The sequence below is a fragment of the Euprymna scolopes genome, chromosome 20 (genome assembly GCF_053919585.1).
Source record: "Euprymna scolopes isolate OS-2025 chromosome 20, ASM5391958v1, whole genome shotgun sequence".
NCBI lineage: Eukaryota > Metazoa > Mollusca > Cephalopoda > Sepiida > Sepiolidae > Euprymna > Euprymna scolopes.
The window spans coordinates 463,062-584,957 of NC_136501.1; the positions used below are offsets into that span (position 1 = coordinate 463,062).

The following is a 121,896-nucleotide window of genomic DNA, read 5'->3' on the forward strand; positions in this document are numbered from 1 at the left end:
ATTGTAAATTGCAAAACAATTTTTAATTAACTTTTATTTTATATCTTTTAAAATATTATAATTACAACGATGGATTTCTTTCAGAATTTATAGTAATGGTCTTTAAAAGTTTAAAAGGTTTTCAGAAGTACCTTGCATAAAATTGGTTGCTATTTGATTCCTAAAAAATCAACATTTCATCTAACCAAATTATTGTCATGTATGTATTTTAGGTGGATGAATAGGTGCATACCAAACATTTGCCTCTCTGAATTTCTTAAGTATTGCTAATTGCAAAAACCTTTTCATGATTAGAAAACTTTTCTTTTATATCATTTTAAAAAATATTATTATTTTTTTTTTTTTTAGAATTTTTTTTTTTAGAATTTTTTTTTTTTTAGAATTGTTTTTTTTTTAGAACATTAGATTGTTTCATCTACTTTTCCTCCTTCGTGTTACAGGTTCGAGCCTGCCTACTACCACTTTTTTAGCACCCCTCTCCACAGAAACTGCCTATTGTTGTTTTCATTCCCCCTGTTAATACCACTTTTTTAACACCTCTCTTCCCATCCATCCCTCTCCCCCAGGGTTCCTTAATACACCACCTTTCACCACCCGGGCAACGTCGGGTACCCCCACTACTCTATTATATAAACCTCAACCATCTGTGTATTTGTATGTGTATGCATTTGTATGTCCACTAAAACCTTTTGTAATCTGCATCAAAGCGTCACGAACGTGGTACCATTAGAAAGCTCGATCTCTCAGATAGATAATATCAAAAAATTAGAAAAAATCAATTATTTCATGTAAAAATTTTGTTTTGTTTGAAGGAGGTCAAGTAAAACTTTGGTTTGTATGCTGTTTGTTAATCATGCAAGCACAAATGGTCAATTCGTTCTTTCATTTTAAAAAGCTAAATTTGCAACATCTGTGTCGTCATGTTCACTTACCAACTTAAGTTATGCAAGTCTGTTCCCAGCATGCAACATTAAAAAATTTTTTTTTTTTTTTTTTGCTTGCAAAATTTTGCAAAGTTTCGTTTCTGGCTGATGGCACCCAAGTCCTGTTTTTTTATTCAACCATATTTTATGACCAAGCAAAGCCAGGAGCCCTCCCCCAACTACTATAAAAGAAGTTGCCCTTGAATTTCTCAAAGAAAGCAACAGATGTGTTCATTTTGTTCAGTATAGCAGCAACCAAACTTTTTTTTATGTCTGGCTTTAAAATGCATTCTGCACAATAGCTTATTCACATGCATTAAACATTTTTTATATATATTAATGTGTTTTCCTAAAGAGAATTGCTGCCAGTGTAGATTCATATGCATTACAAATATTTATCTACAACACATGTTGGTGTATTCCTTTCAAAATCAGATCAACTACATACAGATTTTCTGAAAAAAATTAAATGTTCATCAAGTATACATCCGCAGATATCGGTTTACCTGAGATATTTGTAAAAAAAGGACACCTTCAAAATCAGACTGGTGTACCAATATCTTTGTTGGTGTGAGGTATGGTTGTATGTCTAGGATAGTGTCTAGTAGGCATTCAAGTTCTCTACATAGTCATTCAAGTTTGATGCTATTCTGTGCGTTCGGATGTGTTTGTTAAAATCAGAATTATTTGAAAATGCCTTTTCACAAACTTGACATGAATAAGGTTTCTCACCCGTGTGGATTCGCAAATGTTTCTTTAATGTTGAATTTTCTGCAAATGACTTTCCACATATTTGACATGAATATGGACGATCACCAGTGTGCGTTCGAATGTGTCGGTTCAACTTGGACTTTTCTGATAATGCAGTTCCGCAAATTTGACAAACATATGGTTTTTCTCCTGTGTGTATTCTGATGTGCCGTTCTAAATCCGTCCGACTTGAACATGCAAAGTCGCACACTTCACAAGAATGTGGTTTCTCCCCCGTGTGCGTTCGAATGTGACGTTTTAAGCAAAATGCCTGCGTAAACGTCATCCCACACGTTTGACATGAATATGGTGTTTCACCCGTATGTGTTCGAATGTGAATTGTTAAATGATAGCGATTAGCAAATGCTTTCCCACATATTTCACATGGATGTGGTTTCTCCCCTGTGTGTGTTCGAACATGTCGGTTTAATGCTGACTTGTCCGAAAATGCAGTTGCACAGATCTGACATGCATAAGGTTTCTCGCCACTGTGTGTGCGCATGTGCACACATAGATGTGAATTGCTGGAAAATGCATTTCCACATGTTTTGCAAATGAAACGTTTTTCTCTCTTTGTTTGCATTTTAGCACATTTAGTTTTCAAAATTTCCAGTGTTTGTTTGCATGCATCTTTTTAAATAAGATTTTTATGAAAATATGCTTTACATGTCTTTTACAAATATAAGGTTTGTCTTTATTGTTTTTTTTAACTTTGCTATCTTTTTTGTATTGCTGGCGATTAGGCATCCTTCACTTGCTATTTGATAAACTCCAAGCAAACCATCCCTTCAATAATAAAGAAAAAACAAAGTGTTAAAAAACAATATCACTAAAATATACATTATATATTTGAATACATTTATATAGTTTTCATTGTAATAATGTAGATATCATTTGATCATGAGAAATTAAAAACGCACCTCATGTTTTACAAATAAAAGGTTTTTCTCTGTTTATATTCTAACACAGCTTTCAAAATTTCGAGTGCATGTTTGGGTGAATCTTTTTAAATTAAATTTCTATGAAAATATGCTTTCATGTATTTTATTAGGTTGGCAACTAATTCTTGCTGTTTTTAAAATCTACATTTTTTCAAAGTAAAATAAAAACTAACAACTATTTAATCAATGATGTATTCTCCATTCGTGTTGTAATGTAATAGATAATATATCGTTTAATCATGACAAATAAACCAAAACGCATTTCTAAACGTTTTGCAAATGAAACGTTTTTCTTTGTAGTCTAGCACATATAAATTTTAAAATTTCAGGGTTTGTTTGTGGTTAGGTGTCTGACTTTTTTCTCTTCCGTTTCCACCTTCATGTTAAGGTTTCAGGGTTCAATCTTACCTTCTGACCAAAACTTTTTTTTTCTTTTACACCTCCAAACACCCGGCCAACGTTTTTTTTTTCACACACACACCTCCAAACACCCTGGCAACGCCGGGTACACCCCGCTAGTCTATTATATAAAGTGCAAATGTTTATGGGTTAGAGCGTTTGTATGTCTGCTAAAAACCTTTGGCATCCGCATTGAAGTGGCATGAATGTGGTACGGTTAGAAAGAGTGATCTCCCATTCACATATCAAAAAATTAGAAAAATCATCTATTATTTTATATAGAAATGTCATTTTGTTTAAGGAGGGTAGGTAAAATCCTGTTTTCGACGCTTAATCATGCATGCGCAAACGGTCGTTTCATTCTTTCATTTTAAAAATCTAAATTTGCAATGTCATACATTTATGTCATCCTAGTCTGATCGATACCATGTTCAATTACAAACTTAAGTTATGCAAGTTCATGCCCAGTATGCAGCATTTTTTTTTTTTTTTATTACAAAATTTTGCTTTCAGTTTCACTTCTAACTGATGGCACACAAATCTCTTTTTTTATTTAACCATATTTTACGACTTGGCAATACCGGGCACCCCCCTGCTAGTTCATCTATAAAAATCGAACTGCATATAGATATTGATCTCAATATTTTGTAACAATTGGGCTCTTCTTAAATAGGAATCTCTATGTCTATTATTAAAGAACGTAGTAAGGTTTCTCAGTTGTAAAAGTTTATTAGAGGAATTCATACATCATCCACTGTAACTTTTAAAAATAAAAAGGAAATATTTTAATTTGTGCAGATTTCGTATTTATCATTGCATAGCCAATTTTCTATTGAATATTATATCTAATATATAGCACTGATTTCAAGCATTTAAAAGAAATGACTTGGGTGCCATCAACTAGAATCGAAACCAAAATATTTAGTGCTCCAGCTGTGTTCCCTACCATTGAAACTATAGATAGATAAGAAAGATTTAAAATTAAATCACTTCAATCTATGAATGAATCTGCACATGCACAAAAGAAATAGAAATATGTTGGCCAGTTGAAATGAACATTTTGCATTTCAACTTTCTGTACACGTTATTCATCCAGTCAAAAATTTTACTTGTTATAAACTATCCTTGGTGTATTGTTACTATTTTCTGTTAATTTCAGTGTTATGTGACCAGTAGGTTAAGAGTTTATCAGTTAAATATTTTCTCACACAAATATACACATCTGCTGTTTGATTTATACAAGTACAAAAGGACAAATTGGTAATTATAGCTAAATTTTCAGAAACAAAAAAGCCAAATTTAACATTTAAATTGTTAAAAGAAATAACAAAGAGTTTGTGTATAAATATATCAACATTTATATATTTTCATTGCGCTTGATGTAGATTGGTGATATTTTACACCAACGCATTTCAGGTGAAAACATTATTATATTTTTACGTATCCTGTTGAAATTAATATAAATTAACAAAAATTGTTTTTAACAACATTTGAAGGTTTTAGGGTATTCTGAAAACGAATCACATGTAAAATTATCGCCTACAAATAGTTTGTATGTAATAACGTTATGCTTACCAAAATATCTGGTACGTTTAATTTAATCCCAAAAAATCAAAGACAATTTTAAAATCAAAGACGTTCTGTTCTATTAATTTTATTTAATAAAAAAATCAAACAATAATTGTTATTTAAATAAATTAACATCCTATTTAAATTTTATTTTAACAAATTCTACAAAAAAACATGTTATGAAAATAAATTTATTATTTTCTTATGTCTGTTGTAAATTCTATTTATAATTATAATTACTTTTTCTACTGGACCATTTTTCATAATTTTTGGAATTTATACTAATTTTAGCATGACAAGTAAATAATGTTTTTCTATTGTCGCCAAAACAACACATGTGCGTGCTTTGTTTGGCTTGCCATCGGAAAGCATAACATTATTACATACAAACCATTTGTCGGTGACCATTTTGCATGTAATATTTGTGTAGGGGAATTATTTATTCCCCTACATTTGTTTTCAGGATACTTGAAAACCTTTAATGCCATCAATAACAATTTTTGTTAATTTATATTGATTTCAGCAGGTGATGTTAGTACATAGCAATTTTTTCACCTGAAATGCATCGGTTCAAAACATAACCAATCTACACAAGCATAATGAAAAATATATAAATGGTTATATATTTACGCACACTTTCTTTGTTATTTCTTTTAACAATTTAAATGTTCAATTTGGCTTTTTTGTTTGTGAAAATTTGGCTACAATTATCAATTTTTCCTTTTTTGGCCTTTTTTTCTGAAAGATTTGACTACAAATATTTTTTATGGTCTGGCAATCTTTAGGATGACACGCTATTGTAAAGAAGCACCAAAAAACACCAATTACCAGAATATTTATTGAATTAAATAAAATATTTTTCAGAAGTGTTGATGGCTTTACTACATTTAAAAATATTCTAAAGTGACTGCTTTAAATGGTGCTCTATATTATATAAACGAAAAAATATTGAATTTTAAGTAAGACAAATGGTACCTACATCATTGTCATGTCGCAAATAGTAACATATCTAAAAATTACGAAAAATGATAAGGTAAAAAAATAATTATTAATGAAAACCTTTTTGATAAAGTTTATATGGGGGGGGGGCATAAATTTTGTCCGACATTTTGAATTACGTTTATTACGTGACCTAAGCAACAGAACTTAATTAAACAGAAATATTTTTTGCAATTATATTTTTTTATGTTATATATAACAAATACATGTTATGAAAGACAAGACAAATTACTTTCTTACAGACAGCCATTTCTTTGGTTCTAAACTCAACAGTTTCGTTTCAAAGTTAATAAACGCTTTAAGATAAGTTAAAACAGAAAAAAACTATTCACTTAGGAATAAAAGTGTATTGCCTTTGCTAACATTTATTTGTTGCGCACGCGCGTATATATATATATATATATATATATATATATATATATATATATATATATATATATATATATATATATATATATATATATATATATATCCTTTTGTTTTGTTGGCTAATGTAAAAATTGCTCAAAAACATTTTAACGCGTCAATCTAAAAATACTTTTCACTAAATACAGAACAGGTATTACTGATTGATTTAAGTTTAAGTCTAGCCACCAGGTAAATGTGATCATTGAGAAAAACGAATGTTTAAAAAATTCTTTTAAAGCAGTTGTCAGGTATATTTCTTTGAATGTTGCTTTGTTGTGAGAGTTTATATTCTTTATTATTTCACCTTTTTAATAAAAAATATTGACTCACCCTCAATTTATTCGGGATTAAACAAACACATTTGAGTCAATACATAAACATTTCTGCGCAGACGAAGAAAATAAATAGAAGAAATAAAATTCAGCAATCGGTGTAGAAGAAGAAATGTCCCCATTTAAAAAAAGGTGGGGAAGAGGCAAGGAATTGATTTCGTGTTCTTTTTTTTTTTTTTTTTTTTTAATCTTTATCATAATATTATTTATGATGCGTGATAAAAATGGCACAGGAAAAAACGGAACTGGCAAAATTGTCAAGGTAAAAATGGCACAAGGGAATAAGAAGAAAAAAGAAAAAAACAATTTAGTAAAGGAAAAATAGACCCGTTCGCGGGCTCTCTACTGCTTAAGCACTACTTAGTCTAAGCACTCTCCACTAAAGAAAATACATTTCAGTTTATAATGTACCTATTTACTATGCCTCCCCACGGGACAGAGTTAGACACCAGGGTCGTTTTTTAACGTGGAGAAAAGGTACAAAAATAAAAATTGTCTCAGTCGTGAAGAATTTCTCTTCCACCGAAAGAGAACAAAAAATAGAAGTGCAGCATCTGAAGAACAGATACTACACTTTGATCTTGCAAGTAAAGGAAGTAGATTTAGTGGCCGAGACTCGTTCTGAAAAAGTTGAAAAGTTAGGTCACGTGACATCTGACACCGGTGGCACTCCAATAAAACTATTACAATACATTAAAGCTCTGGAGAATTTCTGTCATGCGGCCTTGTTGTTCTATCTTAACAACTAGACATTACTTATGTTACAAACTTTTAAAATGCGCTTTAAAATAAGTAAAAAACAGTAAAAAAAAATTTTTTTCAGTTTGCTGTCTTTTTTTGGGGAGGGGGTCCTGAGGCGCCCCTATTATCCCAAACAACCAGGTGTGTAAACACACTTTGTAATTTTTTCAATAATTATTTTCAAAATGTTTACTATATGTTTACATTTTGTTTTTAAGTAAAAATATGAAATTATTTTCTAAAAATATATTGTTTATATATGTTTACATTTTGTTTTTAAGTAAAATTAAGAAATTAATTTTTTAAAAATATTGTTTATATCCATTTTCATTCAAAGGTTTATGGGCACAATTTAGGTACTGCCAAACGATTGTGAAGAACAGAGCACATAATTCGGTGACGTCAGACTTATGTTAACTATACGAAGCATGGAGCAGCAGCAAAAGCGACTTAATGATTTTTTTTAACCTCTCTTTATCTTCTTCAAACTGCAATTAATTATTAATCTTTGTTATAATTTTGTTAGGTTTTAAGATTTACACAGTTTAATGATTAATAAATAATATTATAAACATTTGTATATTAAATATGAATTACGGTTTTACTAAATATGTACGACTGTTCATTTGGTTAATTACCGGTTTCCATATTTTATTTGGTCAAAAGAAACAAAGTAGATATGGTAGTGATCTGCAAAATCTTTATTTTTTGTGCAATAATATTTTTCAATCGGTTTTAATCTGGCGATAAAATAGCTGGCAAGTGTCATGTTTATAACTTTTTTTTTTTTTTACACAGTGGTCACCAGTCACCACTTATCAAGGCCCGGAAGCCACTCCTTTCTTGTCTTAATAGGGTACAAAATCGACTTCGAAATCTGGTGGGCAATGTCCTATTCTCCTCTCTGCTACTTCTTTCTTACAGAAAACACATTGCGAGCCTTTTTTTTTTTTTTTTTTACACAGTGATCACCACTTATCAAGGCCCGGAAGCCACTCAGGGATAAGGGTTATTGCAAGTACATTACGTTAGTGTGGAGATTTGATGAAGTGTTTACTTAAGGGGGCGGTTCATTAGGAATTTGTTAACATTGGACTTGAAGACATCCAAGTTGTAGTCCGGTGGGAAGCAGGCAGACGGAACAGAGTTCCACAGGCATGCAGTTCTAAGAAAGAAGCTCTGTTTATGGAATCCGCGTTTCGATCTAAGCACAGATATAGAGTGGGGGAAATTTTTCACAGTGGATTCAGCTAGACTGGTGTTTCTCGTGAAAGATTGGTGAGGGGGGACCAGAGATTGAAGTTCAGACGAGCACCTGCCATGGAAATAACGATAAAACAATGATAGGCTCACAACGTCTCTTCTGTGGGAGAGAGGTTGCAAGGTAGAGAAAAGGGCATCCCCCACTAAGCCACGAAGCCTATTTTGTACTCTGTCAAGGCAGGATAGGCTGTTTTTAGCAGCTCCTGTCCAGATATGGCAGCAGTATTCCATCCTTGGACGTACTTGGCTTTTATATAGATAGAGATAACTTAATATTTAAAAAAAATTAAACACCATTAATTAAAAATCTCTGTTGTAACAAAACATTTTGAAATAATGAGATTTTAATCGTTTAATTTTTTTTAATTAATTAATTTCTAAGAAGTTTTCTTTTCTTGGCAATTCAACTGATAAATAGTATATATTAATTAGAAAAAACGCTATTATAAAACAAACATAATAACATTAAATTTATATCAATTTTTTAATTGCAAATTTAAGGCAATTTTTTGTTCAATATGTGTATTTAAACTTTTTAAAAATAAATATGTTTACTAATTTGAACATTTATGTTTCATAATAAATAGAAATTTCGATCAATTTAAATATATTTTGTTCAAATTTTGAAAAAATATATAGGGGGGGGACGCACTAAAAAATATTTCCTCTCATATATTTTATGGAAACTGCATTTTATATATAATTTCATTCTAAACTGGGTAAGTATGGAAAATTTCATGAAAATCTGACCATTAGTTGATATTTGCTAGATTTATTAAACACGTTTGGAATGCTTTGTTGAGTGGTGCATTTTAGGTGGAATTGAGATAGGAAATAGGTTAAGATTCAAAGGAGGAAATATAAACACATGTGGACAGATAGAGAGAAGAAAATTTTATTATGGAACAAAAAAGGGATTGTGGGATTTTTACAATAAGGGGAGACAATCACAGGAGGAGTTCCAACCCCCCCCCTCCCCGCTTGCTCTTAGAATGTTATTGTGTATATTATATAAGAGCACCGTATTTAAAGTCCAAAAAGTTCTTTGAATCTATCTAACTTGCTAACTCTATCTCGGGTTGGGGGTTTCGTCAAAATGTTCGCTAGCATGTCATTTGTAGGACAATAGATAATTTTTATGTCGCCGTTGTTTAGGCATTCCTGATAAAGTGGTATTTTATGTCTATATGCTTGCACCACTGTCGGTATACAGGGTCCTTGGAAAGTGCTATTGCACTCTGGTTATCTTCGAATATCTTAATCGGTCCATAATTTTTACATAGGTCCATTTTTGTGAGTAGTTGTAAGAGGTACATACCTTCTTGAGTCGTCTTTGCTAATGCCACATACTCGGCTTTGCATGTGGATAATGCTACTGTAGGTTGTCTTTTTGATTTCCATGAAATGGGTGGGCAGTTTTTATCAAACTGAAGCAGTACCCAGACATACTGTGTCTGTCGCATTGATCTGACGCCCAGTTGGCGTCGCTGTACACAATTAGCTGGAGTTGGTCGTTTATTTTTGTATAGCATAATTGATATCGCACAGTGCCCTTTATGTATCTCAGTTTAGCTGCGGTCCAGTGCTGTTCGTACAGCTTGGATAAATACTGGGATAATTTTCCGACAATATAACTTAAATCTGGTCGCGTACAGATCATCAAATAAATTAAGCTACCGATGACTTCACATTATTTTCTGGGGTCGATCGTGTCGTTGGAGTTATTGTCGGTTAAATGCAACTTCTGCTCACATGGTATTGTCCTGGGCTTACAGTCGGGCATGTCAAATCTTTCCAGTATTTTTGTCGCATATCGTTCCTGGCTCATTAATATATATTTTTCGGTTATGTTGAAATCTATTCCTAGGAAATGCCAGAGTTTTCCAAAGTCTTTCATCTCAAATTTGGACATCAGCATCTGCTTGATAGTGTTTAGTGAATCGTTATTATCAGCTGCAATAATTAAATCATCGACCCATGATGAGATGGCAATGACTTGTTATTTTCTGCTGTGTCGTATGTAGACGCAATGATCCACTTTATTCTGAGTGAAGCCATTTTTGCTGAGCTGATTATGTAGGATTTGGTTCCAGTTTCTGCCCGATTGTTTTAGGCTGTATAGGGATTTGATTAACATACAGACTGGTTTCTCGCCTGTTTTCCATTTTACTTCAAATCCTTCTGGTTGTTCAATGTAAATTTCATGGTCGATAGGGGCATGAAGATATGCTGTTTTTGTGTCCATTTGATGTATGAAGAGATCGTATTGGGTAGCCATTTGCATTAATATGCGGATTGATGTGATGTCGGCTGTCGGTGAAAAAGTCTCTGTATAAACTACTCCTTTGGTTTGACTATAGCCTCTTGCAACAAATCTTGCTTTGTATTTTGGAGTTCCGTCAGGGTTTTCTTTAATTTTGTATACCCATCTGCCACTGATTGTTGTTTTACCTTTAGATAAAGATTTCCTCCTGCATTGCTTTGATCCAGTGATGTACCACTGGGGAGGTTGTAGCTTCTTTATAGGAGCATGGTACAACATGTGCAGCTTTGTAACAGTAATCGACGTTGATTAGTGTGTGACCGCTCTCATCTTGAACTGTTGTTACATAGTCCTCTAAGTAGCTGGGTATCTTGTGTTTCCACTCAGGGTATTTCCGTGTATGGATATCATCTTCCATGGTGTTGGGTGGTTTATCAACACTAGATTGGTTTGGTTTTTCTGTCAAACGTCTCTCGGGGAAAGTCCCCATCGTCATCATTTGGTGGGAAGGTTTGAGTGTGTTGTTCACTAGTGCTGTTAATAAATTTTACTTGTCTGTGTTTATGCACTTTTTTGTTTTCTGTGTAGTAGATCAGGTATGCTGGGTTGTTTGTCATATCCGATAAATATTCCTCTCTGGCATTTTGGGTCAAGTTTTCCTCCTTTTGTGTTAGAGTAGGCATAGCACACTGAGCCGAAAATGTGCATTTTTGAGAGGTCGGGTTTTCTGCCGGTTATCTCATAATAAGGAGTCTGTTTTAAGCGGTTGTTGAAGCATCTGTTTCGTATAACTGCAGATGTCATAACAGCATAAGTCCATAAAGTTTTGGGCAAGCCACTTTCTACAATCATGCATCTTGCCATTTCGAACAATGTTCGCCAATTTCTTTCAGCCGTTCCATTCTGATGAAGTGAGTACGCACCAAAGTTTCATGTTTTATTTTATTTTTGCAGAGTAGCTTCTGGAAGTCATTTGATTTGAACTCTGAGCCATTGTCTGATCTTAATATTTTTATTTTGCCATAGAGGGAAATGTCCGCGATGAATCTCTCGGTGGCAAGTGTAGTGTTGTCTTGATTCTTAATGAAATATACGAATACGACGCTAGTAAAATCATCGGTGAACGAAACAGCATAGCGGTTCCAGCTTAAATCTGCTGGGTCTATTGGGTCAGCTAAGTCTGAATGTGCGAAGTGTAGTATACCAGTTGCCCATTCATCAGGTTGTTTATTTCTGTTTGGGAGGAATTTTCCTTGAAGGCAGATGTCACAGGTTCTGTTGCTGGAGTTTTTATTTTTTATTTTCATTCCATTGACTACGGTGAGTAGTTTTGCTACGTCGTCGTAGTTACAGTGGCCGAGTATTCTGTGCCACGTGTGGACATCTTAGCATTGATGGCAGCTGTCTTCATCATTTTCATCCTCTACAGTCATTAGATAATATAATCTTTTGTGTACATATATTTTAAATTTGGTTTCATTTTTGTGCATTAGTTTGTCTTAATTTTTTTCTTTTTTTTTTTTTTACACAGTGATCACCACTTATCAAGGCCCGGAAGCCACTCAGGGATAAGGGTTATTGCAAGTACATTACGTTAGTGTGGAGATTTGATGAAGTGTTTACTTAAGGGGGCGGTTCATTAGGAATTTGTTAATGTTGGACTTGAACACATCCAAGTTGTAGTCCGGTGGGAAGCAGGCAGACGGAACAGAGTTCCACAGGCGTGCAGTTCTAAGAAAGAAGCTTTGTTCATGGAATCCACGTTTTGATTTAGGTACAGATAAAGAGTGGGGGAAATTTTTCACAGTGGATTCAGCTAAACAGGTGTTTTTTGTGAAAGATTGGCGAGGGGGGACCAGAGATTGGAGTTCAGACGAGCACCTGCCATGGAAATAACGATAAAACAATGATAGGCTCACAACGTCTCTTCTGTGGGAGAGAGGTTGCAAGGTAGAGAAAAGGGCATCCCCCACTAAGCCACGAAGCCTATTTTGTACTCTGTCAAGACAGGATAGGCTGTTTTTAGCAGCTCCTGCCCAGATATGGCAGCAGTATTCCATCCTTGGACGTACTTTGAAGATGACCGTTGCTCCATTTTTAGTGGCGGTTTTCATGGAGAAAATATCTTGCAAATAAGTCGGTATCAGTAATGCCATTTTCAGGGTTACTGTAATGCTGTCTCCATTTTCGTCTAGTAAACGTATTTTGGCGTCTCTTCTTTTTAATGCTGTACCGCTGGTTTTTGTTCCGTCCGCTAATTCCATGTAATGGTTCTCAGGTTGAAATGTAGCGTCAAATAACCCATAACCTGTTGAATGGTGCATTTTAGGTGGAATTGAGATAGGATATAGGTTAAGATTCAAAGGAGGAAATATAAACACATATGGACGGATAGAGAGAGGAAAATTTTATTATGGGATAAAAAAGGGATTGTGAGATTTTTACAATAAAGGGGAAACAATCACAACATGCTTACTACATAGGAACGTTATTTTAAAGTGTCAATTAAACACGATTTTTATCTCGCAATTTCATTCTTATCATACGATGAAAAAAGTTCTAAAAAAATTATTGCTAGTTTATTTTGCACTTCTTTTGAATGGTACAAAAGTTCGTGTTACACATGGGGGGGGGTTAATTCTGTGGTAAATTTTGGAGTTGCTTAGAGCACGTGCTTTTAAAATCTAACATGTGTTTACTCAAATCGTTCACACACATGCACACACCTTCAATACACACCGGTTACCTGCCCTCGTCGTAATTTCTCATTTGCCCAACAAGTGATGTTGTCTACTTCCATTTCTCTCTTTCTTTCTCTCAGAGGTCTGTCTGTCTGTCTGTCTGTCTGTCTGCCTCTCTCTATCGATTCAAACCTCGAATATGAGTGGATGCAAATCTTAGATACATCTCAGCAGAGCGTCTACCTTTCTCAAGTTAAGAATGAATATGTGTGTTAACTCTCGCATACAGTATGGAATCTTGTGATCACACGTGCAAACATCCAAACACATGTATGCACAAAGACATTCTAACTTTGTACACAACGAACTCACAACGAACATTTTACTACATGCACGCTAGTTACATACACAAGAACTCTCATATACACACATGTGTGTGTACACAAACACATTCTGTATTGTCCAATACTTCTGTGTGTAAATAAATATTCTGTATATATGTACCTCTCCTTTAGCATCTTTCATTTTAATGTTCTTCTTAAATGTACTCATGACACATGCTTTATTGTTGGTTGTTTTTATTATGCTGTACGATCTACAAATGACAACCTTCGATCCTCTAGTAATCGAATATGCAACCTTCCCAATAATCAATCCCACAATGCAGCCTACAAGTGGGAACCCAGCCTATAACCGGCAACAAAACTGCACCGGGGTCTCCCACAGGGTTACTTTTCAGTAGCTTCAACTGTCTTTTAGATAAATTTTCCAAATTTCAGAACAAGGCTCTTCTGCTAGACTTACTTTCTTTACTTGCACCCAAAAATATTGCAAAGTGTGTTTACATAACTGATTCTTTGGGATAATAGGGGCGCCTCTGAACCCCCTTTCTCAAAAAGGACAACAAACTGAAAGAAGATTTTAGTGTTTTTAAAGCATTTTTTAAAGTTTGAAACAAGTAGTGCCTAGTTGTTAACTTAGAACAACAAGGGTTCATGGTGGAAATTGTTCAGAGTTTTAACTTTTAATGCATTGTAATGCTTTTATTGGGGTAGCACCGGTATCAGTTGTCACGTGACCTAACTTTTCAGATTTTTCAGCATGAGGCTTGTCTGCTAGACCTACTTCTTTTACTTGCACCTATTTTTCAATAATTATTTTCAACAAATGTTCTATATATTTACAATCTATTTTTAATTAAAATTAAGAAATTATTTTTGTAAATATATTGTTTATATATGCTTATATTTTGTTTTTAAGTAAAATTAAACAATTAATTTTTAAAATATTGTTTGTATCTATCTTCATTCAAAGGCTAACTTTTCGGTAGTTCCACCGTTTTTTTTACCTAAATTTTCCGAATTTCAGAACGAGACTCGTCTGCTAGACCTACATTCTTTTCTTGCACCATAAAGTATTTAGTCTATTGTTTTTTTTAAGTGAAATTAAAAAAAACAATTTATCTAAAAATTAGGACACTGTGCTTTCTCCATAATAGACTTAAATAAGGGTTAAGCTCACTGCCTTTCTATTTTAAATAATATTGGTATTCATTAGGGCATACAAATGGGTCTTGTGGAGATAAAACAGAACTTCTACTGTGTCACAGCAATCAACGTAGAGAAAAACTATAAGGAGGTGTTTGATGAGCAAACTACTGGGGTTTTCCACTCTCCAGCTCAAACCAGATGCAATACAGGTTGTAATGCCCAATCGGAGAATACCTATAGCCATATGTTCTGAACTGAAAAAGGAGTTAAGTCAACTAACCAAATTAGGAGTAATTAAACCAGTAGAAAGACCCACTCTGTGGGTTAGCCAACCTGTCATCACAAGAATGAAAAATAGGGTAATGAGAATATGCCTAGATCCTCACAAGCTCAATAAAACACTCATGTGAGAGCACTACACCATACTAATTCTCAAGGATGTCCTTCATGACATGTGAGATGCAAAAATATTTACAAAAGTTTTTGTTGTTTTTACGAGGCTAATAAAAAACGAAAATAACAAATAAACTCACCAAAGACTGCATATCACGTTAGGGTCACTAAAATATAGAATAAAGACAACGAGATGGAGTTTCATTCTATATTCAAAAGCAACTTTATTTCTCATCTTCGTAAGTAGCGTGTACAAGAGAGAAACGGGGTTAGTAGCTGAAGTATTCTTGTGTTTAAAGATAGATTTAATATGATAAGGGTTTGTTGAAGGCGAGAAGAGTGTGTATGCGTGCTTGTATTGATAGTAGTCTTTATAGTATTCATGAAAAGAGTTTCTGGTGTGGAGACGAAAATTAAATATAAGTAAAGCAACTGGCCCTGACGGCATCCCAACTATAGTGTTACAAAAGCTTCAGCCAGAACTTGCTCCCATACTTACGAAACTATTTAAGCGCTGCCTTAAGGAGAAGTGCTTTCCGACTCCCTGTAAGACCTCATCAGTTTGCCCTGTATTTAAGAATTCAGGTGATCTGTCATCTCCCTCTCAGTACAGACCAATAAGTCTCCTGTGTGTTATGAGTAAGTTGCTGGAATCCATATTAAATAGAGAAATAGTCAACCACCTCAGCAGGAATAACCTTCTTAGTGACACACAATATGGTTTCCGCTCTGCAAGATCTACTGCAGATGTGCTGACGGTTATATCCCACAGGATTAGTGAATCTCTTGACAAAGGCTTCCTTTCTAGGGCAATTGCTCTTGACATATCAAAGGCCTTCGACAAGGTATGGCTTAAGGGTCTACTTCACAAGATTTCCAGCTACGGTATAACTGGAAATGTTTTCTCAATCATTAAATCATTTTTCTCCGATAGGCTCATAAGAGTAGTGGTAGATGGACAAAAATCAGTGGCCTGCAATATAAATGCTGAAGTCCCTCAGGGATCAATCCTGGGCCCAACTCTCTTTCTGATCTACATCAATGACCTCCCTAAACACATACTTAAATCATTTGTTGACATCTATGCTAATGACACGACCATCTACGGCAACACATCAAAGGCTGTAAATGACAAAGTTCTCTCTGATTCTCTCTCCTCTGATCTCGAGCGCGTGGTTCAGTGGGGAAAGATGTGGCTGGTTACCTTTAATGCATACAAAACCAAACTCCTATCCTTACATCATCAACGCTCTGATCCCCATCTGGCATCAATTGTGATGGATGGCTCTCGTCTGGGTGAGGCCCCGTGTTTTGACAAGCTTCTGGGTTTGACCTTTACTCCTGATCTGAAATGGAACACGTACATCAAGTCTGTTGCCAAGGTCGCTGGAAAGATGGTGGGATCCTTCTACCGCTCCAGAAGATATCTCACTACTGATGCAATTCTCTATCTATATAAAAGCCAAGTACGTCCAAGGATGGAATACTGTTGCCATATCTGGGCAGGAGCTGCTAAAAACAGCCTATCCTGTCTTGACAGAGTATTAAATAGACTTCGTGGCTTAGTGGGGGATGCCCTTTTCTCTACCCTGCAACCTCTCTCCCACAGAAGAGACGTTGTGAGCCTATCCTTGTTTTATCGTTATTTCCATGGCAGGTGCTCGTCTGAACTCCAATCTCTGGTCCCCCCTCGCCAATCTTTCACGAAAAACACCTGTTTAGCTGAATCCACTGTGAAAAATTTCCCCCACTCTATATCTGTGCCTAAATCAAAACGCGGATTCCATGAACAAAGCTTCTTTCTTAGAACTGCACGCCTGTGGAACTCTGTTCTGTCTGCCTGCTTCCCACCGGACTACAACTTAGATGTCTTCAAGTCAAATGTTAACAAATTCCTAATGAACCGCCCCCTTAAGTAAACACTTCATCAAATCTCCACACTAACATAATGTACTTGCCATAACCCTTATCCCTGAGTGGCTTCCGGGCCTTGATAAGTGGTGATCACTGTGTAAAAAAAAAAAAAAAAAAGTCAGGCCTGTTGAAGGATATCATCAGGATATTGGCATGTTGAACTCGATGATGCATCCAGTATTCTGACTGCCTTTTAGACATGCTTTGGCCGGTACTGTTGGCGTTAGTTACCATTTGGCCTCAACTCCTCAGCTTTACAGAAACAAAAAGATTAATTTAATTCCCAATACCCTTCAGTATAGATGAAAATAAGTTGAACAGTGTTCAAGGGATAAAAAAACATAGAAAGTTCTTAAAGTCTCAGAAAATTTGACAGCTGTTATCATCAAGTGAAATTAGTGGATGCTAGAATGTCTAAAGACATGAGAAAGAGGGTACGTTTTTAGTCATTGCTTTCAGCTGTTGCAGTCGGGTGAAAGGTGAAACTGCCAATCAACTGTACAACTAAGGAAGTAAACGCAAGACAAAGAGGTAACAGTAATAGCAAAGAGATAACAAATGAAGATGATTAGTTAAAGACGATAGATGTTGTGTTTTATTTATCAAAAGAAAACTGTAAATCGTGAGGTAATAAAAATTGTGTATATGGATCATTTAAACAACGAGCGTCTCACAGGGTTGAAATCTGTGCATCTCTGAGGTAGGATAATGTGTTTACGGTTGGGCCAGATCGTGTAGACGTGATCATTATCAGTGATCTTAGCCATGTTTCCTAACATGTAACTAATTGAACTTTTTCACACAAGGAACAAAATAAAATTTACACAGCTTACTGATGACCTTTCAATGTCTTTTTGTTGTCAGTATTATCTTTAAATAATTTAGCATTTAAATGTTTTTTCTCCCCTTCCCCCATCTTTAACTTGTGATTGGGCAAGCCAGGAAGAAAATGGATTTCAAATTTCGAGCCGTGAGTATTAACTCCTGCTACTGTGCTTGTTGCAAGTTCGTCTGCTACAATGGTTTCTGATTCGGCAAACCAGAAAGGAAGCAGACTGCTACAACGAATCATCAATGACATTTTAAACCAAACACTTTTAAAATCTCAAACTGCGAAATGTTGCTGACTCTATTACTACAAAACCCTCAATACATGGCTAGACACTTAAAATTCTTGTTTACAACCACTTAAAAAAATCCCACTGGAATCGTAATTATCTTATCCATAAAATGACAATTCCAATTTCCAAAATTCCGACTCCAAATCATAATTTAATCTTCTCATATCATAATCCCTCCAATTCTCAAAAAGTTTGACTTTCAAATTGTAATTTAATCTTCTCCATAACATGTCGATTCTAAGTCTCAAAATGTCCGACTCTTGACATGGTCAAATCAACTTTTCTTGCTGAAAAGCACTCCCTGGACATTCACGTTATTAGCACGATTTCTTAACTTTGATGTATTCTGTTCGATACCAAGCACACGCAACCCGTTCTCTTTCACAATTTGTCCTTCTTATTACACCCACACCTCTCTTACGTGAATTATATTTTGAAATTACAAGTTGTTTTCTCTTATTATTACAATAACTTCAGCTTTCTTTTGTATATGTGAAAAGTTCAGCTTGAAAAATACGATTTTTGTTAAACAAGTGTTAATTCTGTTCATACTGGTGTAGTAGTCACAGAGAACTATGTGGGGTATATGGCTAGAAAAAAAAACGTACCGAGCGTATCTGCATCCCTCTTTGGGAAAGAAGAAGGAAAAAATGGCCAGCTCATTTATATACATGAAGGGCATCTTGGGAAAGTAGGGCATGATGGGAGAAGCTTCTTTTCTTTTCCTGTCTCTTCCTTTTTTTTTTTTTTTTTTTTTTCTAGATAGGAGGATATAAAAGCTGGGAAAAATTCCCTGGAGCAGCAGAAAGAAAAGAGTCGTGAACATCTTCTCTTGAAAAGTATTTCGTGTTGCTAACATTCAGATTTTGCGGTGTGATATTGGTGGCGAGAGGTCAAGTGTGATCGATTGGAAAAGAAGAGGGTAGAAACGTGCTGTTGTCGAGCGAGTGACTTACTCCTTCCTAATGAAGAAATTTTATTATCCACTTTGTCCCGTGGAAGTTAATTCTTCTTAAACAATTAATCGTTACTACTAACTCTGAAACTGAAGGAAAAAATTACAAACAAAAAGAGAAAAAATAGGAGAAACAGAATTTATTAACAAAGATATCTAAAGAAAAAGTAATGACCTCTATGGGCTGCCAAAAATGTCCATCTGGCTTACAAGAGTCTTGTCTTGTAGTAGTAACCAAAACGGGGGAGAGAGAGTGAAGGGAAATAGAAGGAAAGAGAGATAGAGAAGGAGGAAGAAGGGGGGAAAAAGGAGGGGATCACTTACTGGAAGCTTCTGGGCGCCCCTTTACGAAAGGAACATTTAGAAAGTTCGTATTCTTGTGGGTTTTATTTTTTGAGTTTGTGTTGTTTAAAAGTTCCCTTTTTCTTTCTTTTCCTGGAAATTCGTTTTTCGTAGTCCTTTCAGCAAGGTCGAAATTTCTTGAGGCTGTATATTCTGGTGTTTTCTGGTATCTTCGAAAACTTCCCTGCGGCGAATATTCTGTTCAAAACATCTATTATCTTTTCTCGATAATAGAATTAGTTTTCAAGTGTCTTAGAAAACTAGATTCTTCTTTTCAACTTCTATTATCTTCTCTCGATAATAGTATTAGTTTTCAAGTGTCTTAGAAAACTAGATTCTTCTTTTCAACATCTATTATCTTTTCTCGATAATAATATTAGTTTTCAAGTGTCTTAGAAAACTAGATTCTTCTTTTCAACATCTATTATCTTCTCTCGATAATAGTATTAGTTTTCAAGTGTCTTAGAAAACTTGGTGCTTCTTTTCAACGAATTTAATGTCTCGTCAAGACAGAGTTGTACAACGCCTTAGTAAATTCCAGGCGTCCCTTTTTATCCGAGACCGACTGTTCGACCGTTCTGGTCCCCTCGAAGCCTTGTTCACAACTGACTATTTTAACTCAAAATATCACACACGTGCCTCAATTTAGCGCGAAAACGTTGCATCCAATCAACGGGCATAAGGGAGTCAGGTGACATAAAAAAAGGGGGAAGCTAGGGAAGGGGGTAGGAAAGGGGTTAAGAAGAAAGGAAGGAAGAACAGAGCAGCAAAAAGAAGGAAAGAAAAAGGAAAGAAAGATGGTGGAAGATAATTTCCACACTTAACCCCAGAACCGAGTCCTGATTGTAACCTTAGAAACTATTTTCTCTGGTGAATCAATGCCCCCCCCCCTCTGTGTTTTCTGGCCACAGGCTGACCAATCAGCTAACAGGGCGCATTGAGTCACAGCATGACATGGTGGCAAGCAGTATTATCATACAACACACAATCTTATAACGTCACAGACAATTAAAAAAAAAAAAACTATTTTTTTAATCTCTCACACGCTGAACAAATTTTTTTCTAACCTCCCACGCCACACAAATTGCCTGTACCTTTTTTTCTTCACACTTTCTTATCGTAATGGCCACAATTTCATTACAAGTCCCTAGTTTTGATTGGTGCACGACATGTACTGCCGAATCATTCAAACTATTTTGACAATGAATGGAACTTTACTTCACCGTCAAAGCGACGAAACATGAGGATAAAGTCCCTGTAATACTTCTCGCGACTGGCAAAGAAGGTTTACGCTGGTATAATAGTTGGTCGATGTCGGAAAATGATCACAAGGATCCACAAATAATATTTGCTACATTTTTGGAGCAGATAGAACCGGCAACAAATCACCGCGTTTGTAGACTGGAACTCAGAAAATACCAGCAGAGATTAAATGAAACAACAGACATCTTCATCAACAGATGTCGACTGTTGGTAAAGAAATGTGATTTCAGTGCCAACGAATTAAATGAACGCCTCGTTGAGTTACTAATTGTCAGCACACCTATACCCAAACTGTAAAAGGAACTGTTAAACAAACCGGAGGGTTACAGAATCAAGGAAGCTATTAGATTAGCCCGTTTACACGAGGCTTCAGCAGTTTATATCAACCAGCTCCACCAGTTACAGGAATCACCACAGATAGCCGCAATAAGCTGTGGTACATACCAGTGGCAAGGGATTGAACGAAAACGCAGACAAACCTGCAAAAATTGTGGATGCAGTCACTGTTTTGGCAAAGAACACTGCCCTGCCAAAAATGATATATGCCACACATGTGGCAAAACAGGTCACTGGGCTACAGTTTGCATCTCAGGGAAGCACAAAACCAAGAGACAACAAGGAAGGCCCTGGCATAATAGTCATATCAATAATGGGAGTTTGGCAAGAAAATAAACAGCGTCGCCAAACACGATGACCAAGCCATGACTGACATAGGCACGGCAATGGAGAACCTCACCTTTAGCTCCATCACAACTAACAGCGGAAAGTCAGCAAACATGAAAGATCCTCAAAATGAGGCATGTGTTGATCTAAGCATCAAGCTAAAGGACCACCCAGGCACTCGTACCTTCAACCTGAAAGTAGGTACAGGGGTACAAGCAAATACATTGCCTATCCGCATATTCCGCAACATGTACCCTAGCAGTATAGACAAAGCTGGAACCCAATGCTCGGATCACTCACCTCAACACAATGTCTGTTAACAGCCTACAACAATACCAGGATAAACTGTTATGGCACCACAACTTTTAGGTGCAAGTATAAAACTCCTCATGGCTGGATACCCAATTCTATGTGGTTGATGTACCAGGAGCAGCCATATTGGGCATGCCAACATCAGTGGTTCTGTGGGTAGTGACAATGAACTGTGCCATCTCAGCCCAGCACCAACCCATCAATAGTGTAGCTGACCTAATGCATCTATACCCTGACAGATTTGACCATATTGGTGAATTTCGGAATACTCACAAGCTTGTTGTCAACACCAATGTACCATGTCACATAAACCCACTGAGAAGGACACCTATAGCCATGCGCAGAAAAATCAAATCGGAACTCGACAAGATGGAATCGCAAGGAGTCATTCGCCGCATCAACGAACCCACAAAATGGGTAAGCTCTCTCACTTATGTCACCAAACGTGACAACACAATTAGGGTTTGCTTAGACCCACAAACGCTAAACAAAGCTCTCATATGGCCATACCACCAAATTCCAACTGTTGAGAAGCTCAACCACCGATTTGCAGGAGCAAAATTCTTCTCAAAGTTTGACACTAAGTCTGGGTACTGGTCTATAAAGCTCGACCCTGAAAGTCAGCCACTAACAACTTTCCAAACACCATTTGGAAGGTATTGTTTTGAACGACTGCCATTCGGTTCGTGCATCAGTCAGGACATCTACCAACTCAAGATGGACAGAATACTCGAGAAATGAACTGGTGCTTGTGGTACAGCTGACCGTATCATCATATATGGGTCGACAGAGCAGGAACATGACGAGAACCCAAGACGTTTCATGGAGGTCACTACCGAAGAAGGCCTTACCTTGAACTCGGAGAAGTGCAAGAGGAAATGTCGTGAAATATCCTTCTTTGGAAACCTGTACACACACACCAGACTAAAACCAGACTCGGCGAAGGTACATGACCTAGAGAAAATGCCCGAACCACATAACAAGATGGAATTACAACAATTCTTGGGTATGATGACATACCTGTCTCGTTTTGTCAAGGACTTCAGTTCCAAGAAAGCAGTGTTGCGTGGCCTATTACGCAAGGACTCTGTTTTCCATTAGGAACTACACCATCAGGAAGCTTTCAAAAAGATAAATGTGAAGTATCTGAAACGTCCCTGCTCCACTATTTTGACCCTAAAAACTGATATACATGCACTGTGATGTGAGTTTACATGGAATCGGTGCAGCTCTGCTACAACCAGATGAGGAAGGCAATCTATTGCCTGTCACATATGCTAGCAAGAGCCTCACACAGACAGAATAGAGATACGCATGTATCAAACATGAGCTACTGGTCATCGCATTTGGCACACAGAGGTTCCACACATACCTCTATGGCCACCATTTCCAAGTCGTCACTGACCACAAACCCCTCACTATGATCATCGATAAACAACTCTCCTCAGCCCTGACATGTCTGCAAAGAATGTTAATAAAACTCCAAGGATACAACTTCAGGCTCACATATAACAAGGGATCTGACAACCTCTTGGCTGATGGATTATCGCGCCTACCACCACCTTGTAATGCGGACCCTATCAAACTTGATGTCCGGGTTGATACAGTTCGTTTTTCCACTAATTACATCGAATAGCTAAGACAGTGTACGACAGCAGATTCTCTGCTTAACCAGCTGAGAGAGACCATCATCATGGGATGGGCAGAGACAATCAAGCAGCTGCCCAATGACATTAGAGTGTTCTGGGGCCTAAGAGATCAGCTTTCAATTGATGATGGTCTTATCCTCAAAGGACAACAAATCGTCATCCCCCAGACACTACAAAAAGACATATTAGAACAACTACATGCTGCTCATTTAGGACAAGAGAAAACAAAACTCCTTGCCAAGGACACTGTTCATTGGGTAAACATAAACAAAGACATTGAACAGTTTACAAAGTCATGCAGTATCTGTCAACAGCATCAGCCCTCCCAAATGTAAGAGCCGCTAATGCAACATGACATCCCAACAAAGCCATGAGACGTAGTTGGCACAGACCTGTTTGATCTCCATGGAAGTCAATGATTGATCATAGCTGACTATTAATCAAAGCATCCTATAGTCAAACGCCTACCTGATCATTCACCAAGCAGTGTCATAGTGAACATCACACGACAAATCTTCTCAGAGTTTGGCATACCATTCAAGATAGTCAGCGATAATGGACCACACTTTTCAAGTCATCTCTACCGCGAATTCGCCAAAGAATGGGGCTTCCATCATGAGACCACGTCACCTCGGAGACCACAAGGGATGGCTTCATAGAACGTCAAATAAGGACTATCAAGAATATTCTCAAGAAAGCCAAACAGTCGGGAACAACTCCTGAGATCGCACTGCTGCACTGGTGCTGCACCTCAATTTCAAGTGTCATACCAAGCCCTGCACAACTACTCATGGGTAGACGAATCCAATCTCCACTGATCACCAAAATCAGAAACGACAACCATGATCAGGATCAGATATACAGCGCATTCCAATAATGCCAGCAGAATCAAAAGAGGTATTTTGACCGACATGCATTAAGGAAGATCTACCACCCCTATACCATGGTCAATGGGTAAGGGTACAGAATCCTGTGTCTGGAAGCTGGGACCCAGGGACTGTAGTATCCCAGGTAAATGGTCATCGCTCCTATCTCGTGGAGAATGTCAATGGGCATTGCTGCGAAGAAACCGACAACATATAAGAAGTATTCCAGTGACGCCTGCCCCAAAAATGTCGCAAGACCTCCCCAACACAGCTCCACAAAAATGTGCGACGTCTGTGGATTCACTTGTGTGGGCATCCCCAAACATACCAAATGACACGCAAAAACGTACCCGTAGTGGTAGGGTGGTACGAGCACCATCAAAAATGAACTTATGATAAGCAAACACTCATAACCTCCCAGCAAGCATCTCATGGGGCAGAATAGTCCCCTGCTTCGCTGTAGCTGTACAGGCAGTCTACCCTGAACCAGCTTTTTCCATTTTCTTTGTTTTGTTTTACATACCTAAGTCCTCTTTGTTTTCAGAGAAAGGGAGATGTAATGATAGCGCTGCTCTTTCGTTTCAGTAACTTTTATATAGACTCTTTCGTTCCGGTTTCGTGATCTAACTTTTGTATGCACTCATGCAATGCATGCGCATAGTAATTAATTAATAAAGCGGGGCGCCATTTATTCAGTTCCCTTCTTACCAACCAAACACACGTGTTCCAATCTTATTCGTACACATCCATGCACAACACAGCATGACACTGTCCATCACACATCTCGCTATAGCATTGATGGTCTCGATTTCAGACCACTGCTATCCAGCCGGGGATGACACGGTACTGACGGACCTTCGATGACCTTAAAAGAACTTCTTTTTTTTTCTTCCCTTTTAGCAGCCTGACCTGCCAGTTTCTGTTACAAATAAAATACTCTTCATTTTTATTGTTTAAAAGGAAGTTTGTGTTTCTTTTGTGCCTTGTTCTTTGCTATAATTTATTAAGAAGGTAAAACAATTACGTCCTTCTCCTAAACTTATTCATTTGATTTACTTCCGCCAGAAACATATACGTCCTAACATTCCTGACATGTAACTAATTAATGAACGTTTTCACGCAAGGAACAAAATAAAATTTACACCGCTTACTGATGACCTTTCAATGTCAGTGTGTTATCTTTAAACAGTTTAGCATTAAACCGTTGTTGTTGTGTTGTTTACATCTTTAATTTTTATTCTTTTCAATCTTCATATATTTATTCTTTAATGAATTTGACGCACAAAAAAGAAATTATATCGAATTACTACAAAAATTCCAACAAAACGACTACATGTTCGGTTTTGTTTTTGAAAGGTAAGATTTTTTCTTCACTTTCACTTTATTTTTAATTTTAAAAATCTACCAAAAATCAGGTAACTATCTAATCAATATGAATTTTTCTCCGATTATTAAGTGAAGAACGAACTTTATGAAGATGTAATTTTGCATAATCGATATATATATATATATATATATATATATATATATATATATATATATATATATATATATATATATATATATATATATATATATATGAAATAAAATGGAGGTGGAAGGACCTGGATACTGAACGTTTCGCCCGATTTATGCGGGCTTCTTCAAGAGGGATGGTCATTGACGAGAGAGTCGGAGGATTGGGGCTATATATAATGATGGGGGAGAGCAGCAGCGCAGCGTGTTTTCCTTATGTAAATTAGATGTCATAGACACCGGTTAAACGCGAAAAAAAAAATTCGTAATTTCACTTAATTTTATTTTTATTTTACTTATTTACTGTATTTTATCATTATCTATTTTTAGACTCCATTTTATCACCTCCTATTCTTATTTTTAGATACCATCTTTTAAGTTACTGCGCTATTTTATCCCAATTCAATTATTTCTAATTTAAAAAAAAAAAAAAAAATTCTTTCGTAATCTCGTGTCATTTTATTTATTTAATCTATCACCGCTATATTTCCAAACACAATTTTTAATCTCTACGATATTTTATCTTTTAGACGTAATCCACTACACTAGTTTACTCTAATTAGTTCTTCTCTCATAAAATGTATATACATGTATATATGACATCTAATTTACATAAGGAAAACACGCTGCTCTCCCCCATCATTATATATAGCCCCAATCCTCCGACTCTCTCGTCAATGACCATCCCTCTTGAAGAAGCCCGCATAAATCGGGCGAAACGTTGAGTATCCAGGTCCTTCCACCTCCATTTTATTTCATATCGTCGGATTTAATCCAGCTCAACAATCATATATATATATATATATATATATATATATATATATATATATATATATATATATATATATATATATATATATATATATATATATATATGCACCTCCAAAAGTCACCACGGAATTAACCCCTCCTATATGTAAAACAATGTAACTTAATTAGGAATTAATATTATCAATATAACTTTTGTACAATTTAAAAGAAGGGCAAAATAAACTAGTAATAATTTTTAAAAAGTTTTTTCACCGCACGAAAATAATAAAATTGTGAGACGAAAATCGTGTTTACATAATTGGAGCTTTAAAATAACGTTCCCATGTAGTAAGCATTTCGAACGTGAAAACATACTCGTATTTAATAAATCTAGCAAAAATCAACTAATGGTCAAATTTTCGTGAAATTTTCGATACTTATCCCTTTTAGAATAAAATTACATATAAAATGCAGTTTCCGTACATTTTTTAGTACGTGTCCCCACTCCCATATTTATTTTTTTTGAAATTTGAACAAAATGTATTTAAATCTATCGAAATTTCTATTTATTATGAAACATAAGAGTTCAAATAACTAAAACATATTTATTTTTTTTTAATTTAAATACATGTATTAAATAAAAATTTACCTTGAAGTTGCAATTAAAAAAATGATATAAATTTATATTATGTTTTTTTAATAGCGTTTTTTCGAATTAATATATACTATAATCAGTTGAATTGCCAAGAAAAAGAAACTTCGTAAAATTAATTAATTTTTTTAAAGATTAAAACGATTAAAATTCCATTATTTCAAAATGTTCCATTACAACATAGATTTTTAATTAATCGTGTTTAAAATTTTTTTAAATATTAAGTTTTAATATAAACATGGCTCTTGTCAGCTATTTTATCCCCAGATTAAAACTGATTTGAAAATATTACTGCACAAATATTAAGCATATTGTAGGCCCCTCTCATATTTTGTTTGTCTCTTTTTACTGAACAAAAGTATGGAAGCCGAATATGAACATTCAGTAAAGCCGTATTTCATATTTAATATACAAATGTTTTTAATATTATTAATCATTTAACCGTGTAAATCTTAAAGCCTAACAAAATTATAACAAAAATTAATTATTAATTGCAGTTTGAAGAAAATAAACAAATGTTTTAAAAAATCATTAAGTCGCTTCTGCTTTTCCATAGTTCGTATAGTTAACACAAACCTGACGTCACGGAATCATGCATATTTTTTTCGCATTGTTTTCGAGTGTGTGTGTGTATGTGTGTGTGTGTGTGTGTGTGTGTGTGTGTGTGTGTGTGTGGAAAATGTTTACTTTAATGGCGTAAATTTTTGGCTGACAAAATATTATAAAAATTATTTATTTTTATATAAAATACATTTACTCAAAGGCTGAAATAAAACCAGAAAAAAATTTCATTTTTATTATTTTTATTTTTTTTAATTATTTTTATTTTTTTAAATTATTTTTATTTTTTTATTATTTTTATTTTTTTAATTATTTTTATTAGACTAAATGAACGACATTTGAGGCCACTATATTACTTTTAAAATTTGGCCTTTCTAAGGTTTAAAAAATTTGGCCTATTTTTTTTTATGCTTTTAATAAAACTATGATTTTGGCCGCCATATTTTTTTAATGAAAGAGCGTAAAAAAATGGTTAAATTTGGGCTTAAAAAGGCCAATCTGTCAGGCCAAATTTTAAAAGCAATACGGCGACCTCAAATTTCATACATTTAGTCTAATAAAAATGATGAAAAAATAATAAAAATGAAATTTTTTTTCGGGTTTCATTTCAGCCTTTGGGTCCAATAATGTGTTTTACATAAAAATAAAATAGTTTTTATAATTTTTTGTCTGTCAAATAATTTATTCTACTAAACTACACATTTACCATATATATATATATATATATATATATATATATATATATATATATATATATATATATAAATTAATACAAAAAGTATAAAAGTTTATAACTTTTCTTTATTCATTTTCTATTAGTAACGTGCTGGAATACAAAATATTATGAAATAAAAGTTAAGAACTTTATATATATATATATATATATATATATATATATATATATATATATATATATATATGTATATGAGGTGCCTTCAATAAGTTTCCAGACTTTTTTGTATGGGCAATTTTATTGATAGTACACACAAAACTCTAGTCCCATTTGAAGTAATCTTCTCGGGCTGTAATGCATTTGTTGTACCGTCTCAACAACTTCTGGAAAGTCCCATGGAATTCCTCTTGTCTGAGTGCGGCAATAACCCTCGTCACAGTCTCTGTCATATGCTCAATTGTTTAATGATGACAGACACTAAGGTTTTCCCTGAGCTGAGGGAATAACCAGTGGTCATGGGTAGCAAGGTTTGGATTATAGGGAGGGTGAGGAACTGTCTTGATGCCCATCTTGGTCAAATAGTCTGTGACAAAAATGGAGTTGTGGACTGGTGCATTCGTGCAAATCTTTCACATCTTAAGTTCCTACACTGTCATACAAACTGTACACTTATTGTGTCTATAGACATATGACGGTCCTTATTCATGAAATTCTTTATTTGGCCAATCAACTCTGGTGTTCTGACTTCCTTACTTCTTCCACACCTCTCATCATTCCTCTCAGATTAGATTTGGATGGGCATAATTCACATGTGAATGTGATTTCATGTCATGTTGACCCCCTATTTTTTTTCTATTTATGGCAGCTGTATGTCTCGAATTGGAAATTGTTGCTGAAAATATTACTTTCAGTGCATTTTAAGGATATGGGGAATTTAATTCAGCATTTACTGCATTTTTTTTTGTTATTGTTTTTTTTTTTTGGTTGTCAGCTGTTAACTAATTTGTATGTTCTGAAGATGTATTTTGCATGTATGCAAGTTGGTTATTCTTAAACAGTTGTCTTCATTGGTTTGTCTTTGATGACTATTAAATTCCCAAAATTTTTTCTGTTTTAAAAAAAACAAATCGACATCTTAAGGAAGGCAAGGAATCCTTAGTATGACGTGAACTATCAAAAGTTACAGTCTTATATGAAAACATTTGTTTAATTTTCTACTGTGTTAGACTTTGTGGTTCTATCTTTTTTAGCATTCAACGAATTCCTTCAGGATTTTGTTTTATCAAATTTTATAATGTTGAATTCTCTAGTAACTCACTGAGTTTCATCTGTGTCCTAACTATTTTGTGAAGCATATACTGTTGGATTTAGAGGACTTTGTTATTGGGTCTTGTTGGGGCGTCTTGTTTGACTGAAAATACCTTGGTATACTTCTGTTATCTACACACCGAGCTATTTGGGGAGTTGGTAGGATGTTCCATCGGTGGCTTACTTCTGGAATCGCTTAATGACCAATAAAAAATATTTTGTAATTTTTTCTGGCTTAGGATTAATTCAGATAGATTTTTTTATTCATAAAACCCCAAACTGATATTTTTTCTGATGGGTTCTAACAGGAAATTATAATATATAAATTGAGTGTTACAATTGAAACTAGAACTAATTTTACTTTTTATTTTAGTCAACTCTTTCTCTGACTTCATATTTGCGGTTTATTTATTGTTAAAATTAACAGTTAACACGAATTGCTATCTATTTATTGAATTTTTCTAGTTCAAAAAATAATTTTAGGTTAATTTGATTTTCTTCCGTGACCTGTCCTTTTCTCTCATCAGAAATATCTACTTAACTCTCCATTGTTAAATGCTTGAAAGGTATTTTCCTATTGTAAAAAAAAGGTTATCTGCCCAATTCGCTAATTGTTATTAAAACTTGAAACTTTTTTTCTTCATATAAAACATTCGTTAAGTAGAAAAGTATTTATCAGCTCCATTATTTATTCTATTACTCTCGAAATAATAAAATGTAGAACATTTATTTTGTAGTGAACAATTTTAAAACTTAACAAAACCTTCACTTAATTGTTGGCTTTTGTTTCCAGTTTCTACAAATGGACTGTATATTTCAACTCAACTAAAGGACAGAAATTGCACAAAGAAAATGAGATATCTATTATCAGCTTTAGCACAACTTCAGCATATTTTCGGTCATTTTCAAACTGCATTAACCTTTCCAGCTTAATTCCCGCATAAATTTATGGGTCCTTGGTAAGACCTTAGACTACATATGATAATGGAGTTTACTTAGGGGACAGACTGAGGATACCCTGAACCACTGTTGTCTCCAGGTGCTTGTTTTGACGACTTTTTCTTTCTGTTGTCTGAAGGAAAAATGCCTGTTATTTGTATTTTTTTTACTTATATATATATATGCAATTTGAAAGGCTTAATTTGAAACAGTAGATATTTACATTTAAAATTCAGCATGTGATGACTTATGTCAAACCAAGTAATAGAGCATAATAATAATTTTACATCCTTTAAACTACTCAACTGCAACTTAATAACCAGTAACATAACATTTTTTTATTCAAAGTGTAGCAAGAATCTGAAGTAGCAGTATGAAGAATCATTAGAGATTGTATTGTTTGAATGGTGACGTATGAAATCCTTACACCGACACTCATATAATCTGATACATTTGCTCACAGTTCTAAAGAACTGTGAGCAATAATTATTTAAATTCTAATTTTATTTTTTGTCATATTTTTATTTTCATAATTATATTTCCATGCAATTGTTTAAAATTTACTTTATTGGACACGTGTGCATATCATTACAGATTTTACCAACATAGAAAATATAAAAATTAGATAATTTTTACAAACATTTTAAATAACAATTGTAATTGTTAAAATGTGAAAAATAATGTAACTTTTATTATTTATAATATTAATATATTTTTTAGAAATAAAAATATAATAATAAATGCAAATCATTCAATTAATTTTTTTGAAATGGCAATGAAACATTTTATTGAATTAAATGAACACGAGCTTAATACAGTACTAAGTTATATTGCAAATTGATATTTTGTTGTCAACAATGCTAATAGAAAATGAATTGGATTATTTGCTTAATATAAACTAATCACCTACATTTTATATTTTCACAAATGGATAGTTTTATTTAACTTTAAATTTTCTCATTAGATGGTATCTAAAATACAAAGATCTTCTATGTAACTTTTTATCATTAAAAAAATATAAGTATCACATGCAAACAAGAATAATTAAGACCTGAAGAAGAAAACATTTTTAAAGGCAGACAAAATATATGAAAAATGCCATTTAATATTGTAATTGTGTTTTCAACATAAAATAATTTCTTAAAGTTCAAAATCGTTTTACATATTAGATAAAGTAAATATTAATTTTACTTTCATATTGACTGAAATGTGTGGAAAATAAATTTTCGAATGAGTGGGTAAAACTTTAAACGTAAAACTGACCTTAATTTTATTTGATGTTATCAACTTAGAGTCAAGTTAATACAATACCAGTCACTTAATATCACTACCATATTTATCACAGCACAAAAAAACATGACATTCTCTGACCTCAGTACATAGCATACTTCCTTTGAATGACAATGTGATATTCACATTAGAATATCTCCTAAACCCCCGTTCATTTCTACTTGGCTATGTGTCAAGTAGGAAAATTTCAGGTCATTTTTCTAATATATCTTGCACAGGGTGGGGCAGAGCAACTTGCTTAATTAAATGTGGTGCCCTAAAGCGATAGTTACTCCGAGGATGAACTTATTTGAGAGGATGAGGCTTAAAGTTTGGTTCTGAATGTGCGTTATTTATTTTTTGTTTATTTTTCAGAATCTCCAGCGAGCATCACGGAATGGACAAAGTTGGAACACGCTTTTGCTGTTGAGGCATTTTTTTTCAAGCGGTCACTCAATTTATCACCATGTGACTATTTTTTATGGGGATATCTGAAATCAATTGTTTACAACAATCGTCCTAGCACCTTGACTCACCTGAAAAACAACATTTGTTGAGCTGTCACCAATATACCCATCGATATGCTGGAAAGAGTTGACCGAAACTTCAGAGTTCGATTAACTTAGTGCATAGAGAAGAATGGATGCCATTTTACTGATATCATCTTTAAAACTGATAAAAAATAAAATTTAAATGTTGTACTAGTTGCAGTTCAAAGAATTCCATGTATACCTGCATTACTTGTGTGTTAATTGATATTCTAAATAAGAAACCAGCCTGTATTAACTTAATGGGCAAATTCTAATTAAGAGTTGTGACTAATAACAAATACTAATAATAATGAAAATTGTATTCTTTTATGTACATGAAATAATAAAACTTAAATTTAAATTATTTTTATTTACAGATGTTCCTGCTTTAAAACCTTTACCTAATTTCAATTATCCTGTAAAGAGATTTCCTGAATTCCTCTTCATAACAATGTTACTGAAAAACTGACACAAAAGTAATACATATTTAATCTGATTTTCTTCTTTTAAACAAATGTCAATTTCACTGCATCATTTTATAAACATATTCATCTTTATCTATATTGGTTGGCTTTTATTATTTTACTCAAATCAAGTTTGAAAAGATGTATGAAGACACAGACTTCAATGATAAAATCATATTAATCTCATATCAAGATTTTCCTTTCCTAATGAACGTGAATGGTATTCAAATCATTCATCCTTATTACTGTGATAAATTTTTCTACTGAATCATTTTTCTTGTTGATTCACTATGAACAAAAATTAGTTGCTCAGAAATCATGCAGTACTTATGTAAAACATAAAATAAGACACTAGTCCATTTTAGTATACAATTTTACCAAGATTATCTTGTGAACACAACTTTCTCAGATATTCATTGAATCATGTTTATCATCCATGTTTCAAAATCACTAGAGAAAGGTTGAGCATATTCAATGTTTGGATATTTTAAATTGCCAATCTTAATTGCATCTCAACAAAATTTATTTTAGACTAAAATTCCTCCTTACCTTTATTTTCATAAACATTTAAAATGATATATGAATTCACAAACAGAAGAACTAATATATTCTGTTGGATGTTCATTTTCCATTTCATTGACTATTTTATCAACTAGAAATGGTGCATACAAATAATTCATTTTAAATAATGTTCAGATCAAACAGTTAAGTCGTTTTTTAATGACTCAGTTTTGAACTGAAAAAATGCTTGACAATCCATAAGAAAGAGAAAAATACTCCTATGGCAAATTTATCATCTTGAAATTCCTCCAAATACGAAAAAAAATCAATGGAAAATCAAAATTCAAAGAAGCTATCTACTTGCAATGCTTTTGATTCTTCGTTTACTCAAGAACAAAGATTGACACTGCAGAGAAAAACACAGAGTGAAGACAATTTGAGTACTTGTGAAACATGCTTCTATACTTGTTTAAATAAATCCAACCTGGAGAAACACATGCGATTACATACTGAAGAGAAATCACATTCTTGTGAAGTGTGTGGCGATTCCTTTACAAGAAAATCAAGTTTAGTACGACATATGAGAACTCACACTGGGGAAAAGCCATATTCTTGCAAACTCTGTGAATATTCCTCTTCTCAGAAATCAACCTTAGCACAACATATGCTGACACACAGTGGACTAAAACCGCATTCTTGTAAACTATGTAGTTATACTTGTTCTCAGAAAGCACAGTTAGTGTCTCATATGAGAACCCACACCGGAGAAAAGCCATATTCTTGTGAAGTTTGTGAATATTCTTGTTCTCATAAATCAACTTTAGTCGTACATATGCAGACACACACTGGGGGGAAACCATATTCTTGTAAAATATGTGGATATTCATGTTCACAGAAATCACATTTAACAGTTCATATGAGAACTCACACTGGATATTCTTGCAAACAATGTGACTTTTCTTGTTCTGGTATGTCATGTTTTGTAACACATATACAGACACACATGTAAGAAAATTGAAAGTGAGTATTAAATAAAGTAATTTGATTGTATACCTCAGTTTCTATACTTTTTGTATTGAGTTGTAAGATGATCACAAAGACAGAAAAATCTTTCAACACCAAGTGAAAGAGGGCTAACATTGAATATTCTACATCACGAGCAAGTCAAGGTAATGTCACATGGAACGAAAATTACAAACCGCGAAAATTAAGATTGAAAAATGTGATTTGTAAAATGTCTTAACTTTTTTTTTTTACAAAGAGATGATCAAAATTATAATTTTCTATTTACAAAATAATAGTCTTAATGTCATACAATCATGGGTTTTGATAGTTTAAAACTCACTTATTAGCAATTTACAGAAGCAATAAAGTTAGCAACAGGTTTAAAAATATAACAAAATTGCTATTTATTAGCTACAAACCTTTATCAACTGAAATTAGTTCTAAGAGAAAATCTATTGAATAAATTCATGGTAAAAATTATCGAATTTTATTTCCAACCTGTTAGGATTATGTAACCAAAAATGCTATAAAACATGTAGAATTAATGACTTACACCATGACCATTTTTACTTTTCATATTATTTGGACTCTTCAGACTACTGATTTTATCTTGAATGTTATTTTCACAACGTTTTAGTCGATGTAATCTCCAAACTTTTTAAGGTGTATCTTGTCAGAAATCTTTCTGGAAGACTAAGGAATCTGCATGCAATTTCAAACAGAGCCCTTTATTTAATCCAGGAGTAACATGTTCTTGTTTCGTCAGTCACAACTGGGGAGAAGTCCTAAAAAATGTGTAACTGCATTATTGGATCACTCGCACTGAGGATTAAACCTTCAGTGTCCAAGTATGTAAGTTTTACAACTGAATTGCACCAAGTACTTTATCCACTGTGCCACGGATGATTGTGGATAATTCTAGTATGGATTTTATGAGATTTAAATCTTTTTTTTTTTTCGATATGTAAATATCACTATTACTACATATTATTACTATATGTATGCACATCATCTATATATACAGACTGTAAAGATAAAAGTGTCGCCCTAAAGAAAACACCACTACAGCTGTATTTTAAAACTTCTATTGAAAAAAAAAACAGTTTGGGTAACTGTTGTAGACCCATGCTAGGGGTTGTAAATGAAAGAAACCACAAGTAGTGTAAGGTGTATAAAATATATGTATTTATCATAAAGAGTACAGGAGCCACTAAAGTGGTATGAGACGAACGCATGCGGTTAAACATGGTATGAATGTCTCCTTTTAGTCTCTGAAACCAGTGGTATTCATAAGACTAGTTGATTCCACTTAGTTCTGAAATAGGGGTGTTTAGTACCTCCCCCCCCTCCTGAGCTTTTCATTCCCCTGGGATGATCGTATAGCTCTTTTTCCTGGGGTTAATCTCTATTGCGTTGGTCATTTTCCTTTTCCTGGAGGACTGGCATTGTCCGGCTGTGTGTGGTGTTACCAAGTCGAACCTGTCATATATCTGGTACATTATTTCTCCTTGTTCAGCAGGAGGTTGTCTTTTGTCATCAGTTATATGTTTCCGAATTTGGTTTAAATATTTCTTGTGCTTAAATTTTGGGCCTTCGATAATGTAGACTATCCACTCGATCCTTTTCTGGACCTTTTCTAGTTCCCACATTGTGCTATTATTTTTGTGTACCTGGAAAAATACCTTTTCACTAGGTAAATACCTCTTTTTAGGAATTACAGTATTTGGCAGTTTCACCTGTTTTGGTAAAATTTTCTCGAAGACCGGCCTAATTTTCCTCACAAACATTAACTCTGCTGGCGACATCTTTGATGGAGTCCTTTCATTTGCCGTAATTCGGTAAACTTATAAAAACTGTTGTAACGCCTTTTCTGAGGGCATTCCTTTAGCCTTCTTCAGGGCTCTTTTCAATGTGTCTACAAACCTCTCTGCTTGACTGTTCGATCGGGAATGATAGGTTGGCATCGTTATGTGGTTAACCTGGAAATCCTCGCAGAAGCTTTTAAAATCTGCTGAAGTGAATTGTGTGCCATTGTATGACACTAGACAATCAACTACACCAAACCTAGCGAACAATTCGTGAAGAGCACTGATTGTAAAATCTATTGTTGGACTTTTACATCAAAATACCTCAGGCCATTTTGACAAACTGTCTACCACTATTAAATTATAGTTTCTATCTAGTGGGCCTGCGTAATCTACATGTATTTTTGCCATGGGTGGTCTGCTTTAGGCCACAGGCTAAAGTGTGTATTGGAGACACTTTTGCAGCCAATGCGCATCCTGGATACGACTTTACCGTGCCTTCTATATCAGTGTCCATACTCTTCCAGTAAACGTAGGACCTCATGAGGCTCTTCATTAGTGTAGTCCCAGGGTGCCCCATATGGAAATCCTTTAGAATTTTCTTTTGGGGTGTAGCTGGGATTACTATTCTTTCTCAGTACAACAGTACCTCATTGCACATAAAATAAGCTTCTGCTGCTGATTCATCAGATTTAATTTTTTGTTTCATTTCTTTGATGAAGCTATCTTCTTCAGCCTCCCTTATTATATCTTCCAAAGTGACTGGTAGTTCCTTGATCGTATTACATAGTATTTGTGTGTAGTCCTTTTCACTTTGTAGTGACGCTATTACTGTGTCTTCCAGTGGTTACCTTGATTTCAGGAGTTATCGCGACAATCCGTCTGCGTGACTTCACTTCAGTATGGAATTTCTTACATCTGTGAAGTCGTAATTCAGTAGAATGGTTCTCATCTTTGCAGTCTGTTGGCTGCGTAAGTTGGCAGACCTTTTTTAGAGCCAAAGATGGTTATAAGCAGCTTATGGTCAGTTTGTAATTTAAATTTACGACCGTGTAAAAATCGGTGGAATTTTGTAACATCGAATATGATTCCTAGTGCTTCATTTTCGATTTTAAAGTAATTCTTCACAGCAGGAAGTAAAATTCTTGATGCATGGGCGATCGGCTTAGTGGACCCATCAAGCATCTTGTGTAGAATGCATGCCCCAATTCCATAAGAACTTGCGTCAGTTGTGACAATAATCTCTTGTTTCGGATTGAAATGAGTGAGGGATAAATCTGACGTTAATACAGCTTTTAATTTCTTAAATGCTGCCTGGTACTCAGGCGTCCAGTTCCATTTTTTGTCCTTTTTAATAGTACATTCAATGGCGCACGCAATTCATGCATGTTTTTGATGAACGTTTAATAATAGTTTGCAAGCCCTAAAAAACTCTTCAATGTAGTTACATTATGAGGTTCTGGCATGTCCTTTATAGCTGTGGACCTGTCTGGATCGGGTTTCCTCCCATCCTTATCTATGATATGATCCAGGTATTTAATTCGTTCCCAAAAAAATTCGCATTTTGCTTCCTTCTTTTATTCTGTCAAACACTTGAAATATATTATCTCTATGTTGTTTAACATTTTGACTATGCATAGGAATATCGTCCACATAGCCTCTTGTGAAATCCAAACCGCTTAGCAAAGTATCAATTACCTATTGGAAAATTGCAGGTGCTACTTTTATACCAAATGCTAATCTATTGAATTTTCTTTGTGTGTTGAGATACACAAAAGTTTCTTCCTCTACTGGTATTTGTAGGTACGCCTCGTTTAAGTCTATTTTGGAAAAATATTTTCCACCATTTAACTTAGCGAATATTTCATCTGGGTTTGGTAGTGGGTAGTGATGGTCCTTGAGCGCCGCATTCAATCCAGTCAAAAAGTCTGCGTATACCCTAATCGCTTTAGATTTTTTTTCACGTATACGGTGGGGGCTGCCCACTCACTCTAGTTAATAGGGATTAAAATCCCAGTGTTAACTAGTCTTTCCAATTCTTTTTCAATTTTTTCCCTCAAAGCAAATGGTACACTCCATGGCTTTTTGAATATTGGTTTTGCGTCGTCCAGCAATTTGAATCTCGCCTTTATTTTTGTGCAGCATCCAAGCTTTTCGGAGAAAACACTTGGGAAAGATTTTTTAAGATCCTTTTTGAGTTTGTCGGCTTCTGCCGTTAGGTTTTTGACCTTGTGAAAAAAATCACTCATTGGCGACTCCCATAATTCAAATTCCTGAATCCAATCGGTCCCAAATAAGTTTGTTGTGTTCCTTAGAACGAACACTTTTAGCTTTTTTGTAGTTCTTTTTAGTGACACATTAATAACTAGCTCACCCTCAAAATTTATTTTTTCTCCAGTTACCAATCTTGCGACTTTATTCGTCTTTGTCATTGTGAGCTTTCCTATTCTCTTCCACGTGTGAACATTTATAATTGATAAATCCGACCCTGAATCGAGCTGTAGATTTACTTCTTTATTTTTGATTCTCACCATAACATACTTCCTTATGTTCTCTGTTGATGAAGGATCCATTTTTGCAGTTTTTATGTAGCTCTTTTTTGCTACTTTTGTTCTGCAATATGAGGCCTTGTGCCCTGCTAGCATGCATTGGTCACATGTTATTTTCCTTTGGTACTGACATGAATTGTACCCATGAAGTCCTCCACATTTGCTACAAGGGGTCCTAGGATTTTATCATACCTGATAATTTTGTCAAGGGTTCTTTTTGCCTCTTGGTTGGTAATTGCTGGCAGGCAGGTGTCCTTTATTATGGAAGCGTATTTTTCTAATGTGCACAATACCTGCTTCCTCTATGTCTCGGGAATCTTGCTCTGCTGCAACGAATTGCTGACAATCTTTAGCCAGTTTCTGAAGTGTCAAATCAGGTTCTAATTCCAATTTATTTAGAGCACAACGTTTTAATCGGCGTCTTTTTTAGCTCTCAAACCTTGTGTGAATATTAATCGCAAAATTACCCTCGATTTTATAGGCTGGTATTTTATCTCCTGTCTATCAAACGTTCATCTAAATGTCTGCATGTCATTACAGTCAGGGAAGCAGAAAGCAGGGAGGAAATTCCTAAGTCTAGCAGTCCAAGGAAAGAAGCTATTAGACTAGAAGTATTTAGAGACCTCAACAGTGAAGGGGTAGGATTTTGTAGTTACACGGGTTTATCAGAAGTATGTATATTGAGGGGGTACAAGTGCAATGAATTCATCAGATCACATTCAATTGAAGTACTTGTAAAACAGGTACAGTAATACAATATTACAATGATGGGACAGGGGTTGATAGTGTAAGATCTATTAGATTGGGAACTCTTTTTTTTACTGTAAGAGGGAGAGACTAGTGGTGGATGCACTAACCTATATGTGGCAGCAATACTTTATGTATGGGCAAATGGTAGCTTTGTAGAGATACATGATGCTCTCAGGTGTGATTTAGTACCGCAGTAGAGGGAACCCGTCTTTGCAGCAACGTTTGCAATGTCTTCAATGTATTTTTTCCAATTCATGTTACCTGTGAATGTTAAGACGAGTAGTTTGAATGACAAGATCTCAGGTAAGGCGGTACCAATAAACAATATTCTCGCCTTAGGAATGTACCATGCCCTATGTAAATTTAAATGTAAGATGATGGGAACTATAGAAAATTGTTTGAAATAAAAACAGGTAAAACACAGCATATATACAAACCTTCAAAGCGACACAATGTGATTTATACTGAAAGTGAACTTTATTCATTTTTAAAAACAATAGTTAAGCATAGATTCTAACATCCGTTTATTAGTTTGGTTGTGAACAATCTGAAAACAATTTTTCTTGCAGAAGTTATTAAAATGAAAACTTGCAAAGTGATGCCAATAAAAATTCTTTGAAGTTACGACATCAACATATCTGTTTTATAAAATATATTGTTGATATCAATGCATATAATTATGTGCTTGTAAGTAGAATAAAATAAAATACTGAAAAATATTTAATTTTGGTTAGTTCTTTTTTTTAAATTATGTTATTTGTTTTTTTTCTATCAATTATTACTCCCTCTTACAGTAAAAAAAAGAGTTCCCAATCTAATAGATCTTACACTATCAACCCCTGTCCCATCATTGTAATGTTGTATTACTGTACCTGTTTTACAAGTACTTCAATTGAATGTGATCTGATGAATTCATTGCACTTGTACCCCCTCAATATACATACATTTTAATTGAGAGCATTTGGAAATTTAAATTTAATTCTTACAGTATTCTTTACTTATTACTAGTCTTGGGATGATTAATCAGAATTGGAAGTTTTCACAGTATCCAAACCAGAAAAAATTTGTACCTATTTTCTGATGCCCAAAACAGTTCTTTTAATATTTATATAACTTAAGTTTCCATTACTGGTACTACCGACAAAATGATATTTGTTGGTTTTAAACTACCAGTAAAACTAAAATCTCTAGAAAACTCTGCCTCTATCAAATGTATGGTTACATTTGCAAAAATATATGGACATATTACATAAGACTTTTGTTTACAGTAATGCAAAAATTAAAAAAAGAAAGAATTCTATTACTAAATATTTAGAGCATTATAATCAGAATCTGTAATCATATTAGAATTGAGAATAAAGAACAGAATCGACACTTGTATTGGAATCGAAAAAATATTGAAATCATCCCATGATTAATTATTACATAAACTAATTTTTATAAAACTCTAATTGCTATTGATGTAATGTTATTTTTTGTTTTTGTTTTACAATTTAATTTTTTTTATTAATTTATAAATAGAGAATATTAGTCTTATAGTTAACAAAATATCCTTTTTTCAAATCCAATATGCAAATATCAGGAAGCTTCATTGGATATTTTGTTGGCTTGGCTGACTGAGAGCAAACTCAAAGCATTTCAACAAATAGTCCAGAGGTGCTGGTAAAACCAAAAAATGAATTAGTAAAAGTCCGTCAAACGTTTGTTTGATAGAAGTCCTATCATTGACTAATGAAGACATTAACCTGTGGGAAGGAATAAAAATCAATGTAATTGGTTAGATAGCTAGACTAAACACCACATCGATATATAAAAACACCCGATGCATTTACACAAACTCCATGCATTTTAGAAATAGTGATAAGTATTATAATTAATCTAAAAAAAAACTAGTTTCCAAATAATTCAAACTAGTGAATTTTTGTTGAAATGCCTTAAACTTCTATTAATCACTTAAAAATGATTTTCTCTGTAAATATAAAACTACTTTATCAAAATATGTGATTTTTGGAATATGATATTTTCTTTTTATTGTGAGTACATACATACAGATTTTTCTTTAATTTTGTTTTTAATACAGAGAATTCTGGACAAGATCTTAAATCTGCATTTAATATTATATACTTTTATCAAAAGGATATACTAATTTACCACAAAAGACTACACGAATGTTTTTCTTTTTTATTTTCTTACATTTTTATTATTACTGAGGATAGACAATCGATCTTACTGGATGCCAGATATTCACTTGTTATTTAATAGACTCCACTCGAGAGATCTCTTTATGATTCTAACCATCCCTTTAGACACGATTGTTTCAATCTCTTTCTCTCGTTTCATCGGATATATTTGCCTAGTAATTTTTGTAATTCTTTGTCACAAGTCTGGTTGCTCATCTGATTACTGTTTTCAATTTTTTTATACTATTATCAAGGCCCAGAGACTACTTAAGGATAAGTGTTAATGAGTGTCATGTGAGACAACACCATGATGGTTGATGGTGGAAATTGGATAGCAATTAATTTATTTAAGATGATACAACATAAATGTTTATATTGATCTTGAAAACAACCATGTTGTAGTCAGCTGGAAATCAGCTCCACGGTATTGTGTCATACAGATGGACAGTTCTGGGGAAAAAAGCTTTATTTATGGAATGTTTGTTTAGTTCTAGGCACAGATAGAGAGTAAGGGAAACTGTTGATAGTGGTTGCAGCCAGTCGGGTGTTTGCCATGAATATTTTAAAGGGGAGGGGTCATAGACTGAAGCTCAGTCAAGCAACTGCCATGAAAATATCAATAGAGCAGATATAGGCTCGCAATGTGTTTTCTGTAAGAAAGAAGTAGCAGGGAGCAGAATAGGACATTGCCCACCAGATTTCAAAGTCGATTTTGTACCCTATTAAGACAAGAAAGGATGCACTGAGCAGCTCCACCCAAGATATAGCAACATTATTCCAGCTAAGGACAGAGTTGCCTCTTATATAATGTCTCCATATGTTTTTACATGTGCTATTTTAAAATAAGTAGAACGGGCTGACCCACATATCTGTGAACCAAGATGTGTAATAAATTAACTAAATATTTCTTCAGAATAAAATGAATACGAAATGTGCCCATAATTTCTAGTGGTAGACATCCTAAATAATCATCACCATTAAGGATAAGGGATTATTGTGATATAGGCCAGATGTACACAATCAATTTGAGTGAAGAGTTGGTCAACAAGATGTTTGTTTACAATCAATTGATTTGATTGAAAAATGAATGATTTCACGGATTTTGATGACAATAAAAGTATTTGAAGTATGTAACATTTGTTGACCGCCATTTAATACCAAGCAACGTCGGGTTCCCTGATAGTACTATTTAAAATTCTGCATTTAATATTTAAACCTTTAACCCAATCGTATACTAATTTACCATGAAAGATATTATTTAAAAGCTGAACAAATTTCAACTTTCTTATCAGTTTGTTTAAGCCCAGGATGGGGCATTCTGTTGGATGCTATTCACCCACTTTCTCATATATTCCAACCAAGACATTATTTTTATGATTCTAATCTTTTTTATTATTTTACTTTGATTAGTTTCAAGAGATTAAGGGGCTTTGTCCTGGGACTAACACTTGATTTTATTATGATTTAAATTTATATCCAAGGGCTCTTTTAAGAATAGACGTTGTTCTCTTTATAGCTGTTGTTTGTATTTTGTGCCAGCTTGGTCCTTCGAAAGATTGTTTCCATATATACCTTAAGAATTTTTTTATTAGACCAGTTGCTCCTATCACAACTGGTATAATGATCATTTCATTCTGAGACCATGTCGTTTTTAGATCATTTTTTAGGTCCTGATATTTTGTTATCTTTTCTCGTTCAGCTCTATTAAGACCATAGTCATTTGGGACAGTGACATCGATAATGAGCTCAGTTCTTTTAGGCTTGTTCTATATTACAATGTCTGGTTTAATGACCTTGTCTTTTATGTATCTGCCCATCTGTATGTCTTTGTCATAGAACACTGTCAATTGTGCTTTTTCATGTGGTTGTTTAAATTAACTTTATCTGCAAAAGCTGATTCACATATATGACAAGAGAATGGTTTCTCTCCAGTATGTGTTCGAACATGTCGTCTTAAAGCAGAATATTCGACAAAAGCCGATTCACACATGCCACAAATGAACGGTCGTTCGCCACTGTGTATGCGCATGTGTCGTTCTAAACTACACTTTAATGTAAACGAAGAGTCACAAACTTCACAAGAAAAGGGTTTCTCACCAGTGTGAGTTCGCATATGAGTCCGCAACGTATACTGATCATAAAAATCACAATCACAAACTTCGCATCGATACGGTTTTATGCCCCCATGTCGTTTCACATGTTTCTTATACGAAGTTGGATCGTGAAACGATGCGTGGCAAATCAGACATTCAAACGGTTTTTCCCCAGTATGTTTGCGTTCATGTATAATTAAATGTGATTTATCAGCAAACCCCGAATCACACACATCACATCGATATGGTTTCTCTCCAGTATGAGTCCGAAGATGTCGTGTTAAATGATATCGGCGTGAAAATCTCGCATCACAGTTTTCACAAGAAAAGGGTTTTTCACCCGAATGTTTTTGCACATGTCGTTTATATGTTGCATTGGTTGTAAAGCCGGAACCACACACATCACAATAATAAGGTTTTTCCCCAGTATGTCTTCGTACATGAACTTTCAAAGTTGAACTCATCGTAAAAGCTGAGCCACATACTTCACATACATATGGTTTTTCTCCAGTGTGTGTTTGCACATGTCGGCTTAAAGCACGACTATCAGAAAAACTTTTATTGCACACCTCACAACAAAAGCGTTTTTTTATTTTGTTTATTTCCATGTGTTCTTCATTCGTCAAAAATGCTGATTCAAAAGTATAAATTCTGTACAGTGTCTGGTTTCTTTCTTTTTCATTTATTATTTTATTTTGGTTAGTTTTAAGAGATCAAAGGGAGCTAACTCCATCTTGGGGTTAACACTTGATTTCATTATGATTTGAATTTATATCCGAGGGTTTTCTTTAAGAATAGATGTTGTTCCCTTTATTGCTGCTATTTGTATTTCATGCCAGCTTGGTCTTCCAGTATTGTTTCCAAGTATTTCTGAATATGCTTTTTTATTAGGCCTTGTTATTTATGTAGTGTGTGTTTGCACATGTCTGCTTAAAGGGTAACTATCGGAAAAGCTTTATGTCACACAAAAAATGTCTTTTCATTTTGTTTGGATTAATTTATGTAAAGTGTTGTTTGCTTAAATTTGTATATTAGATCCAAAAGAAAACGAATAGAATTTTAACACAGTATATATCCATCAAATGTGCTCCTTTCTCTGACCGTAACCTGTTAATAAAGAAAACATTTTTAAATATTGATATGCACATCATTAAAATAAAGTTCATTAACAAACAAACCTTTGTGATAACATGATGTATTAGGAACACTTTTCGATAGTATTAACATTATTAAGATTTTTTTTTTTTACATGGAGGTCACCACTTATCAAGGCCTGGAGGCCACTCAGGGATAAGGGTTATTGCGTGTACAGTAATCAATGAGATAGTATTGTAGTAATCATTAGCATTGGAGATTTGATAGAGTGTCTTACTTAAGGGGGCGGTTTGTCAGGAATTTGTTTATGTTGGACTTGAAGATATCCAAGTTGTAGTCAGGTGGGAAACAGGCAAATGGAATAGAGTTCCACAGTTGTGCACTTCTGAGAAAGAAGCTCTGCTCATGGAATCTATGTTTGGATTTAGGCACAGATAGAGAGTGGGGAAAATTATTGACAGTAGTTTCACCCAGACGGGTGTTTCTTGTGAAAGATTGGCGAGGGGGACGATAGATTAGATCTCAGACGAGCATTTGTCATGGAAATAACGATAAAACAAAGACAGACTCGCAACGTCTCTTCTGTGGGAGAGAGGCTGCAGGGAAGAGAAGAGGGCACCCCCCCCATTAAACGACGGCAGGATAGGCTGTTTTTAGCAGCTCCTTCCCAGATGTGGCAGCAGTACTCCATCCTTGGACGTACTTGGCTTTTATACAGATAGGGAATTGCATCAGTAGTGAGATATCTTCTGCAGCAGTAGAAGGATCCCACCATTTTCTCAGCATCCTTGGTAACAGACCTGATGTGCATGTTCCATTTCAGATCAGGCGTAAAGCTTCTCAAAACATGGAGCCTCCCCAAGACGAGAGCCATCCATTTCAATTGATGCCAGATGGGGATCAGAGCGATGATGTAAAGATAGAAGCTTGGTTTTTGATGCATTAAAAGTGACCAGCCACCTGTTCCCCCACTGTACCACGCGCTCAAGATCAGAGGAGAGAGAATTAGAGAGAACTTTGTCATTTACGGCCTTTGATGTGTTACTATAGATGGTCGTGTCATCAGCATAGATGTCAACGAATGATTTAAGTATGTGCTTCAGAAGATCATTAATGTAGATCAGGAAGAGAGTTGGGCCCAGGATGGACCCCTGAGGGATTCAAGCATTAATACTGTGGGCCTCTGATTTTTGCCTGTCAACCACTACTCTTATGAACCTATTGGAAAGAAATGATTTAATGATTGAGAAAACATTTCCAGTTATACCGTAGCTGGAAATCTTGTGAAGTAGGCCTTTATGCCATACCTTATCGAAGGCCTTTGATATGTCAAGAGCAATTGCCCTGGAAAGGAAGCCTTTGTCAAGAGATTCACTAATCCTATGAGATATAACCGTTAACACATCTGCTGTAGATCTTGTGGAGCGGAAACCATATTGCATGTCACTAAGAAGGTTGTTTCTGCTGAGGTGATTGACTACTTCTCTATTTAATATGGATTCCAGCAACTTACTCATGACACACAGAAGACTTATTGGTCTGTACTGAGAGGGAGATGACTTATCACCCGAGTTCTTAAATACAGGGCATACTGATGAGGTTTTCCAGGGTGTTAGAAAGCACTTCTCCTTAAGGCAACGCTTAAACAGTTTTGTAAGTATGGGGGCAAGTTCTGGTTGGAGCTTTTTCAGCACTATAACTGGAATGCCGTCAGGGCCAGTTGCTTTACTGGAATCAAGGTTCTTGCTTAGCTTGGCAACCTCACGCACAGATATTTGTATGTTGCATAGCATGTTGTCTGATATTGGAGGAAATACAGGGAGTTGATGGCCTTTGTCGCATAGGGTAGAATTAACTACACATTTCTTGGCAAATAGTCTGGCCTTGTCTGATGCTGACGAGATGACCTCAGGTCCATTGATGATGATTGGGATAGAACGCACGTTTCTGTTCAGAATCCTGTTTGCTATTTGCCAAAACTGGTGTGAACCAAGCCGCTGCTCAGCTACTTTAGATTTAACAGACTGAGCATATAGCTCTCTTGCATTTTTTATTACTCTTTTACAGTGGTTGCAGGCAGTCCTGAAAGCAGCTTTAGTCTCAGTATATCTATTATGTTGACAGCTATAGAAAAAGTGATTTCTGTGCGCAATGGCAGCAGCACATTCTGGGGAGAACCATCACTGGCTGTTAAGTTTTTGTTGGAATTTTTTGGAAGGTATGAATCAGTCTATGCCTACAATTAACCATTCGGTTAGGTCTGATACTATAGAGGACACATCCTTTTTAAACATGGAATTCAGAGGTAGATCAGATATGAATGTACGGAAGCTATCCAGTCAGCCATAGAGTATCGATATACAGTACAGTGGAGAGGTACGTCTGAAGACTTATTACATTTCATTTTTATCTTAACTGCTACAACAGAGTGGTCGGAGGATCCCAGAGGAGATAGAACGGAACATGAACATAGCTCAGCGGAAGTTGTGAGGAAAAGGTCTAGAAGGCTTGCATACTGACTGGTAGTATCAGGCACATGGGTGGGTTCATGAACAATTTGAGTGAGGTTATAGGCAGTGGCAAAATCATGACAGAACCTCCCCTCATCATCGGTCTTATTTGAGTGGGTCAGCCATTCCACATTATGGACATTGAAGTCACCGCAAATGTGAATGTTAGCCGAAGGATGAGCAGACAAGATGTGGTCAATTTTCTCAGATATCCTCTTAAAGATAGTAACCCCACTGTTGTGGTGGCGATAGAGGGCAAATATAAATGCAGTGGTGTAAGCTAGTGCAACCCGGAAGCACATATAAGGTAAATTAGGGCCTTCTCTGGAGATATCCCTACCACATGGAAAGCAACCTTTAATGTAGGCACATATTCCATGCTCATGGCGATCTTGGGGGTCAGATTTAGATGTTAAGTTAGAGTATCCTTTAATTATGAAGTCGTTTGGAAATTGGTTGGCTTTATGCCAGTTTCAGTTAGAAAGAATACGTCCCGTTTCATCTCCTGTAATTGAAGTTCACAAGAGATTGTAAAAAGTAATATACATGTGTATTAAGTTAAGAATGGTTATTGTTTTATAAGGAAATGTTTGAAGTTCAAAGAATATTATTAAGTCTTTGTAATACAAATATTATAATACAAATAGCTTTATATGAGAAATGGCTCAAATGACTTACAGTACATGACTTTTTTTTTACACAGTGATCACCACTTATCAAGGCCCGGAAGCCACTCAGGGATAAGGGTTATTGCAAGTACATTACGTTAGTGTGGAGATTTGATGAAGTGTTTACTTAAGGGGGCGGTTCATTAGGAATTTGTTAACGTTGGACTTGAACACATCCAAGTTGTAGTCAGGTGGGAAGCAGGCAGACGGAACAGAGTTCCACAGGCGTGCAGTTCTAAGAAAGAAGCTTTGTTCATGGAATCCACGTTTTGATTTAGGCACAGATAAAGAGTGGGGGAAATTTTTCACAGTGGATTCAGCTAGACGGGTGTTTTTCGTGAAAGATTGGCGAGGGGGGACCAGAGATTGGAGTTCAGACGAGCACCTGCCATGGAAATAACGATAAAACAAGGATAGGCTCGCAACGTCTCTTCTGTGGGAGAGAGGTTGCAGGGTAGAGAAAAGGGCATCCCCCACTAAGCCACGAAGTCTATTTTGTACTCTGTCAAGGCAGGATAGGCTGTTTTTAGCAGCTCCTGTCCAGATATGGCAACAGTATTCCATCCTTGGACGTACTTGGTTTTTATATAGATAGAGAATTGCATCAGTAGTGCATAGAAGATCTTGGAGAGAGAGAGATACAAAATATGCTACACTTCATCACTGCATGTCTTTGGAGCAAGTGATCATATGACAAGTTCCATTTTTATACAGTTCTTTGCATTTTTATTGTTCTCTACAAGGTTCTTGCAATTTACAGATGGTTAGGTGAATTTTGAAGTCCCATCTGGCTATAACAACTTTTCATTGCCATATTTGCATGTTCCAGACCTAAGAGCCTTTCTGTTAGGCTCAGAGTATCTGTACAGGATCTCATCCTGGAACCTAGACTTGAAGTAATTAAATTAAGGTTTCCTACATGATTTCATATTGGTTTCCATGTAAGACAGAGGTTTCTGGCTTCAATAGGATCTACTTGTAATAAAAAAAGTGGGCGAATCAAAGTTGCATGTGTTAGGACATTGTTGAGAATGTGCTTAAGAGTGTTATTGTGGTTCAAATAGTCCAATAACTGTCAGTTCTCATCAAAGAAACATTACCTATGATTATTATCATTATCATTAAATTATATTAACTATTTATTATCATTATTATTCATATAGAAATTATTACTTGTTTATGCTAGTAATTTTTTTACTTTTCTGTTAATACATTCTTTCAGTTTCTCATTTATTCATCAAATCTCCTCAACCCAAATACTTATATATATATATATATATATATATATATATATATATATATATATATATATATATATTAAAATCAGTTGCTTTTGATGTTGATGCTGGTTGAGACGAATGTGCACGCATTTAAAAAATGAAAAAAAAAGTTCTTTTTTGCCACATGATTGCAAGAATTCATGTGAACTATCTAGTATAAAATGAACGCAGCCAAAATATAAAATTTCCAGTATTCTTAAGGTTTCATTCTGAATAATTTTTGACAAATAGCAGTGAGTGTTCACAATATCAAAATAAAATATAAATTGAAAACAGCATATTTATGTTTCTTACACCTCCTCTAACCCTGAAAAAATATATTCATAGATATTTGTGTATGTATATATATGAATGTATATGTATATATACGTGTGTATAAATGTATATAAATCTATATATATATAATACATATATGTGTGGAAAGGAAGAAAAACCTGTAGCCTTTTAGGATATTTTCAACATTCTGTTCACATTTTCGGGGACTTTTTTAGGAAATGATAGCGATGATTTAGGAATAAAGTAAAATATACCATGATGAGCAGAAAGACTTTCGTGTCTTCACCTCTGAAAAGTGAGCTTTTTATATATTTTTTCTTCCTTTATTTTATGTACAATGAGAGAAAGCGACTGAAAAAGTTTTAAAATGAAACTAATTAGGTTTCAAATCCATGTTATGCTCTTTGATCACCAATTTGCTTATGATAGGGGATAAATTGTAAAAACCATTTATTTGTTTGATGGTATTGGAATTAATGATTAGCGCTTATACAAGGATCTTCTTAGGGGGTTATTATGAGTAACTTTAATTATTTTGGCTTTTGTGAAAATAAAGGAGTGGTTTTGGTGTGGAACATGGTGAAAAATGCAAGTCTTTCTCAAATTTTGTTAGGTTTCTCCTACATATACTTGATGGCAATCATTGCAGGGACGGTATATATTCCGGTGTTAGATTGTTTAGGGTGTTCTGGAAGGGTACTTTGTGGTGTTCAATACATGAGCTATAGTTAATGACATGGTATGTATGTATAAATCTACATAGATGTATATGTATGCATATATAAATGCATATAAAATACATACATACATATATATATATATATATATATATATATAATTTGATTAGTTTTTTTGGAAAAAGAATTCCAGCAGAGTGCTCAATTAAAAGGAAAATCCAAATTTTAAGAGCGTACTTATATTTTGTGTACAGAAAGTTGTTAGTTGAGACAGGTCATTGGTACCGTCGGTTTCAAGCCCGATAATAAGGCCCGTTTAAGGTATCCTTATCAAGCTCTCTTCAGCCAATATTCGTCTATCTTATAACCGGAAGTGTGAAGTATATATACCTCGCGAATCCACGTTCAAATCTCGTTTTGTTTAATCCCCCCCCTTTTTTTTTTTTTTTTTTTTTTTTATCTATCTATCTATATATATATATATATATATATATATATATATATATATATATATATATATATATATATATATATATCGGGTAATGTAATACCTAATTTTCAACTTTGAATTGTTTAAATTTAAGATCTAATTTCGAAAAAATGTTTTTTTTATATGAATCGATTTTAATTTGAACCCCATTTAATTTTAAAATCTCTTTCCTTATGTATAAAAACTTCAAAATCTGTATTGGTATCGGTTAAAAACTTAAAAATTCGTTTAATTATATCGAACATTTAAAAATTTCCAAAAATACGTTTAAAGTTTTAAAAAATATTTTTAATTATATCGAATCACGTTTAAAAATTTCGAAATACGTTTAAAAATTATTTTTTAAAAACCCAAATCTTTCAAGGTTTGGGGAAGTGAGTATTTATCTATCCTAAGTTATTTCCCTAGTTTATTAACATTATTATATTTTTCTATAGTTTTAAATTCGAAATAGATTATAAATTACATTTATAAAATATAATATATATATATATATGACATTAATTAAAAATCTATAATATAATTGCGATTAAAATCTAAGTTTACCGACTAATTATTTATGTATTTACAATTTTTTTCCTTATATATATATATATATATATAAAAACAACATCTAAGTGTTGTTCTTTTCATTGATCCAATTTATTAGGAGACCCTTCCTTCTATGTATGCAACTTTTCAAAGCTTCACTCCTCACATTTAAACATTTTATTTTGGGGTCATGAATGGACCGGAGGATGTAGTATTTCTCTGCGTTACAGAGTGAGCATTGACTTAATTCCGGGACGTAGGCTGGTCTATGCTCTATTTTTCTCCATTTTATGGAAAAGGGTGTATTTTTTTCTTTAAGCTCCCACACGCGGGTAGCTAATGCTGTATTCATCCTTGTTTTAGCTCTAAAGGAGCTCATATGTGCATAATATCTTTGTTTAAATTGGCCTTTTGTCATACCTATATATATTTCCGGTATATTTGTGGATTGTTCCGTTACTGTGGCCTCATAGACAAGGGATTCAGCTTTACAATTACCCTCCAATGGACAGCTATTTTTGGTCCTGCAAGAGCAGCCTGCGTTATCTATCTTTTTTGGTTCTTTGGATATTATCGACTTTATTGATGGAGCTGTCGAGTAACTAACTTTCACCGTGTTTCTATTAAAAAGTTTATGTAGTCTATGTGTTCTTGGAAAATGTTTGTCTAGAAGGCTAAGAAAACAATGCCCTACTCTAGTTTTAGTGTTCAATGAAAACGGAGGTAAGAACCAGATTATTTTCCGTTTCCTCTTTCGTTTTATATTTTCTTTATTCTGGGTTTGTTGAAATTTTATGTTTTCATTGAACCCACTTTGATGCAGTGCATCATTATAATATGAATAATATCCAAAGAACCAAAAAAGATAGATAACGCAGGCTGCTCTTGCAGGACCAAAAATAGCTGTCCATTGGAGGGTAATTGTAAAGCTGAATCCCTTGTCTATGAGGCCACAGTAACGGAACAATCCACAAATATACCGGAAATATATATAGGTATGACAAAAGGCCAATTTAAACAAAGATATTATGCACATATGAGCTCCTTTAGAGCTAAAACAAGGATGAATACAGCATTAGCTACCCGCGTGTGGGAGCTTAAAGAAAAAAATACACCCTTTTCCATAAAATGGAGAAAAATAGAGCATAGACCAGCCTACGTCCCGGAATTAAGTCAATGCTCACTCTGTAACGCAGAGAAATACTACATCCTCCGGTCCATTCATGACCCAAAAATAAAATGTTTAAATGTGAGGAGTGAAGCTTTGAAAAGTTGCATACATAGAAGGAAGGGTCTCCTAATAAATTGGATCAATGAAAAGAACAACACTTAGATGTTGTTTTTATATATATATATATATATATATAAGGAAAAAAATTGTAAATACATAAATAATTAGTCGGTAAACTTAGATTTTAATCGCAATTATATTATAGATTTTTAATTAATGTCATATATATATATATATTATATTTTATAAATGTAATTTATAATCTATTTCGAATTTAAAACTATAGAAAAATATAATAATGTTAATAAACTAGGGAAATAACTTAGGATAGATAAATACTCACTTCCCCAAACCTTGAAAGATTTGGGTTTTTAAAAAATAATTTTTAAACGTATTTCGAAATTTTTAAACGTGATTCGATATAATTAAAAATATTTTTTAAAACTTTAAACGTATTTTTGGAAATTTTTAAATGTTCGATATAATTAAACGAATTTTTAAGTTTTTAACCGATACCAATACAGATTTTGAAGTTTTTATACATAAGGAAAGAGATTTTAAAATTAAATGGGGTTCAAATTAAAATCGATTCATATAAAAAAAACATTTTTTCGAAATTAGATCTTAAATTTAAACAATTCAAAGTTGAAAATTAGGTATTACATTACCCGATATATATATATATATATATATATATATATATATATATATATATATATATATATATAGATAGATAAAAAAAAAAAAAAAAAAGGGGGGGGGATTAAACAAAACGAGATTTGAACGTGGATTCGCGAGGTATATATACTTCACACTTCCGGTTATAAGATAGACGAATATTGGCTGAAGAGAGCTTGATAAGGATACCTTAAACGGGCCTTATTATCGGGCTTGAAACCGACGGTACCAATGACCTGTCTCAACTAACAACTTTCTGTACACAAAATATATATATATATATATATATATATATATATATATATATATATATATATATGAATTACTTATATATAATATACATATATATATATATATATAGGAATATATATAATATACAAGCATGCATATATAACATACTTTTATGCATATGTATATATAATATACTTGTAATATACATGTACATATGTATATAAAACATAAAATCTAGTAGTAAAAAAACAATGCCTCCTCTACCCTCAAATTACTAGAATGAATCAAGTCATCTATAAGTCCAAATGCCCTTTAGGAGAGTGTAGCTATCATAACAATAATAAAACTAATAATTACATCGGTTATTTAGGTTTTACGACTACCCTATACTGTTGGTTTACCATGCATAATACAGAATTAAGTGCAATATTACATTTAAAAAACAAGCATAGCTGCTCCTCCTCTAAAGTTAGAGAAATTCTTGTCAGCAACACACAAATAATACATCACGAAACCAACATCAAGAAGTTAAAAATACTTGAGGCTATATGCATTAAAATGCAAAAACTTCCTTTAATCCAATCACATTCCAATCCAGCAAAAACACACTCAAATGCTGGTCGCAACCCCCACCCCCACCTTGACCCAGTCCTGACCACAGAAGTGAACACTTTTCTCTCTCACACTGGGCACTCTCCTCGCAATAATATTCACAGCCATCCTGACGTCTTCTTCAAAAGATGAGAAGCAACACCGCGGCCAACTTCAAACAACACATGGAACTTATATTAATTATTTCGATTTATACACTAAAAATATCATCAGAAAAATTGAAAAAAAATAAAACAAGGTCTAATCAAATGGAAGCTGTCTGTTGTCTTTAACAACGTTTGTTTAAATATGTATATATAATATACTTATATACAGGGTGCTCCAAAATAATCTGACACATTAGTAAGTCAAAAAAAATTAAATAACAATTAAATAAGGAAAATATTTTTTCTTTTTTAAATGTAGAATGTCATTTTATTTTAATTAGGTCAAAATTTATTTATATATGTATTTACACATTTTTTTATTTTAGAATATCCTTCTGAATTGGACTGTTGGGGTAATATTGGTTGGTTCCCAAGATCATCTGATCTAAACTCCTGTGATTTTTTTCTTGTAGGGATATTAGAAGTCAAAAGTACTCAGTCACTGCCCTCGATCTTTTAAGGAATTAAAACGAGCTATTCATTCTGAAATTGTTGTTATTCCATCTGAAATGATCCATCGAGTTATTGAAAACTTTCACGAACATTCGCGTGTAAGCAATGATGGGAAACATTCAGCCAATTTAATATTTAAAACTGTGTGAAATAAAATGGCATTCTACATACATTAAAAAAATAAAAAAATATTTTCCTTAATTGTTATTTATTTTATTTATTTATTTTTTGACCAACAAATGTGTCAGATCATTTTGGGACAGCTTCTATATATATATATATATATATATATATATATATATATATATATATATATATATATATATACTTGCAATGTCTCCGTTCAGTCTCATGAGACGATGAATATCCACTGTAAGGGTAGCTGGATGTGTAATTGTGAGGCAAGAGTTGCACAATCTCCAACCATAGCTCTACTGAATTGGCACTGCTTGAGTCCAGTGGCATATATTTATATATAAAATATACATATATAATATCCTTATATATATATGAAATATATATACATAGATAATATACTATCAGGACCCATGTACCGACATTGCTCAGTGAAAGTATGACACAAAACCAGAACAAATTTGTTAAAGGAGGGCCCTCAAAAACACATTAAACTATGATTTTTAGTTGAAGCCACTGCTGGAACTGGAAAATCTGGTCGTTACTGGTTATTAGTGCTGATTTGGGGTGATTACTTGCGGGTCTTAGCAGGTCTTGGAATTCATTGGTGAGCACTAGTGGTCACTAGCTGCAAATGGAACTCATTAGCGATCATGATCAGTATCAGCCTCAATCGGAATGCTCCTAACGGAAATTGTCTGTTTTCTAGCGTCGGGCACTGGTATACAATGTGGGTCACTGGCAGGCATGAAATTAACTGTGGTTATTGTTACTTCTTGACAGGGTAGGGCACTGATGGGCATGCGTGGATCATCATCTATCATGTTTACAGCTTATTTAAGTTGGTTACTGTCACTTGATGTAAGGGGACAAAAAATAATAATAATACTAATATTATTACTATGACTAACAATAATAATAATGCTACAGTATTTTTTTAGTAAATTGTGATGTGAAAGTATTTCTAAAAATTTGTGACTTTTTTTCACACAAGTGTAGTTGGAAAAAAGGGAAGCATTTTTTTCTGCCTAATCCTAACCCGACGGTAATTTTGTAAATTGTTTAGTTGAAACAACTGAATAGTAAATAGTATGAAAAGTAGTAGCCTTAATGAGAAGTATAAGCAACCGAAAATACGATGGGAGTGTCAGGTGTAATCACGAAAAAAGTTACTGATTAACTGCATAATTTTATTTTATTTTTGAAAAATAAAAGATAATGCTTTTTCACTGATTACAATTTATTATATGCATACAAATCTTATAAAAAATTTTAAAAGATAATTACAAAAGCAAAAAGTAAATCTAAACCAACAAAATATATGTGAGCACATGGAAAATATTGCTGAAGTGGTAAAAGTTAAGATTCACACTGCATTATTTACAAAGGCATTCTGCAGTAGTGACGATAGACAAATTTTAACAGATCAAATTTCAATGATCAACCGTGTATCTAATCCACCTCAAAATATAACTTCTATGATACAAATATATTTTGTGGTATTTTTTTAAAATTAAACATTATTTTTTTCAATACTAAAATGATACAGTAAAATATAAAAGAAATATTTAAAAAGTTCATAAATGTATCCTTAATAGATATAAAACGATAAAACACCATACTGTATTGAATGGTAGGGATGACATTCTTTTGAAAGGAAGGAAAAACATTTCTCATCCCAAACACTACATTATTCGAACATTGGCTGCAAAATAGCAACGTGAAATGGTTGTAGAAACTTTATGTGAAAACTCATATATATATATATATATATATATATATATATATATATATATATATATATATATATATATATATATATATATATATACTTGTTTATTGTTATATAAACATGCTCACATCCCGCTGCTACAAACAGCCACTTGTTTCAATCAAACAACAGATATCATCAGGCAGCGACTTGACTATTCAAATGTTCAATGAATAATGAATTTTTATTTTAGGTAGGAACTCTTTAAAAGTTGGAGTAAAAAAACCTTAAAACACAGAACTTTAATTATAAGATGTAAAGAGGGAGGGGCAATCTAAATAAAGTTAAAAAAATTATAATGGAGAGAGAATGATTAAGAGGAGAAAAAAAGAAATAGAGAAAGAAAATAGAGAAAAAAAAATATAATATGGAGAAGAAAAAGAAAAAAATATATAAAGGGTTACTATAAAGAAAACAAGGGCTAGAAGAGAAAAGAAAGAATGATGAAATATAGTTAAAGAGAGAAAGAGAGAAAGTAAGAATTAATAGGAAGGGAAGCTTAAAATGTTGAGAGGATATAGAAAAAGAAAAAGATCTGCATATCAATCAATTTATGAACAGTTATACATTTCAGTAATGAGACACGTTATTACAAAAGCAAACAGAAAATACAATCTTAGCGTTAGAAGTGTACATGTCAAAAATGACAGCGAATGTAACCAACCAACATATTTATCATCTCACATACGTCCACGAGTAATATCAACGCAGTTCAAACATACGTCTACAATTAATTAAGCCCTTTATACTAAATGAAATAAGTTTAAAGTTTTCGCATTTTTATTAAATATATAAAAAATAATGATAAAACAATATTAAAATTATTAATAATAAATTTCATAATAATAATAATAATAAAACAGAATAAAATTAATATTTATTATCTTTTTAATATAACATATTTAGCCATAAGAGGGGATTGAAGAAATTAAATAGGACAAATAATTATAAAGAATAATCTACTAATATTTAAGACATGTACACTTCTAACGCTAAGATTGTATTTTCTGTTTGTTTTTGTAATAACGTGTCTCATTACTGAAATGTATAATTGTTCATAAATTGGTTGATATGCAGATCTTTTTCTTTTTCTATATCCTCTCTACATTTTAAGCTTCCCCTCCTATTAATTCTTACTTTCTCTCTTTCTCTCTTTAACTATATTCATCATTCTTTCTTTTCTCTTCTAGCCCTTGTTTTCTTTATAGTAACCCTTTATATCTTTTTTCCTTTTCTTCTCCATATTATATTTTTTTTTCTCTATTTTCTTTCTCTATTTCTTTTTTTCTCCTCTTAATCATTCTCTCTCCATTATAATTTTTTAACTTTATTTAGATTTACATCTTATAATTAAAGTTCTGTGTTTTAAGGTTTTTTAACTCCAACTTTTAAAGAGTTCCTACCTAAAATAAAAATCCATTATTCATTGAACATTTGAATAGTCAAGTCGCTGCCTGATGATATCTGTTGTTTGATTGAAACAAGTGGCTGTTTGTAGCAACGGGACGTGAGCATGTTTATATAACAATAAACAAGTATTATCAGCTCTTTTTATTGAGCACTATCTAACAACCTCGTTGAATTCACTAGTCCATTACTTTTGAATAAAAAAATCTCGATATATATATATATATATATATATATATATAATAAATTCCACAGCCAAACAACATCGCAGCCCACAAGAGCCATGACAGTTAAAGAACCGGAAGTCCAAGACTCGAGTTTCGCCCTCATTTGGGCTCATCAGTTAGATACATCCGAACTCAGGATTCGAACCCCGAGCCTCTTGCATGCAAGGCAAGCACTCTACCAACTGAGCAACGCACTGCACACAAGAATTTCAAATATATATGTGTGTGTGTGTGTGTGTGTGTGTGTGTGTGTGTGTGTGTGTGTGTGTGTGCGTATATATATATATATATGCATATATATGTAGCTTTGTAGAGACAAGAAATTCTCTCAGCTATGAGTAATCTTCTAGTATTGTAGATTTGTTGTAAGTAAAACAAATCTACACGTGACTTGGCCCCGTTGAAAGATTTCCAATTCACCGATCACCCACATGACTCAGAAAATTGGAATGATACACCAGCAGATCAGCAAGAGGAAAATTCACCCCCACCAGTAGAATCACCTGTTTTGCGACGGTCAGAACATAGTAGAAGACAACCAGATAAGTTGAATTTGTGATTCTAGAGTTTAGTGAATCTTGATTAAATTAATTTTACGCATCAGAACTATTAAATTGCACTCCTTGTGCTGGCTGAATTAGTGAGTTTTAGCATTGCGAACCTGAACTATTAAACTACATTTCTTGCATTGGTTGTGATCAACCCACCTTCATACACTAATACTGGAATGAACTTTCCACCCACGACAGGAACTTTCTAATTTAATGGAGGGAAGAATTGCGTTTCGTATGGATATGAAACTTCCCAATAGCTCTCTCCCTGATGAAGCGCTAGCTCTGTATACTACTCCAGTAGTGTTTGTCATGTTACTTCATAGTGTTGACATCAGACCCGACGCATCGTTCTTTGTGCTAATAAAATTGTTGTAAGTAAAACAAATACTGAATACCCTTTAAATAAGATTTTTATTAGCACAAAATAATGATACGTCAGGTCAGACGTCAACACTGAAGTAACATAGCGGACACTACTGGAGTAGTATACAGAGCTAGTGCTTCGTCAGGGAGAGTGCTATTGAGAAGTTTTGTATCCATACGAAACACAATACAACAAGATCCCGCCTTCTTTGTCACAGCCTTAGTAATGTCTTCAATCAGTTTATTCCAATTAATGTTTCTTATAAATTTGAAGCCAAGGAGTAGTGTAGTATTAGTCATGGGAATCGGTGGTTTAGAAGGTTTCTTGTAATTGTTTAAAGAATGAAGCTTAATCTTAGCAACATTAAATGTTACCATGCATTTGCCTCCCCATTCCACTACAGACTACAAGTTATAATTAACTTTAAATAAATTACTCACATGGCTCAAAATAAACCAAATTTGATAAGTTCAGTATGTAAACTGCTGTGATAATGAAAAAGACTGCATAAAAGAGATGGAGAACTTCTACATGACACCACATGAATCAAAGATACCAAAACAATAGTTTCTCCTATCCACCATGGGTCATTTCTTATAATTCATTTAAACCATTATGCATCTTGTCAAAACTGACAACATTCTTAATATATTATCATTTGTCCTCACTGTATCCACTGCTATTTGTATATTTGGCAATTTTTCCCATAATGCATTTAGCTCATTTTTATATGGAAAACTAATAGTTTTCAGAAGATGTATTTATCTGATGTCAAAGTTATTTATCATGTTCACTATCTCTAGATCAGTTCAGGGATGTGATTATCATTTTATTCTACAAGATATTTCAAGATGTACTGGTTGATGAAATACAGGGCAGATATAATACTGTTCCATCATCTGATCATCCTTTCCACATTCACAGATGGTTGGGTCGATTTTGTCCCATCTCATCAAAGCAGATTTTGATTGTCCTGTTCCTATTCTTAGGCAGTTCAGTGTTTTCCACTGAACAGAGGGAGAGGCTCACAATGTGATTCTAATATCAGTGAAGGAGAAATGCACTTTCTAGCTGTGACATAAAATCATGACTGAGCTATAATGCTGGAAAACTATACACTCCCCCTTCTATTTTTATAATTACCAGACAGAGAGTCAATCGCCTTCTACCTCTAAACACCAATGACTTCATTCCTAGCAGAAATAACCCGATTCTCTTTCCTCTGATCTTGAGCACCTGGTACAATGGGGAAAGGAGTGGCTGGTTACTTTTAATGCATCTAAAACCAAGCTTCTCTCTTTACATCATCAGCGTTCTCATCCCCATCTGGCATCAGTTGAAATAAATGGCTCTCGTCTTGGGGAGGCCTCATCTTTTGACAAGCTTCTGGGCTTGACCTTTACTCCTGATCTTAAATGGAACACGTACATCAAAACTGTTGCCAAGGCCACTGGAAAAATGGTGGGATCCTTCTATCAATCCAGTAGATATCTCACTGCTGATGCAATTCTCTATCTATATAAGAGCCAGGTACGTCCAAGGATGGAATACTGTTGCCACATCTGGGCAGGAGCTGCTAGAAAGGACTTGTCCTGCCTTGATAGAGTTCAAAATAGACTTCGTAGCCTCATAGAAGATATCCTTTTCTCTTCCCTGCAACCTCTATCTCACAGAAGAGATGTTGCGAGTTTGTCTCTACTTTATCATTATTTTCATGGAAAGTGTTTGACTGAGCTTCAGTCTATGGTCCTCCCCACCTCGCCAAACTTTCACAAGAAACACTCGTCTAGCTAAAAACACTATCAATAATTCACCCCACTCGTTATCTGTGCCTAAACCTAAACGTAGATTCCATGAACAAAGCTTTTTTCTTAGAACTGCATGCCTGTGGAATTGTTTTCTGTTTTCCTGCTTTCCAGCTGACTACAATATGGTTGTCTTCAAGTCTAACGTAAACAAGTTCCTGATGAGCCATTCCACTTGTTAACAAATTTACCGAATTTCCAATACTAATGATCTTGAGCATGTGCTACAGTGGGGGAAGAGGTGACTGGTTACTTTTAATACATCTAAAATCAAGCTCCTATCTTTACATCATCAGTGCTCTGATCCCCATCTGGCATCAGTTGAAATGGATGGTTCTCATCTAGAGGAGGCTCCATGTTTTGATAAGCTTCTGGGATTGACCTTTTCTCCCGACCTAGAAATGGAACACATACATAAAGTCTGTTGCCAAGGTCGCTGGAAAAATAATAGGATCCTTCTACCGCTCCAGAAGATATCTCACTGCTGATGCAATTCTCTATCTATATAAAAGCCAAGTACGTCCAAGGATGGAGTACTGCTGCCACATCTGGGCAGGAGCTGCTAAAAACAGCCTATCCTGCCTTGACAGAGTACAAAATAGACTTCGTGGCCTAGTAGGAGATGCCCTTTTCTCTTTCCTTCAACCTCTCTCCCACAGAAGAGACGTTTCAAGCCTGCCTTTGTTTTTTTATTGTTATTTCCATGGCAAGTGCTCGTCTGAGCTCCAATCTCTCGACCCTCCTCACCAATCTTTCACAAAAAACACCCATCTAGCTGAAACCACTGTCAATGATTTTCCCCATTCTTTATCTGTGCCTAAATCAAAACGTAGATTCCATGAACAAAGCTTCTTTCTTAGAAGTGCACGCCTGTGGAACTCTCTTTCGTTTGCCTGTTTCCCACCTGACTACAACCTGGATGTCTTCAAATCCAACATAAACAAATTCCTGATAAATCGTCCCCTTAAGTAAGACACTTTATCAAATCTCCATTACTAACGATTACTACAATATTATCCCATTGATTACTGTACACGCAATAACCCTTATCCCCGAGTGGCTTCCGGGCCTTGATAAGTGGTGACTACCATGTCAAAAATAAATAAATAAATAAATAAAACGTTTTAAATGAACAGATTGACAAGACTGGCAACAGATTATAACAAAACAGGAATATTGTACTTCCTATTTCAGAAACACTGCAGATGTGAGGGTGAATTGAATGAGTTGTGGACAAGATTACTGGAAGCTCATTTGGCTGGATCCCATTTTAATCTGATGCAGAAAACTATGACCATTTGATTGACACAGCAGTTAAAACCGCCTCCATGTTAATGTACAAAAAGGATCCTAAACTGAAAACTGTTACATGGGAAAGGATGATGACCATAACAACCACAGATGAAGAATGCAAAACTTTAAGAGATCTACTTTAAAATGGTTTCCCTCAGTCACACAATGATCTCCCACCCATGGCTGAAGTTTTCTGGTCTATGCATAAGGAATTATATTACCTAGAAGGAGTTACTATCAAAGGCACCTCAACAACTTCATGCAGAAGAATTGGAATTCATTCACTCTGCACATCAAGGCGTGAATAGTATCTAGAGAACACAAGACAATGATTGTTGTGGCTGAGTTTGCAGGAAAACCAGATCCCAGTGCATCACTTGGAAGACACTTGCATCATCTCAACATTCCAACAACTGATGAATGACAGTCAATATACAGGGAAGGAAATTTATGGTATATGCTGATCGATATATTGGGAGGGCCAAAACAATATGCAATATCTTGAGAACTTGGTTCTGTACTTATGGTGTATCTGAAGAAATCTCTTCAGATGGAGGACCAATGCTTGCATCCTAGAAGTATGACTCCTTTTTGAAGAACTGGGGTGGAAAGGCACCTCATCAGCCTATTATGCTCAAAGTAATGGTCGTGCAGATTTAGCTGTTAAAATCGCAAAACGTATACTACCCAACAACATGGACACCTCTGGACGCCTATGCTACAATCGGGCTGCTTGGGCATTACTAACCCATTGCAACACTCGTATCCAAAACCTGGACATGAACCCAACCATAATGCTAGATGGTTGAGTCATTAAAGACCACCTTCCTAAACCATGGGATAAATACCAAACGTGGAAACAATGGAAAGAAATATGTGAACTAAGTGAGGTGGCAATGACCAAGAGGCATATGTGGAATGAACAATTCTACAACCAGCATTATTGTTCTGGGAACTCAAAGTCGGAGCCTTTGTTCAGATCCAGAACCAGTATGGTAACTACCCACATAAATGGACAAAGATGGAGAGGATCATAGGGATACATGGGAACCAACAGTAGCAAGTGCAAGTAGATGAGAGTAATCAAGTAATACTGCGCAACTGTCAGTTTCTCTGTAAAATATACCCAGTTGTCGATGGTCAACATGACTCCACACCAGGAACTTTGAATTTGTCCACGAACCCTGACCCAACAGGAACAATTTCCTGTAGAAACAATGGAGGTCACACTGCACATCAATGTTGGATTGCACAGCAAGCATGATGAAGAAATTAAAATTGATGATACCACAGTAAAATGTACACACTCCGTACGTTCCACTTCATTAAGATAACCTTCATGTCGCAGAACAATAGCATCAAGAAACTTATCACCACAAATGTACAGAAAATCACACAAGTGTTCTTGTACATGTGGAGATGACCACAACAGTTTATCCTATGGTCACAGGAGGGGAAAGGGCATGACAGGAGGGGAAGGGGCATATATAGGTAAGAGCTGTCTGTTCATGACAACAGGAAGTAACTAGAGGTGATCCCCCCCTGAACAGGAAGTAACTACAGGTGATCTTCCCTGAACAGGAAGTAGCCTGAGGTAATCTCCCCTGAGCAAGAAGTAACTGGTGGTGATCTTCTCTATAGCTGAGACATAGGAGCAGCCATTTGCTTTTTATGTAAAGGATGTAACTTACATAAAGAGAACGGCATGCAAGATAAATTCTAAGCTTAAGTTAGTAAGAAATATTAGTAAGAAAATCACTTTCCATCACCCCCTTCTTGCAATAGAAAACTCCCTTATCTCAATAACAGGCTACCCTCTAAAAAATCCAGTAACCCTATTTACTAATCAACTTGTAAGCCATCCTCTTAAACAAAAAAAAACTCTCGTAAAATTATTGCCTAAAGTTATTTCCCTCTGCAAAACGCACAAAATTGATTTCCATAGGAAAAAAAAATAAGAAATAAAAAAAATAAAGAGGAAAAGTTGGTTAAATATCTTGAAACGTTATTTATCCCATTTAAAAAATTACCAGAGGTCCTGAAAAGCACTGTATGTTTCTGAAGTGAGTTATCATTTACCACATTGTCTCTGGGAAGTAGATGATCATTTTAAATTTTACGTTAAATCTATATGCCATATCATATTTTACTTTTTTTTTTCTTGCCACATTTTTCAGGGTGCTCACACTCATCTAAAAAAAAAAAAAGGGGGGGGGCTCTCGTGATTCTTTTGCTTCCCAATTTTTCATCTGCTAAAATTTTAATCACGTGATTATGGTGTAGCGACAATAAAATAAACCATTCATTCAAGTGCCGCTTGTTATGGATTTAGCTGAATACGATATTAAAAATCACTTTATTAGTACTTATACATTTATGTTACCGGACTGGCAGGTGTTTTGTAACTATTCTGTACTTTCACCTAACAATTTAATAAACAAAAAAGATATAGTAAAACTTAAATTTATATATATATATATATATATATATATATATATATATATATATATATATATATATATATATATATATATATCATGATATTTTTGGAAGGGGGGTGACTTAGCAAGATAAAGGATCGTTTGACATTTCTGAATTTTTGAGATGAGGATTGGATATTTGTATTATTATTCATCAGACTACTGTTCTCATCTTGAGTGTGATTTTCACAACGTTTCGGTCGATATAACCTTCGACCTTCTTCAGGTGTATCTTGTCGAACTCGGGAATGTTTCTGTCGAACTCAGGAATTTGTGATCGCTTTTTATTTTCAGTGAAATTGATATTTTTTCAAGGGTGTAACAAAGAGAAAACAGGATTCAGTAACTAAAAATAAACAAGGAAGAAAGGTTGAATTAATTTAATCGTCCATAAAAGACGCGGACAAAACAAGAAAAGGAAGATTTTTATCCTAATCGCCCCCCCCCAAGTAAATTCAGGTTCAATCCTCAGTGTTGGCGACCGAAATATACATTTGTGAATTACTTAGAGGACCTCTATTCAGTCATGGCTGACGGAACAAGAGCACGCTACCCCCCTGAAGTAAATAAAAGGTTCCGCTCGAAATTCCGTCCAAATCCCCGAGTTCAACAGAAACATTCCCGAGTTCAACAAGATACACCTGAAGAAGGTTGAAGGTTATATCGACCAAAACGTTGTGAAAATCACACTCAACATGAGAACAGTAGTTCAATGAATAATAATACAAAGGATGATTTGAATAAATTCACAATGATTTAAATTTGGAATTATAAATAAAAAAAAATCATTTTATTTTCAGTTGCGTGCACTTATGTTACCGAACTGGCAGGTGTGTTGTAACTATTCTGTACATTCACCTAACAATTTAATAAACAAAAAGATATTGTAAAACTTGAATTTAACTTGAAAATACTATTGTAAAAAATAGCACGGTAACATAAGTGCATAAGCACACTTAATTTTACATATTTCTTTTTCAAAGGACCGTTTGAATAAATTCACAATTTTCTAAAAAAATAAGTACTAAAAAATAATGATAGCTGAAATATTGCAAGGGAATACTTTGTGAAGAAGATGAAATTGAGTTTTAAAATTAGCCAATAAAACTAAAAAAAAAAAAAAAGGGCGAAACGATTAAAAATAAATATACAATAAATAAGTGTTACCAAAGGCAATATAAGTTACTCATATCTACCTGGATATGTATTTTTGTGTTTTAACTTATTTTAAAGCGTTTATTTACATACATTTTCGCACGATTGGTTATATTTATTGGATGAGTTTCTAGAAGTATTTTGTTTAATTTTCGATTTTTGAGCGATGATCAAGAGACCAGATGGTTCTAACAAAACCGCCATTTTCTTCATTCTAACTCAACAGCTTTGACACTACTTCTGTTTCAAAGTAAATAAACGCTTTGAAATAAGTTTAATCACAATAAAACCTATCCAGGTAGGTAGAAGAGGAATATATTTTACCTTTGGTAACATATTTTCTTTTTTTTATTATTTTGTTATATATTTATTTTTGCACCCCTGTTTTGTTTTGTTGATTATTGTAATAAATGTCCGTTTCTTTTTTATTTTTATTTTCTTTAGAGCGCCTTCCGCCTTTCCCCTCGGGCTTAGGGTTAGTAAAAATAATAACCGAAAAAAACCCAAAAAAATCCCTCATTTGAGAAGGGAGTGATTTATTCTATAAAATCAACTTCAAACCCAAAACAAATGATAATTTTTTTTTTTTTTTTTTTCATACTTACTTTTTTGATAAAAAGGACTTCGTTGGATTTATTGTTTTCTTTGTGACAAAAGAAAAACAACGAACGCAACGAAATCTCGTCAAGTGTGAACACGACGAGAGTTCGTTTTAGACCGACCCGTGTCACCCCAAACGCTACCTATTGAAAATAGGGAACTTGATGACGAATGTGGACCTGAAAAACTTGTTCACCCCCCCCCCACACACACACCACCGCGAAAATCCCAAAACACGCTTTATTAAAAAGAAAATGTGAAAGAAATGTAGTTGTGAAATGAAATAAAACAGTGCACGAAAAAGTGAAAGAAATTTAGTTTTGATATAAGTCCGATAAGTTAGTTCCTATTTACAATGCCTCCCCACGGGACAGAATTAGACACCAGGGTCGTTTTTTAACGTGGAGAAAAGGAACAAAAATAAAAATTGTCTCAGTCGTGAATGATTTCTCCTCCACTGACAGAGAACAAGAAATTGAAGTGCAGCATCTGAAGAACAGATACTACACTGTGATCTTGTTTATATATTTTATTGCTTTTTAAAAATTTTGAAAATACAATTAAGTAAAAAACAAAAGATTTTTGAACAACAAAATTAGGCACAAGAAATTGGGGAGGGGAAGGGTTCAGGGTCTTTGTGACTAAAGTGATTAAAAAGTAATAAATGTAGACTTTGGAGTCTTACTCTTGACTGGCAACATTTACCAAAATACCTCATTCACTCTATGGATCTTAAACTAACTAATAAATCCCCAGCGACACTGTGATCTTGTCCTGAAGGCCAAGTATTTATTTGCTCCCCCACCGAGCAAATTAGGCACAAGGCCGATTTTTAATGTGAGGAGTGAAGGGGAAATGGGGACCAACTCCCCAGGGAGTAGGGGAGCTGGATAGTGACAATGGGTATGAAGGGTTGCCCCAACATTGACCAAGGTCTTATATGTGGGGTCGCCCCCACATAGGGTCTTTGCTTGCAGTAAGTATTTATTTGCTCCCCCACCGAGCAAATTAGGCACAAAGCCGATTTTTAAAGTGAGGAGTGAAGGGGAAATGGGGACCAGCTCCCCGTGGAGTAGGGGAGCTGGATAGTGACAATTGGTATGAAGGGTTGCCCCTACATTGACCAAGGTTTTGCTGGTCTTTGCTGAACACTTGTTGACCAGGCCCCGAAGGGCGAGGGCCAGTGGGTCTTTGCTTGCAGTATGTGCCGGAACAAATACTACACTTTGAGATATTAAATTTTTTATTAACAGGAAAAAAAATACAATTGGGAAAATGAACAAAAAACTTAGGCACGAGGCCAACTCAAAAATATGGTGAGGTTGGTTGATTCGTCTCGTCTCTGTTGTAAATTTTAAATGATTTTTCTCTTGGCCAGCCTCTTTTATCATGGATACCCCTTTAAATTTGTATTTATGTGTGTATGGTGGGAAGGGGGGGGGGCTACTTAAGCCCAATTTTCAAACATTTTTTATTTATACCAAAAAATACAAAAAAGATAACAATCTTAATAAAATTTCATTTGTGTCGAGGGACTTGGGGGAAAAAAAAAAACCCCGGTTAGTAAGGCCCTCCCAACCCTATCTGAAATGCTAGACCATTCATTTCACACTGGTTTGTAAAGGGACCAGGGTTTCGCGAGCAGCCTCTAAATGGAGCGGAGAGGGGTTGTGTCCTAAATAGGGGAGAAAAGAAAAAATTGGCGGTGAGGGCGGGGGGCGGGTGTTAGTGTTTGATTTCATTTCCTCCAAGCTGGGTTGAATTTTGAGAGGAAGGGCAGGCAAAAGAAAAAATTGTTTTTGGAGGCTGGGGATCTTGGAGGCTTTCTAATAAGGGAAACACAATTTATTCGGCTGGTTGAGAGGCTGAATGAAGTAGAATTGGAAAGGGGCGGGGGTCCGACAGAAACCCTAGAACTGAGCGCTCCACACCTAGGTGGGAAACACGTATTCAAATTTGGCCCTTCTTCATACACACAGATTTGCTACATGTATCCATCTTCTGTCAAATGCAGCGCGATGCAGCCTTCTTCTGTCGCATCTGATCTTTACCCGTAGTTGGTGTTTAAAGAAAGCGATCAGATCCTGATCAGAAAAAGACAACACCCCCACCCACCCCCCGGCCATCTTTCAGTCTCGACGTCCAAATCACCATTCTCGCCACGACCAGGATTGCGATGTAGACCATTTGTCTCTCCCGGTCCCACGGCGGCCTCATGTTGTCCCCTACGTTTGATACAGTAATCGGGCAAGGATGCTCGGGGTCGATGCGAGCCGTCACCTCGCCAACATACGACCAGTACTGGCGGAGTTTGCGGCAATCAAAAAATGCATGATCAGTTGTTTCTGTGGCCATCGTCCTGCAACGGGGACAGGGAGGTGACTCCAAAAAACCAGAACTGCATTGTATATTGTTGAGGGGAAGCGAATTTCGGGCCAATCGCCAGGTCAGAGAGAACTCTGAATTGTTCAGATGACTCGAACCTGGCGCCCAGCTACACGCGGAGCGGATCTCACTCTGCTGCCAACCCAAACGTGTACATAGTGAATGGTTGGCGGCCCCCCTCACTAAATCCCTGTAGAGGTCCTTACGGGTGGCAGTCACAACGTCGCTGGACCTTGGTAGTCATTTTAGCGCGGCTTGGCACTCTTTCAGGAAGGCTGAATCTCCCCGCGACCTGCGACGACTCTCAATAGCAGGGTCGAGAATGAGGTTGAGAAAGGTGGCAGTGATCGCAGAGTGCCATGGTTGATCGTCTTGAAGGTATTGGCTAAGGAAGGCCAGCCTCTCAGCGTCTCGATGACACCTCAAGTCCGGCATTCCCAAACCTCCCTCACACGGACGTTTAATACAGACCTGTCTGCTTACCCAGTGTCTTCCTTTGTCCCAAAGAAGCGAGGACATGAGTTTGACAAGAGCTGTTAGGTGTTGTGCAGGCAGAGGAAGTACGGCCAGTCGGTAAAGGATAAGAGGGAAGACGTATGTGGTGCACGCCTCAGCTCTACCCTTTAAGGAAAGTTTCCTAGGAAGCCACGAATTAACTGCAGCCTCCAACTTTGACCGTACCTCCAACTAATTCTTGTCAAGCTTGAGACCCGGTCCGAACCACACGCCGAGGATCCGGACTGGGCCATCTGTCCAGCTGAAGGGCGCCGGGAGGTTTGCGTTGCCACTCCAGGCGCCCAACCGCAGTCCTATCGACTTGCTGCGGTTTATCTTGGCCCCCGTGATTCTTTCATACTGTGCAAGTGCCTCCGACACGATCTCAATGTCTCTGAAGTCTGACACGAAGACCGTGACATCATCGGCAAACGCGGATACCTTGGCAGCTGAGCGGATACCTTCGCAGCAGGGCCGAATTTGTCTCCCCATGTCTCAGCTTGCGGAGCAGAGGCTCCAAGACTAGGACGTAAAGCAGGGGCGACAGCAGACAACCCTGACGAACCGACCGAGAGATAACAAAGGGTTTCGAGCGCTTTCCGTTGACTTGCACGGTGAGCTGATTAAAACTGGTGGCCTCTAAGTCCGGATTAAAACTGGTGGCCTCTAAGACAGATGCCAAGAAACGATGGTCGACCCTATCGAAAGCTTTGGACTGATCTAAGTTGATCAGCGCGGCTTCCGTGTCATAATCTATTCCCCCCTCTAGGATCGTGCGGATCAGGTGCAAGTTGTTCTGAATCGATCTCCCCTTCACAGCATAGTTCTGTTCCGGTTCAACCAACTCATCGATAAGAACCTGCAGCCGATTCGACAGGACTTTGGCTAAAATCTTCAACTGTGTTTAGCAGAGTTATGGGCCTGTAGTCGTCTAACTCTTCCCCACCATGCCCGTCACCTTTCCTCAGCAATGTGATCACCCCCTTGGTGACTTGCCCTGGGATGGATCCCTGAGCAAACCAATGGTTGAACACATCCATCAGAAGAGGCAGAAACATGGGCGAGAGCCTCAAATACAGTTCGTATGGCAGACCATCGAGTGCCAGCGATCTGTCACAGCTGACCTGCTTCAGCACAGTAAAGACCTCCTGCTCCGTCACCCGGCCCTCGCAACTAGCTGCTCTAGTCGCCTCCAGGCGGGGAGAGTCGGCCAAATAGTCGCTAAACCAAGGACCAGAAGATCGGGCTGCTGCGTAAAACGCTCCTCAAAATGTTCTCGAAACCCCTTGCAGATCTCCCGAGTCGATTCCAGGGTGCGTCCATCCGGATGTTTGACTTTCGCAATGTATTTGTCCGAGCCACGCCTAGAAACCTCATGGCGCACGTTTACATCAAAATTGACTGCTTCATTGCCTATCTTTCTAAGTCTAGCTCTAACTACTTGGCCTTCGTAACGCTCGCTAGTCTCACGTAGAAGGTGCTGCTTAGCTAGTTCCTGACTAACCTTATCACCCTCCCCCATAGCCCGGGCTCATTTCTGCTCTAGCTTCTTCTTCGTCTTGGCCTTATCTAGTGCGAGGCACTGGGCATACTTGATGGAGAAGCTTCTGATCTTGGCTTTGAGACCTAACCACCACTTACTCCCGCTAATGGCCCCCACTAGTGCCTTTTTAATTAGTTCTCTTAACTGATCTTGGAAGTCTTGTATCTCCAGAAGGGAGGTGTTTAACTTCCAATACCCCGCTAACTTAGGCTTATTTCCTAGCTTCAGCCGGGCCATAACTAGTTTATGGTCCATCTGGCCTAGCCAAGTGAACGTGGGACAAGATAGGAAGTCTACTTTGCCTCTCCTAACCAACATCCTGTCCAAATAGGTGTTTGGATAGGAGGGAACGCTATTGGTCCACGTCCACATCTCCCGCCCCGAATGCTCGACCCGAAACCTGTCGAACTGACTGAAGAATGAGACCCTCTCACGAGCGGTGCTGGGCGCATGAACCGCAATCACTCGAAACACAGAATCTTTAACGGCAACATCTGCCACAACCAGCCTGCCCTCTGCATCCCAATGGACAACGTCGACCGTCGCAGACAGGGTACGTTTAATTAGCAGGGAGACTTCCTTCCCCCGCGAGCTGCCTATAAGTCTTGAGCCAGCACCTGACAGTCCACAGAAGAAACGAAATGTGTCTCCTGAATCGCAGCCACATCCACTCCCAGGGACAAGAGGTCGTGCCGGAGGTGAGCCGCCTGGCCCAATGATCTCAAGCCCCTCGCATTCAGACTAGCCAAATTTAAAGTCATGGTACCTACCTTAAGGTGTGTTACACTCAGCTCCGAAGTCAGCCAGGGAAAGGACACCGACGTTGTATGCAATGCTCAAGGTGGTCAGGTTTTTCATGTCCTGACCTTCTCTTACAATGCCGCCGACGTCCAAAGGATAAGTCAATTTAAGAGCCCTATAGAGTGACGGATAGACCAACACTGGGACCTTTCCCTTGCATTGTTTTGTGAGTTCCTCAAGGGAAGGGTCATTTTTCCTAATCAGTTCAATTCCCGAACCAACCCCTTCAGCGGCCTCCAGTATTGTCCACACGTTGGTCTTGCAGGCCTCTGGAAGCCTGACAAAAGTTGTTAGCTATGGGACGTCCGGGAAATTAGAGGGGACATTAACGTCTTTTCCCCCTATCTGTTGGCGGTCCAACAGAGGTTTTAAATTTTTTCTCTGCCGGTGTGGTAAGTCTATTGTCACAGACAGGGGGTCTACAAAACAAAGTCCCTCCCTCGTTTCGAGGGCAAGGGTCCCTGTTGGAGTAAGTCCGTAAGTGGGAGAATCTGAAGGGTCTCTCCCCCTCCCAGGTTCATTCTTTTCTTTTTGGGATGGCGGCTCAATTTGCATTGGTGTGGGGACGAGTGTCTGTGTGGTGTCTGGTGTTGGTGTTGGTGCGGTGTTGGTGTTGGTGTTGGTGTAGTGTCCAGTGTTGATGCAGTATGTGGTTTGGAGGTAGAAGTGGGTTGTGTTGTTGTTAGGGGTGGTGTATGCTCACAGGGAGTGGGGGCTGTCTTTTCTTCCCCTTTCCTTCTTTTGCTTTTCTTTTTTATTCTTTTGAATGAACCGGGGAGTGGTGAGGTTGAGTTCCTCTCCCTCTCGCTAGCGGATTCATCCTCAGAGGAGCAGCGTTTTCTTCGCTTGGTCCCCGTCTCAATTGGTGTGGGGACTATTGGTTGTTGCTGCTCCTCTAACTGCTGTTTCTCTTGTTGATGCTGTTGCTGCTGCTCCTGTTCTGGCTGTTGTTGCTGCTGCTGTTTTTGTTGTTGCCACTGTTTTCATCGCATTGGTTGTGGAATTGGCCTCGGCAGCTGATGTTGTTGCTGCGGCTGGTTCAATGGCTGGTTCGGCTGCTGCTGCTGCTGTGTCTGCTATCGTGGCTGTTGTGGAGGCTGTTGTGGAGGTTGTTGTTGTTGTTGCTGCCTCGGTTGTTGGGTTGGTGGTGGGACGGTGGCAGATGGGATTGTGGGCTTTCGTTTCCGCCACATTACCGTGCTCCATTCCTCCCCCTTGGCCTCCTGCATGGTTTTGGGTTACCTCGGTGCTGAGCTTGGTGCTCTGGTTGCAGGAGTTGTGACAGCCTGTTTGGACACTGGTGCTGTCTCAGAGGTTGGGACCGCCTTTGTGTCACTCGAGTAGGAGTTGACCTTTGAGGGCAGCTCTTGGCCATGTGACCCTGCTTTTGGCAGAACTAGCAGTGCGGACGATGGCCCTCCACCACCACTGTCATAGTTGCCTCCTTAAATGTCAGCTGTGCTGGTACAGTCTGGAAGCCTTCTTTCTTTAGCCTCATGGCTACAGTGTAGCTGCCCAAGTGCATGCCGGTTTTCGACCGCACTGGGGTTATTTTTTCCACCTCGCCGAATTGTGTAAAGAAGGATCCCAGGATTTCTACTGATATTTGCATAAGTACATTGAATACCTGCACCCGGGTCCTTGTCCTGCCCTGGTATTCGGGCTTTAGTTTTATTCTCCCATACTTAATTTCTTGTTGGGAGAATCTCTCTACATCTTCCTTGGTCGGTAGGAGGATGTCCCACATGGTGTACCTCCTCTGGTACAGGTATAGTACCGGGATGTTTAGCTTGTGTAGGAGCCTCGCCATGTCTTCAATTTTCATCCCTAGAAGGCGGTTTTCCGGCATATCCGAGATGATGAGGGAGAGGACTCTGTCTTTGATTGCCTCCCAAGCGTCTGGCACTGGTTTACTTTCTGCCCCCTCTATGTATTGTCTGTACTTGGTCAAGTACAAGTCTCTATACTCTTGAGGGGACAGTTGCTTCTCTACAGTCTTCCCCCCATGCCTACCCTCTTGTTGGTGTTGGATCTTTGGTGGGGTTGGACTGTTTTTGCTGTTCCTTTGCGGAAGGGTTGCTATTTTGGGGGGCATTTCACTTTCCGCTTTCCTTTGGGATCGACTCTCCTTGCTCTATGCTTCTTCCAGGAAATGCCTCCCTTGTTGGGGAGTCGGCCTCCTGGGGAGCATTGTCCCCTTTATTGTCCTTGGGAGCTTTTGCCCCTTTTGTTTTGGGGAGGTTCAGGCTGTATGCCCCCCTCGTTTTCTTGATTTGCTCCCCTTTTGGGGCAGTAGCCCTCCTGGGGAGCACTTTCCCCCTTATCGTTCTTTGGGGCTACTGCCTCTTGATTTTTGTTGTCAGAGCGGGATGCCCCGTCCAACATTGTTTTTTCTCCCCTTTGTGGGGAGTCGCCTTCTTGGGGAGCTGCTGGTGAGTTTTCTTCCTTCTGGGGGGGGGGGCGTCCTTCGGTTTAGTATCCAGGCGGTATGCCCCGTTGCTTTTTGCTCCCCCTGTTGGGGAGTCGTCCTCTTGGGGAGTAGTTTTTCCTGTAGTAGGCCCCTGGCTGGGGGTATCTGTATTGGTGGTCCCCGGGCTGGGGGTGTCCATTTTTAAAAAAGCTCTCTTCCCTGTATTAAAAATCACCAAAATGAGTGACGTGGAGTCGACGTCCAAAGTGGGGAGCCGACTTTGGCGCCAAAAAGAAGTGGCGCCAAAGGCGGCAAGAGGGGAGATAGAACTGAGAAAGGGAGTGGGAAGTTAGTGGAGAGAAGAGAGAAAATGTTTCCGACCCTCCCTCGCAGGAAGGTCGTAAATTATCAGCTCGGATCCCCCCATGAGGGAGGAGAGCAGAGAAAGACAGACCAAGTGGGGGTGCAGACAGAACGCTACCCAACAAGCTCGTCAGGTGTTCCGGGCCCGAGAGTGTGTCGCCAGAACAGCAGCACTGCCTAGCGCTGTGTATGTATCAGAGAACAGATACTACACTTTGAGATATTAAATCCTTTATTCATGTTAAAAATACATTGAAAATCAACAATGAACAAAAAACTTAGGCACATGGCCAACTCAAAAGGAAGGAAACTAAACAAAATCAAAAGTTTCTCCCAGCTAGTATCTTTCACCATAATACCGCATTCACCCTTTCATACTGGGAGATATCCTACTTAACTCCCAATTTTTAAAACATTTTTTATTGACGTGTAAAAACAAAAAAAGATAACAATAAAAATGGTATAATAATTCATTTGTGTCGAGGGCTGGGAAAAAAAAAAAAAGGGGGGGTGATTAGTAGGACCCTCCCAACACCGTCTAGTTGATAGACTGCCCGTTTCACTAGGTTTGTAAAAGGAACCTCGCTTCTGCGGATCAGTCTCTAAGTGGGGATGCACTCTAGATGGGGGTGAATGGAGAAAAGAAAATTTTGTGGGTAACACTTTGATCTTGGCCCGAAGGCCAAGTACAGTTAGTAGTTGATTCCAATTTGTACTTGACGTAATTCAATGGATAAATGAACCAATGAAAACCTTCTGCGCATGTGCCGCCAGGGAGCAGTTATTGGAAAGTAAACGTTGTTAACAAAAGTTTGCGCAGGGTCCACATTCGTCAAGTGCCCAAAATGGTAATATATACAAAAATTACGAAAATTGATTGAGTAAAAATTATTTATAGTTAAAAGTAATTTTCACTAGATGTGAACACCTTGAAGATTGTGAATACTGGGGACATACTTATCTCCCTTTTCGCCACTTTAATGGCTTCCGACATTTGTAACCTATAGAGATTTTTTAATTAAAAACACAACGGCAGTTGTTCTACTCAATGAATTTTCATAATTTTTTGATATATTACTATTTTCGACATGACAAGTAAGTACTGTTGTTTTTTCTTAAAACGGTAAAAGAGCAGTATCTTTCCACCCTGAAAAAATCTTTTAAAATTACCACTATTATGGGTTTTCGGAGGTGCTGAAAACGAAAATACCGTTTAAAATTCCAGGAAACGAGTAGTTTCTAAGATATGAAGAAATTATAGTTTCAAAAAGTGGGGGAACATATCATGTAAGGAAAACACTACGGAGGGTGGTGAAATGGTGCAAAATAGTCCCAAGGTCCAAGGGTTCATACCATGCTAACGGTAAATTTGCAACGGGTTTGATTATCAGATTTGTTGTCACTGGTTCATCTTCGCTGCCCCCTGGCTTACCATTTGCATCATCGTCTTCATAGACCACACACCGTAAATCTAAAACGTGCTGCAGCATTCCATTTACACTCAAGTTGTTAGGGGATTGCATCTCAGAAATCACTCTTCTTCCTCATTGTGTCATACATTGTGCATTCAGGGGTTTCGCTCAAACCTCTTCCCCTGCTGCTGCCATTGCGCACAAAAATCACTTTTTCCATTGCTTCCAACATAATAGATGTACTGAGACTAAAGCCGCTTTCAGGACTGCCAGCAACCATTGTAAAAAAGTAATAAAGAACGCAAGAGAGTTGTATGCTCAGTCCATTAAGTCCAAAGTAGCTGAGCAGCAGCTTGGTTCCCACCAGTTTTGGCAAATAGCAAACAGAAGCCTAAAGAGAAGCATGTGGTCTATCCCAACTATCATCAATGGACCTGAGGTAATCTCGTCAGCCTCAGACAAAGCCAAACTCTTTGCCAAGAACTTTGCAGCTAATTCTACTCTTTGCGACCAAGGCTGCCAACCCCCAATATTTCCTCCTGCATCAGAAAACACGCTATGTGATATACAAATATCTGTACGTGATGTTGCCAAGCTAATCAATAACCTTGGTTCCAGTAAAGCAATCGGCCCTGATGGTATTCCAATATAGTACTCAAAAGACTTCAACCAGAACTAGCTCCCATACTTACAAAACTGTTTAAACGTTGTCTTAAGGAGAATTGCTTCCCATCACCCTGGAAAATCTCATCAGTATGCCCTGTATTTAAGAATTCAGGTGATTGCTCATCTCCCTCTCAATACAGTCTCCTGTGCGTCATGAGTAAGTTGCTGGAATCTGTTAAGTAGAGAAGTAATCAACCATCTCAGCAAACCTTCTTAGTGACATGCAATATGGTTTCCATTCTGCTAGATCTGCAGCAGATGAGCTTACAGTTATATCTCATAGGACTAGCAAATCTCTCGATGGAGGCTACCTCTCTAAGGCAATTGCAGGCCTTTGATAGGGTATGGCATAAAGGTTTACTTCACAAGATCTCCAGCTATGGTATAGCTGGAAATGTCTTCTCTATTATTAAATCGATTGACAGAAATCAGAAGCTCACAGTATTAATGCTAGAGTCCCTCGGGGATCCATCCTGAGCCAAACTCTCCTCCTGATCTACATTAATGATCTTCCAAATCACATCCTTACATCATTCGTAGACATTTATACTGATGACACTGCCATCTATAGTAACACATCTAAGGCCATAAACAACCAAGTTCTCTCTGATTCTCTCTCCTCTAATATTGAGTATGTGGTACAATAGGAAAAAGGTGGCTGGTTACTTTTAATGCATGTAAAACCAAGCTTTTTATCTTTACATCATCAACATTCTGATCCCATCTGGCATCAATTGGAATGACTGACTCTCGTCTTGGGGAGGCCTCATCTTTTGACAAGCTTCTGGGCTTGACCTTTACTTCTGATCTGAAATGGAACATATACATCAAAGTCCATTGTCAAGGCCGCTGGAAAAATCGTGGGATCCTTCTATCGATCCAGTAGATATCTCAGTGCTGATATAATTCTCTATCCATATAAGAGCCAGGTACATCCGAGGATGGAATACTGTTGCCACATCTGGGCAGGAGCTGCTAGAAATGACTTATCTTGCCTTGATAGAGTTCAAAATAGACTTCGTAGCCTCATAGGGGATGTCTTTTCTCTTCCCTGCAACCTCTTTCTCACAGAAAAGATGTTACGAGTTTGTCTCTGCTTTATCGTTATTTTCATGGCAAGTGCTCGACTGAGCTCCAATCTATGGTCCTCCTTGCCAAACTTTCAAAGGAAACACTCATCTAGCTGAAAACACTATCAATAATTCCCCCCACTCTTTATCTGTGCCTAAACCTAAATGTAGATTCCATGAACAAAGTTTCTTTATTAGAACTGCACGCCTGTGGAACTGTCTTCCATTTTCCTGCTTTCCAGCTGACTACAATATGGTTGTAAACAAGTTCTTGATGAGCCGTTCCACTTAAATTAACAAATTTACCGATTACTATATTGTCCAATTTTACTACTGTACCCTTTTTAACCCTTATCCTTGAGTGGCCTCTGGACCTTGATAAATGGTGATGCCTATGTAAAAAAAAAAAATTAAGTAAAATACAACTTTGTTTTAAATGGGTTGTGGAATTGGATTCATCTGCAAGATGTCTAGCTAATGCGCATATTTTTTTTAAACATTCATTTTAATTAATTCTCTATTTTTTTGTGGTTTTTGTATGGGATGATCAGCTTTAGTTAACTATTACGTGTAATTATATTCATGCAGATATTCTACATGATTTATACTTGCGTAATATTTGCGTAAAAAGGTTATAGTAAACACACACCTCTTTCTATATATATTTATGTATGTATATATATATATATTTGTTTAAAAAAGTTTTGCCTACCAAACTCCTATGTCAGTTTTGGTTTACAGACATGAAACTTAATATAAACCCATGCAAACCTTTATATTTGGGTTTTAGCTGGGTAGTGCAAAACTGGGAAAACTTTAAAAAATGGAATTTGCCAGGTAAAGATCGAATGACGACATTACAAATATGCATTTGTAACGCAATAGCTATTGGTTTATGTTTTAATTGTTAGACTTGCAGCAAATGTCTTCATAGCTCAGGCATTAACCTCAAAGAAAAAAGTAAATCCTAAGCTTAATGTTTTGGTTCTAATTCTCGATGATGGTGCACAAGTCATTTTTTCTTTTTTTAACTTTTTAAATCATTACTATATTTTGGGTTCAATATAATCTATATATATAAAAGCGAAAATGTGTGTATGTATGTATGTATGTATGTATGTATGTCTCGCAAAAACTTTTGACACTGGCCACGGATTTTCACAAGATTGGTATCATTTTAAAGTTCCAACCGTCGCCTGACAGATACCGAAAAACTAGCCCAAAACATTAATTTCTTCACCCTAAAATCATCAGTTTTCTACAGGGAGGGGTCAGCAAAAACTGTCCTCTCATGACAAGTTCGTTTCTACGCATGCGCAAATGACGTCGGAACATGATTTAGTTTAAATATTAAAAAAAACAACCTAATTTTGTCAACGTCTATGTATGTATATATGTATGTATGTATGTTTGTATGTCTGCCTTAAACTTTTGACATAGGCGACGGATTTTCACAAGACTGATATCGTTTTGAAACTCGACCCTTTGGATAACAAATATCGAAAAATTGGCTAAAAACATTAATTCTTTCACCCTTAACCGGGCACATTTCTACAAGGAGGGGTTGTTTTTTTTTTGCCGATATTTTTGAAAGTCATTCGCTCTTTTCGATTGACTAGCCTTAATTTAAACTTTCGCCACTTCCGGTTTGGGGATGCACACAACGGCAAAGATGTCACGTTTTTTGGGGTTTTTTTTTTTTTTCACATTCTTTTCCTCCTTCACGGTATGGGTTCGAGCCTGCCTGCCTGCCTGCCTACAACCACTTATTTTATTTTTATTTTTTTGCTCAACACACACCTCCAAACACCCGGGCAACGCCGGGAACCCAGGCTAGTATAATGATAAATACAAAATCTGCATTAATCAAAATATCATATTTATGCGTATTTTACGATCGGGCAATGCTGGGCAGCCTGCTAGTTAAATTATAATTCAAAAATTACTTTGAACTCTTCCAGCTATAAATAGTTGGAAGAGTTCAAAGTAATTTTGGAAAAGGGAGATAACAACTGTTTTTAGCATCTCTCTCCCACCATACTTTAAGAAGAAGAGCGGCTGAAATGGTCTCAACCCACAGTCAAGGAATGGGACTAGATACAGCCCAGATGATGAGGGTACATGAAGCCAATCAAATGAAGAAACCAGTCTCCAAAAGAGAATACTTATTTTGTGGCTGCATACATGCACCAAAATGCAGCAGATGCCCAGCCTATGACAAACTGCACCATGCATAAAACCAGAACGGACATCTTGAGTCCAAGTGTCCCAACAAAGATAGAATGACACGAAAATAGAGACACAACATATGAACAAATGAAAACAAGAAGCGTGTTGCACCTCCACCACAAGTACATTAACTAAAGACATTATCAGAGGAGGATGAAGAATACACCCACTAGATGAATGCGATAAAACCGTGAAAGACAAAACATGCGATAAAACCTCGAAAGACAAAACATGCGATAAAACCCCCAAAGACAAAACACACGATAAAGCCCTCAAAAACAAAACACACCAAATGCCTTATACTTCTGGATAAAAAAAAAAAGTTATTTTCCAGAGTGACATAGGGCATCTATCAATTATCTCTTTGAAAAGTTTGCCAAGAGGATGAAACCTTATAAAGGGATCTTATCAATGTGGAACAAATCTCTGCTAAAACCACTCAGTGTATGCCGAAGAAAAATAAAAAAAGAACAAAACACTCCTTCCCAGGATATCATCAAACTACATGCACAGTTGATGCTCACCCGCAGTCCCAAATACAGTCTGACAAACCTATACCACAAAGAGGAAGGATTGCACAGGAAAAAGAGTCAGCTGAAGAAAGCATTTATGAAAGGAAAAATTACTTCATCTATGATGACCGCTCAATAAAGTTACTGTTTACTTTAGCTCTGCGTCAACTTCATTCTGATAATAACCCATGAACATAACACATAGTAATAATGTATCCAATAAATTGGTTTATGACTGACTCCCACGTGTTCAAACTGATTTCAAAATGGAAGTTATCATAAAGTAGACTGCGCCTCTTTAATTTTTAATTGTTTTCTTTCAAGTTTTTCAGTGTATTCAGATGTAATCGTCTAAAAAGTGAAATCTCATTGGGGGAGGGCTTTAGTTGAATTTTCTTTTTAATTTAACTTCTAAATGTTTTCCCATTATGTAATTTATCTTCGATTTTATTAAACTTATTGTGAGATGTTCATCTATATTTTTTACTCGTGCCATTTTTTCTTATTTTTCTATTGTTGTGATTTTTACCCAGTCATTTTTTTCCGTACCAAGTACTCCACACATTGCACCACACATCCTTATAGACAGTTCTAGTAGAAATTTTATGAGCCTTAAACCTATTTTATTTCTAGTTGTAAATAACACTATTTAGTATTATTATTACTATATAATCACAAGTTTAGCAAAAATATTCCCGAGTTCAACAAGATACACCAGAAGAAGGTTGCAGGTTACATCAACCAAAATGTTGTGAAAATGATACTCAAGATAAAAAAAAAGTAATCTGAAGAATCCAAATAATACGAATAATTATAATTCTCAATAATTAAATCATTTCTCTCTGATAGGTTCATAATAGTAGTGGTTGATGGGCAGAAATCAGAAGATCACAGTATTAATGCTGGAGTCCCTCAGGGGTCAATCCTGGGCACAACTCCCTTCCTGATCTATATCAATGATCTCCAAAATCACATCCTAAGATCATTCATAGACTTTCATGCTGACGATACTACCATCTATAACAACACTTCAAAGGTCATAAATGACCAAGTTCTTTCTCATTCTCTCCTCTGACCACTTGGTGAAATGGTGAAAAAGGTGGCTGGTTAATTTTAATGCATCTAAAACCAGGCTTCTATCTTTACATCATCAACGTTGATACATGTTTGGCATTAAGTGAAATGAATGGCACATATCTTTGGGTGGCCCCATGTTTTGACAAGCTTCTAGGTCTGACCTTTACTCCTCATCTGAAATAGAACACGTACATCAAATCCATTGCCAAGGTCGCCGGAAAAATGGTGGAATCGTTCTACCATTCCAGTAGATATCTCACTGCTGATGCAATTCTCTATCTGTATAAGAGCCAAGTACGTCCAAGGATGGAGTACTCTTGCAACATCTGGGCAGGAGCTGCTAAAAAGATCGTATCCTGCCTTGACAGAGTTCAAAATAGATTTCGTAGGCTAGTGAGGGATGCCCTTTTGTCTTCCCTGCAACCTCTTTCCCACAGAAGAGGCATTGCGAGCCTATCTCTGCTTTATCGTTATTTTCATGGCAAGTGCTCGTCTGAGCTCCAATCTATGGTCACCCTTGCCAAACTTTCATGAAAAACTCGTATAGCTGAAACCAATATCAATAATTTCTCCCACTCTTTATCTGTGCCCAAACCTAAACGTAGATTCTATAAACATAGCTTCTTTCTTAGAACTGCACACCTGTCAAACTCTATTCCATTTCCCTGCTTTCCAGCTGACTACAATATGGTTGTCTTCAAGTCTAACATAAACAAGTTCTTGACGAGCCATCCCCTTATGTAATCCAATTTACCAAATTTACACTATTAGCGATTACTACAATATTCGCCCATTGACTACTGTACACTCATTAATCCTTATCCTAGAGTGGCCTCTGGGCCTTGATAAGTGGTAAGTCCTTTGTAAAAAATAAATAAATAAATAAAATAACTAATCCTCATCTGAACAATTCAAAATTTTTATTTTTAATTGAAGTGGTGCCTGGTAAGCAGGTTTAGTACCAAAGTCTTCCACATCGTTTTATTCAATTTTAATTGGCAACAAGTGAAGCATGCATGGTCCCCCATGAGTGCACACTGAATGAAGCATAAAAAAAAATGACTAAGCTCAGTATTTGTCCCCACCTCCTTATTTAGCCATCAGTGGATGTCAAATCCTGGTGAAAATGAACAAATGGTGCAGTTTTAGGCCTTAACATATGTAAATTTGAGTTCTGCACCATGCAAAAAAAGAAATGATTAAGTTCATCATTTGCCCCTTCCCCATTAAGCCCCAAAAGTCCCCAAGGCCTTAATATATTTAAATTTAAGTTCAGCACCATGCAAAACTGCTAAATAGACATACGCAGAAAACTTTGGCCAAATATAGTAAAATAATCCTAAAAATGAAGTGTTTTTATTAGCCCTAAAAGAGCCCCTGGGGCACACCCAAGAGTTATCATGAAGTATAGACAAACAAAATTATATAGAAATCAGTAACAACTTTTCAGAAAGTTTTATAAAAATCTAATGCATCAATTTTTTTAATAAGCACTAAAGTATCAATTTTAGCCATTTTAATCCAAAAGGCACCCCTAGGGGGAAAACTGGAGATTTCCCAGAAAATATGTTCTGTTACTTTTTTTACTCATATCATGTTTAATGTTTGTGCAAAATTTCAAAAAATTCCAAGGCGTAGTTATTGAGTAAAGTGCAGACAGACGAACGGACGAACAGACAAAGGTGAATTTACAGGTCCACCCTCCTTTTGTCGAGGGATCAAAACTATTAACATATTTTTAAGCATAGGAAATACAAGATCTGAATTAGTAAACTTGTGTTCGAAGACATGTGATTTATGTGGATGTGACAAATCAATAAAGGAACAATCAGTGAGACCAGTGAGTAGAGAGATAGTGAGAGAGGGAAAGAGAGAGAGGAGGCGATATGGAGAAGATTAATGTAGCAATTACATAATTAAGATCTATTTTCTTTTGCATGTAGTCATTGGCGGAGTGATTAGCACTTGGTTTGGGAAAATATATTGTCATTTTCTGACTCATGCAGCTGTTTAAATGTTATAAAACACGAACCACACTAAATATTCTATCTACAAACGAAATCTTTTTATTACAAACAAGTTCCCAGCAGCATATTTAGCAAATATTATTACCATGTGATGTGTTCTTTACTATGTCTGACATACCTAAGGATTAAAATCTTCACACTGGAAGCTGATGAAATGTAATTTACATTCAGATTTTCATCAAGAATAAAGTTCGAAAAAAAAAATCAGAGCACAATTAATAGGAAATCGATTTAATCCATCTAAGATGAGGGACACATCAATACAGTACACATAAGCCAGCAGTAAACGGTGTTGGCTCAGATGTCGTTCCTATTATTAAATTCTATATTATTCAGCGAGAGTTTTCGTTCCTCAAATTTATTAAACTGTTAAGTAAAAGTACAGAATAGTTAACAAACCTCCTCCTCGTATTAAGAATGGTTTTTTAAATAATGTTATTATTTCAGCATGGTCCACAAACTGCAGAAGTACTAATAAATTAACCCACCTATTTGATGACTGATTTTCGTAAAAGAAATTATGTAAAACAAAAATTAGTATAAGTTTTTTTCCTGATCTTTTTTGTTTCATTTTTTCTTTAACTAAAACATACAAGTGACTATTTTCAGCAATCACAGCCTGACTGTGTAAGACTTCCTGTTTTTGGTCTATTAATAGTCTGGTTTACTGAAAGATGCTATCCTGGTAATTGTTGACCCAGAAAATAAAGTAGTATAAACAAATGCTAGTAACAATTGTATAGCAGTTACACTTAATCAACAAAAACGTTTCGTTGTGTTCTACTCTAGAACATTGAATCCTAGTAAAATTAAGATGTTGTAAAAGATGCAGTCACCATTGTGAAAGCTATATGAAAAGGCATCACTTCCTACTTATTAAGCACTTTACTATAATACCTAGTGATAGGATGATTCCAATATTTTTTCTGATTCTCTTCAAAATTTTCCATTCCGATACAATTACAGATTCAGATTCTGAATCTTAAAATTTCTAAATATTGATCATAGAGTTCTTTCCTTTTCAGATTACCATAAAAACCTGGGTAACGTGTGCATATATTTTCACAAAAATAAAAAATAAACTATTTGATCTTTCAAAGCACATTTTCTCATGTTTTAACCATAAATAGTCAGTGTTTACTTGACGAAAAAAAGTATCCTCATGCCACGTTGTCCTGACAAACCCCTGTACAGACAGTCGAGGATAGTGTCTAATAGGCATTCATGTTTTAACTATAAATAGTGATTTGATAAACTCATTGGTGTATATATATATATATATTTACAACTTCTGTCAATTTTTCTTGTTGCTCCACTTGTGTCACTTTACTTGCTATTTTTTGCCGTGTCATTTTTGCCTACAATTGTCATGATTTCTTTTTATTTTAGTTTTATCAGTAGTTTAAAGACAATAAATATTTGTTCATTAGTATTAGAAACAAAGTTTTAAACGACAACCACAAAATTTTAAAGAATGGTTTTTGAAATTGGAAAAAAGGCTAAACTTTTTTCTGATTCCAATACCCCTAAAAGTTCCAATTTCAATCCAGATTAATCGTTCCAACACTAATAATTATAGACTGAAAGAGTATTAGCTTCATGTTTGATAACACCATAATTTTTTTTAAACGACACAAATGTGCCATAAACGTATTAAATTGTTATAGTTTAAGTTTAACCATCCTGACAAATACAAGGCATAACAAATTTGTGTTTGTCATGTCAGAATTTAAAACCTAAATTCATTATATGTAACAAGGAAACTTGTGGCAAGGTCCATGGCTTTATAGGGCCATTTTAGATTATGGCAGTGGCTTTAGGTTTTGCCAAGTACCACACAGACATTTAATATGAATTGGGTGTAAACATTATAGCAAAGGAAGAAAATGAAATATATATATTTGATTTGTTGCTGCAATTTTTTAGTGATATTAACACCTTCAAAATGCTGTTATTTTTTATTTTTTCCACTAGCTTAGTGTCGTTTTTAAAAAGCTATAAGCTCTTCTTATATATATATATATATATATATATATATATATATATATATATATATATATATATATATATATATATAAATGAATCACCTTTATTTTTTATGGAATGTATTTATCTTTTTTGTTTCTTTTTCTTTAAATTTCTCAGAAAGTAAGGGGGCCCCACTTCCTGGGGCTAACACTTGATCTCTATAGAAGATACGTAGATATACAAATATTCCATCAAAGTTCTCCTTTACCTCTAAAACACTGAGTTAGTAAAGAAGTAAGGGATACAATTTTTCTCTCCCCAATTGACCATTTAAATATGTTATGGTATGAATTTCTTGTGGTTTCTTACTGGATTCCAGGACAAGAATTTTTCTTGTCAGGTGGAGTATCCAGCTTTGTTCTTTTACTTAAGGTAACATCACTTTGAAAAGATGCACCATAACTCATAGAAGCTAGTGTTGGCTACCAAGGAGATCATTTTTGGGCTACAAATACTATATATTAGTCAGTGTTTATTTGACGAAAAAAGTATCCTCATGCCAGGTTGTCCTGACAAACCCCTGTACATACAGTCGAGGATAGTGTCTAATAGGCATTCATGTTTTACAGGCATGCATATTGAAATAGAAATAAACAAAACATTGAAGAATGTTAGCGTCAACATTTAGGAAGTGCTGACTAAATCATAAACAGAGTTTTATAAGTGAAGAATTCAGAAAAATGAAATTTCATAACAAAACCTTTATATATTTACAATTTTTTTTAGAATATAGACGTTATTTTCAGTTAGTAAATGTTTATTTTTGAAAATTTGTGTTTGGTGAAAAAAGTAATCGCCGGTCAAAATGTTCATAGTGTTAATAATATTCACATAAGTAATATACATATGTGAGTATTTGGCAGCGTCACATTGTTATTTACTTTGTTTAAAAGCATAAGCGATGTAAAAAATGCATTTTTGGGGTACCTCTTCAAGGGATGACCAGCTGGATAAATATCTCAAGATTTGACAGTGTTTTCTCATTTCAGAGAAGTTTCTAAGTTCACATCAGCTTATTACTTGTTACTTTTGAGGATTTGAAACCATTTTCATTGGTCAAAAATACTGAGTTAACACATTCATGTAAAAATGTAAGTTGCTGCAAGAAGTAAAGAGGAAAGCAAATCCAAACAAAGCAGACAAAGAAAGAGATTATCAATTGGAGCCATTTGCTTTTTAGCATTCATTGGAATCATGTCTGAAACTCACTACAAATTGTCATAAAAGCAATACTACCTTTCCAACAATTAAACATATAAGTAAAGAGACCAGTAAACAGCAAAATCTACATTGTTTTAAGCTTTATAGTGTCAATGATGACAGTTCAGTTGTTGACTGTTCAGCATAGATGAACTTCCGAGGATCATACTGCATTGTTGATTGATCTAAGTGATCATTATAATGCCAATGTCCTTGAGTAGGGGATGTTTGTCCATGAGATCATAACTATGTTGTCTAATATACTGCAGCTGAGGAGGTAGAGCCACACTGATGGTTGAGTCAGACTCATGGAAATCTTAAACATAAACGTTTTGTTTTCTTTTCTATCTTTTTTTTTTGCCAGGGCATTTTTAGGGCTCTCAGCAAGGTGACTAAAGAATTCACAAACTGAAAAACCTTTAATTTTTCTGACTGCTCTCTATATCCATCCAAAGTTAAAACACATGCATAAAACCCTGAAGACTTTTTGATTTTTCTTGTTGCCAGCATTGTGGACTGGTAAGGGTCCAGAAGAAAAACATAACTCGGTATTTAGTAAAAATTAAATATATTGAAAAAAAAAAAGCATATACAAAATAAAAAAAGTGGTTATATGTGAGTTATATTGCCAACTATGCATAACTTAGAGAAACATATTCTCCAGTCTTTATAGTATGCGGAAGAGTTAATTATTATCCATAAGGTGGGCACCACAAAATTAATGTATGTTACTCCTGTAGTAACAGTGCAAGGGGACAGAGAAATAAATGGCCACAATTAGCATGTGCTCGCTGTAAGGAAACAGTGGTATACAAACCTAGAACCATTTAAGTATAAGATGAGGGTTATTATGCAAATATAGCCTCTGTAGGGAGTAAAAAGAGGCTGAATAAATGGAGACAGATTTTTTGCTTAAGAATCTGTTTTGCTTTTGGTGTCAAATCAATCGCGTGTGTTTGAATTGTTGGTGGTGGTTATAAAAGGAACTACTACTGCTGCTTATGTTTCAACTCAAAATAACTTACATGACTGAAATAAGAATTACTTAAATATTTCTTTCAGTCACATGAATTATAAATATATGAGGTGCCTTCAATAAGTCTCCAGACCTTTTCTGTACAGGCATTTAAAATTGTTGTAAACTCTTGAAAATTCAGTATGTTATTGCTATAGATCTTATGAGATGACCAACCAATTTTTATGATTTCAGGTTCAAATGAACAGCTACAGCAGGAATTAGAATACACTCTACTAAAGCCTGATTCTCGCAGCTGATGAATTTCAAAAATGCAATCTGAACGAGAACACTTTAGAAGAACGATATGCAATAAAATTCTGTTTTAAACTTTGAAAAATGGCACAGAAATGTATGGAATGCTTGAGACTGCTTTTGGACCATCTTGCATGAATCGAGCATCAGTTTTTGAGTGGAATCATAGATTCAATGAAGGCAGGGAGTCTGTGAGGGATGATGAGAAATGTAGGAGTAAGGATATCAGAACACCAGAATTCATTGGCCAAATGAAGAATTTCATGAATAAGGACCATCATATTTCTATAGAGACAATAAATGTGCAGTTTGATGTCAGTGTGGGAACTGTACACACACTTATTCGCAAGGAACTAAAGATGCAGAAGATTTGTGCAAAGTTTGTTCCAAGGGTGCAGTTCACAACTCCACCTTTGTTACAGGCTATTTGATCAAGATGGGAATCAAGAGAGTTCTTCTCGCTCTCTATAGTCCAGACCTTACTCACAGTGACTTTTGGTTATTCTTTAAGCTCAAGGAAAACCTTAGAGACTGTCTTTATGAGACAATTGGGGAGATGAAAAAGGCTGTGACAAGGGTCATTGACACACTCACGCAAGAGGACTTCCATGGGGTCTTCCAGTTGTTAGAACAGTACAAGTGCATTGCAACCAAAGGAGATTACTTCAAAGAAGAGTAGAGTTTCATGTGTTTACCATCAATAAAAATACCCATACAAAAAATGTCTGGAAATTGATTGAAGGCACCTCGTATTTTTCAATCGAGTGTGTATTCTTTCAGTTCCAAATAACTTACTTGACTGAAATAGGAAAGAATTACTTAATGTTTCAGTCACATAAATATGTCCGTCAACTCCGGAGCACTTTTAACAATGTTTTTTTGTTCCTCATTTTCCAATGCTTTAGTAAGCAAAGCACTAAAAACTATTATTCATCATTCTCTTTTTTTATATGTTTTTTCATGTGGACAACTAAATTTGGCTTTTGGGCAAATGAAGAACCGCACACCGTACAAGAAAATGGCTTTTCACCCGTATGTGATCGCATATGAACAACTAAACTTGTTTTCCGACTAAAAGAAGAATCGCACACAGTGCAAGGATATGGCTTTTCTCCAGTATGTGATCGCATATGTCTTGACAAACTTTCTTTCAGAGTAAAAGATGTGCCACACACAGTACAACAGAATGGCTTATCTCCACTGTGTGTTTGCAAATGTCTCACCAAATTATTTTTAACACTAAATGAAGAGTCACACATCGTACATGCATATGGTTTCTCACCTGTGTGTGTTCGAATATGTCGTGCCAAATGAATGGCCAAACTAAACGAGGCATCACACACCGTGCAAGAATGTGGCCTTTCGCCAGTGTGTGTTCGAAGATGTTGAACTAAACTTGATCGCACATTAAACGAAGACGCACACATATGACAAGAATATGGTTTTTCTCCAGTGTGTATTCTCATATGTTTAACTAAGCTTCCTTTTTCACTAAAACAAGAATCACACACTGTACATGAATAGGGTTTCTCCCCACTGTGTTTTCGCATATGAATCAAAAGGTTGGCATTACTTGAACCGGAAAAGTTACACAATTCACATGAATATGGATTTTCTTCACTATGTTTTCTCATGTGACTTACAAGACTTGACTTATATTTAAAAGTTGACTCACAAATTTGGCAAGTATATGGTTTCTCTGTCTCAGTGTAATTTTCCATAGCTTTCTCCTAGTTTGTAATACTCATGTATTAGGACTAAGGCTTCTTCGATTTGGAGGTACTTGAAAATGATGAGCCTTTTATTAAACCTTCTGATTAATCTGATTCTTTTTTCACGCAATCCCAAATGAAACATTCATATTCCAAAATTTTAGTTAAGGACAATATTGTATGAATAAAAAGATTAAGTTCTTTCTAGTTTATGACTTCATACATCACCTTACATTCAAAATGTAAAGAAAACCCATATTTTTTCCTATGTGTAAATTATAGTTGGAAAGCAAATCTAATATGTGTTTTGCTTTTACTGCTTTGGCTTTTCATCCCAGTATCATGATTTGGTCTTTTTCAGGTGTATTTTTTCTGCTGTTCTTGTTTCAATCATGTTCAATTCGGTCTTCTTCAAGTGGATTTTTCCAGACAATGATGATGTAATGAAACAGGAACATCTTTGGGAAAAAAAATCAAATTTAAATTTCATTATTTGCATACAAATTTATACATATTCATTTACTTGTAAATAAAATATATAATTTCATTATTAAGAGTAGAGCAATCAACTTTTTAAAACCTAAAAATTTTATAAAATATTAACACTTTTAACATCTGACAAAAAGTAAAAATGAATGGAAATTATGACAAAACATTTTTCTTAACAAAAAAAATAAAATAAATTTTTAACATGAAATCTTAATTTTAGAATTTAAATAATATTCTTAAAATTTAGAGATGCTATATCATATTTTTTCTTTGGTTTTATTGGTAACATACTTAGAAAAATATTTTTCTGAATGTTTAAATGCATGATTGTTGCTCATGGAAAAAGCAGAAAAATGTAAAACAGGAAATTTATGTTTGGTTAAAAAATAAATAATTCATTATTTGAAAGACATCTTTATTTGCTCAGCTGTTGATCTTCCAAAATGTTGAAACTTAAAAAACTCATAGTAACCTTTACAACCTGATATATTTGTGAGGCAAGGTTTGCACAATCTCCAACCACACCTCCCTTGAAACAGCACTGCTTGTATCTAGTGGCAAAGAGAGACCCAAAACTGACTGGAAACAATATCGAGAGAAGCTGAGAGCACATAGAGCATCTGGAATTCCCAAATGGTCACCCATTATAGTATTGACCAGACTCAAAATTTTGCAAAATAACCAAGTTACACGACTAAAACTTCAGAATTTCTTAGTTTTTATCATATCCATCTTTGGTGCAAGTTATAACAAAATCTGAGGATATGAGTTTCAAACCGTGGATGATTTGACATGGAATTATGCATGCACACACATATATCTCTATCTCTACTATTATATAAAAGGAACTCTGTCTGTGTGTCTGTGTGTGTGTGTCAGTAAGTTCATTTCTTATGAACTCGAAAATGGCTGGGTCGATTTTTATGAAATTACACACAAAGGTACTTTATGTGCCTAGCAGTGTTCTTAGATAGGTTTTTGTCAGAATGTTGTTGATAAATATTGATAATCAATAATTGAAATAATCCAATAAAAGAAGAAACAGGCGATTTTGACCAAAGTTAACATCTTACACAGCCTAACTTCACAATTGTATTTGAGAAGATTTATTAACACAGTAAAAGAGAAACTTATCTTACTCTTGGTAACATTTATTTTACTACCAGCAATCATTGAAAAAAGATTATAAAGAATGCGAGAAAGTCATATGCTCAGTGTATCAAGTCCAAAGTTGAAGAGAGTCTTGATTCTCAGGAGTTTTGGTGAATAACAAACAAGGTTCTGAACAGATGTGTGTCATCATCCCCAGCCACCATCAACGGGCCTAACATGATTATGTTACCATCTGACAGAGCCAAATTTTTTGCAAGAACTTTGCAACAAACTCAACCCTACGCAATCTACCACCTACCTTCAGAATTTCCTCCCAAGACTGAAAATAATCTGAGCGACATCCACATATCTATTCATGATGTTGCCACACTCATCAAAAACCTTGATGATGCAAAGCAACTGATCCTAACAATATTCTAGTTATAGTATTCAAAAAGCTACAACAGGGACTAGTACGCAATCTTGCAAAGCTGTTCAATCAATGTCTAAAATTGAAATGCTTAACCCAAAACCTTTGAAAACCTCATTAATCTGCTCAGTATTAAGAAATACTGGAGATCGGTCTTCTGCATCTCAATACTGACCAATTAGATTTCTGTGTGTCATGATTAAGTTGCTTGAATCCATGTTAAATAATGAAATTGTCAATCATCTCAGCAAAAACAGTCTACTCAGTGACAAACAATATGGGTTCTGTACTGCAAGATCTACAACTGATGTATTGACTGTAGTTTCACATAGGATCAATGAATCTATCGATGGGGGTTTCCTCTCAAGAGCAATACTTCTGGACATATCAAAGGCATCTGATAGGATTTGGCATAAAGGTCTACTTCACAAGATTTCCAGCTATGGAATATCTAGAAATATCTTCTACACTATCAAATTTTTCTCTCCGATAGGTTTTTACAAGTAGTCATCAAGGCAGAAGTTCGTAGTTCAAAGTATCATTCAAGGACCCATTCTTAGCCGCCCTCTCCCAAATAGCATTCCAAGTTCATTTCTGAACATAAATGCAGATGACACTACCATCTATAGCAACACTTCAAAATCTAATAACAATCAAAAGGCAGCATGCATACCACAGATTTAACCGACATAAGTCCAGTTCAAACAGACAGAAGCATATAGAAGCCAGAAGTAACTGTAAGAAAGAAATAGCGACAGCTAAAAGGGAATTTACTGAAACTACTAAAAAACGCATCGAAGCACAGAAATTAGGGACCTGTGACTTCTGGAAAATCTACAACAATGTAGTAAATAATGGGCAATCAACAACTCCCTATCCAACAATTATGAGGTTGTTTGCTCAGCAACCGACAAGGCTAACATGCTTGCCAGTCGGTTTGCCTCCACACTGGATCCTGCTAACCACCCCCTCCCTAACTTTCCTTTGCGGACAGACGCCACACTAGACGATCTGAAAATCACCCCTTCTCAGGTACATGCTATCATAAAAAATCTTGACACTTCAAAAGCATGTGGACCTAATCTCATCCCAGCTGTGCTATTAAAAAAGTTTTCCGCCAAAGTAGCTCTGGTTCTCTCCAAACTTTACAACAAATGCCTTAATGAATCTTGCTTTCCTGATTGCTGGAAAACTGCTTCTGTGGTACCAGTTTTAAAGAATTCTGATGAAAGAACTGACCCAGTAAATTACCACCCCATTAGCCTTCTCCCACTTTTCTCCAAAATATTTGAGTCCATAATTAACCAAGCTCTAGTCCATCACCTTACAGATGCTAAACTTCTGACTGACAAACAATATGGATTTTGGCAAGCCCATTCCACGGCAGAAATCCTAACTGTAATCTCTGAGCATATATACCATTCACTTGACAAAGCAGGGGAGGGTAGAGCAGTAGCTCTAGATATATCTAAGGCTTTTGACAGGGTATGGCATGAAGGTCTTCTCAGGAAAATCACGTCATACAGTATCACTGGAAGAATACTAAACATAATCCAGGTTGTATTCGACTGTCGTACATCTAAACAATATGATATAAATGAAGGAGTGCCTCAGGGGTCTATCCTTGGACCTATATTATTCCTAATATTCATAAATTGTCTGTGAGATGGGTATATATGCTGATGACACCACGCTCTATAACAGACACAACAGGAAAACAAATGAATACATATCTAAAGAAATGGCAGAAACAGTAGAGGATGACCTCCAATCTGTAGTGGAATAGGGACACAAATGGATGGTCACATTCAATGCTGCCAAGACTAAACTTGTTTCCTTCAATAACTACAAGAAACCTTCTCTACCACCAAAAGCAATGGCCAAAGACTCTTTATCTGAAAGTACATCTTTTAAACTCCTCGGCCTAACGTTCACAGGAAACATGAGTTGGAAAAATTACATTGAGAGCATTGCCAGGACTGCTGCAAAAAAGGTAGGTTCTCTCTACCGTGCTAGAAAGCTACTAACACCCGAAAGTATCCTGTACCTCTATAAGGCCACCATTCGCCCATGTATGGAGTATTGTTGTCATATTTAGGCTGGTGCATCTGCTACTAGTCTCTCACTCCTAGACAAGGTTCAAAAGAGAGTCGCCAACTTGATAGGTCCTGAACTGGCATCTAAGCTTCAGTCTTTGTGCCATCGACGAAATGTAGCATCCCTCTGCCTGTTCTACAAATACTTTAACAGTGAATGCTCTGATGAACTGCAAGCAGTTGTTCCCCCCTCAATGTAAATACTCCTGACAAACCTGACAAGCAGCAAAATCCCACCCCTTCACAGTAGAGATTCCTAGATGTAAGAGAGCCTTCTACTTCAGTAGTTTCTTCCCCAGAACCGCTAAACTTTGGAATTCCCTTCTGGGTCCCTGTTTCTCCAACTGTACTGACAAGCAGAAGTTCAAGTGTAACATGAACCGACATCTTGCTGCCCAACTCCCCACATAGTACCCCTGTAGCTTATGTCCTTGATAGTAGCCCCCTGCATCAACGTGGTAATATGCCTTGTTTGGGATGAAAATGTAATAATAAAGAAAAAAAAAACATCTCTCTGAGTCTCTTTCCTCAGACCATGAGCATGTGGTGCAATGGCACAAAAGTTGGCTAGTTGATTTTAATGCATCCAAAACCAAACTTTTATTTTTTCACCATAAACACTCTGATCTTTAATTGGCTCCAATTAATATGAATGGCTCTCGTCTCAAAGAAGCTTCCTGCTTTGACAAGCTTCTGGGTTTGAGCTTCACTCCTAACCTGAAATGGGAGACTTACATCATATCTGTTACCAAGGTCGCCAGAAAAATGGTTGGTTCAGAAGGTATCTCACTCTTGATGCAATCCTCTACCTGTATAAGAGCCAGATACATCCTAAAATGGAATACCGTTGCGACATTTGGGCAGGAGCTGCTCAAAGTACCTTATCCTGCCTTTAGAAAATTCCAAACCGTATTCGAAACCCATGAGACAATGCCCTTTTCTCCTCCCTTCAACCTCTTTCCCACAGAAGAGACATTGTCAGCCTGACTCTGCTCTATCATTAGTTTCATGGCAAGTGCTCATCTGAGCTTTAATCTCTGGTCCAACCTTGTACTCATCTAGCTACAACTACTACCAAAAATTTCCCCTACTCTTTATATGTCCCTCAATCTACACGCAAATTCCCTGTTCAAAGCTGCTTTCCTAGAACTGCTCACCTGTGGAATTCTGTTCTGCTGGCGTACTTTCCAGCGGACTACAATATTGTCATCTTCCAGTCCAATATAAACAAATTCTTGTTGAGGTGTCCCCTCATATAATTAAATTATACACAATTTCCACCACTGACGACTACTACGTTGTCCCAGTGACCACCATACGCTCATCAACCCTTATCCTCAAGTGACCTTTGGGCCTTATAAGTGGTGATTCCCTTTTAAAAAGTATATTGTTTATTGTTTTTCACATTCTTGTTTTGTTGGCTCTTGTTAAAAAATGCAGGCGAATTCATATTTTTGATAATTTGGTCAGCCAGAATGCTGGAATTGATTAAAATAAAACTAGGATTTGTTTTACAATCCACAAAGATTTGAAAAAGTGGTCAAAAATTCAAATATATAACAAATAAATGTTATCAAAGGCAAAATAAGTTACTCTTCTACTTATCTGAGAAAAGATTTTAGTGGTTTTACTCACTTTAAAACGTTTTTTTTTTCATAAATCAACTCAGATCATTCAATCTGCTCAGTGAAACCTCCGGAAAACTTTTGATCACTACGAAGATTTATGTATCAATAACATTTTGCAGTCGTTTGAAACATCAGTTACTGCTTCTGTTATAAAGAATGCATGGAATCTGCTGAAATCATTATCCAGGAAAAAGTTGAGGAGTGCAATATTCATGGAAGGTGATGACCAACTCAAAACAGGGGAAAATCATTTAAAAAATCTTTTGAATGCCAATTTTGTTGCTCAAAAAGATCTACCATTTTTTTTATCTTTTCATTGAGATTAAAAGTTGTGATCTGACTCAGAATAATGTAGACACCGCTGTCTGACAAGTAAACAATGGAAAGGCAACCGGGTCTTGATGGATTGCTACCAGAATTTTGGAAAATGCCAAAAATGAGAAAGTGTCTGCTATCTTTCTGTAACTAGACATTCCATGGAAATTGTCCAAAAGAATGAGGCATATCTAACTATACCAAATTAAGGTGATCTCTCCAAAATGGACAGCTACAGAGGAATTTCACTTTCGTCAGTTGCAGCCAAGATTTATAATCACCATCTGCTTAACAGAATTGGACCCATCATCGATGAAGTTCTACATCCAAACCAGAATGAATTCCATAAAGAATGGTCAACTAACATCCCACATTCTCGCTCTCCGATGAATTGTTAAGGAACTGAAGAACCACAGAAAGGAGGCTGTTATAATTTTCATTGATTTCCACAAAACTTTTGACTCCATCAATCGCACCCATATAATTGAAATTTTGGCAGCCTATGGGATTTCTACAAGAGGTGTCAGCGCAGTTCATGTGATGTACAGGGACAGCTTCAACTGTAGTGATCATGCTGGGAGAAGATGCAGATAAATTTAAGATAAACATAGGAGTTCTTCAGGGCGACCCGCTTGCTCCTTTCCTATTCATAATTGTTCTCAATTATGCGCTTTGCACATCAATCACCAGTAGGGATGGTCTTACTTTGAAACAATGCTGTAGCAGTAGGCACCCTGCTCAAATGCTAGCGAACTTGGACTATGTTGACAACATTGCACTCCTTGAGGATTGTATTGAGTCTGCTCAGGATCTTCTGAGATGAGTCGAGAAGGCTCATCAAGATGTTGAGCTGTATCTCAATGTTCCAAAAACACAGTACATGCATCTAAATTGATCTTCTAATCCATTGTTGCTTTCATCAGATGGATCAGAAATTGACTGTGTTGGTGACTTCAAATACCTGGGAGGCTATTCTGAAAGCGAATATGATATGAATGTTAGGATCACACTAGCATGGAGTGCACTTCATTCCTTAGAGAAAGTATGGAAATCTCCATTCAATAAAGAAACCAAGACCAAGGTTTTCAAAGCCTGCATAGAGTCAATCCTTCTATATGGCCCAGAATCGTGGACGCTAAATGTATCACGCTGAAAACATCTCGATAGTAAATATATAAGAATACTTCGACTAGCCTACAACATATCCTGGAAAACTTAACCAACAAAAAAGTCATTATATGGTTTCCTACCTCGTGTTTCCAATATTGTGAGACAGAGAGTCTAGCACTTGCCATATTAGTCACCGGCGGGAAAGCTCCTACTTTGGATTCCAGACACAAAAAGCAGTGTTGGGCATCCATGTGTAACACTGAAATCCACTACTGAAGAGAAAACTGGTTTGGCAGGAACTGAGTTGGTTGCTGCAATGGCCGACTGAGAACTCTGGCAATCAGAATTTGTTCACGTTCCACCTACGCCTACTCACATTGGATGAAACAACAACAAAATCTTTATTCGGTTCAAAAAACATATAGTGTCGAGTGTTACATAGGAACAAGAAAAATGGTCGTGAATTGATATGTAAATATCTAAAGGTTTGAAAATGACTTAAAAATCAAAAATTATACAAAATATTGTTAGAAACCCATCTAGTATAGGATACGGTAAAATATATTGGCTGGATTTCTAACAGTATTTTGTATATTTTTTTTATTTTTATGTCATTTTCAAAACTTTAAACTTTAAATATTTAAATGTCAAGTGGCAGCAATTTTTTCTTGTTCTCGCGTAACGTTCGACAGTATATGTTTTTTCGAATCAAATAAATGTTCTAAAGCGAGTAAAATAACTAAAAACTTTTCCAGATAGGTAGAAGAGTAACTTATCTTGCCTTTGGTAACATTTGTTATATATTTTATTTTTTACCACTTTTTCAAATCTCTGTCGGTTGTAGCACAAAGAAAAGCTGTTAAATGTTGCATCAAAAAAAATAAGTAAAAAATTGTGAAAAGTCTTACCTTTCATTGTAGAAAACCGAATGTGAAAAAATGAAAAATAAAAACGGATGATTTTTTTTTTTTCTTTTTTGTTTTGTTTTGTTTGTTTTGCTTTGGTTTCTGTTGAAAAGAGAAAATTTAGTTGGTTTCTTAGTATTTCCTGGTTTTCAATAGACACAATTTCTGTTTTATTTTTTATGCGTCCAATTCATTAAACAATAGAAAAGATTGAAAAGAAAATTAAAAGAAGGAAAAACAACATTCAAAATGTGGAATTGTTTAAAGAAAGTACTTCGACTAAGAAAACGCGGAGAAAGTCATAAAGCGGTGTAAATTACTATTGTGTTCCTCGTTTGAAAAAGTCCGTCATTAGTTACGTGTAAACTGAAACGCGTTGTGGGTTGATATCAACTTTTAGAGCGGATTTCTCCGGTGTTTTATTTGAATTAAACTTTTTAAAAATGCAGACAAATCTTAATAATGTACGTACTTGTAGCTGAAAGAAGATGTCACATTCCAAAAATCACGTAATTTGGTCAAGCAGTTCTTTTTACATCACTTGGTAAATATGAAGAATTACTCCACACTCGAAAATTCCTTTGAAATTACCGGCCGAAAACTTATTAGAGTGGTAATTTTCAAGGGTGGAGTAATTCTTCATATTTACCATCACTTTTACGATTTTTAGCGATTTTAATTATCTCTACTATTATATAAAAGTCACTTGTGTGTGTGTGTGTGTGTGTGTGTGTGTGTGTGTGTGTGTGTGTGTGTGTGTGTGTGTGTGTGTGTGTGTGTGTGTGTGACAGAGAGAGAGAGAGAGAGAGAGTTCCTCATAGGATCCGAAACGGCTGCGGGCTGCGCCTATCTTTTGCAAATTTCACACAAAGGTAATTTTGTATGTCTGGCAGTGTTCTTGCAATTACGTAGTTTATAGTTTGCTGGAGCCCGTCTGCGCCCAGGCTGTCCATTTCATACAGAGGTAGGTACAGTCCACTAAACGATTGAGGTTGGGATTAGGGTAGCCTAGGGTGGCTGGTCAGGTATCTTTTCCAACCAGATGTCCAGTTGTTTCTTGAAAGTGTCGGTGGACACTCTCCTCATATTTCTTACTGCGGCTAGAATAAATTAATCTTAGATATATTTTGTACAGCAATTAAGTATCGGAAATCGAAAAAACTCCGATCTTAAAAATAGTCTTTCTCTTATAGATAAAAAAAAAAGACGAATTTTTTACAGGAAAATATTTTACGTTACACCGGCCGATATAACGTAAACTATTCCCATGTAAAAATTCTTTCTTGTTATCTATAATAGAAGGAAAGTTACGTTTAAGATCGTTAAGTCCAAATATCAGTTGACGTGATCTTGTAAACAAACACAGACGGAATTTGATGAACGACATTATCATCATCATTATTATTATTATTATTATTATTATTATTATTATTATTATTATTATTATTATTATTATTATTTATTTATTTATTTATTTATTTATTTATTTATTTTTTTTTTTTTTTTTAAATTAGTCCACCGAGCAAATTATTTCTCGTAATATATAATAATGTAGGGGATTTGGTCGACATTCACCTATGCCTGGTATCACAGTACAGTGGGGATGTGAGCACAGGTAAATGTTTCCCAACCTCTTACAAAAAACTAAAGGTTATTAAAATCAGCATTAAGGCGAAAACGATTTTAAAAGTTCAATATATGCCTTTTATTTAACACTACAAAGAAATAATAAATGTTATTTGTTGACGTATTTTTATATGTGCGTCTGCTGCATCATCACACGAGTCAAGAAAGTGATAATGAATAAATCGTTCAAAGTTTGTAATAATGTAAAAATGTTCTGGAAAGGAATATTTTGGCATAAAGTTAATGTTTGTAACTGTGTGTATGGTCGCTAGGACTGTATATGTATCTTTAATGAATAGCAGGAAAGAGAAATCTTTCTCTGGCTGAGGCAAAATGTTTTCTTTTAGATATAAAATATTTCTTCTTTGTCTTTTTAAAAATAGTATTAAAATGGATTATATTAGTTAGTTCAGTATTGTTAATCCAGTGTGATTCGGACGTTAATTGACGAGATAAAAAGAAGCAAGGAAGGAAATATTTAATACTCGCTGATCAGGTACTTCCATTTGGAGAATTTAGATGCGTGTTTCGCGCAAAGTTAAGTTGATTGTTTTATGTTGCACCTCGACAGAGTCACTGGTGTTATTATAACATGCTGGCTGGCTTTAACTGACTGGTTTTCGTGCGCAGTGTCCTTTTTATAGGTGACAGACCAGCTCCCAGTGGAAGCTGTTAGAAAAATCTTTTTGAAATTCACTTTCTTTGAATGCCGATTGGATAAAAAGTCAAGGCCTCTGTCACATGGGTTGTTTTCAACTACATTGATGCAAAAAGACAGAGTGTCAGCTTTTATGCCTGCAGAATTTGCTTGGGTGTATATAACAGATGTACGCGTAACTGAAGTGTTCCTTGTTCAGCCACTTTTTAATGTTTGTGGCAAGTCGCTACAACAATCAATAGAAGATTGATTCTATAATAATACATACATAATCTGCATAAATTAAAATATCATGTATAAGCGTATTGTACAACCGGGCAATGTTGGGCGATCAGTTAGTATTCAACACAAGGCTGATTTTTATCTTGATAGGCTGAATTGAGTTGTCTTTCTCTCATTTATAAACAATGGCCACCAGAAAATTATTAATCTCTAAAAATAGTAAATTTGATATTCTAATTAAAAACAAAACTACTACATCGATTTACATGATTTTTGGAATATGACACCTTCCTTCCCGTGATTAGTATGCACATCATAAGGATTTGTCTGAATTTTCTGTATTTTTTATTTTTTTTATTATTTATTAAATATGAACCATTTCTCCATTTTTAAAGAAGGAATCATTGTACATGAATATGAATTAAATGCAAATTTTGGCATTTATTCAGTTTAACTTTAATATTATGTAGGGAAAATTGCGAAAACCAAGAAAATGGCTTACCACAAAAGTGTTCATGCATGCGTGCGTCATGTGGAATCAAACTGTCAGGGGTACGAAAGAAAGAATCAATATGGCGGTGCCCACAACTTTTATAACAAAGCGATCTCACAAAGTGACGCAAAATTTCATTGCTCGTGTGCCAAATCTCGCTGCTCAACTGCATAAAAGGAGACCATGGGGAAAACGCAAACAGATGAGTATGAGAATTCCTGGAGACTGTTGTTGCATATTATTTATTCACTTTGTTTTGTATTACAAGCTATTTCGGCATTGTGGACACATTTGACCTAAAGTTGATCCCTAATTTCGACAGTTTCTCCACTGGTCCGTCAATGATCAAATGGCTTGAAAAGGCCAAACGCGTTTGCAAGCTGTCTACAATATAAGAGCCCACACTGATCATGCCACTGAGGCTCACAAAAGGAGCCTATGCCGTGCACTAGCAACTCAGGGATGACATGAACCTTGAAGAAATTAAGTTAGCAATATATGCAGCCTTTGGTATAGATCCCTTCATTGCCTGGAAACAATTTACTTAATGATGGCTCAAACCAGGAGAAATAGTGGACGTTTACCTAGCTGATTTGAGAAGACTAGCTGTACCATTCAGTGGAGCAAACAATCGCATACTAGGATGCGCGTTTTTGACGGGTGTTCCAGATACCACCAGTCAGCTACTGCAAGTGTCTTCAAAGCTTAATGAGCTTGGACTGGACGAATTACTAGTCAAAACCCAAAACATTTTGAAAGACTCAGAACCAATTGCGGCAACTATAAAAGCACCTCAAACCACCAACAGAGGGCCAAGATGCAACGGACGTGGTGGCCTCAACCATTTCTCCAGGGACAGCCAAAGCCAAGCGTTACAGGGGATGCAAATAGCCAAAGAGAACGAAGACAAATTCACTGTTATAATTGCAACAAGCTAGTTCACATAGTGCAGAATTGTTTGGGAAACGAGTGTGAGAATAACGTACCATTGCTCCAGGTCAATCAATAGATGCAGCATTGCCTACGGTTGGTGTAAAAGTCAGCGGCATATGGTGCTCGGTGCTCATCGTTCCCAAATAGTGTCAAATTAATGTCAATCGTGGAGCGGTCAATGAATAAGAATTCGGACGATTGATGGAGTGTCCCAGGCTTGCTGTGGAGTCGGAATTCTGTTGATTCTCACAGATTGCTAATGTCAACATTCTGGTGGCTCGTGGGAAGCCACTTGGTTATAACCTTGTGTTTAAAATCAATACAATTAAAGCATTGGGAGGTGTAACAGTCTTAGTGGCTGGAGACGGGAAAATTGGTGGAAGGAGGGGGGGCCTTGTGTATTAATGAACCCGATTTTGACGTCTGATGAGAATCTGTGGATCGCTAGATGAAAATGGGCCCAAAAGGACTTGCCAGTTCAACAAGGTTGCGGAGTACAAGGTGCTTGAAATGTAAGAGAAGAGTACGAGAAGGAGCTGGAACATTGGATCGCAATTGGCTGGTTGTTTTGCAGGAGAGACTGGGGTCTCCCAAGGACTTGATTTCTTTTAATGGTAGTTATGCCGGAACAAAAGTGCTGGACTATAGTGAATTAAATGACTTTGTGGATGCATTCATTGCCAACGCAGATGTATGTGCGCAAAAGCTAAGACGATGGTGCAGCAAGGAATTGATGTATGGCTTTTGGATTTATGGAGGGCATAATCTTCAGATCCACATCGACAAGGAACTTTCGCCATTTTAAACTGTCTTTTTCAAAGGCCAGTACTTTTGTCTCATGCAGCTAGGATTTGGGTTCAACATGGCACCTTTTGTTATGAAATCTGTTATAGATGCCATCATATCGCAAGACCACACAATCGAGCTTGCTGTGTCAGCATGTTTGCCAGCATTTTTCGGACTACAGTTTTGTCTGCAAGGATCTGGTGTGGCTAAAAAATGGAGCCAGAGTTCTTGTCTTGCAGGTCTGGAAAGAAAGCAGCACCCTCCGATGGAAACGAGGAAATGGGATTCCTAAAATTCCAAATGTGCTGACTCATTGGCGTGCATTTTCTTGTTAATCATTTTCCCGTTTGTGGAAGGCTCAGGATGGCAGTTGCATTCGTCAAGCGCCTGGCTACCACAGTAAGTAAGAGATGGGATGATGAGATCGAAGACCCCTCTTTCTGTCGCATATTAGTGGAGATGTTGAGCAGGATTCGAGAGTGGGATCCTGTCGGAGGAGACTGGTGCATGGGTGGCATCAAGATTACAGTCTGGATAGATGCAAGTTTTGTAGCTACGAGAATGCAATTAGAGGCAGGCATAAATGTCATCAAAGATGCATGTTGGCTGCATCCAACCAATGATGCCAGATATATAAATTTAGCTGAACTCAATGTGGTGCTCAGGGAGGTCAACTTGGCCCTCCAGCAAGTGGCAAAAACGTTACCCTTAGTCACTGATTTGGCATGCATGCAACGGTGGATTTCCAACACCCTGATCAGGCGGAAGGCATGGGTAAATACAAGAGCTGCTGGCAAGATGCTGGTTAGGTGACAGTTGGGAACCCTGCAATTACTGGTGAAAGAATATGAATTGACCATGGATGTGACACTTGTACAGTTTGTCAGAACCAGAGTACTGCACAAGTGGCTGGATCTGCTAAAGGAAGTAGGGCCGGCACTTGAAAGCTGCATAGTGATAGTAGAATGACGGGACAAAACCAGGTAGCCAATATTCATTGTCAAAGCAGATATCCAAGTGTGAAGCAAACTCTTTACTTCACCAGATTAATTGACCCACAAGTGTTCAAAGAGAACGTGAAATTTGTTGTAAAAGCCTGTGAAACCAGCCAGTAAATCGATCCAGCATGTGTTCACTGGACAATAGGGAACTGAGTGCAAAAGACAACTGAAACTGACTGGCGATGGATATAATCCACCATAACAGTGACAATTTTTTTATGCTTATTGATTGCGATCGATCTAGGTTTTCAGTATGGCAGCTGCTGTGTTGTCAAGATGCGAATGTCATCATCCGACATTTAGAGAGTGTCTTCCTTGAGCAAGGCCCACCAATGGAGATCCTGACTGACAATGGTGCTGCATTTATTAGTAAGGAGTTCAAGAAATGTGGATAGTTGCGATGTACATCTGCGGTTTTAATGTGCCTACCTACCAAGTGGAAATAGGATCAAACGTTGTGAAAATGACACTCAAGATGAGAACGGTAGTTTAATGAATCCAAATAATACAAACTATTCTGCACTTTTGTTGTTTCTATTTACTTATCTCCTCACTAGGACAGTGTTAGACACAAGGTCAGTATTTTATGTGATGAAAATTCAGCTCCTCCAAAAAGACACACTCTGGATTGGGGGAAAAAATACAAATTGCCACAATTCTTACTGATTGCTTCTTTACTAACCTAGGGTAGAAAAGATAAAGCCTAGAATCATAACAGATACTACACTTTCATGAAAATGTTGAGATTCACGTTGAGGACAGATTTTGGTAAAAAAAAAAAATTGTAGGCAATTATTTCTTTTTTAAAATGAACGTTTTGGAGTTTACGCATGGACTCTGAAGAAAAACATTTTTCAAATGTGTAGATATGCTAGTATAAGCGATGGATTTCCATGATGGTGGCAGGATTGAATAGAACTGGGTTATTGTAACATAGTGCATATGAGCGTATGAGAAAGTGTCAGCAGCAGAAAAGGAGAGCTTGCTTGCAAAGAGATTAGCAGCGCGGCAGTAATCGAAAACCCGCATATGCATATTAGGAAGTGTGTTTTAGAAGAGAGAGGAAAAAGGAGAAAAAATACACCACGTTGATGTCGAGGAAAATAGATGTATGTAGCCGAAGGCGAGAATGAGCCGTCTGGGCCTAGTATGCGGCTGGAAGAAAGAAACACATACCAGGCTAAAATGGACAGGTTGCAGCGAGAGACTTTGTACCTATTTACTATGCCTCCCCACCACGGGACAGAGTTAGACACCAGGGTCGCTTTTTAACGTGGAGAAAAGGTACAAAAATAAAAATTGTCTCAGTCGTGAAGGATTTCTTCTCCACCAAAAGAGAATAAGAAATAGAAGTGCAGCAATTGCAGCATCTGAAGAACAGATACTACACTTTGATCTTGTCCCGAAGGCTAAGAAATTAACAACAGGTTGCAGCGAGAGACTTTGTAAGTGGTGCCGAAAGTAATGGTAATTAAAACTAAAAAAAGAAAAAAATGCCAACCCGGATCTTTATTTCTTTATTTCCTTTGTTTGTTTGTAATGGCCATGTTACATTATAAAATAAAACACAAAATGAGTAGTTCGTTAGATGAAACAAAGTAAACACATTTTATTTTTAATTATAAAGATACAAAAAATAATTATTGCGTCATCTCAACACAGTACTTAAAAGAAACAATAAAACATAACGTTTTTTTTTTAAATAAATTATTTTATTATTCACTAAAAGATTGTTTCATTACACACAGCTTTCTTTAAGTTTCGCTCATGACGCCATGATCATTTTTACATTGCTCATCATGCAAAAAAATGTTAAAATATGTTTTTCTCTATTATTCCGTTATACTAAAATGATTTGAATGCTAAACATTTAAAATTAGGGTACATTCTAAAAAAAAATTTTTTTTTAAAGTACAAAAATCATTATCACATTTTTTAAGAATCTCTCCTGACACAAATCAAAATTACCCACTTTAATTTTAATCATATTTTTAAAAGTAGAAATTAATAAATAAAAGGAAAAGAACAAATACTGTAAAATCAGCAAACATTTTAATCATAAAATGTTTCATTTGTGAAATATTCAATGTAGGCAAAAACAATCATTGATTGTGATTTGTGGCGGGCATAAAAACTACTGCCCACTTTAATGTAAAATGATCACGTAACATTTTTAGGTGGAAAAAGGGTCGCCGTTTCTTGCCCAAGGTCTCACTTATGAGTCATTATCCTCATTTTTTTTTTGTCCTCACCTATTTAGGATGGGTTGAATTCTCTAGTAGTCAGTTAGAGGAAAGGTGAAGGCTGAGAGTTGTTTGTGTGTTTGACGGAATTTCTTTCTGCACCCATTTTAAAATCAGTACCAGAAAAGCAGCTTTACAGATAAGACTTGTGTTTTGTGTGTTCCATTAATCAGTCTGCTTGATTTATTAATGTATTTTAATTCTACCCTTAAAATAAAGAGGAACAAAGCTCTACAAGAAGAGAATAAAGGCAAGAATATGAGAGCACGAATCCCCTTATGCATTTTGGGTTAACATGATCAGGTCAACTAGAAGATTCGACCGGCAGCCTAAGAAAGTTACCGGCAGTTTATGTGAAACTTTTTTATGAAAAAAAAAAAAGAAAAAAAAAGAAATCCCTTTTCAAAAGAAAGAACATTGTCAAGACGATAAAGTCAGACACAAAGAAAAAATTATTGCAAGACAAAAAAAAATAAACGCTTAACATTGACGGTTAAAGAAAGAAATTTTAATCAGAAGTGACTTATTTAAGAGAATTACAAATATAGCATAATCACGTTGACACACTGGTTCCCATTAGAACATCAAAGTCAAGCAACGTTCAGCCTTATCAGTACTAAAATGGGTGACAATTTGGGAATTCTAGGTGCTGTATATGCTTTCTGCTTATCTTGGCATTGTTTCCAGTCGTCTTGAACTTCTCATTGTCACTGGACTCAAGCAATGCTGATTCAGGAGAGTTGTGGTTGAGGATTGCCCAACCCTTTCCTCACAATTATATGTGCAGCTACACTTACAAAGGCTATCCATTGTCTTTCGAGACTAAACTGAGCCAATGTATATTTATGTATAAATATCAGGGGAAAAGAAAAACTTTTGAAGAGACACTTTATCAAAACAGTTTTATATTGAATTTTCATTGTATGTTCTTTATTTTCAGTCATTATTGAAGACTGATATTGTTTTTTGTCGTTGTTTCTGAGGAAGAAACGCAAAATAATTTCTCATTTTATCAACTTGATAGCATTGATCAATTTCTCTTAATCAGAGATTCCCCTTTTTATGTATTGTTTTATGTATTTGTTCATTGTTACATTGGTTAACTTTGTTATCCGTGCTTTGGGAAACAAAAGCAACAGTACTTTTTTCTTTTTAATAAACTTGGACTTAATTACTTTCTGAATCTAGTTTGTTGTTTGATCTTTTCTATTGATCCTTTGTTGTTTGCATTATTTTCATTGTTACCTAAAGACGAATTTTGATAATGACCACAAAATCTTGTTAATAGCTTTGCTACACCTAAGAGCAAACATCCTTGATAACCATTTACCATCACCAGCAGAAACCCTATATAATAGAAAAATAAAAGATAAACAGATTCCCTCCTAGGGTAATACTTGATTTAATTACGATTTAAATTTATAACTAAGGGCTTTTTTTAAGATAGACATTGTCCTTTTGTGGCTGCTATCTGCTTTTCGCTACAGCTTGGTCTTCCAAAGATTGTCTAAGTTCTAGCGTGTGTAAGACTTCTTTTTCATTAGACAAGTTGCTCCTACCGAAACTTGTATAATGTTTATCTCTCAGAACATTTTTAAATCATTCTTAAGATCCTAATATTTTTATATTTCATTTTACTTCAGTTGAAGTTTACAGAAATCAAAGGGGCCCCCTTTCAGGGAGGCTAATACTTGATCTCTATATGAACATAATTTTCCTCTCCCCAATTATGTTTTTTAAAATTTTCTCATCAGTTTCTTAAAGCTGGTGATAAAGAATGCCAAACATTCACTCGTTAACTCAGACATTCTACCAAGAGATCTTTTTAAGATTTTGATCATCCCTTTGATTGCAATTGTTTGAATCTCTCTTGCACTTGGTTCACTGGGTATATTTGACAGGTAGTCATTCTTTTTCATGAGTCCAGTTGCTCCTATAATTACTGGAATGATAGAGATTTATGTTTTTCTTATCAGTTTGTTCGAGTTGGGATGGAGCATCCTACCAGATGCCATACATTGACTTGCTCAGATATTCCAACCAAAAGATCTTTTTAAGATTCTGACCGTCCCTTTCAATTCAATTGTTTGAATCGCCCTTGTACTTGGTTCACTGGGTATATTTGCCAGGTAATTTTTGAAATTCTTTTTCATGAGTTGCTCATATAATAACTGGAATGATAGAGATCTTCCCAAGATTCCAGTTTCTTTTCATGTCGTACATAAGACTTTTTCGTATTTCATTATATTTTCCCTCTCAGTTTTGTTTAACCCAGCATCATTGGAGAAACTAACTTCTACTAAGTTTGCTTCTTCTCCTTCTTGTCCTATGTAACTATGTCAGGTTTTATAGCTCCGTTTTCTAGGTACATAGCTGTAGGAATTGGATAGTGATAGTGGATGGTGTATGGCTTATTTCTGACTGCTCTCTCTGATATATGTTCCCAGGATTTGCTTCAACTTTTTCCAAATCGTCCAGTGGGGGTATTTATGCACTCCATTGTGTCGGGTCATATAGTAGCCATCCAGCAGAACCTTACAGTTGGACGTCAAGTGTCTCACACTCTCTACTTTTGTGTGGCAGAATCTGCACTTGATGTCATTGCTTAGAGCACTCATTTTCTTAAAAGCATTGCTCATCAAGTCTTGATCTCGGGCAGCCATTTTTATGCAGTGTGTCCTCATCTGAGCATCAAAATTCTTTCCAATTAAAAGAAGAATGACATACTTGACAAGTATATCACCTTTTCTCCCATGTGTGTTTGCATATGAGAAATTTCCACTGATTTCTGAGTCAATGTTTAGCTACACACCACACATCAATGTGTTTTCTATCAACTGTGTGTTCGCATATGTGTGACTAACGATGATTTATGCCTAAAAGAACAGCCACACTCTGTGCAAGAATATGGCTTTTCTCCAGTGTGTATTCGCATATGTTGCACTAAATTTGATTTCTCCCTAAAAGAAGATGTGCAAACTGTACAAGAATGTGGCTTTTTATCAGAGTGTGTTCGCATATGAGCATCTAATGAGTTTTTATGAGTAAAACAAGAGCAACAAACGGCACATGAATATGGTTTTTCTCCACTATGTATTCGTAAATGTTCAGCTAAACTTTCTCTCCGATTAAAGGAAGAGCAACAAACTTGACAAGAATATGGTTTTTCTTCACTATGAGTTCGCATATGTTTACTTAATGAACTGCTTTCGCTAAAACAAACGTCACACACAGTACAAGCATATGGCTTTTCGCCAGTATGAATTCGCACATGAGCAACCAACGTTGCTTTCTGAGTAAATGATGATAAACACACTTGACAAGAATATGGCTTCTCACCAGTATGTATTTGCACATGCTTATTCAAAGTGGACTTTTCACTAAACGAATTGCCACAAACTTCACAACGAAATGGTTTTTCTCCAGTATGTGTTCGAACATGTGCAGCTAAACTATCTTTCCGTTTAAAAGAAGATGAACAAACTTTACAAGAATATGGTTTCACTACATTATGTGTTCGCATATGTACAACTAGTTTCGACTTGTGTGCACAAGAAAAGTCACATATTCGACAAGGATATTGAGTTTCTCCAGTATGTTTTTGCATGTGTTTTGCTAATGTTGACTTATATTTAAAAGAAGAGTCACACTCGTTGCAAGAATATAGTTTGTCTGGCGTATAATTTTGCATTTTTTTTAATCAAGGGGTTCCCAACATTGGGTGCTTGCCCTCCCAGGAGGTGTGAGACACTATTCTAGGGGGTACAGTTAAAGTTTACATGAAAGATTAGAATATTGGCTATATGTTATTCTTTTGTGTTTTATTTATAATTTGTATTTATCAACTTCTTGCTTTATTTTAAGGTTAAGTATTGTTATTAAGTGGCCATTAAATACATGGTTAGATAGACTTGATTCAACCATGTATTTAATCACGAGATTAGAAAGTTGGGGTGAGATTTGAGCAAAATTTCTTGAGGGGTGCAGACCAAAAAAAAGTTGGGAACTACTGCTTTATTTGAAAGTACTTGATTTTTCTGACTTGTTTTCAATTTAGAAAATGAACGATTCACATTCAGAAACTGAACTTCTGAAAACATTCAATAAAAAAGAAGACGATTAACAATGTTAGCTTTCATGCATGATTCAATGTTGCATTTCCTTAAGAAAATCCATATATATTCACAAGAATATGTTTTTAGTCCAATTTGTATTTTTTTCAAGAAATCAAAATGCTTCACAATGATTCTTGATTTTCTTTGGAGATAGAATCGTTCTTGGTTGTTGTTACATTCAAAACGTTTCAGCCATCACAGTCAACCTTTTGTGGTAAACCGTTTCAGAAAATGAAAGTCCATCAAAGTCCTTTACACAGGAACATCTGTAATAAAAAAAAATAAAAATTATTTTTTATTAATTACATTCTTATGCATGCATAAATCTAACAATGATATGAAACAAGAGAAAGTAGCAACCGTAGTTTAAGTCATTGTCCCTAACAGTGCTAGCTTATACATAGATGTCAGAAAGAAAATAACGAAATACTATGGCATAAAAAGGCATTGGAATCTTAGGAAAATCTCCATCATTCCAGTAATTATACAAGTAATCACAATTGTGAAGAATAATTTCAAAACTGAAAACAAAAATATATTGAAACAGTGAAGCAAATGAAGAATAGGTTTAGTGAATAAGAATGTTATCTGGTGGCAAAAGGACAATATACAAAATATATGAGTTGAGCAAGCTGGCTTTTCTCATATATTTTGAAAGTGATGACCAGAAGAATGAAATATTCAGGTTAGCTAAACAGATGCAAATACAAATATAGACATTGTTAGAGAAAAGTGCTTTTAAAATGAAAATAGTAATAACTGAACAGGATAAGAGTGCTTAGAAATGATATAAAAGATTACTGAGTAATGATATTTTACTAAACTATGAAAACTTAGAAGTTGCATAAACAATTTCTAGTTCAGTTATAAAAATTGTGAAAGAAATTGAAAGACCAGTTATAAGATGGAGGAAGGTAAGGCTGTATGACCTTCAGGCATTATTGCAGAAACATTGAAGGTTGCAAATGAAACATGCATTGAAAAATCAGATTATAAAAGAAGAGATTGTCCTAAAAGCCAATTTGGGACAGTGACAAAGGAAAGGGCTTAGAGATGAACATAATTACCAATGTTAAAAGTTGATGTATCATATGCTGAGAAGAGTTGAGGGAATAATTGAGCTGAAAATAGAAGTCATATAAACATAGATTAAAGACAGTTTGACTTTATGCCTTGAGAAAATACAATTGATGTAATATTTCTTCAGAAAAAAAATGCAACAGACGTATGTAGATAAGAGTAAGCATCTGCATTTTGCTTTAGTCGATTTAGAAAAATCGTTTGATGCTAAAATTTGTTGCCGGGTGGATTTGCATCCTTTAGCGAGCAGTTGATAAACGTTATTCAAGCAATGTACAGAGAAGCACAAAGTCGTGTTAGGATTAACAGCACATTTAGTGACAGATTTAATGTCAAAGTGAGAGTACATCAGAATAATGTACTTAGTCTGTTGCTTAGAAGTATTATTCAGAAAGTGTCTTGTGGGTTGTCTTTAAGACATGTTGTATGCTGGTAAGTTAGTGCTTGCCTATAAAACATTGGAGTGTGTACTTTATAAGTTGGAGTGAATGTTATCAAAACCAAAGATAATTAATTAGAGTGTTGTTTATATCCAGTGCCCCTTATTAAGGAGTTAACTTTTGCCTGTATTAAAACACTCAACTGTATGTAAGCAAATATGAAACAATATCACTTTCATCAAGGTCAACACTTGCAATTGCTTTACTATCATAGAAATATAGGTATATGTACTGCAGTCAATGAACAGGCAAAAATCACTGCTCACGCAAATTCTTCCAACTGACTTTGCCGCTTCTCAAACGTCAAATGATTTCTCCTTCCTCTCCCACCCACAAGTGACCTGTTTTTATGAGGCATGCAGACGTGATCCTGTGAGACTTTGTTCACTACAAAACACCACGGCCGCCATGATGGACTCTTTCTTTCTTTCTCGACGCATGCGACTCACAGGACAGACAGACACGAGGACGTTTGTACGGCAAGCCATTTTCCCCACACTCCTCCCTGATCTCATGATCACAGAGATAGGCGAGCATCTCTGTCTCTTCTGGGAGGCTACTAATTTCAGAGTCACTGTCTGATGCTGCAATCCAGAGAGATGCTTCACTAGATTCTGACTCTGATTCACTCATGTTGTCTAGTGATGGTTGTGTTACTAACCGTATGTCTTTAACATGACGGGGCACGCCGTCGACCCGCACCGCTTGTGGGCTGATTATTTCAGTGACTCGCCCAACTTTATACCTTGTCGTGCACTTGCCTCACGGATTTTTGATCCACACAACATCCCCTTTCCTCACTCTCTCTCCGGCTACTCCCAGTTCAGGTAGCCCTTCACCCTGACGTGATATCTATGCAATGTATCAGCCGGCACCATAGAGAGTGAAACATCATCTTTCAGGGTTACATTGTACAAATAAACTGCTTCAAAGACTGTGCAGCCTGATCTAGCCACGATTGTTTTGATGATTCGATGATTCCGTTCAATAATCCCGTTTCCACTAGGTACATGGGCGCATCGAAACCTCAGATGTATTCCCCCCAGCTGTCAGTAAACTTCTTAAACTGCTCACTGGTAAATGCAGCACCATTGTCAAGCAATATCTCTGTTAGAAGTCCACGTTCAAGGAAAATATTGTTTAGTTGACGGACAATAGTGACTGTATCTTGTCGATGCAGCATACGCCATATGGCAAACCTTGACGGACCGCAATCAATGAGTCAGGAAATCCTCGCCATTGTAGTGAGTAATGTCTATCACTAGCCGGCTCCAGTGGCTCCTAACTTCCAACTCCCCCTTTTCCCAGCGAATGGGTGCCAGGTTAATGGACTGGCATTCCATGCAGTTTTTGATCACTTTCATGACGTCTGCTCTTCGCACTCTTGGTTCAACCAACTTAGCAAAATATAGGGTTCGCTTGACTCCAGGATGCCCGCTTTGTTGGTGGATTTCTTTAATCCGATTAGATTGACCAGGGATCATAGATGCAGCACAGGGAGGTTGCGTGGGTTCAACAGTTCTTTTTATGAAATCAAGCCATCTTTGAGGTACCCTTGTTAAACAATCTGCCTTATTTATACTGGATCTGACCAGGGACACCTCCATTGATAGTGCATATTCGTTCACCAGGCTCACGATCGTGTTGAGCCGTCGATGGATGAGCATCTCACTCGTGGCTTTGGTTCGCACTCTAGCCCGTCCGGTAAGGATGTCTGAAATCCACTTATGGACACAAGCAGAATCTGTGAATAGTCGCAAGGTGGTTGTCTTCCAAAGGATTGCCAAGTTTATTCCCTTGATCACTCCATCGAGTTCTGCCAGGTTTGTGTGTTGGGAGTCCTTTTCTGGGTGCAACCAGCAAGCGTCTTCCACTACAACTCAATCATGGACTAACGACATGCCAATGGCAAGAGAGCTTGCGTCAACCCATACACTACGGTCCTGGCTGTCAACACACCATCTGCCCCATGCTGGATCTTCTTTGTGCACTCTGGTGAGGACCTCTCTACCATTGTATTGAGAGGGGCATCATAAATTTTATCATCCGGTGGTGACGTCAGAGGCTCTCCGTTTGATGAATGCCACTGCAATACGAAGCCAGCCACCCACAGGAAGGTGTCCAACCAACTTTTTGAACAATGAAATTATATTCCATCGCGTAAAAACAGAGCGCATACCTGGGATTTCATTGCCTCGTTTCCAACACAGGACATTATCTTCTTCCTAGACCTGCAAACCGAGCACTATTGCACCGTCCCATAACCTTTCTGGTTGCTTCCTGAGAAGGCCAAAGTTGTGAAGATGTTCTTTTACGCGCGTTGCAGGCACAATTTCTTCATCCACATGCACATCGTCAATATATGCAGATGTTGCCCGCTGAATGTGTTCATCCTTAGTCAATATAGCGTCAACAATCCTTTGCATAATAATTGGCGCCACATTGTTCAAATCCCATGCAGGTTAAGCAATACTCCCTTGATGAGCACCGTTTGATAGCACAGATACATTAGATCCTGCTTGCCGCCATTCCCTCAACTTCTCGGTACATGCATCTGCGCAGGCTGTAAAAGGATTTACGTTCCCGATAGTCAAGTATCGGCTTCATCTTCTGTTTATTATGCTGGATAACCACCATGGGATCAGACACTTTGGGGGCTCAATTCCTTCTCTGGATAAGGAACTAGCCATCCATTTTTTATCCAAGTCTGTAGTTCCTTATCATATTCTCCACGAACTCCCGGGGGAATTTTATATTCCAAAACCCTATTGTAGAACTTCCCGGGTGGCTGCTCGTCTGACCATTTCCAAGAAACTGTCCAGGATCTTGTACGCTGGTCGAATTCCTCTTGGAAGTCAGGCTGTTCCAGTTTTATGGATGCACCCAGAGCAAGGCAAGCGTTAAAGAAATGTACCTTACTTTCACTATCAATATGGACACCACCCAATTCTTTGATAATGTCCAAGAAGGTCCTCGCTCACAACCTGGGCTCGTACGGTTATTGTAGGCCCATCACCGACACGTGTACGAATGACACTAACTCCACAAGAGGCTAGCATGCCCCCGCCGACTGTCAGTACTGGAATCCTATTCTTGTCCATGCGGCACAGCATGCCTTGCAAACGAGAGTCTGCGTGCACCCTGTGTCTACGAGCGCAAAGTGTTCACGCCCGTTCATGCGCACTCTCACTGCAGGTAGCGCTTTATTTGTCATTGATCTGGGGAGAATACTGGCGCTATAGTTTACTCCCCTTGTCCGTTACGTGACCTAGCTTGCTGCACCGGTAGCAACACATGCATCTTGGTGTTTCCTGAGCAGACATGTCCTTTACACTGCTTCGGCTTTGGCAGTCCCTAGAAAAGTGGTTTGGCCAGCCACATTTATAGCAGTTTACGCCATCTTCTAATGGAGTAGATGCTTCTGCGGCTGCTAGTACTGGCTTCGCATCTTTTTCTTTTAAAATATTGCGGGCTCTAGCCAACAATTCCTGAAGCCCAATCTCACTAAGCCTTTACGAGTCTTGTGAGAAAGGCACAACTCAATATGCGTTCAGTCACTCCACCAAACGGCACAGCTAATCTCTTTAAATCCGCCAAGTAGACGTCCACAGTCTCATCCAACCCAAGCCGCTGTTCAGTGAACTGCCTCCAGGCAATAAAAGGGTTCATAGCAAAGGCTGCGTATAGTGCCTCCTTAACCTCCTCGAGAGTTGGTTCATCTCTGAGCTGTTGATAAACGGAGTATGCCCCCTTGGTCAGCCTCAATGGGATGACAAGTGCGGGATCCTTTATTTTGCAAAGCCGGCAGACCAGCTCAGCCTTTTCCCACCACTCAACTACCGAGGGTCTGGTGGAGGAGCCGTCGAACTCCGGTATCAATCTTAGATCAAACTTGTCCATTGCAAAAAAATGGGCCGAAATAGCTTGCAGTCAGTCAACAGGCAAAAATCACTGCTCACACAAATTCTTCCAACTGACTTTGCCGCTTCTCAAATTTCAAATGATTTCTCCTTCCTCTCCCACCCACAAGTGACCTGTTTTTATGAGGCATGTACATGTGATCCAGCGAGACTTCTTTGTTCACTACAAAACGTCACAGCCACCATGATGGACTCTTTCTTTCTTGACGCGTGCGCCTCAAAGGACAGACAGACACGAGGACGTTTGTACGGTAAGCCATTTTCCCCACATGTACCACAACCGTCAATTATTTCTAGCCCTAAAAAGATGTAGAAAGAAAGCAATGTAGTCAAAAATTAAGTTTTTTATGAAGCCAGGTAAAATTCTGAAAGTTAAAAAGGTTTAAAAAATCTTTTTTTTTAATCAAAATTTACAACTAACTTGCCACAAAGTAGTTGCTCATTTAAAAAACAATTCTAAAATCTGAAATATATATTTTTTAATTCCGTTTTTGCAAACATTCTTTTAGGTTATTTTAATGTAAGCGCCCCCAAAAAGTAGAATCTAATATTTTTGGAGTAAAAAAGAACTATGATGGGTTTAGTAATAAAAATAATTTACCACTTATTTATTATAATAAATCCTGATTATATATATATATATATATATATATATATATATATATATATATATATATATATATATATATATATATATTGTACAACAATCTAACTACTTTAAAATGCCTGGCTATCTCCCACTCTGCCGTAAGGACTCTGACAGACATATGCACAGACTTTGAGTCTACATTCCTAACACCCTCCCCTTGACTAGAGAAAGAAAACTAGAATTGGACAATCAAGCCTTTATGAGCTTTAAACTAAACATACAACATAACATTAGCTACTTTTATTTTCTCTACCGCTCTCCCTCGACCCAGGATTGCACCATAATTAACAAAGTCTCTGACAGCATAGACACAGCACTCTCCCTCGACACTAGCGCACAAGTACATGTATTTGGAGACTTTAATGTCCACCACAAAAACTGGCTTGGATTCTCTACTTACACAGATGCAGCGGGCAGCACAACACATAGCTTCTCTATATCTCACTCCCTATCACAAATGGTTACGTTTCCAACCCATTTCCCTGACCAGCAAGAACAACACGCATCATTTCTAGATCTGTTTCTGACCACAGTTCCCAAGGATTGTATAACAAATGCTGACAGCCCACTCAGGAATGCTGTTCATGCAGTGATAATGGTTAAAATCGACCTAAACTCTAGACCCAAGACTGAAGAGCCAGTGCTCAAAACAACGAGATATTATAAAAAGGCTAACTGGGAAGCCATCAGAGATCTTATCAGAGATGTCTGATGGTGAAATATTTTTCTCTTCCTGCTGAACAGTGCGCAAATGAGACCACTGAATGGTTCAAAACAGCAATTGAAGCACATGTTCTCATGCGGAAATTTTATAGCAAGTCCCACTCTCCCCAATTGTTTACTTCTACTTGCGCAACTGCCATTGCTCAAAGGCAGCATGCATACCACAGATTTAACCGACATAAATCCAGTTCAAACAGACAGAAGTATATAGAAACTAGACGTAATGTTAAGAAAGAAATGGCGACAGCTAAGAGAGAATTTACTGAAACCACTAAAAAATGCATAGAAGCACAAAAATTAGGAACGCATGACTTCTGGAAAATCTACAACAGTGTAGTAAATAATGGGCAATCAACAATTCCCCCATTAACCAACAATCATGAGGTTGTTTGCTCAGCAACTGAAAAGGCTAACATGCTTGCCAGTCGGTTTGCCTCCAACTCCACGCTGGACCCTTCCAACCACCCCCTGCCTGACTTTCCTTTGTGGACAGACGCCATGCTAGACGATTTAAAAATCACCCCTGCTCAGGTGCATGCTATCATAAAAAACCTTGACGCTTCAAAAGCATGTGGACCCGATCTCATCCCAGCTGTGCTATTAAAAAAGTGCTCAGCCGAAGTAGCTCCAGTTCTCTCCAAACTCTACAACAAATGCCTTAATGAATCATGCTTTCCGGACTGTTGGAAAACTGCTTCTGTGGTACCAGTATTCAAGAATTCTCATGAAAGAACTGACCCATCTAATAATCGCCCCATTAGCCTCCTCCCACTTTTTGCCAAAATATTTGAGACCTTAATTAACCATGCTCTAGTCCATCACCTTACAGTTGCTAAACTTCTGACTGACAAACAATATGGATTTAGACAAACCCATTCCACAGCAGACATCCTCACTGTAATCTCTGAACGTATATACCATTCACTGGACAAAGCGGGGGAGGGCAGAGCGGTAGCTCTAGATATATCTAAGGCTTTTGACAGAGTATGGCATGAGGGTCTCCTCAAGAAAATTAGATCATACGGTATCACTGGTAGAATACTTAACATAATTAAATCCTTCTTAGATAAGAGAAAAATCCAGGTTGTCCTCGACGGTCATACATGTAAACAATATGATATAAATGCGGAAGTGCCTCAGAGGTCTATCCTTGGACCTCTATTGTTCCTAATATTCATTAATAACCGCCCCGAAAAAATTGCCTCTGAGATGGGTATATATGCTGATGACACCACACTCTATAATAGGCATGACAGGAACACAAATGAACACATATCTAAAGAAATGGCAAAAACACTAGAGGATGACCTCCAATCTGTAGTGGAATGGGGACAAAAATGGATGGTCACATTCAATTCTGCCAAGACTAAACTGGTTTCCTTCAATAATTACAAGAAACCTTCTCTGCCACAAGTAGCAATGGCCAGTGACTCTTTATCTGAGAGTACATCTTTCAAACTGCTTGGTCTAACGTTCACAGGAAACATGAGTTGGAACAATTACATTAAAAGCGTTGCCAGGGCCACTGCAAAGAAGGTAGGCTCTCTCTACCGTGCTAGAAAACTACTAACACTCAAAAGTATCCTGTATCTCTATAAGGCCACCATTCGCCCATGTATGGAGTATTGTTGTCACATTTGGGCTGGTGCATCTGCTACTAGTCTCTCGCTCCTAGACAATGTTCAAAAGAGAGTTGCAAATCTGATTGATAGGCCCTGAACTGGCAGCTAAGCTTCAGCCTCTGTCCCATCAACGTGATGTTGCATCCCCCTGCCTGTTCTACAAGTATTTTAATGGTGAATGCTCTGGCGAACTGCAGACACTTGTGCTCCCATGACGTAGACACCCTCGACAAACCCGACAGGCAGCTAAATCCCACCCGCACACAGTAGAGATCCCTAGATGTAAAAGATCTTTCTACTCCAGTAGTTTCTTCCTCAGAACCGCTAAACTCTGGAATTCCATTCCAGGCCACTGCTTCCCCAACTGTACTGACATGCAGAAGTTCAAGTGTAACGTGAACCGACATCTTGCTGCTCAAATCCAAACATAGTACCCAGTAGTTGTTGCCCCTAATTGTGCCTTGTTTAGGGTGAAAATGTAAAAAAAAAAAAAAAAAATACCTTCTATATAATGTGATCACAAATTAAATATTACGAATATATATATGTGTGTGTGTGTGTGTGTGTGTGTGTGTGAGTTTTTACAATATAATTAAATATGTTTTTAAGTCTTTTTCAAAGTGTTTTTAACATGTTTTATTAACTACTTGCCCTCATATATATATATATATATATATATATATATATATATATATATATATATTATACAGTACCTTATATATAAAATGATCACAATTTAAATATTACAAAGAATTGATTACTTGTATTCTTTGTCAGAGAATAGAATATTATATTTCAAAATCTAAATAACTGTTTGCTTCTCATTTACTTACTATATTACTTAATGGAACCTCCCTCAGTCTAAAACGATTTCTTATTATGCCAATGAATAACATAATATTTTTGGGATGATTTAGATTTCTGGGTTTTCTTTTCCAACAGTTAGCATGATACGTTTTAGTTACAAACACATAGCTAACAACATATTTTATGTGACTTTTTAACAGTATTTTGTATATATTTTTTTTTATTTTTAAATAATTATCAAGACTTTAAATATTTAGGTGTTAATTCGCTGCCATTTTTCTTGTTCTCACCTAACGTTTGACAGTATATGTTTTTCGAACTGTATAAACGTTTTAGAGTGAGTAAAACGACTAAAAAAACTTTTCCAGATAGGTAGAAGTAGGCACCGCCAAAACTGGGGGGGGGGGGCAGGTCAGTACTTTTTGACGGACCGTCTTTTTAAAAATCTACCAAAAATCAGGTAATTATCCGATCAATACGAAATTTTCAGCGATTATTAGGAGAAGAATGAACTTTATAACAGTGTACTTATTTTTCATGAACGATATTTATATATATATATTTTTTTGCTTACAAAACCCCCCTTGTTTTGAAGTGGGAACAAATATGCTTAAAATAATCATCTGAAACTGAACAAAACATATTGTGTTGTTGTAAGGGACAGAATTATAGATTTAAAAAAAAAAAAAAATTGTTTGCATACCTTATTTTGACGTCTGAATATCAGAACTTCGATTGTGTTTAATTATCCCGCTTTTGAGTTTTGAAGTGTGAAATTCGGTGAATATGTTAAGTAAAATAATTAATTTAAGTTAAGCAAAACAAAAAAAAATTTTTTTTAATATTTATACGAAAAAAGCCATTTTAAAATTTTTGATAAATAAATTAACAATTTTTTTTTAGCGAGCAGAATAATGCATGACCATTATTAAACAGGGCATGCTTTGAATAATCGATACAAAAAAAAAAAAATTCGATAAATATTGTGCCCTTTGTGTTAAAAATAGCATCATTTTTTTCGATCTCGTTTGAAAACGTTTGCCGCCTTTCGACTACGGTGGACTAAACGCGCTGAAATAATTTTTTTTTTTATTCTGCTTTAAATTGCCCCCTCCCATTTTGGGGAGCCTGGTCCCCACACACATACACATTAAAAACCAAACTCATACAAATGGTCACCCATCTGGTACTGGCCAGCCTCAGCTTAATAATACATTGAAATTTTCGTCACTGAAAAATAAGTTTTTTTGGCCTGTTTGGTCTTCCATAGTTTTCTTCTTATCAAAAGAAAACGTAAACAGAGTCTATCTGAACTCTACGTCGACGCGAAATATCTGGTTACCTATATTAATAAGTGGAATTATTTGAAATTCAGGTACTTATATTATAATATTTTTGCATATTCTCTTAGAAAATCATCCTAAATCTTAGTTAGACAATAAATAAATAAATTAATTATTTCAAAAACCCTTTTTTTTTAAGTATTTAAGTACGTTTTTTGTGCAAGACAAAAAATGTCAATTGTTAACTTTTTGGGAAAATTTAACATTTAAAATTGAATTAAAAATAGTAGAAAAAGTTTTACATTATTCTGTTTTCTATATGATAAAATTCAGGGTTTTATATTTCTGGAAAAAAAAAAGTTACTCAGAAATAATGGATTTTAATAAATGTAATTTAGTTTTAAAAAACAACAACAACTTGATTTTGCGGCCATTTTTGGCGGTGCCTCACTGCCTCACTGCCTAGGTAGAAGAGTAACATCTTACTTTGATAAAATTTATTAGTTATATATTTGAATTTTTTTACTACTTTTTCAAATCTCTGTGGATTGTAAAACACACCCGAAGGTCATTTAATAATGTACCCCAAGATAAAAAAAAAAAAAAGTTGGGAAACTCTTACCTTTCAATGAGGAGAAACAAACTGAATATGGAAACAATGAAAAGAAAAAATGGATTTTTGTTTCTGCTGTTGTTGTTGTTTTGTGTTGAAAAGAGCAAGTTTCGTCTGTTTATTAAGATTTTTTAGTTTTTATCGATATATTTTTTCTCTTTTTGTCTATATCCAATTCATGAAACAATAAAATAAAATAAAAAATTGAAAAGAAAATTTTTAAAAAGGAAAAAACATTTAATGCGTGAAATTGCTAAAAGAAAATATTTCAACTGTTAAAAGGGGAAGGTCATCATGAAACGGTGTAAATCATTTTAATGTTCCTTGTGTGAAAAAGTCAATTGTATTGGTTTCTTCGTTAGTGTTGTGAAATTTGGAAAAAGTTTATTTTTATTCGCTACAGTTGGCTATGTACGCTGCTACAGATGGCTACCACGGCCACTTACAGACGCTGGAAATGATTTGAATTTCTTAAACATGTACACGGACGTACAGCAATCTCGAGTTCTTTGTCGAATGTCGTTATTTTTCCGAAGTTACTTATTCACTACTACTACTACTACTACTACTACTACTACTACTACTACTATTATTATTATTATTGTTGTTATTGTTGTTGTTGTTGGTGGTGGTGGTGTGGATGTAATTCGGTGGTGCCCGGAAAACTCGTCTCGGGAAAACTCGTCTCCAGAAAACTCGACCCCGGAAAACTCGTCCCCTTTCGCTAGGTAGGAAAACTGGTCCCTTATTGAATAAATATCGATTGAAAACACATTTTATGATCGTTCTTGAAGGAGATGTTGTTTTTTAAAATAGACTATAGCCCCCTCCCTAATATTTAAAAAAAATATTTTTACTTGTTTAATGTTTTGTTTTTTTTTTAAATAAAATCGATTTTCTAAGTGTCCGTTTTCTACCTAACTGGCTAAGTTCTTAGTGGTTTCATTAGCGAAAAGGGACGGGTTTT

The 121,896-nt window shown here is 36.1% G+C and overlaps 1 protein-coding gene and 1 long non-coding RNA gene across 2 annotated transcripts; one reads left to right on the forward strand and one right to left on the reverse strand.

The window, feature by feature from the left end:
- Nucleotides 1-25,380: 25,380 nt before the first annotated feature.
- Nucleotides 25,381-32,989, forward strand: LOC145241279 (uncharacterized). Its single transcript, XR_013862531.1, has 2 exons — nucleotides 25,381-25,593; nucleotides 32,812-32,989. It is a non-coding gene; the product is annotated as an uncharacterized LOC145241279 (long non-coding RNA).
- A 2,484-nt stretch (nucleotides 32,990-35,473) lies between these two features.
- LOC145241678 (uncharacterized) lies at nucleotides 35,474-121,463 on the reverse strand. The gene is made up of 6 exons (XM_080104806.1): nucleotides 120,939-121,463; nucleotides 108,516-110,058; nucleotides 96,406-96,550; nucleotides 96,073-96,274; nucleotides 88,868-89,668; nucleotides 35,474-44,473 (listed from the first exon to the last, which is right to left on the reverse strand). Exons 2-6 carry the CDS (start codon nucleotides 109,366-109,368, stop codon nucleotides 43,532-43,534), a joined length of 2,943 nt encoding a protein of 980 aa, XP_079960932.1. The 5' UTR covers nucleotides 109,369-110,058; nucleotides 120,939-121,463; the 3' UTR covers nucleotides 35,474-43,531.
- Nucleotides 121,464-121,896: the final 433 nt, after the last annotated feature.

Excerpts from the sequence above, each read along its gene's own strand:
- LOC145241678 (XM_080104806.1), bottom strand. The coding sequence starts at position 109,368 with ATGCAAAATTATACGCCAGACAAACTATATTCTTGCAACGAGTGTGAC. Across the intron at positions 96,551-108,515 it reads CACACATATGCGAACACACA|CTCAACATCTTGATGAGCCT; the intron begins GTTGATAGAAAA and ends ATTGAGATACAG. Across the intron at positions 44,474-88,867 it reads TAAAAAAAGAGAATGATGAA|AAAATAATAAATGAAAAAGA; the intron begins TAATAGTTTTTA and ends ACTAACCAAAAT.